The sequence below is a fragment of the Castor canadensis genome, chromosome 19, assembly GCF_047511655.1.
Source record: "Castor canadensis chromosome 19, mCasCan1.hap1v2, whole genome shotgun sequence".
Classification (NCBI taxonomy): Eukaryota; Metazoa; Chordata; class Mammalia; order Rodentia; family Castoridae; genus Castor; species Castor canadensis.
In genome coordinates, this window is record NC_133404.1 from 29,194,479 (window position 1) to 29,338,243 (window position 143,765).

The 143,765-nt window shown below is 45.4% G+C and overlaps 1 protein-coding gene and 1 long non-coding RNA gene across 3 annotated transcripts; both read left to right on the top strand.

Annotated features, from left to right (window-relative positions):
* The first annotated feature begins 824 nt into the window (after positions 1-824).
* On the top strand, positions 825-77,357 carry Chsy1 (chondroitin sulfate synthase 1). 2 transcript variants are annotated; one of them, XM_074061990.1, is made up of 4 exons: positions 1,036-1,170; positions 18,767-18,860; positions 23,758-24,253; positions 74,448-77,357. In XM_074061990.1, exons 3-4 carry the CDS (start codon positions 23,888-23,890, stop codon positions 76,038-76,040), a joined length of 1,959 nt encoding a protein of 652 aa, XP_073918091.1. In that variant the 5' UTR covers positions 1,036-1,170; positions 18,767-18,860; positions 23,758-23,887; the 3' UTR covers positions 76,041-77,357. The 2 variants fall into 2 exon arrangements, with proteins under 2 accessions (XP_020017308.1, XP_073918091.1); XM_020161719.2 differs by lacking the exon at positions 18,767-18,860 and having other exon boundaries at positions 825-1,170.
* Positions 77,358-95,646: 18,289 nt separating this feature from the next.
* On the top strand, positions 95,647-104,119 carry LOC141419268 (uncharacterized). Its single transcript, XR_012444041.1, has 4 exons — positions 95,647-95,880; positions 98,344-98,491; positions 102,865-102,960; positions 103,785-104,119. It is a non-coding gene; the product is annotated as an uncharacterized lncRNA (long non-coding RNA).
* Positions 104,120-143,765: the final 39,646 nt, after the last annotated feature.

The window sequence follows — 143,765 nt, forward strand, 5'->3', positions numbered from 1 at the left end:
CCGCGGCCCTCAACTCTGAGACGCGCGCTGGGGACGCCGGGGACCTGCTGGTGGCCGCCTGCCGGCGAGGAGCCGCCGGAGTCCGGGCGCGCGCGGGTGGGCGGGAAGGGGGCGTGGCCTCGGATAACGGACCGGCGCCCCGCCCCGCCCACCGCTCCCAGGCCGACGCGGGCCACGCCCCCTCCGCGCGAGGCCGCAAACCGCGCGGGCGGGCGGGTTTTTTTTTTTTTTTTTTTTTTGGTCAAACTTTGGCCACGTGAACCGCCCCCCATTCACTTTTGAGCCAATCGCGTGGCGCGGACGGATCCCGAGAGGGGCCACGGTTCGCCGCCGCCGGGGCCGCTTCTTAACGCGCTGTGCGTGACGTGAGGGGCTCCAGTTGCAATGGCGAGCTAAGCCGGAGGATGTGCAGCGGCAGCGGTGGCGCCGGTCACGAAGAAGACGGGGGTGGGCGTCGCGGGAGCATAGCCGAGCTAGTCGGGGGTCGCCAACGGGGTCAGACAGAGGTCCGGGCTTGGCTGCAGCTGCTGTCGCCGTCGCTCTGGCTCTGCGCCCCCGCGCGTGAGCGTGAGGAGCCGCCGCCGCCGCCTCGCGCCCGAGCCGCCGCCGGCGCGCGCCGGGCATGGTCCCTTCTTAAAGGCGCAGGCCGCGGCGGAGGTGGGGGCGGGCGTGCGGAACAAAGCGCCGGCTCGGGAGCCGCGATGGGCGCGGCGGGCCCGCGGCGGCCGCGGCGCTGCCCGGGCCGGGCCTCGCGGCGCTAGGGCGGGCTGGCCTCCGCGGGCGGGGGCGGCGGGCTGAGGGCGCACGGAGCCGGCGGCGGCAGCGGCCCGGCGGGCGGAGTGGCGCGGGCATGGCCGCGCGTGGCCGGCGTGCCTGGCTCAGTGTGCTGCTCGGGCTCGTGCTGGGCTTCGTGCTGGCCTCACGACTTGTCCTGCCCCGCGCCTCCGAGCTGAAGCGAGTGGGCCCGCGGCGTCGTGCCAGCCTCGAGAGCTGCCGGCCCGGGCAAGCCGCGGTATCCCAGGCCGGCGGGGCGCGTGGCAGTGCGCGTGGCTCGCAGCTCTGGCCGCACGACTCGGCCCCGGATGGCGGCCCGCGCGACAGGAACTTTCTCTTCGTGGGAGTCATGACCGCCCAGAAATACCTGCAGACCCGCGCCGTGGCGGCCTACAGGTGAGCCCTTTTCTCTGGACACCATCTCCTGCATCTAGCATCCCCGCCGTTGTAACCCAGTCGCACCCCCTCCTCCTCCCCAGACTGAGGCTCCCCGGATTGGAGAGCCCCTCTGGCCATCCTGCCCATTGGCATTAGAGGTCGGAGGAAGGATGGGGGCGCAGCGCTGAAGGGCAGGGCGTTGGGGTCAGAGGGACTGGGGTGGCCCCTTTGCGTGTGCCTCTCACCCTGATCTCCTGCAAGGCCCTTCAGTTTTCCATGGCCAAGGCTTCTCCTTTGTTCACTGGGCCTGACTGAGCTAGTCTCTTTCTTAAAATTGTGGGAAAACTCGTAGCAGAGTTAGTAGTGGTGGCAGGGAGGTTATAATTTGGTTGTTTAAAGTGAGCATTTTTGTCCTTGCAAAGGTGGAGCTCCTGCAGATTAATCTGGCTAGAGCCCTTCCTTAGCATTCTTTAGATCTCACAGTTGGAGGAGCTGCTTCAAATGAAAGGGGGTGCAGGCTGCGAGTTTGACCACACTGTTAAGAAGGGAGCAAGAATCCCCAGGAAAAGGCAGTTCCTGTGGTGGTGGATCCTTTGGAGACTACATCCCAGTGTGCCTTGGCTCAGTTACAGTGGTGTATGCGTGTTACACGGTAACTCAGCCCTAGTTGGCTAAATGAGGCATAAAAGGGCGTGCAGTCTTGCTCAGGATTAACAAAGGGATTAGCCAGAGTAGTGTTTAGAAGGGAGATGATGTGGGAATGGCAGGCATGGTTAGGATCGGATTTGATTGGAGTGAATCTGAAGTAGGGTGTAGACTCTGCAAAGGGACTCGGTGGAAACCTTATACATGTGAAGTACAGAGCCTCTTTGCTGTATGCATCAGGTTTGGAGTTCAGCCAGCACCGAGCAAAGCCAGTGTTGGGAATGGTTTCAGAGCATGGGTGTTCCGGGAATGAACTTTTACAACAGTTAGTGCTGAGCGGGGCTGCTCTACTTACTCTTTGTCCCTCAGTGTATAACCAGTACTTTTATAATTTTGGCTTTTAAGTCCAGTTCTGTCTGTGTTTTAAGGCAGCACTTGTTGTAAGGGGACAAGCAGACCTCTCCTTCCTTTAAGAGGACAGGTAAAGGACTGACACAGATGATGAAAGAGCAGTGGAGAATCACTGCCCTCTGAATGGCTCGATCCTCAATCCTGCAAGTGTCTGTTAGGTTCTTGTTTAAGCCTGTCCAAGTTCTGCCAAGAAGGGTTCTGAGAAGCTTAGAATGCTGGTAGTGTAAGTATAGATGAACACAGTGATTCAAGAACCAGCAGATCAAGGTTGTCTTCCAGATGTACCATGACTTACCTGGGATTTTATACTTTGTGTAAAGAAGTATTCCAATCAGAAATGGAGGATGAGAGGGCCAGGTGTGGTGGTTCTCAGCTGTAATCCCAGCACTCAGGAGGCTGAGGCCAACCTGGGCTGCATAACAAAACCCTGTCTTAACCCCTCCCCCTCCCCCCAAAAATTCAGGATGAGCCCATTACACTGTTTTGAAAGTAAATCTTCATGACTGCAATTAGGTGATAGGCCATGTGAAATCACAACTCTGGGGACAGTTACCAAAGTAGCTTGTTCAAATATTGGGACTCCTTTTCCTCTGCCTGCAACAAATACATTTTCATGTTTACAACATTGGTATATTCAGATCAACAGGGGTCCTGTTACACAGCACTCCTCAGGAAATTTGCAGTGCATACCCGTACTATTTCAATCGGGCCATCCTCGAAGGCCTGACTTTTGGCCTCTTTTCCACATCTCTTGCCTTTTTTTGTTAAGATTTTATCTCATTGTTATTTTCTTTTGGGCAGTTGGGGAAAGTAGAAATACAGTTTGCCTTCTGGCCTGGGTTCTCCCCCCTTTGTGGCACCTCTGCTTTTCTGAGAAAGGAAACCTACAAATGCTGCATCCTGTCCAGTCCTCCTTCAGCCTCCATCATACCTTTTCTTTATGTCTCTGATGGGAAGGGGTCTGAGCACTTGGTGCCGGGGTTGGGGGGGGGTGGGGGGGGGAGTGGGCCTAACCTGGCTGGTTAGGGCCCCTGGCTCTCAGCCCTTCAACCCTATGTTTAGATTGGCTAGGAGAGAAGGCACAAGATGATTTTAGCTTTGAGAAACTTTGAGGGCAGGCCTGAAATGGGATGGAGGTTATAGGGTGTAACTTATGATTACGGTTTTACTCTTCTTTGCAGCCTGGGCCAAAAGTCCACAGTGAGTTCTTAAATTGGAAATTCTGTACGAAAGTAGACTTGAATTGTGAATCTTCAAGCACAAGGTGGAAACTTAGTTTGGAACTGGGTGTGCTCAGTTTTACATTTCTCCTAAAAAGCAGTTTTTTTTGAGTCAGGGTCTTACTCTAGCTCAGACTGGCCTGGAACTCGGTTGCTTCTGCCTCACTCAGCCTCCCAAGTGCTGAGATTATAAGCATGCACAACCACATCTATTTAGAAAAGAAAGAAAAACTGCAGTTTTCTTTCTTTCTTCCTTCCTTCCTTCCTTCCTTCCTTCCTTCCTTCCTTCCTTCCTTCCTTTCTTTCTTTCTTTCTTTCTTTCTTTCTTTCTTTCTCTCTCTCTCTCTGTCTCTCTCTCTCTCTCTTTCTCTCTCTCTCTCTCTCTCTCTCTCTCTCTCTCTCTCTCTTTGCAAAACTACTCTTCGGTTTATGCATGAAGGAGATCCAGCTCTTTGTTTCTTTCTTTCTTCCTTCCTTTTCTCTTCTTTTCTTTTTCTGGTGCTGGGAATTGAACTCAGCCTTGCACAAGCACTCTACCACTGAGCTACACCTCCAGTTCCAAGCACTTTTAATAAAAGGGCATTGTGGTATAAGGTATTGAAAATGTCCCAGATTTAGGTCTAGGGAGGAACCTTTTCTTTGTAGCACTGACAGCCAGAAGGAGCTAAAAAGCCCTTGAAAACTCCAAGGTGTGTGTGTTTGTGCTAAAGTTACTGCACTTTTATGGAAGACCAGCCTCGTCCTTATGTACCTTTACTTTCTAGACCTGCCATGCACTTGAAGTGGGGATAGGGACCTGCAAGAGATGGCAGGGCAGTGACAGCTGATAGCAGACAAGAAACAGATTTTAAGAAGCAGGCAAAACAGAAACTCAAAACTGTAGCAGACCAGAGACCAGCTAAACTAACTTCTGTAGACCTTGACCATATGTTAGATTCATAGGAGTAATCCTGATTCGGCAAGACATTTAGATGTGCTTAGGATTCATCCCTTTGTAAAGCAAATGCATGCATGATCTCTATGGGCCCGACCCTGAGTGCTGGGGACACAGCAGTACAAATGCTTATTCTAGTGGAAGGGACAGACACTAAAAAGAGAGTTTCAGCTAGTGATGGACACTGTGGAGAAAGTAGAACAGTGTAAGAGCAAGTCAGGATGGTGTCTTAGGTGTATTAGGTGGTTGGGGAAGGCTTGGGACACAGTGGCATTTGTGTCCCTTGGATCTGATAGTGAAAATCTGGTTGAGTGAATATTGCTGATGCATATGCAAGGCGAAATGAAGAGTTATGAGTCCTAAGGCCAGAGCCACTTGGAAAGGAACCTCGTGAGGCCAGTAAAAGAAAGGGACTGGGCCTGATAGTGTCCCGTCTCATGGAATTTTATTCTAAGTGAATGAAAAAACCACTTGAGAGTTTATGCAGGAAAAGGAGGTGGGTTGTTGGGGTTCTAAGTATAAAACATAACAGCAAAGTTATTTGTGTTCTAGGAAACTTCACTTTAAAATAGAATGATTCCTCTATAAAGAAATTCATTATGCTATTACCAAGAAGTGTGGGAATCTCTGATTACTTGTGTCATGAGTTACTAATTGCAACTCATATTTTCTTGGTATTTTTCTGATACACAGAGGTTGAATGTTCAGTAATTCAGTCTTTACCTTTCTGACTTTAGATTCCCTCAAGTTCAGAAAGTTATTACCCTGGGGGGTTTCTAAAAATGACACTTTTTTTCTGAGTTCCTCCACACAGCACATTGTCTTGGTACCACATGTTGAATAAGCACTCATTTCCCTGCCAGTGTGAAATTCAGTCTTCATCATATTCGCAATTCTTCGCTATGTTTTTCGACTTCCTATTTTGTTCCATTGATCTTTCTGTCTGTTCCTGTACCAGTACCACCCATTGAAATTATTAGAAGTTGGATAATATTTTAATATCCTGTAGACGAGATCCCCTTTGTCATTTGTTTCAAATATTTCTTGGCTACACTTAATCTGTTCTTGCTGAGAGAGTTTGATGAGATTTAGATTTTCTTTTGGTCAAAGTTTTGACTTAAAAAAGTAAAAGCATTAAGCTTTTTAATCCTTTTTTGGTTTTATTTTGATTTTTTTTTTTTTTTTTGAGACAGGATCTTGCTGTGTAGCCTAGGCTGGCCTTGAATTCATGATCCTCCTGCCTCAGGCTCCTGATTGTTGTTATTACAGGTGTATACCACCATGCCTGGTTTTGGAGTCCATTTTAATGGCCAGAACACTGAGCTAATCCAGTTCCTGTTGATTGTCTTGGTTCTTCCCTCCCCTGGACTGAAGACGGGGAGCAGTTTTGTTCTGTCTTTACCTTCTCAGAAGAAAGATGGTTGGGTCCCCTTGTCCTGGAGTGATAGAGGGCACTGATAGAGACATTCCTGGTCTGCAGGGGACTCTGGGAAGGAAGGGTGAGAAGCACTGGATGTTGATACAGGAATTTTGCTTGCAGATTCTGTTTTATCAGTTAATGGCCTCTTCCTAATACTTGAATGAAGACAGACTATTCCTTTTACCAGCCTTAATTAGCTCTCCTCCCTGACAGATGTTAGCGTCATTTCCTTATTTCTAGACCCAAGTAAGCCATGTTTATCTTGAAGCGGTTCAGCGCAGTACTTGCTTTCTTATGTGCAATTCAGTTTGGCAAACATTTATTTAGAAGGCTTTTACCTATGAAATCCAAATAATCAACCTATAAGTGTACTTTTGGAGTACAACTTGTTTCAGTTTCTGAATTTCTTATAGAAATGACTTGTGGAAATGTGGTCCTGAAAATATGTGTAGTTTTATTTATCATGGCTGAGATCTTGATGCTCCCAAACGGAATATTCTAGGGGTAGCCATGATTGTTAGCAGAAAATGATAACATGTTTCTGTTCTCATCACATTGGCAGTTTGAGTCTTCCACGTCCATTAATTAAGTTGCTAGGTATTGAAAAATTATAATTCTGGGCATTAATCCCTACAGAGTTTATTTAGTCCAGGGCAGGAAATAAAAGAGTGTTGATGATGAGGGCTCACAAGGCACCTGAGTGATTACTGTGGGGTGTGATAGAAAGAGACTCACGGATTCCGTGTGAGGGACTCAAGGGCAGTTCCACCCTTTTCCTCTGAGTCTTTGTCTCAGAGTCTTGGAGGATGAGTGGGAGTTTTTGAGACAGAGACAATAAATAGCAGGTTTCCTAAAACATGAAGTAGCAGGAAGTAGTGACGAAACTAAGGGAAAGGACCATTCCTTGGGGCTAGACTTGAGCTGTGGGCAGTGAAACAGTAGGCAGGAACAGTGAGGGAATTTGGGTTTTGCGTTATGGGTTGTGTAGAGCTGTTGGTATTTCGGTGTGAGAGTAGCTTCATGTGATTTGTGTTTGGGAAGATCGGTTGACTGCTTTGCTAGTCAGAGGGTGGGCTGAAGTGGGGGCCCCAAGGGCAAATTGGTACCTGTCCAAGTTAGCAGTTTACCCAGAAACGTACAGTGTAAGGGATGTGGCTCAGTGGTAGAGCTCTTGCCTAGCATGCTTAAGGCCCTGGGTTCCATCCCCAGCATTGCAAAAACCAAGAAGTTGGCTGATTTGTTATTGTAACTGAGTTTTCCTGTTACTGTAACTAAATGCTTCTAGGTGATATGTGGGAGAATCAGTGACAGCATTTTTTCATGTGACCTCCAACTTAGGTATAAATGTTTAATGCTTCCATCTGTTGCCCGTGCCTTTTTTTGGCTCTGGGTTCTGGGTGGGGTTTGTAGTACAAGACACCCAGTTACAACTTGAATGTATTAAGGCTGTGTGCCTTCTCACCTTAATTCAGTGTCATTTCTGAAGCATCGAAAGCCATAGCGCTTATTCTATACACTAATATGTTTGTGGAAGGTTAAAATAAGTTATGACTTGCTCTGATTTGATGTCAAGTTGGTGCTTGTGAACTAGAAACCTGAGAATTATGGAAATATAGATACTAGTACCATGGAAGTATGGTTTTGTAAGCCGCTGATCACAGTGCAAAGGTGATTGTGTGTCAAGCCTTGTGCGTGTTTCTGATGATAATGTGCACAAATAAGTGTGCAGGATTTTGAGTGGTAGGCAGATTATCACAGAGGGAAACAAGTTTCTTGGCTCAGAGTAAAATCCAGCCCCAGCTCTGAGGTGATATGACAAGCAGGTTTTATTCTGGCTTTTCTGTTGCTAAATTAGGCAAACAAAGGGTAGGGAGAAGTGGATGAAGTGGTAAGACTTCTCTGCTTATCCATAATGACTGTTTCCTCAGCCTTATCAGCACCCCTACCCCCAGACTGGAAAGAAATGTGGGTGATAACCCCAGACAAGTGTATGTATGGGTGAAGAGCTGATAGGTGGCCTGTGGAGGCCGTAGGGACTCAACCTATGCGCCTTCCGGCTTCCTTGCTGATTACCTTCATGACCTTGGGAAGTTCCCTGAGCCTCAGTTTCCTGTGATAAGAACACTTCACAGGGTCCTCCTAAGATTCAGTGAGTGCCTGCAGTGCACTCTGTAGTTGTTCAGTAAAGTTGTGATTAATGTTGGTAAGAGAGCCGATTCCAGGCTCAACACAGAGATGCTGATTTGCAAGGGGGTTGGACAGAGTTCATTTCAAGGTGGTCTTACTGGCATTGCTTTTTTCAGATCTTTTTGGTTTTGGATTTGAGAAACTTAGATTTTGTTCATATTTACATACATGTGTATATATATATTTGAGAACAAAGAAAATTGCATTTATCGGGGACTGACTAGAATTGCAACCCAGGAAAACAGATTTAGAAGGCTTGAAAATTTGCTCCTTATTCCTGTACACCCCTTAGAGTTAGTTGCATGCCTACACTTGGAAGGCACAGCAGCAGTACACAGACTTTACAAAGTGGCTCTGTAGTCTTCTGAGCTTTAGAAATGTATCAAGAGATCAGAATTTGCCTTCTGTCATTCACTTTCCAGATTTTAATTCTTATGTTTCAAAAAGGGCATTAGTGGTCTTTATTGATAGTGTTCCCATTGTTGGCTGTGAACCTGGGCCCAAGGGTAGGTTCCTTTAGCTCTTAATATCTTGGAAATGCCTTCTGGGTTAGTGCCCAGGCCATTGTTGAAATGGGAAGCTGTAATCCACCCTGCCAACTGCTTAATTGAGAAGAAAAATGCATTTTTTTTTTGAGACTGGTCTTGCATTTAACCCAGGCATGTCTTGAACTCTCTATCTTCTTGAGTCAGCCTCCAAGTGTTGGAATTGTAGGCCTGTGTCACCATGCCCAGAGAAAACTGCTCTTTACTACTTGCTTTCCCCGTAACTTTATTTTTTAAGGATTGACAGGAAAGAGTATAATCCAGTTTCTGTTTTACAATCATTTCCCCACCGTCCATGATCCCCATTATGTTTTCCCACCTACTTCAAAACCAATTGCAGTTACTCATGTCTCAGGAAAGATATGAAAGAGGAAACTGCACACCCGGAAACCAACATGTACTGAGAAGGGTGAAACTGTAACTAAGTACATCAGATGCTGAGCTCCTGGTATGAGACAGAGGCTGAGATGATGAGCTGAATAATGCATGCAGCATCCCACTGGAGGGCACATCTTCAGCCCTAGCAGAGGCCTGTGGCAATTGCCTTGGGCCTCTAAGCTTTTACCAGGCCCAGAGCTGGTGTGACTGACTGGATATCAGCCCCATCCATGTACTTTTGGGGAGGATGAACCAGACTGCTGCTCCATCAAACTGCTTCCTACAGAGATACTCACATTTGTTCTGCTTTCTCACCCGTGACCCCAGGGGAGCCATTTCTCTCAGGTATTAATATCTGAAATTATGTGTGTATTTGTTACTGGAGTTTGAACTTGGGGCCTCATGCTTGCGAGGCATGTTCTCTACCACTTGGGCCACACACCTCTAGCCCCTTTGCTCTGGTTATTTTGGAGATGGGGCTTTTTGCCCAGATCTGCCTGGACCACAATCCTATTTTAGGCTTCCTGCCATCTCTTGGATGATAGGCACCTACCACCACACACAGCTTTAGTTGAGATGCGGTCTTAAGAACTTTTTGCCTAGGATGGCCTGGAACCATGATCTTGATCTCAGCCTCCCAAGTAGATGTGATTGCAGGTGTGAGCCACCAGCACCCTGGTTTTTACACTTAATCCTGAATATAGAGCGCAGTCTTGTGATGCTTATGGTTGCCTGCTGGAAAGCATATAGTTGAGTTTGGGTCCAGCATTAGCACGTGTACAGGTCACATGGTGGCACATAGGTCCCAGCATACAAGCTCACTCTAGTTTGAGAAGATATCCCCTCTGCTGGATCCAGGTTTTGCTCTGGGTATGGAGTGGATGCAGCACCTCTGCCATGACTTTGCCTTAAAAGGCAAAGGCTTTACTCTTGGGTTTGGTTTTTTCTGTGTGTGTGTGTATAGTATGGGGGTTTGAACTTAAAAGGCTTTGGCTTGCTTGATAGGTGGGCACTCTACTGCTTGAGTCATACTTCCAGCCCTTTTTTTCCTCTTATGATTATTGAGATAGTGCTCAATTTTTGCTCAGGCCATCCTGGACTGTGATCCATCACAGCTGGAATGACAGGCACTACCACTACACTGAGCTATTGGTCGAGATGGGATCTCATGTGCTTTTGTCCAGATTGGCACTGAAGGGTGATCCTCTGGATTTCAGCCTCCCAAGTAGCTAGGATTACAGGTGTGAGCCACAGTGTCTGGATTGGCCTCATTTTCTTTATTTTTCTCATCTTTATGCATTTTGGTGAAGTTGTCTTAATCCTTTGAAGACTATGCATACATTCAATTCCTAGTGTCCATCAGTTCTGTATTCTGTATTCTCCCCTCCTCTTTTGACTCCAGCTTCTGAGGTGATTTTACAATTGATCTTAGTCAAGAGGCTGAGAAGCCAGTTTTCTCATGAGTTCTTTGAAACTTGCCATTGTATAAACAGCAGACAACACCTGTAATAGTAGTTTTGGGAAATCCACAGAAAATCTCCCTACCTTTTTAATGATAAAAATTAGTAGAATTATTGAAGTTTAGAAACAGGAAAGGAAGAACTCAGTCCTACTTCATTTTTCTTTTAGTTTTTCCTGTTGGATAAGGAGATGTTTTTATTAGAAAAGTAAAATTTTCTGTTGTCAAGTCTTTTGATTTTGTTTGTTTATTTATTTATTTTGCTTGTTAGGGCAGAGCTTTCCCCTGGGGAAATTTTTCCTTTAATTCAAAACACAAATACCTGTTGCAGAAAATGCAAAGAAAATTAAATCTCTCCTAATCTCCTATCCAGAAACAATTGCAGTGAATACTTTGCAGTGGAGCTGTACATTCTTTTCTTTTTGCATGTGTCTGTCTGTTTCTTTTTTTTTTTTTTTTTTTTTTTTTTTTTTTTGAATTTAATTTCTCTTTATTCTCTTTTCCATCCTCAAGCTTTTTAAAAAATTACTTTTGAATTTATTCTTCAGATGTATTTTTCAAAAAAAGCAAATGTGTACCTGTACTGTAGTCTGTTTTCTTCCTTCTTCTTCTTCTTCTTTTTTTTTTTTTTAACTTTTTCTTTCTTTTTTTTTTTTTTTTTTTTTTATGTCAGTACTTATACTTTGTTTTTTTTTTTTTTTTTTTTTTTTTCATTTTTCTTTTATTATTCATATGTGCATACAAGGCTTGGTTCATTTCTCCCCCCTGCCCCCACCCCCTCCCTTACCACCCACTCCACCCCCTCCCGCTCCCCCCCTCAATACCCAGCAGAAACTATTTTGCCCTTATCTCTAATTTTGTTGTAGAGAGAGTATAAGCAATAATAGGAAGGAACAAGGGGTTTTGCTGGTTGAGATAAGGATAGCTATACAGGGCATTGACTCACATTGATTTCCTGTGTGTGGGTGTTACCTTCTAGGTTAATTCTTTTTGATCTAACCTTTTCTCTAGTTCCTGGTCCCCTTTTCCTATTGGCCTCAGTTGCTTTAAGGTATCTGCTTTAGTTTCTCTGCGTTAAGGGCAACAAATGCTAGCTAGTTTTTTAGGTGTCTTACCTATCCTCACCCCTCCCTTGTGTGCTCTCGCTTTTATCATGTGCTCATAGTCCAATCCCCTTGTTGTGTTTGCCCTTGATCTAATGTCCACATATGAGGGAGAACATACGATTTTTGGTCTTTTGAGCCAGGCTAACCTCACTCAGAATGATGTTCTCCAATTCCATCCATTTACCAGCGAATGATAACATTTCGTTCTTCTTCATGGCTGCATAAAATTCCATTGTGTATAGATACCACATTTTCTTAATCCATTCGTCAGTGCTGGGACATCTTGGCTGTTTCCATAACTTGGCTATTGTGAATAGTGCTGCAATAAACATGGATGTGCAGGTGCCTCTGGAGTAACAGTCTTTTGGGTATATCCCCAAGAGTGGTATTGCTGGATCAAATGGTAGATCGATGTCCATCTTTTTAAGTAGCCTCCAAATTTTTTTCCAGAGTGGTTGTACTAGTCTACATTCCCACCAACAGTGTAAAAGGGTTCCTTTTTCCCCACATCCTCGCCAACACCTGTTGTTGGTGGTGTTGCTGATGATGGCTATTCTAACAGGGGTGAGGTGGAATCTTAGTGTGGTTTTAATTTGCATTTCCTTTATTGCTAGAGATGGTGAGCATTTTTTCATGTGTTTTCTGGCCATTTGAATTTCTTCTTTTGAGAAAGTTCTGTTTAGTTCACATGCCCATTTCTTTATTGGTTCATTAGTTTTGGGAGAATTTAGTTTTTTAAGTTCCCTGTATATTCTGGTTATCAGTCCTTTGTCTGATGTATAATTGGCAAATATTTTCTCCCACTCTGTGGGTGTTCTCTTCAGTTTAGAGACCATTTCTTTTGATGAACAGAAGCTTTTTAGTTTTATGAGGTCCCATTTATCTATGCTATCTCTTAGTTGCTGTGCTGCTGGGGTTTCATTGAGAAAGTTTTTACCTATACCTACTAACTCCAGAGTATTTCCTACTCTTTCTTGTATCAACTTAAGAGTTTGGGGTCTGATATTAAGATCCTTGATCCATTTTGAGTTAATCTTGGTATAGGGTGATATACATGGATCTAGTTTCAGTTTTTTGCAGACTGCTAACCAGTTTTCCCAGCAGTTTTTGTTGAAGAGGCTGCTATTTCTCCATCGTATATTTTTAGCTCCTTTGTCAAAGATAAGTTGCTCATAGTTGTGTGGCTTCATATCTGGATCCTCTATTCTGTTCCACTGGTCTTCATGTCTGTTTTTGTGCCAGTACCATGCTGTTTTTATTGTTATTGCTTTGTAATATAGTTTGAAGTCAGGTATTGTGATACCTCCTGCATTGTTCTTTTGACTGAGTATTGCCTTGGCTATTCGTGGCCTCTTGTGTTTCCATATAAATTTCACAGTAGATTTTTCAATCTCTTTAATGAATGTCATTGGAATTTTGATGGGAATTGCATTAAACATGTAGATTACTTTGGGGAGTATCGACATTTTTACTATGTTGATTCTACCAATCCATGAGCATGGGAGATCTCTCCACTTTCTATAGTCTTCCTCAATCTCTTTCTTCAGAAGTGTATAGTTTTCCTTGTAGAGGTCTTTCACATCTTTTGTTAGGTTTACACCTAGGTATTTGATTTTTTTTGAGGCTATTGTAAATGGAATTGTTTTCATACATTCTTTTTCCGTTTGCTCATTGTTAGTGTATAGAAATGCTAATGATTTTTCTATGTTGATTTTATATCCTGCTACTTTGCTATAGCTATTGATGATGTCTAGAAGCTTCTGAGTAGAGTTTTTTGGGTCTTTAAGGTATAGGATCATGTCGTCTGCAAATAGGGATATTTTGACAGTTTCTTTACCTATTTGTATTCCTTTTATTCCTTCTTCTTGCCTAATTGCTCTGGCTAGGAATTCCAGTACTATGTTGAATAGGAGTGGAGATAGTGGGCATCCTTGTCTGGTTCCTGATTTTAGAGGGAACGGTTTTAATTTTTCTCCGTTAAGTATAATACTGGCTGTAGGTTTGTCATATATAGCTTTTATAATGTTGAGGAACTTTCCTTCTATTCCTAGTTTTCTTAGAGCTTTTATCATGAAATGATGTTGGATCTTATCAAAGGCTTTTTCTGCGTCTATTGAGATGATCAAGTGGTTTTTGTCTTTGCTTCTGTTAATGTGGTTTATTACGTTTATTGATTTTCGTATGTTGAACCACCCCTGCATCCCTGGGATGAAGCCTACCTGGTCGTGGTGGATAATCTTTTTGATGTGTTGCTGAATTCGGTTTGCCATTATTTTGTTGAGGATTTTTGCATCAATGTTCATTAAGGAGATTGGCCTATAGTTCTCCTTTTTGGAGGTGTCTTTGCCTGGTTTTGGGATAAGTGTAATAGTGGCTTCATAAAATGTGTTTGGCAGTTTTCCTTCCCTTTCTATTTCATGGAACAGTTTAAGGAGGGTTGGTATCAGTTCTTCTTTAAAGGTCTGATAGAATTCAGCAGAGAATCCATCAGGTCCTGGACTTTTCTTTTTGGGGAGACTCTTGATTGCTGCTTCAATTTCATTTTGTGTTATAGGTCTATTCAGGTGATTACTTTCCTCTTGGTTCAGTTTTGGATGATCATATGTATCTAGAAATCTGTCCATTTCTTTTAGATTTTCAAATTTATTTGAATATAGGTTCTCAAAGTAGTCTCTGATGATTTCCTGGATTTCCATGGTGTTTGTTGTTATCTCCCCTTTTGCATTCCTGATTCTACTAATTTGGGTTTTTTCTCTCCTCATTTTAGTCAGGTTTGCCAGGGGTCTATCGATCTTGTTTATTTTTTCAAAGAACCAACTTTTTGTTTCATTAATTCTTTGTATGGTTTTTTTGGTTTCTATTTCGTTGATTTCAGCTCTTATTTTTATTATTTCTCTCCTTCTATTTGTTTTGGGATTTGCTTGTTCTTGTTTTTCTAGGAGTTTGAGATGTATCATTAGGTCATTGATTTGGGATCTTTCAATCTTTTTAATATATGCACTCATGGCTATAAACTTTCCTCTCAAGACTGCCTTAGCTGTGTCCCATAGGTTCCGGTAGGTTGTGTTTTCATTTTCATTGACTTCTAGGAACTTTTTAATTTCCTCTTTTATTGCATCGATGATCCATTCTTCATTAAGTAATGAGTTATTTAGTTTCCAGCTGTTTGCATGTTTTTTGTCTTTACTTTTGTTGTTGAGTTCTACTTTTACTGCATTGTGGTCAGATAGTATGCACGGTATTATTTCTATTTTCTTATATTTGCTGAGGCTTGCTTTGTGCCCTAAGATATGATCTATTTTGGAGAAGGTTCCATGGGCTGCTGAGAAGAATGTATATTGTGTAGAGGTTGGATGAAATGTTCTATAGACATCTACTAGGTCCACTTGATCTATTGCATATTTTAGATCTTGGATTTCTTTATTGAGTTTTTGTTTGGATGACCTATCTATTGATGATAATGGAGTGTTAAAGTCTCCCACAACCACTGTGTTGGCGTTTATATATGCTTTTAGGTCTTTTAGGGTATGTTTGATGAAATTGGGTGCGTTGACATTGGGTACGTACAGATTGATGATTATTATTTCCTTTTGGTCTATTTCCCCTTTTATTAGTATGGAATGTCCTTCTTTGTCTCGTTTGATCAATGTAGGTTTGAAGTCTACTTTGTCAGAGATAAGTATTGCTACTCCTGCTTGTTTTCGGGGGCCATTAGCTTGGTAAATCTTCTTCCAGCCTTTCATCCTAAGCATATGCTTATTTCTGTCGGTGAGATGAGTCTCCTGTAAGCAACAAATTGTTGGATCTTCTTTTTTAATCCATTTTGTCAAACGGTGTCTTTTGATGGGTGAATTAAGTCCATTGACATTAAGTGTTAGTACTGATAGGTATGTGGTGATTCCTGCCATTTAGTTATCTTAGTTGTTTGAAGGTTTGATTGTGTGTACCTAACTTGATGTTACTCTCTACTGTCTTGCTTTTTCTTATCCTGTGGTTTGGTGCTGCCTGCCTTTTCATGGTTAAGTTGGGTGTCACTTTCTGTGTGCAGGATCCCTTGCAGAATCTTTTGTAATGGTGGCTTTGTGGTCACATATTGTTTTAGTTTCTGCTTATCATGGAAGACTTTTATTGCTCCATCTATTTTGAATGATAGCTTTGCTGGGTAGAGTATCCTGGGGTTGAAGTTATTTTCATTCAGTGCCCGGAAGATCTCACCCCACGCTCTTCTTGCTTTTAATGTTTCTGTTGAGAAGTCTGCTGTGATTTTGATGGGTTTACCTTTGTATGTTACTTGTTTTTTCTCTCTTGCAGCCTTCAATATTCTTTCCTTAGTTTCTGAACTTGTTGTTTTAATGATGATATGTCGTGGAGTAGTTCTATTTTGATCTGGTCTGTTTGGTGTCCTGGAGGCCTCTTGCATTTGTATGGGAATATCTTTCTCTAGATTTGGGAAATTTTCCGTTATTATTTTGTTGAATATATTACGCATTCCCTTCGCTTGCACCTCTTCTCCTTCTTCGATGCCCATGATTCTCAAGTTTGGTCTTTTGATGGAGTCGGTGAGTTCTTGCATTTTCTTTTCACAGGTCTTGAGTTGTTTAATTAATAGTTCTTCGGTTTTTCCTTTAATTACCATTTCATCTTCAAGTTCTGAGATTCTGTCTTCTGTTTGTTCTATTCTGCTGGATTGGCTTTCCGTTTTGTTTTGCAGTTCTGTTTCGTTCTTTTTTCTGAGGTTTTCCATATCCTGGCTGTTTTCTTCTTTATTGTTGTCTATTTTTGTCCTGAGTTCATTTATCCATTTATTCATTGTGTTCTCTCTTTCACTTTGGTGTTTATACAGTGCTTCTATGGTTTCCTTTATTTCTTCTTTTGCTTTTTCAAATTCTCTATTTTTATTGTCTTGGAATTTCTTGAGTGTCTCCTGTACATTTTGGTTGACCCTATCCAGTATCATCTCTATAAAATTCTCATTGAGTACTTGTAGTATGTCTTCTTTTAAATTATTCTTGTAGGCTTCATTGGGTCCTTTGGCATAGTTTATCCTCATTTTGTTGGAGTCTGGCTCTGAGTTTCTGTTCTCTTCATTCCCCTCTGGTTCCTGTACTAATTTTTTGCTGTGGGGAAACTGGTTTCCTTGTTTTTTCTGTCTTCCTGTCATTGTCCTTGGTGTTGTTACTGTCCCTGTACTGTGTGTAATTAAGTATTTTCTAGCTTGTAATAATAACAATGGTAATATTGAGAACGGAAGAGTGAGCTGAGATGGAAAGCAAGAAGTTAAAGAAAAGGGGAAAACAAATATACAGACAAGAGGGAGAAAGCAGAACAAGGTATCAGACAAGAGAGTTTCAAAGGTATAAACAGGGAGTGTTAGTGTACTAATCGACAGTAAGCTGAACAGACAATAGAGAGACAGAGAGAGGATTGAAAATCAAAGATAAAAAAATAAAAAATAAGTATATGAAAGTAATATCTATTTATAAAAATGAATTAAAATAAAATGGAAAATAGGAAATTAAAAAAAAAAAAACCAAAAAACTTCCAAGTTTATATGCAATGCAATTTCAGTCTTAATAATTTGGATGTCCGTCTTAATCTCCAGTCCTGGAGTTGGTGCCTCAGATGTTGTTCTGTAGTTGTCTCATCAAAGGGGATGCATAAAGTAGAACAAAACTACACTCACACACACACAGAAGAAAAAATAAAAAAGCCCCACCAAGTGTCCCCAGTTCAAATGCAATAGTTTCAGTAAGTTTTTCGGCTTGCAGGTGTAATTCGGTTGTTCTCTCATCAAAGGTAGGGAGAAAAAGAAAAAAAAGCGTCTGGAGGCAGTTCTGAGAGTGGTATCTGCAACTGTGGCTTGCCTGCCTGCTGCTCTCAGCCTGTAGCTGGAGGCGTTATTTATGCAGATCTCTGGGGTGAGCTAGCGCTCACCTGGTCCCACAGGCTTTGTTTGCTCAGAGTTCTCCTGTGCGGGGGAGGGGGGCCTCTGCTACAGGCTTTTCCCTTTCCAAGCACTGGGAAAGGCGACACTGCCCCGCGTTGTCAGGCCTGCGTGTTTATTTACAGTTCACGTGGGAAGTGGGTCTTCCCTCCTCTCACAAGCGTCCCCGCTCCTGGTTGCTGGCGCGCCCCGCTCCCGCCAGAGCCTCTCCGGCCCGCCCGGCTCGTTTATTTACAGTCCCGGGAAGGATTCCCTTCCCCCAATCTTCAGCGCTCAGGGCGCCCCACCCTCTTTCCAGCGTGTCTTAACTGTTCTTATTGCTTAGTACTCAGTTTCTCTTTTTTTCCCGGGTGGAGGTCAGTCTGTCCAGGGGGCTATGCTGCTCTGGCCCAGGCTTGTCTGTGGGGGAACCGCGGTACCGCGAAGCTCACCTGGTCCGCGTCTTCCCAAGCCGTATGGGCGCCGGCCACTGGCGGCCCCGGGGGCCTCCTCGGTTCTCCGTTTAACGTGAAGTGGAGATTCTCTGCACCGGCTGGAGATGTGGAGGAGTCAAAGTTATGCCTTTTCTCGGTGATTATGCCTGCAAAGTGTGTCTCCAGCGTCTCTCCAAGATTTCACTATAGGAGGCTCGCTTTCTGCTTCCTACCTCTAGCCGCCATCTTGGAATCCTCTGTCTGTTTCTTTAGTAAGCCAGATATATACTCTTGCCTGATTTTTATTTTATTCTTTTTTATTTTGTTTTGTGGTCCTGGGAATCAAACCTGGGGCCTGCTCATGACAGGTGAGTGCTCTACCACTGAGCTACATCCTCATCCCTGTTGCCTGGTTGTTGTTATTTTTATTTTATTTTATTGGTGGAACTGGAGTTTGAATTCAGGGCTTCTTCACACTTGTAAAGCAAGTGCTCTACTGCTTGAACCATACTTCCTATTGCCTGTTTTTTAAACTTTCCCATATGTTATGACTTGTTTACATAGGACAGTGGTTGTGCTGTAAATGCAGTTTCGCACAGAAATGAAGTTTGGGTAGTTTTCTTAAATGATACTGAATAGAAGTGGAGACTACAATACAAATCCTACACAACACAGGCATTCGTTGGCTGAGCTAGTCTCTGTCAGCTGCATTACTTGCTGTGATTTGACATGGCGTAGGATAGCATTTAGAAACCTACTTGTCACTCTCACTTTTCTCCTCCTATCTGGGCTGTAGAAGGAGTTGGGTTTCAGTCCATTGAAAACTGAGCTTTTCATGAAGGGCCTTTGCAGACATCTGTCATTTCCATTAAGAGCTCCAGGTAGCACATGTATGGATGGGCAGGTTGGCTTTTGCTTATGAAAATTACAGAACTTGACCTGTTTACCACAGGAGGGCCACCTCGCTTGTTCAGCACTGTTTCCTTCAGCTTGAAGTTACTGATGCACCCCCTTTCTCCTCTTCCTGCACGATGCTGAGTTCTGAGGTATGTTCTAGATCCTGGAGCGATTGAAGCTAAATTACCCTAATTGAAAAGATCATGACTTCTTAAGATTGCAGCTTTTACAAAGACCTCACATTGAGAGTGTTCCCTCAAACCACCTGTCATTTAGAAGAGAAAGGACAATGGGAGGTTTCCCTTTGGTTACCTAAAATGGGATAGATAATAATTGGGTGGAGTCACAGTGAACCTGCAGAGAGGCTTTTAAGGAGGGTGTGAGGTTAGATTGTCTGTTTTTAAAATTAATTGCTTTCTCTTCTTGGACAAATTACACCATTTCAAGCCACAGCTGAGGCATTAATGCATCTGTGATGATCATGTCACTAGTACACTGTATTTTGTATGGGGGCCCTGGGAAGCAGAGCCAGGCAGAAATGACTTCTGAGCCTTAGTCAAATATGAAAAAGGCTGGTGGTTTTAGTGGGACTGGGGTTTGAACTCAGGGCTTCATGCTTGCAAAGCAGGAACTCTACCACTTGAATCACTTCTCCAGTGAGACTGGTGTTCCAAGCAAAAACTTCTAAAATTTGAACTCCTATTTGACTTGTGTCTTCTAACATTGAACAAGATGGAAAGTAAACAGAATTCTACACAGTCCATAGCTTGAGAGTTGGGTTTTAGACAGATGTGTCAAAAGCATTGTCCATAATATCTTCACTCTAGTGCAAAGTCTTGAAAGGACCCTGCCAAATGTCTTCAGCCCACACTTTCCTGTCTCCCCCATTTTTGCTTTCACTACCGTATTTTATTTGCAAGTTCGTGTCTTTCTTAAGTAGTAAGACACAATCCCAGGCAGACTTCTTAGCACTTCACATATAATTCAAAACTCTATAAGGCAGGTACTATTATTGCCCCCAGTTTACAGATGAGGTAACTGAGGTACAGAATAATTTACCAAAGATAAGTTCTCATCCCAGGACCCAGTTCCTGAGCCCATGCTCACTGTAGATTGCCTCTTTAATAGTCTAGAATTACCTTAGCTACTTCATCTCCCCAAAATAACCTGGTACTTTAGTATTTTCATGGTTTCTGGGGGTACTTCGGTACTACTTTGAATTTGGTCTGTTTAAGTAATCACATTTAGTTTCAGAAACACAGTGTGTATTACTGAGTTAAAGTTGCTTTATGATTCTTTCGTTTTAAACTGGTCATAAGATGTCATGGACTGTTTAGCTTTGAATTATATTTTAGAAGTACCATGAACGGTAGTGTCTTCCAACTCCAGCGAGCCTGTGTTTTCCCCTCTGAATAACTTTTCTTGCACTGTACGTCAGCTTTCTGCATGGAGGAACTGTAGGAAGTGTGACTGCTGATGGAAAGTGATGTGAAGCTCATCTGGAAATGATTTCTGCTCTTGCGCAAGCACACACGTGGCATCTTTAAGTCACTCACTGTATAGGGGTGGGCAGTGTCTAGTCCACATGCTTATTGACCTCTGTTACGTGCCAAGCACGGAGATTATTTACATTCTCTAAAAAGAATGTACGGAAGGAGAGCAGCGTCAGGGGCTTCTTGACTTGGATGGGGGTCAAGCATCATTCCATCACCACGGGCTTCCTGAGACTGGTGTGTGACCGCGTCACAAGAGTATGTGTACAAGTCGTGCATTCTGTAGACATTGAAGGTCATCCATGTTTTGCACAGGACTTGTCCCTTTACAGGAGGGTTGTTCTCTCTTTACATTAACTGCTCCATCTCTTCTGTATTTATTTTACTTGAGTTGTTGCCTTGTTTTGTTTTTTGTTGATCTAGGAGTTTGAACTCAGGACTCTACTACTTGAGCCACACCCCTGGCCTTTTTTCCTTAGTGATTTTTTTAAATCACGCATGATTTTAAAAATACACATCACTACACCAAGCTTTTCTTCCTTCCTTCCTTCCTTCCTTCCTTCCTTCCTTCCTTCCTCTTTTTCTCTCTTTCTTCTTCATTTATTCTTATTTATTTATTTATTTGTTGAGATGGGTCTCACAAACTGTCCAAACCAGCCTCAAATTTTAGTCGTCCTGATCTCTGCATCCCAATTAGCTAGGATTACAGATGTGAGCTACCATACCCAGCTTTGTTTTGTTTTTGAAAAAGGTTCCTGCTGTGTTGCTCAGTCTGGTCTCAGACTCATGGGCTCAAGTGATCCACCTCAGCCTGCAAAGTAGCTGGGACTGCAGGTGTGCACTACCATGCCCTACTGCCTTTTCTTACTTTTGAGGAGTGATTCTTTGTGAAAATGAAATACAGTATCTGCATAGTATCTGTAACACCATAGAGTTCTGTATGTGTCGAACTCCTCTCTTGGTTTTGTGTTAAGTGGTTAAGCGGTATAGAATGTAAGTTTATTTGAAATCCACAGATATTAAGAAACATTAACCACAACTGAGTTGTACCTATTCCAAGATGCACTTCTTTTGTTTTTACATTTTAACATCTCCAACATTTTACAGTGGCACAAAGGGATTGTGATCAGTAGTATTTGTTTGTTATTGGAAGATGAAGCAATGGTACATCTTACCATTGCATCTGAGATTTGATGAGAACGATATATACTTAATCTGGACTTTTGAGAGGCATGTTTGGTAGAAAGTTGAATCCACTGAAGTTTTCCCCTGTTTGAATGAGATAAGTTTGAAGCCATTTTGATTCCTTATATTTTGGTTAGGAAGAAAAATAAGGCTAGCTGTTTTATTTTTCAAGTACTTCAATGTAAATTGGTTTTAAAATTGCAAAGTAATACTGTGTTTCAGAATTTTAGCTTTGCAAAATGAAAGGTCTGGAGATAAACGGTGGTAATGCACACTTAGAAATGGCTAGGGTGACAAACAGATCATATTTTATCATAAAATTTTTCTCAAAGATAAGTAATATGATACTTACAAAAATTTCCCTTAATACAGATGCATAAAGAATGAAAGACGTCTTTAGCCACCTCTCCTACCCCTCCTCATTTCCCTACCTAGTTTCCCCAGAAGTTGGGAAAAAAATTAAACACACACACACATATGTGCATGCATACATTTATTTATTTATCTCGGTGGTACTGGGGTTTGAACTCAGGGCTTTGTGCTTGATAGACAGGAGCTCTACTGCTTGAGCCACACCTCCAGCCCTTTTTGCTTTGGTTATTTTAAAGGTAGGATCTCCGTTTTCGCTCAAGCCAACCTGGACCATGATCCTCCTATTTCACTCTTCCTTCCATTACTGGGTCGGCAGGTGTGAACCACAAGGCTCAGCTTTTTTTTCCATTAAGATAGGGCTTCACAAAGTATTTTTTTTTTTTTTTGCCCAAGCTGGGTTGGAACTGCAGTTCTGATCTCAGCCTCACAAGTAGCTAAGATTACAGGTTTGAGCCACTGTGCCCAGCCTGTATTTATTTTTGAGACAGGATCTTGCTATGTATCCCTGGCTTGCTTCAGATTGGCTGCCTTGAACTCAAGATCCTCCTACCCGATGTCCTAGGTGTTGCGATTACAGTCATATACCACCACACCTATCTTGGAATATATCTCTTCAGATATTTTTCTCCTGAAAAGTAAACATATGCACCATTAAAGGTACATATATGTTTATGTTTAATTGATCCATCACGTCACTTTTTCACTATATAAGTACAATTATAACAGTTAATTAAAATAAAATTTATTGAGAAGAACATCCTTTGGAAACTGCTTTTTTTTCTTAAGATTCAATTTACTACAAGTTGAGCATCCTTAATCTAGAAATGCAAAATGCTCTGAAAATCAGATGAAACTTTCAAGTGCAGCGCTCACTGTGCCAGAGCATTTCAGAGTTTTGGATTAGGGATGTTTAGCTTGTGAAGTCTCTGCACATACTCCAAATCCAAAAAGATTCAAAATGTGAAACACTTTTGTTCCCAGGCGTTTTGAATAAGGGATACTCCCTCTGTCTTTCATTTATTTTCCATCGTATGTTTCTTCTGGAAGTAGTCTGTATAAACAAATGGTTGTAGCTAGATTACTTCTGTTCTTAGTAGGAGGAAAAAAAGTATAAGAGGGCAGCTTTGTTCAGCAGAAGGGTGCTCTCTTTCCTTTTCATTGGTCCCAGTCTTTCCTCTGTCTATGGGGAAGCAGCTTCCATTTAAACTCAGTTCTGCATCTGCCCTGTCTTCTTCAGCCCTTAGTGCACCTTTGGGGGTCTGAGAATGCACACTCTTTATCCCTGCTCCTTTCCCCTCTGTGACTTCCTGGGACTTTGTAGCAGAGGCCATACATCCGAGGGCTCTGTGGGGCCCTGCAGTTTCTGTCCATCTCCTCCCTTGCAGCCTCTGCCATGCTCTGCATTCTGATACGCTATGGTGTACTCAGGGAAGCAGCTCTGTTTTCTTTTGCCTGCTGTGCTGCTTTGTGCAGAGCCTGTACTCAGTTTGAAATATATGTATGTGAGTGTAACCATGTTAAGATGTCCGTCTCTCTTGACGTTGGCCTCATGGCTCCAGAGGTGGTTTTACTTGACCACTCACCTCTTCTGCTTACCACGTACTTGGCACTTGAATGCTCAAAGAAAATTTGTTAAGCCACAATTTGATTTTTTTCATTGTTTGTTTTATAGAACTGAGGATTGTTGTCAGTAGAGTTGATAGTATCATAAAAATCACCTGCTACCTAGATCTTGGTGACCTGGTGATTTGGTTTTCAGCTATAACTAAAACTTAGTGACCCTGGAACTATTTTAACACTTCATTCTTTTTTGTTGAGGTTCTTCAAAATGAATTTGGACTTTGCAATACACAGGGAGGGGGCTTCCTTTAGGGGCAGGCAGACCAAGTAGACCAAGCAGGCACACACAGAGATTCAAGACAACAGATAGAAGAGTTTATGAAAGTAAGACGCTTGGAACAATCTGTTCTCTAATTGGTATTTGTTTTACTTCCAGAACGTGGTCCAAGACAATTCCTGGGAAGGTGGAGTTCTTCTCTAGTGAGGGCTCAGACACATCCATCCCAATTCCCATAGTGCCACTTCGGGGAGTTGACGACTCCTACCCGCCCCAGAAGAAGTCCTTTATGATGCTCAAGTACATGCATGACCACTACCTGGACAAGTTTGAATGGTTTATGAGGGCAGACGATGACGTTTACATCAAAGGAGAGCGTCTGGAGAGCTTCCTGAGGAGTTTGAATAGCAGCGAGCCTCTCTTTCTGGGGCAGACAGGCCTGGGCACCACAGAAGAAATGGGGAAACTGGCTCTGGAGCCTGGTGAGAACTTCTGCATGGGGGGGCCTGGTGTGATCATGAGCCGGGAGGTGCTTCGCAGAATGGTGCCACACATTGGCAAGTGTCTGCGGGAAATGTACACCACTCATGAGGACGTGGAGGTGGGAAGATGTGTCCGGAGGTTCGCAGGCGTGCAGTGTGTCTGGTCTTATGAGGTAAGAGCAGAAGTCTTTACAATGGGAAAAGCTTAATTTTGTCATTCATTCTGAATCAATCATAGCAACTAGTGATAATGTCCTTTCTGACAGTTAAAGTTGGTATAAATTATTAGACATTTTTAGTGTCAAGGTTTTTTTTTTAATTCCCCTAATAACCTTTCCTCTTGACTTTTAGAGAATACCTTCCATATTTTTATCATGATTCCTTAATAAATAATGACACTTGGGTTGTAAAGGAAATATATAGTTTGCTGATGGTCATAGTGACATTTTTGTGATTATTTAGAAAATCTTCTCACCTGCTTTCTGCTGACTCCAAAAATATAATCACAAGATGTAGGATTCTCCCTGTCCCTGTCTCCCACAGGCCTACCTGCTCTCATCTGGTCATGATGACCTATACAGATTAGAAATTTACATGTTTTGAATTTGTGAAATGATGACATGAAAAAGTAAGTAGCATTTGGCTGTGCATTTATCTTAAACCCTGGGGACTACAGGTACAGCTCAGTGGTAGAGTGTATGCTTAGCATGAGTGAGGCATTGGGTTCGATCCCTAGCACCAAAAATAAATAAATAGATAAACAAATACTTTAAATCTTGACTTGTTGGATAGTAATTATCTCTAAGTTTACAGTGTAGTTGTTCCCTTCATAACAGGCAATTGGCAGTTTCTGGGTTATCTTGACATACATGGAACCTTTTGAAGGGAGTCTGCCTGTAGACATTTTCTCTTTAATAGTTTCAGAGGATTAGGAGTTAGATTTGGGCTTTCTCTGTTTATATTGGCACACATGGACCTCTTGCTTGTAGTTGCAGAATCTGGAAACAGTGGAGTACACAACTTGTTTAGGTTGTGTTGTGTTTAGATCGATGACTACTGGTAGTTGTCAGAGGGAATTGCTAGGCCTTTTCCCAAGGAGAATGCACTTTCTGATATGTGCTGTCAGTGTTTTCTCTGAGTGACTTTAGAGTGCTTCAGGGAAGAAGCAGTATTCTTGCCTGTGCCTGCCTCCCCCCACACTTGTTTTAAATATCTTCTAATTGCTTTATTTATTTTGCTTGAACTTTTAGGGAAGGGGACACTTTCAAATACATTTTAAATCTTAAATGTGATATGAGTGAATGCTTTAATCTTGGTGTGCTTTGTACTGTCTGCCCTCCAGTGGTAGGTCATGGCTCACTGTCATCTCTTGTCACAGGTTTTTGCAGCAAGGAAAGCCATGTGAGGATTTCATGTTGTGTTAGGCAGAACACAGTTGGCAGTATTTCTGCCTTTCCTCCCTCCTTAATTAAGTAGTTAAAACCTTAACACACTTCACTGTGGTACAACACATGATACTTTGTGTATTCTGGAACACTCTCTTCTGACCCTGATTTCTGAGAAGCAAGCCTTGTTGCTAGAATTTTAGAGGACAAGTCTACTTTTGAGAGAGAATTAAAAAAAAAAAACGTGTCGTAGTGTAGTCACGCTACTGTCTTAGATACTGCCGGGTAGACACCAGTAGAGTCAGTGTCTTGAGTTAGATCAGTGCCAAGAATTTAGTTGGAAAGTGGTGTTCTGTAACTGCCAGGGATGGAAGACTGATTTGGGACCAGTTTTCCCATTATGACGTAATGTAGCATAAGCATTTCTAACACACTAGGCAAAGTGCCTGGAATCACCCTATGTGGATGGGGTTGAGCTCCTTTTAGTCTCCCTGCACCCTGTAAAGGGCCTTCTGAGCGAAGGGAGCTGGCTGGTGAGGAAGTGTCTCAGCCACAGGGCCATAGGAGCGTGGCCCCGCAGTCAGTCAGGCTCCTCACTCTCAGTGGCCCTGCTGCTGTGTAGCTCTTGAAATGCCTGTGATGACACAGCTTTTCCTAGATACTTAATGCTGGCTTGCCTCCCCTGGACTTGTGCCAGGGCCCTCCCACCAGCTGTGCTGACAGCTCTTTTTCTCCTCTGAGAGTTGCCTGTTCAGTCTTGACCCATGTTTCTGATGGACTGTCGTCTGTCTTAGGGTTTTGTTGGATACTTTGTTCTGGACACAGTGTCTTCTCCAAGACTGTGACTAGTCTTTTTGCCTTCATTGTGAAATTTTTATTATACATAAATTGTGAATCTAAGTCTACTTTACAATTCTTTTCTTTGATGGTTTGTGTTTTTTAATATTGTTTAAGAAATTCTTCCTTCCCTGGGTGCCAGTGGCCCATGCCTGTAATTGTAGTTGCTTGGGAGGCTGAGATCGGGAGGATAGCGGTTGGAGGTCAGCCCAGGCAAATAGTTCCAAAATTACCAGAGCAAAATAGTGGAGCACAATGGAGTGCCTCCTTTACAAGCATAAAACCCTGAGTTCAAACTCCAGTTCTACCAAAAAAGAAAAAAAAAGAAGAAAGAAATTCTTCCCTTCCTTAGGTCATAACGATTTTCTCCTCTATGTTTAAAATTTTTCCTTTCACTTATAATTAATTCTTCACTATCATTTTTAACAAATATGTCCACTGGGACAGTTAGCATTTTATTAGAACTTTGACTTTGTTTTATTTTAGTAGAGGTTGAAGAGCTTCTAACCTATCACTGTGTTTAACTACTTGGGCAAGATTAATCCTTTGTGTGAGTGAGGAACTTTGATTAAACTTCCTGTAAATTCTCTTTGTCCATTAAGGCTTATATTATATTATGAGAAGTTACTGAGGTAGAGTCTTACAGTCAAGACAATTATGTTAAGCTTTGAGTCTTGGAAGGTACTTATTTTGCTGTGTGTAAATCTAGCCAGAGGAGTAATTTGATTTTTGCAAGTAATGCCTTGGTTAATTAAAATGACTGATGAGGAACAACTGTCAAAATGACAACCAAGATTCATTTCTAATCTTGTTTTGATTATTACTAGTGGTAATTTATTAATAAATGCCTTTAAAATATTTATTGGGGGATAAACTCAAAGAGAAGCTCCAGGAAAGTGCGACTGACCTGAAGGCCATTAAACATTGGAGAAAGTTAAGAGCAGCCATCAGGCCTGGCCCCATCATACGGGACTGCCAGTGCTAACTAAAGCTATGGGAGATTTTCTTTTCTTTTTGAGAAACATTAGTGAAACATTTGGAAAGTGATTTTTTAGGCAAATACATACGATATTATACTGTTCTTTTAATAAGAGACAACAAAAAGAAAAGTGACCTAAATAATCTATTCATCTTATTTATGACTTTTTAATTGACATATACCTTTGGAAAAATTTATAAATTGTCAATGTAGAGCTCGGCAGGTTCACATGCACTGGACACAATGGGCAGCTAGCACCCAGATCTTTCTGTTATTTTAACACAGTCTTTGACTAGTAAAAGAGGTTATTTGGGTAGGAAATAATTATGAATGAAATTTGGAGATACACAAAAAGGAATCTAACACCTACTGTCTTTAAGCCAGGCACTGGTGGCTCACACCTGTAATCCTATCTACTTGAGAGGCTGTGATCTGGAGGATCACAGTTTGAGGCCAGCCCAGGCAAATAATTCATGAGACCCCATCTCCAAAATAACCAGAGAAAATGGACTGGAGGTGGGGCTCAGAAGCGGTAGAGCTTCTGCTTTGCAAGCTTGAAGCAAACCCCAGTCCCACACACACAAAAAAAGTTAATGTTTTTAACAATGCTGTCACATGGTTCAAAACTCAACAGTGTGAAGGGTTTACAGGATGAGTCTCCCCACCTCTCTCCAGCCACCGTGTCACCTCTGAGTCAGCCACCATGGCACATCCTTGCAGAGTCCCATCACATGCAAGCCCTTACGTTAATATCTTGTTTCAGGTGAATGGTAGCATGTTGTACATACTATGTACATCTTACTGAAATTTCTTCATTTGGTACATGAAGAGCTTCATCTTTTCTGTAGGGTTTTTCCAATTCTTTTCAGCTGTTTCTTTCATCAGTCACTCGACACATTTGCCAGTTTTCACCATCATGAGCTCACACCAAAGAGACCACATCCAAAAGCTCCCACTGCCCTAGCCCCTAACTGCTGCATCCACTCCTGCCAGGCTTCCTGAACCTGAAGGAGTGGCTCTCTGGGCACACCTGTGGAGCTCTGAGCAACTAGCAAGCAAGGGCTCACTAATGAGCCCAGAGTGCCTCTATACTGGCAGGCAGACTGAAATGCAAAAAGCCATTTCTCCCTAAAGGACTTTGATCTTGTTGAGGAGACAAAGACATGTTCCTAGGATAGTTGAGAAGAAATAAAGGTGTGAGGCCCTGTGATACTGACTTTAAATAAAAAACTAGCACAAGGAACGGCAAGATTGATGATCTTTTTACGGGAAGGCCTATCATCAAGGGAAATTGTAGTTTGCAGAAAAATATGTAAAAAAAGAAAAGGTCTTCCCTATTAATCTGAACACCACTCCACCCTCCATCCCAAGCCTGGGGCTTTCAGCTTTACTAACACACATAATGCCTGTAACTGCTGCTTGTCCTGAACATGACTCACGTTACAGGAGTAGCTCTAGGGGTGCCTAGAGTAGAACCTGCACATCACTTGTAGGAAGAGGCCCCCGTGGGCTTATCCAGAGCCTTGTCCTTTGTTCTGCAAGCTTGTTGGTTCAGTTTCTCAGCCTCTAACGTATTAGAAGGGACAATTACCCCCTATAAAAGGACTGCTCTACAAAAACTATATCAGCAGTGAGTAGAAAAGGTACAAGGGAAAAGAGAAAAATCAGAGAACGCGAGACTGAATAGCTCAGCAGTCTAAGACCAACAATTGTGTTGTGGGATCCTAATTCCATCCCGTTATGATTGCAGAATGGACTTTGTAGATTTTAATGATTTTAAATTTATTGAGACTTTTTCCCCATCTTGGTCCTATGGAGGTTTAAACTCAGGGGCTTGTGTTTGCTAGACAAGTGCTCTACCAATTGAGCCATGCCTCCAGCCCTTTTTGCTTGAGTTTTTTTTTTAAATAGGGTCTGATGCTTTTTGCCTGGTGTAGCCATAGCCCATGATCCTCCTACTTATGCTTCCTGCATAGCTGGGTTACAGGTGGCACCAGCATGCCCAGCTTGTTCTTTGAGATAGGGCCTCACTAAGTATCCCATTATGTGTGTATTATGTCCATGTGTCTCTTCTAACTCCTATCCTGGCTGAACTCTGACTATAGTCTTCCTATTTCTGCCTCCCCTGTAGCTGGGATTGCTGTTGATGCAGCTTTTATGATCCGTTCTGAAGAATGTGCAAGAGCATCGGATAAGGCTGTGTCTCCTGCTGCTATTGAGTGGGGTTTTCTGTGGTCTGTCAGGTCTAGGAGGCTTACAGTGCAGATCAAATCTTCTCTTTCCTCATTGACTTTTTTCTTTTTGATCTAATGTTCTGTTCATTATTGAAACTTGAGTATTGAAGTCTCTCACATTGTTGAATTGCCTGTCTCTCCCTTCAGTGCTGTCAGTTTGTTTATTTGTTTATTTATTTTGGTACTCTGTATTTAGGTGGATATATTTAAAATTATTGTATCTTCTGATGGATGGATCCTTTTATCATTGTAAAATTCCATCTTTGTCTTGGATAACAGTTTTTGTCCATAGCCTGTTTTTGTCTGATATTAATATAGCCACTTGAGGTCTCTTTGGTCACCATTTTCATGGTAGATCTTTTTCTGTCTTTCTAAAATTATTTGTGTCATTCAATAAATGTTTATCTCCTATAGATAGCCTATAGTTGGGCCTCTTTTTAAATTTTATTCTGCCAGTTCTGCCCTAGAATTGAGTGTTTACCCATTTAATGTAATTATTTGCATTAATGTAATAATTTTTGCATTTAATGTAATTATTGATAGAGTAGGATTTACCTCTGCCATTTTGCTATTTGTTTTCTGTATGTGTTGTGTTTTTTTGTCCCTCTCTTCCTCCAATACTGCCTTCTCTTGTGTTAAGCAGGTATTTTCTGGTGTACCATTTCAATTTCGTTGTCATTTCTATTACTATTTTTTGTTGTTATTTTTTTGGCAGTACTGGAGTTTGAACTCAGGGCCTCATGCTTGCCAAGCAGGTACTCTACCACCTGGGCCACTTCACCTGTGTATTGCTATATTTTTTAAAGCTAGTTTCTTACTGGTTGCCTGGGGTAATCTTAATTGATAACTTAGTTCAGGTAGTACACTTAGCAACAATAGTAAACAAGTCTTTGCTCCTTTATAGCTCCATTTTCCCCTCTCTCCTTTGTGCTGTTATCATACAAATTACATCTTTACAGATGGCATGCACATCAACAGTTTTGTAATAATTGCTTGGTTACAGATAAAGGAATATGCTCTGTAATCTGTTTTTTAAAAATCAGGGGGACTGGCAGAGTGGCTCAGACAGTGGAACACCTGCCTACCAAGCATGTGGCCCTGAGTTCAGTAGCCGTCTCCTTGGACAGCGTGCTATTGAGTTGCTTGGGATTGTTTTTGACACACACCCGTCCTCTACCCCCTCTATCCCCAGAGAGGCTGTTTGCAGTGGGAGAGCTGTGTGTCAGGTCAGTTCAAGACAGCCTTGCCAGCAGTGTCTTTCAGGGAACGTACCAAACAGGCCCTATGATGACAGTTCTGGGAAAGGGGATTGAAGGAACTCCGGCCCCTGTACCCCTCCAGTGACTTCCAGGCCACTCATCTTCACTTTGTTTTTGGACTGTGGGGTTTCAAGGCCAGGGTGATCTGCAGAACAGTGTTGGGAATAGAGTGAGTTGAAGGCCAAGGGCTCGCTGCTGCCATCATGTTGTTGTCTTCTTGCACAAGTGCATTCTCAGGATTGCTGCAACCTTCAGCTACAACCCAGAGTCCTGAGAAGGCTGCCCTGACAAACCTTGTCAGTGTTCTCCATTTTCATTGATGCCACCTAAGACTATCCTTAATGGTCTTCTTAGTGTCACAGATTAAATTTTGGATTTTTTTTTAATTAGATAAACTATTCATTCCTTTATACTCTTGTTTAAGAAGTATTGTGCCTTAAAAATTAGAAAATCTTCTAACCAGTTATAATATTCACACACATTTATTTTAAAAATAATTTTTGGACATCTGCTGTAGGCAGCTCACTGTTGGGGACACAGCAATGCAGAAAGCAGACTCTGCTCTCTGCATTCCAGTGGAAATAGGCTGGTGTCAGAGACCGATGGTAAAAGGGACTGTGCTTAAGAAGTAGCAGAGTGGCCAGTCCACTGGAGGAGTGGTGAGGTCAGGTGGCACAGATGGAGGGGATAAGGACATCCTTACCCTCCCTCCTCCAGGCACAAATAGGCCTGGGCTTGAATCTCAGTACTGCTCACCACCTGTGTGGTCTTGGGCAGACTAACCTTGATCTCCTTCAAAGTGAGGTAAGGGTGGAAACCATCTACTTTGTAGGATGGTTTCAGTGATTGAAAGATAAACACAGCCACTCGGAACTGATTCCCCAAAACTTCTGCATAGCTTTTGACCTGTCTGGACAAATACATAAGAGGTAGTAAGACTGCTGACTTAGAATCCCTGTTACTGCTTTTACAGTTCAGAGAAGAGAGTTTAGCAGAAATGGAGATGCTAGTTATTTTAGATCTGTAACTTAGTGACAAAGTAGAACCTGTAAAGGCAGGTAAGCATTTCTGAAATGGTGTCACCACTTGGTGTGTCAGTGCTCCCTTAGTGCTTCTAAGGGAGGCACATGGATGCTGTGTTCTTAGTGGCCAGGTTGAGTAGGTGGACGTTAAAGTGTGATAGGCTGTATTAATTGCCTTTCTTACTGGATGTCACTAGGCATACTTACAGGATAGGAACAGGGCTCTTTAGCACATTGTCAAGAGGTGCAATCCATATATCATTTTCTTTATCTTAATATAATGCCTAATAGCATTTTCTGGATAGCTTAAAAAAAATACTGAGGTCATGGCTGGGTACAGTGATCCTCACCTATAATCCTAGCTATTCAAGAGGTGGAGATTGAGAGGATCTCAGTTTGAAGCCAGCCTAGATAAAAAGTAACTGAAACCCCATCTCAGCAAATAAGATAGGTGTAGCGTACACAACTGTAATCCCAACAGCCCCAGGGAGACATAGAATCTCAGTGTAAGTTCCACCCAGATGCAAAACTGTAAGACCCTATCTGGAAAAGTAACTAAAGCTAAAAAAGGCCAGGGGTGTAACTCAGGCAGTAGATAATGAAGCCCTGGGTTCAAACCCCAATACTGCCAGCAAAAAAATAAAATAAGATGATTGCTGATTTCTATTGTCAATATAAAAATGGATCATCTATATAAAGCATTTCTCACTGCTTAATTAATAAACCAAAAATAACCAGAACATAATACTGCAAGGTACACAGGAAAGCAGGGAGGAGCCTTGAGACAGCTGGAACAGGGCAGGATGAGTCAGGGACAGTGTAGGGACTCCACAGCCTGGTCACCCCTTCTCTGAAGGGAGCTGGATATCTGGACTATTCCACACAAAATCATGATGGTGACTTTCCCCAGTGTGTAGAGGCCTAGAAATGACAGCAGCAGAGCTTTTTAAGGTTTCTGGTTCCACCATTTAATGGTCTTTATTGAATGATATTAGGCGATCTGGTGTGTGAAGGTAGTAGGTGTGAGTGAGGACCAGGGCAGGAAGGAGCCTGATGATAGTGTTGCACGCCTGGAACTGGGAAGTTGGTGAGGTTGCAAAAGGTTAGAAATGTCTTGTAAGTCAGAATTTCTCAAACTTGAATGACTCAGAGAAAGCTGTGTGTGGGCATATGTCATGTTAGCATCACATGTCATGTTAGCAACAACTGTTAGAGTTTCTCAGAGTCCAGCCGTTTGCAGGACAGTCACTTGAAGTCTCGTTAATGAGCAGATTCCTGGCCCCCACACCCAGCCTCGAACCATCGCAGGTGGGGTCTCTGATCTGCACCATACGGGTTCTGATGGTTCTCAAGCCTGTTCGTGGTGCAGACCGTCACTGGTATTTACACTTGGAAAACATTTCTTATGGTGCACAGATGCTTTGCACCTGTGCAGAAGTTAGTTTTGTTAATTGACATCTTCCTGTTTAACCCCTGTCCTGGGTAGATTAAAAGGAGTTTGACTTTCCAGTAAGTAACTTATAATTAGGTTGGGTAAAAGCCAAACTTGGCGCACAAATGTTCCCCTAATCATATAGTTGACAGGTTCTGTGTATGTGTGTGTTACTGGGGTTAGAACTCATAGCTTCATGCTTTCTTAGGCAGGTTCTGTACTATTTGAGTCATGCCTCCAGCCCTTTTTCTTTTTCAGATAGGGTCTCATGCTTTTGCCTAGGCTAGTCTTGGAATGAGATCCTACTACCTATGCCTCCCATGTAACTGGGATTGCAGACATGTGCCACCACTCCAGGGCGTGTTTGTATGTGTGTGTGTGTGTGTGTGTGTGTGTGTGTGTTTTTCCTCCTTTCCCCCTCCTCTAAGCCATAGTAAGGATGATGAGTTTTGTAACCAAATAAAAGTGAGTGAGGACAGCGGTCAGTAGGAGTAACCCCAGAGCAACACAGAAAGAAGCTAAATTGGCTGAGGTGATGGACACCAGGAAATTTGGGCTAGCAGTTAGATTACACTTGAAAGTGAAGTCTAAATGATATTTTACAATCTCTCTCTGTCTCAGCAGTTGATGATTTTGCAAAAGTCTGTTTATAAGGTCTGGTTGTAAGTCCTTCTCAAGACTCAGCTTTTGATGTTTGCCCTGAACTGTAACTTGAGGTTTATTTGTCGAACTAATTACCGTTTTTTTAAAAATGTATTTACGGAGTGTTAATTACTGTGGTGTTTTGTAACCATCACAAATTCTTTGATAATCTTCCTTCCTGGAGGTGGAGCTTCATTTCTCTCCTCTTTCCTATCTGCTGGTCTTAGTGACTCACTGCTGATGAGTGGAGCTGGGAGTGGGATCCTGGCATTTACCACCCCAACATCACAGCACTCAGTCACATTCATGTCGTGTACTCCTGGGTTGATGGGGTGAGACGGTCACTTCACCTTCTTAGAAGTTTTTCCCAAATCCATAACCCCAGGCCAATCAGGAGAATACTTGTAGCAAAGTCAAGGTATGTGACCAGTGTTCTTCACCAGTGTCAAGGTCGTGAAAAAGCAAGGAAAGATGGAGAAACTTAGAGTGGCAGAGACTGTGGAAGACATGGTGACTTGTTGCACTGGATGGGAGGAGAAGAAGGACATGGTAGAAAAACTGGGCAGGTGTGAGGAGACCAGAGCTCAGTGAAGGGTGTCACACATGGTAATTTCCTGGTTTTGATCTGTGTGCCATTGCTAAGTAGGATGTTAATAGCAGAGAAAAGCTGTATTCACAACTCTTTGGTAAATCTAAAATTATTTCAAAATAAAAGCAGTTTGAACCCAGAGACAATCTATTTGGACACAAAAGGGTTGCTGCCTTGGCTACCCCTCTATCATGTGCCACTCCAGGCCCTGAGAAACTGGGCAAAGCAAAAGAAGACTGGCTTCTCTATGCTCCAAGTGAATATTGTGCAGGATGTGATTTGTAGCTTACTGACTTCTAGGAAATCTAAGACAGAAAGGTCTTTGTTAGAGAGGGCTGCAGATTTCTAACCCTTATAAAGAGCTTATCATTTGAGCAAGTTTATAATGTACTGTGTTATGACTATAAAAAATTGTAATGGCACCATTACAGCAAAACCTTTCCCTGGCTGACAAGACTCTGAGCGTTCACTCAGCAGCTGAATGCTCACCCTCCTGCCGACACCAGCAGGATTAACCCTGTCCTGTTCACTTCTGTGTCTCCTCAGGAAACCCTTGTCAGGATAAAGAAATCATAACAAAGTTACTTTCTTTGATGCCTGGCACTTATTCCAAAGCTTCTCTTTAAAAAACAGAAACTCCATTTTCCTTTCATGTTTGTTAACATGTCTGCTGTGTATTTCCTGCGACAGGAATGTAGATTTTACGACATCAAACTTACTTTTGGGGTTGGAGATTTAGTGGCAGAGTGCTTGCCTAACAAATATGCAGCCCTATGTGCTGTCTCCAGCACTGGAGCAACAGAAAGGTAAGAGTTTTATTTGTAAGAATTGGTTTATTGAAGGCAGCAAGACTAGTACAGTTCTATTTCATTTTGCCATCCAAAGGATGCCTGCTGACTCTTCAAGTGTTTCTAAGCACTTGAATTCTAAATAACTTAGAATTCTGGTTGTTTTATGAGAGTGAGACGAGTATGAAATGGCCAAGTAATGCAAGCATGCTTAGACTTTCTTTTTGCAGTACTGGAATTTGAACTCAGGGCCTACACCTTGAGCCACTCCACCAGCTCTTTTTTGTATGATAGGTTTTTTCCAAGATAGGGTCTCTTGAACTATTTGCCTGGGCTGGCTTTGAACCATGATCCTCCTGATCTCTGCCTCTTGAGTAACTAGGATTATAAGTGTGAGCACTGGTACCCGGCTTAGATTTTCTTTTAAATAGTTAATATATTAAAAACAGACTGTGTGTCTGCTGCTGTGTGACAGGCCTGCCCTGGACACGGGGCTGCTGCAGTGAGCACAGCAAGCCCTGCCCACACCATGCACTGCCCACACCATGCACTGCTCTATGGAGATGCCAGAAAACAAGGAGACAAATACAGAGGCAGGTGGCATTCAGTCCTCTGAAGAAGCGCACCATGAGAGGGGGTGGAGCTTTGGAGGAGTCGGGGCTGTTGTCCATCTGAAGGGGAAGGAGTGAACCTTTTTCATATCTGGGGAAGAACCAGTTTGGGCAAAGGGATTGGGATGTGCAAACGTGTGACCGGGACCAGGAACCTGGGTGGCTGGAGTGCATGAACGTGAGGGGCTGGATCCTGTGAGGCCCATCCATGACAAGGGCATTGAGTGTGATGCTGAGTGAGCCAGTCCAGTCTGACCCTGGGGGTCAGGATGAGGAGTGTTGGGACCTGACATCTGCACTCCAGCCTCCTGCCCCTCAGGTTAGTGTATGGGAAGAAACTGCAAGGTGCCAGGGTCGGGGCAGGAGGGTCTTTAGTAGGCCAGTGGTAAAAAGAGGTTAGACTCTGGGTGACTTTTGCAGTAAAGCTTATAGGATGTGGGGAGAAAGAAAAGCTGCCCAGGCAGCTAGTGAAATGGAGTTCACAGGCTACAGATAGGGATGTGATACCAGAGAAATGGTGTCTGCGACCTGAGACGAATCGCCCTACCTAGGGATTTAGGGATAAAGGGAAAAACCATCCTAGGACGCGGGAACTTCAGGGGCTGGAGCTAAGGAGACTGGGCCAGGGAGGCAGTGGCGTAGAAGGAAGCCTGTGTCTTTGATTTCGGGTTGCTTGGCTTGAACTTGGAGTGTTTGAACGCTCACCATTTGGGTACTTGTTACAGTTGGCTTGGAAGGTGGTGGTGTGGGAGGATTTTCTTCAATGTGAACATTATTTTCTTTAAAAAGAGACCCGAGGGTGTGGATGGACAGGGTAGGAGGTGTGCTGCTCTTCTGAAGGGAGTTTACTGTCTGCTGGTGTTTAGTACTGGGGACAGTGCTTGAGAAGAGTACACCTTGGGGAGCAGGCCACAGAAGTCTGGTGACCAGCACCAGGGGCCAGAGCTAATTGTTGCTTGTTTGGAGTAGCAAGCTGTGGAGCCTGTGTTGTAGACGTTTTATTTATCATGATCTTTTTTTCCGGTTTCTGAGACGGGGTCTCACTGTGTTGCCCAGGCTGATCTCAAACTCATGAGTTCAAGTGATCCTCCCTCCTTTCTCAGCCTCCTGAGTAACTGGAACTACAGATGCAAGCCCCTGTGTCTGTCTCATGAAATTTGTTGTTCACTTAAATTAGTATGAACTGTATGGTTTTGTTTATTTTTGAAAAGTAAGCCACTCATCCATAAAACTACAAGCATCCCTAAGAAGCTTCTTCGTACCCTTTACTGATCGCTGCAGGAATGTACCAAGGGTTCAGCCTTTCTTTTGTAATCTTTGGTCCATAAAACTCCCAGTACACTGAAGGCTTGCCAATCAACACACAATCTAAGTCATTTGAATTGAATTTCTAAATGGACCTTAACCAGGAAGGCTGAAATTGCTATTAACTTGAGGAGACCATTACAACTGAATATTGATTCAGTTAAGCCTTTGTGATAAGGAATTTTTTTTAATAGCTAGATGATGTCTAAAGCATGTCTTACGCTTTTGTTATAGAGAGAAAACATCTCTTACTATTCTCCTAACCTACTTCCTCTCTTCTATAGCTATATTGGGTTGCACTGCTTCAGAAGAGATTCAGAATTTGAATCCAGGCAGTTTGCTGGCTTGGCCTACAGTTGTAACTGTAATGATCACATTTTCTTCGTCTGTGTCACATGGCACTGTACTCTAAACACTGCAAACGTTTGTTTTTTATGGTTAACATTGCTAGTATTCATTTAACAAGAACCACTGAAGTTCCATTGTCAAGACTTTTAGGCAAAGATTAGCATCAGAATGCATGCTCTCCACCAAGGAGCCTTTATTCAGACCCAAATAAGCAAATAGTAATAAGCAAATGCCTTCAGTTTCTGAGAAAATGAGGCAGACCATGAGGAAGGGAGAGGACGAAGCTCATGGAGGCTCCAGGATACAGATAACCTGCAGCACTCTGTCAGTTCATCCATTAATCTTGCCAAGCTAATTTAAAGCCATAGATGACAACCTGAGACAGACAAGACGTGTTTCACTGTTAATTCCTAGGTTTTTTCTTAGGAAGTTTTTACCGTTCCCGAATCAGCTCTCAAAAAGCCTTTAGGCCTAAAATTCCTCTAAAGTTTCTTAAAGAGGATGGGGGTCTTCGGACGAAGCTCTTGGAATTCTGTGGCCTCGATGTAAGCATTCAGTAACTGTGTGATTGGGTTTTGGATAGTGTGCAGGACCGCACTGTTCCACACTGACAGGTGAGTTCATTTGGCATTTGGCGGCGATCCCTGAAAGGAAGAGGGGAGGGAGAGAAGGAATAGCCTCATGTAGAATCTTATCCCTCTACTGTAAATTTGTAGAGGAAATTCATTGGATATGGATTTTGACTTATCGTATGTAAAGTTGGTTTAGAAATGGCCACCCAAATATACCAAGTCTTAGGTAAATGTTACCTCATTTGGAAAGGAATCTTTGCAGATGTATGTAAGCTGAGGATCTTTTTAATTTTTTTATTAGGATATATTTATTGTATAGAGGGGATTCATTGTGACAACTCTAAATAGGCTTATATTGTACATTGGTCCGATCACCTCCACTGTCTCTCTCCCTCAACACCCTCCCCACCCCACTTAAAGCAATTGCAAGAAGTTTCTTTGTTCTGTTTCATATAAGTGTATGAAGTCCATCCACCATATATGCTCACCTTAATCTCCTTAATCCCCCCTCCCCCATCCCTGAAGTACTCCCTTATACATGCACTGTATCTACTTTACAGTCCTGTCTTTCATTATTAATATTTAAGTTGATGTTTAGAGGGGTTTTTCAGTGTATCCTTGCTGTGAGTGTACTTTATTTTGGTCCGTTCAACTCTTTCCATTGCTCTCCTTTACCTTTTTACCTCCTACCCCCCCCCCCATTTTTCAGTAGCTTTTAATAAATATCTTTATATCCTCTACCTTCACAGATGTTTTACAATATTATTGATGCTCTGTTTTACATTGTTATTGATACTCTGTCATTCTCTTTTCCTTTCCTTCTTTCCCCGAGTTCCCTAAAGTAGTTGCACTGTTACAAACACATTCTACATACGAGTTTGTATATGATCATGCTTGTTTTTGTGTACATGTTTATTTATCTTCCACATATGAGAGGAACTATGAGCCTTTTTCTTTCTGAGCCTTGCTTACTTCACTTAACATGATGTCCTCCAGTTGCATCCATTTACCTTCAAACCACCTGGTGTAATTATTCCTTGTATCTGAGTAAAACTCCATTGTGTACATATACCACATTTTCTTGATGCATTCATCAGTTGTAGGGCTTCTGGGCTGTTTCCATAGCTTGGCTATTGTGAATAGTGCTGTGATGAACATCAATGTATAGGTGTCTCTATTGTATTCTGACTTACGTTCCTTTTGAGTACAGGCCCAGGAGTGGTGTCACTGGATCATATAGCAGTTCTGTCTTTAGCTTTTTGTGGAATCTCCATATTGCTTTCCATAACGGTTTTACTAATTTGCGTTCCTACCAACAGGGTATAAGTATTCCTGTTTTGCCATATCCTTGCCTAAGCTGAATATCTTGAGGTAGGAACATTACCATGAATTATCCTGGTGGGCCCTGAATGCTATCACAAATGTTCTTAGACTAATGAGGCAAAGGAAGATAACACAGGCACACAGACAAGAAGGCCATGTGAAGACAGAAAAGATGGGAGTGATACAGCCCCAAGCCAAGGAAGGGTGTTGTCCATCAGAGGCTAGAACAAGACAAGGGTCCTGGAGAGTGCAGCCCTGCCAGATAGCAGAACTCTAGTGTCCAGAACTATGAGAGAATCCACTTCTGATTTTCAAGCCACCAAGTCAGCAGTGATTTGTTATAGCAGCCTTAGGAAACAAATACAGTATGTTCCCCAGAACTATGTCCCCACAAGAGTGCAAAGAGAAACTCCCCTGCCCCATCACTGAACTGCTTGGCCTGAGGAGACTGCCCTCCAAGCTTGTCCCATCTCTGATGTGGGAAGGTAAAACTTGGCTTGCAGGTGTTTTAAGTACCTGGCATAGTGAACAAGCACTCAGTAGTGCCTTTTGTTTTGTTTTGTTTTGTTTTGTGGGACTGGGGTTTGAACTCTGCGTTATGTACTTGCAAAGCAGGTACTTATCACTTGAGCCACACCTCTGGTCCATTTTTCTCTAGTTGTTTTGGAAATGGGTCTCATGAACTATTTGCCCAGGCTGACATCGAACTGTGATCCTCCCAATCTCAGCTTCCCAAGTAGCTAGGATTGCAGTTGTGTGTCATTATGCCTAAAGTAGTGACCATTCTTATTGCTTGGTTGATTTAAAGCAGTGAATCTCAAAGTGTGGTCTCCAGAATGCTGACCTTAGCATCACTACATTCTCAAGTTCCATCCACGTCCTGTATCAGAAACCAGAGCTGTGGTGTCCCCAGAGTTTAGCCTGTGTCAGAGTCACCTGGAGGCTTTTGATGCGAGACTGTTGGACACCACCCCTGCTGGTCTCCTTCAGGAGGTCTGGAGGGGTTGGGAAGGGGTGTTCTTACAAGTCCCTGGTGATGCTGACGCTGCTGGACCAGGTGCTGCATTTTGAGACTTCTGGCCTAAGGCTTAGTGGTTTACAGAATGGCGAGTAGAAGAGTTTTCCTTCTTTTTTAATTTTAATCTTTGATTTTAAGGAAAGTTATTGAAGAATTCCAAAGATAAAGTCCATACTTGATTTAGATGTCTGTAGTTTTTCTGTGCTGTCCTTTTTCTGACATCATATTTCCTTAACACTCCTCCTGCCTGACAGGCATAGCTTCCTTGCTTTTGATGACCTTTGTAGTTTTGAGGAGTACCAGCCAGGTATTTGTAGAATGGTCCCCTGGTGGGATTTGTCTGGTTTTTTTTATGACTAGGCTGGAGATGCATGTTGAGAAGACCACAGAAGGAATGCCGTTTTCATCACATCCTGTCAAGGATATGTACCATTAGCATGCTTTGTCACTGTCAGTGATTTGTGTTCAGGTAGACATGAATCCTTGTTGTTGGCTCCAGCTCTGATCACATGAATCATTCTGTCCTCTTTCCTTTGCTCAGGTACCAACTTCCTGCTGTATCAGTAAGAAGCCTGGCTGTCACTATCTGTCATCCATCTGCTTCATTCTTCAGTTCCAGCATGTGTGTGTTTAGTGATTTTGGAATTGTTAGCATGTATCCCATAGGAAACAGCTTCATCAGCTACAGTACAGTGCTTATGTAGTTTCATTCACTTTTAGTCTTACAGTCTCTTCTTGTTCCCAAAGCCACCTAGGTCAGCATCCTTCTCCCCTACTCCTCTGCTTGTTTGTTTGCAGTGCTGGGGATCGAACCTAGGACCTTGCATATATGTAGCAAGTGCTCCACCACTGAGCTACATCTTCAGCCCTCCCCCACCCCTTTCAGTGAGGTTGTTTCATACATTTGTGATACAATTAGGTTGTTTTGTCACAATGTATATTGTATACTGGGATTCCCCTGACTGCCTAAATAATTTTTTTAAATTTGTATACAGTAAGGTTCGCTATATGCTGTGAAGTTCCATGGGTTTTGACACATGTGCAGTATCATGTTTCATCATTAATGCCTTCATACAGAAGTTTCACTGCCCTAAAAGTCACTTGGCTTTATCTATTCAGGGCTCTTCCCACTCCCACCTCTTACTAAGGCCTTGGTAACTGCAGATTTTCTTTTACTGCCTCCATAGTTTTGCCTTTTCTGGAGTGTGAAATAACTTGATTCCATCCAATCACTAGCTTTTTTGGATGAATTCCTTTCACTTGGGAAAATGCATTTAGATCTGCCCATGCCTTTTTGTAGCTAGACACCTCATTTCTTTTTTATAATTGGGTTGTATCCCATGGCAGGGATAAACTTCATTTTAGCTGTTCACCTATTAAAGGACACCTTGGTTGCTTCCAGTTTTTGGCAGCTATGAATAAAGCTTGTGTAAATATTCCCATGCATGTTTTTGTATGGTCATGGTTTTTCAATTAACTGAGTACATATACAGGAGTGTGATTATGGATTGTATATAAGACCGTCTAGCTTAGAAACTGCTATGCTGCTTCCCGTTGTGGCTTTGCCACTTGTGTAATCAGCAGCAATGAAGGGGACTCCCGGTTGGTTTTCATTCCCCCAGCAGTGGGCGTTGTCATTGTGCTGACAGTTGTGCAGTGGTTTTACGCTTTGATTCTAGGAAGAACTGTTTAATGCCCTATTTATGTTTCATCCACAGAGAGAGGTGCTTTCATTTGTACTGTGTTTCTATCTGTTTATAATTTGGGCAATGGCTCTTCCCATTTTTGTGTCTTAATAGTATTAAGCATGGACAGGTTTATGCCTGACTATAATGAGGATATGGAAAATTGTTGCTTGAGGTTGGGTTTGATTTTTTTTTTCTTTTCTCCCTATTCGTTTTATGGTTCGTGTGCCTTAGGCATCTAGAATATTAATACATAGTGCTTAACATTAATGGTAATGGCAGACGTTCTTAAGACAAGTCTGAACAGCTTTTAGAAGATGGTCACATTCCATGCTTCATGCCTAGATGGTTACTAACAAGCTAAGGAGGGTTTCAAAGAGACATATATGTGTTGTTCATTCACAAGGTAATTATTAAATGCTTACTGTGTGATAGTGGTGCTGTGTGGCAGGGATGTCAGGATGAGTACACATATACACATCCTTCCATTGTGGAGTTTATCTGAGGGAGAGACAGACAATGTGTGTGTGCGTGCATACACACAGACACACACACACACACACACACTTGCTTCTATGATTCATTTAGTCACAAAAATACATAGCTTTTTAAGACTGACTTCTTTTTTATTATTATTATTCATATGTGCATACAATGCTTGGGTCATTTCTCCCCCCTGCCCCCACCCCCTCCCTTACCACCCACTCCGCCCCCTCCTGCTCCCCCCCACCCCCTCAATACCCAGCAGAAACTATTTTGCCCTTATCTCTAATTTTGTTGAAGAGAGAGTATAAGCAATAATAGGAAGGAACAAGGGTTTTTGCTGGTTGAGATAAGGATAGCTATACAGGGAGTTGACTTACATTAATTTCCTGTGCATGTGTGTGTTATCTTCTAGGTTAATTCTTTTTGATCTAACCTTTTCTCTAGTTCCTGGTCCCCTTCTCCTATTGGCCTCAGTTGCTTTTAAGGTATCTGCTTTAGTTTCTCTGCATTGAGGGCAACAAATGCTAGCTAGTTTTTTAGGTGTCTTACCTATCCTCACATCTCCCTTGTGTGCTCTCGCTTTTATCTTGTGATCAAAGTTCAGTCCCCTTGTTGTGTTTGCCCTTGATCTAATGTCCACATATGAGGGAGAACATACGATTTTTGGTGTTTTGGGCCAGGCTAACCTCACTCAGAATGATACTCTCCAATTCCATCCACTTACCAGCAAATGATAACATTTCATTCATCTTCATGGCTGCATAAAATTCCACTGTGTATAGATCCCACATTCTCTTGATCCATTTGTCAGTAGTGGGGCATCTTGGCTGTTTCCATAACTTGGCTATTGTGAATAAGACTGACTTCTTTTAAGAAGGTGCATTCATTTTGCACCTTCAGCAAATACTTGTGTGCCTACTCTGCACTGGGGGAGCCAGGAGTGAACAACTGACAAGGTCTGCCCATCTGGAGTATGTGTCCTTGCACCGGGGATTACTTGACTAATTACAGCTGTAATGTTCCCATGAGGACAGAGTATAAAGCATGACCCCCTGGACTGGAGGGCAGGAATAGCCTCAACTGCTGAGGAACTGGGTTGGACTGATGTCTGAATGTGAAGGAGGAGTTCACTGAGCTCATACCATTGAGGAAGTGTGTCAGTATTAAATGCATTCTTGCAGAGAGTAGATTTTTGCAGAAAACATTTTTATTGTCATAAAATAGAAACAGTACAGACAAGTAGAAAGTAAGAGCATTGTCCTTCTTTTAGAAAGTCATAAGAGGGTCAAAGATGAATAAGACAAGAACCCCACTTCCTAGGAACTTGCTATCCCTCAGGAGAGAGGTCACATGTAATACAAATTGCAGTGAGAAGTTCTAAGAGCTAGGAACAGGGAGTTGTAGGATCCAAAGACAGAGTGACAAGAACAAGTCCAGGGATACATCAGCTGCTCCTTAGAGCTTTGGGGAAGGGGGTTCTATCAGGCGTACTGTTTTTTTTTTTTTTTTTTTTTTTTGCTATTTGCTTTTTATTGGTCAATCTCTTCTAAATTGATTTTTTCCCTTGCTTTTGGATTAGGCTTTATTCTGTTTGCTGTGTAGTGGTTAACTCTAATAGTCACACATAAGATCCTCAGTCTTACTGAAGATTGCAAATTAATCTCATTTCCCAGATAGTGTTGTCCTGTAGAAGTTTTAAGATTTCTTAAGTCACCTTCATTTCTTTTCTTTTCTTTTTTTTTTTTTGTGGTACTGGGGTTTAAACTCCAGGCTTCATGCTTCAGGAAGGCACTCTACCACTTGAGCCACTCTGGCAGCCTGCCTGTTATATTTGCTGGATATAGAAATCTAGGCTGGCAGGATTTTTTTGTTGTTTTGTTTTTGAGACAGGGTTCTCCCTGTGTAGCCCAGGGTGGTCTCAGACTACAGATCCTCCTGCCTCAGCCTCCTGAGTGCTGGATTACAGGCATGTACCACCATGCCCAGCTTGCTGGATTCTTTTGCTTGTTTTCAAATACTTTAAAGGTATTACTTACCTTCTGACCTCAGTCATTTTCTGATGAAGTCACTTGTCAGTCTTATTGTTGCTCTTTGAAGGTTTTATCCTTTTTGCTTACAAGATTTTTTCCTTTGTCTTTGCTTTTGAGTAGTCTTACATGATGTGCATAATTAGGCTTTCTGTGTTCATTCTGCTGGGATTCGTTGATCATCTTGAATCCATGGGTTTATATTTTTCATCAGTATTAGAAAATTCTCAGCCATTATTTCTATAAATAGTGTTTATATCCAGTTCTCACATCTGTTTCTAGGACTAATTACATATATATGATACATTTTTCACTGAGGTTATATGTGTGTCCCATGTTATTTTCAGTTTTCCTGTGCCTTTTTTTGTTCTGTGACTTTAAAAATCTCTATTTTTTCCTTCTCACAGTTTTTTTTTTTCTGAGGTACTGGGATTTGAACTCAGTTCCTCATGCTTGCACTCTGCCTCTACTGCTTGAGCCAATCTACCAATCTTTTTTTTTTGTGATGGGCTTTTCAAGATAAGGTCTCTCAAACTATTTACCTGAGGCTGGTTTCCAACTGCAATCTTCCTGATCTCTGCCTCCTGAGAAGCTAGGATTTCAGGAGTGACCCACTGGTGCCCCGCCCCTCTCACACATTTCTGTCTTCAGTCTAGTCTGCCATTAAGCCTATTGTGTTTTACATTTTAGCTGTATATTTTAGTTTTGGATTTTCCATATGTTATTTTTAGTATTTTAATGTTCTCTGCTGGAATTCTCCATCTTGTCCTCTTTCTTGAACATAATAATCATATTTTTAAGTTTATATATCTAACAACTATGGGTTTCTTATGTCTACCTACCCCTACCCTAATTTTCCATCATTTAGTCTTATAGCTGGCATGTCTAATGGCTCTTGACTGAATTGCAAACATTGTGTGTGAAACACTGGCTGGCAAATCTTTGGATATGCACATTGTCCTCCAGTGAGCAGTTAACTAGGGACCTGTTGCTTTTTTCCAGATAGGGGATTAAGCTGATTGAGAGCTGCTTGGTTAGTATATGAGTTGATCTATTTCTGGTTCAGCTCTGCACTGAGATCCATTCTCTACCTCCTCACTTGCTCCCTGTCCCCTCCCATTGGACCTAGTCTTCACACATACTAAGTACATAGGAGACCACTGATTAACAATCCAGCCCCTTGCAGTTGTCTTCTCTTGGTGGCACTGGTATTTGAACTCATGGTCTCACGCTTCCTAGGCAGGTGCTTTTATCTCTTGAGCCACTCTACCAGCCCTTGCAGTTGTCTTACTTATCTTAGTTTTTTAAATCACAACTTAAATCCTACTGGACTCACTATTTCTAATTATTAAACTCAAGAAAATGGGATTTGAGATTCAAAGCAGCACTTTCCCAGTGTCACCTAGGTTTCTCTGTGTCACCTAGATTTTTACTCACTTAAAGTGCTAGTTTCCTATTCAGTGTTTCGTTTTGCATCCACTGGTGGATGTAGTCTCAAGAGGTGGTGTCAACATGTGGCAGCTTCCTGAACCTCTTTTTTCTGCTGCACAGTTTTGCTTTGTGTATTGTGTAAAATTTTGACTGTCATGTCGTACTGTCACTTAAACCTGACCAGTAAAAGCTGTTGTTTAATGAGACTAATCACAGTCAAATCTTGTGCTCCAGTTAAAATAGATCTTGTTATTGAGTTTTGTTTTTTCTTTCCTGTACTTCTAGCTAAAGCATTCAGAAAGTTTTACCAGAGAGCCAGTAGGTGGGACAAGAAAGAATGGTATTAAGTGAAGATGTACTCGGAGAACCACGTTCAGTTTATTAGCAGCACTAATTTGCAGTGATCCAGAGGTCTTTATTACAGCGTTCAAGGTGCTTTTATGCTTTCTGTGCTGAACTTGCTGTTTGAGTGTCCTTTAGTGCTGATCAGTCATATGCCAGTAGACTTGTTTTTAACATTAAAAATGTTACACCCTCATCAGTGTGTGTTGAGATAATACCTATTTATGTTAGTTTCTGATTTGATTGCAACTGGCCCTGGGAATCAAACCTGGAAAGTATAGAAAGATTGATTTGTACTGCCTTTCCCCTCCTTTGTTTACTTTAAATAAACATGTCTTATTGTTGCATAGCAACTGACTTTGTATTTCTTATTTTTGTTTAGCAGACTTTTTCCTATGTAACACTGAATTTGTATAGTAATTTCCAGTGTCTTAAGCATCAGCAATGAAGATTTTTACTTAACCCTTTTTCTTTAAGCTAGAAAAAGCCTCTTGGCATACAGGTAGGTATCTCTGTTGTTTTCCTATAAATCTGAGAGTAAGTTAAAATTTATTAAAGTGGATGAAACTTTAAGTGCTCTGAGTGTTCTTTCTCTGAGTCGCTTTCAGTCTGAAAGAGGTCCTCAGACTTGGTTTTTATGACTGCACACGTTGGGAGATTGCAAGCCAGTGGGATGCATATTGGTTTGGATCACTCTTTCTTTTCTCATGAGTGGATTCACATTATGCATTTTGTGTGCTCCTTGTATTCTAACAGCTTTGTTCCATTATTCGTGGTGTCTGCCAGGTTTCTCCACTATAAAGTGACTCACTTTCTTTTTATAATTAATAAGCATCCTTGTGAAAAGCTACTTTGAGACTGTGTAAATATCCTGTTCCTCATCAAACTCACACCCACAGCTCTTAGCATTCATTGGTGCTTCTTGGCTAAATAAATTAATATCGAGGTGTTTGCCAAGTGGTGATTTGGTAATTCAGCCATTCTGCTTTCACTAATTGAAAGTAAAGAAAAGCACATTCTTATTCTCCTTTGTTTATGCATGTATAAATTTGTATGAGCATAGACTCTTGATGAATGTTGAGTAAAATCTAATGAGCACTGCCATTTCATTCAGTGGATTATAATCTCTTACTGTTGCTCTGTTTTCCTATTTAAATCACCCCAGATTTGCCCAGTGGCAGCACTTTCTTCTTGCTTCTGTCTTTCTGATATGCCTCTAGCATTCTTTGAGCAGTTGATTGCTTTTTAGTGCAATAATATATTCTAAACTCTTTTATTTTCCCCACCCCAGCTGTACAATGTGCCGTTTCTCTGAGAGACCCTAGTTCCTTGCAGCCAGAAATATTTAGAAGCCAAAATCTGGGCTCCATGTATGCACATTGCTGTTAGGGTATTGCTGTTTGAAGGTCTGTCCAGTGAACTGGGCTAGGGAAGGTGTGGGTGTGTGTCCATCTGTAAGTTCACATTGATACCCCAAATTCCATTTCAGCTCCAAAGGGTTCTTTCTTCTTACCTCTCCTTCCATGCCTGCAGCATCTTCCTCTGGCAGTTGGGAAGCCTAGCTCCTGTGATCCTCAGGTCGAGGTACTGACCACATCAGTTGTTGCTGCCACATTCCTCACCCACTCCATGTCAGTGGGTGGTGATGGCCACCCCTGGGGCCACTCCTTTCTCATTTGTTTGAACTTTGACACCCCACTGGGCTGCTGTGACCATATCCCCAAGTCTTTCTTGACCTCATTAATACCTTCAGGAAAAAGGGGTTTTTTTGGGGGGGGTGGGGGCCAGGAAGCCTAAATCTATGTGTGTGCATGTGTGCGTGTGAACACGTGTGCTGGAGAGGGAAGCCAGGGCTTCACACATGCTTAAGCATGCACTCTACCACTGAGCTACACCCCCAGCTCCTTTAAGGGATTTTAATTTTAGTTACTTGATCCCAGGTAATGCCTGACTGTGTCACATATTAATGTAGCCCTTATTTTAAGAATTTTTGGAAAATCTATTGGTAAACTTCACAAAACTATATTTCTATTTTGATAGCATATTCTTTGAAGATCTGTCTTCTTTGGATGTTTTTTTTCGTCTGTTTCCCTGATAGATTGGGTCTTGTCTTGATCTCTTTGTATTCCTCTCTGAGGTTGATTACGGGTACATAATGTTTGATAAATTAACAAGTGTAGAGGATATGCTAAGTGAGAATATGGTGTATAGAGAACGTGGTAATACTAGGTTTAACAGAGTGCTCTGCAAACCCTGAAGCAGGCTACCATAGAAAGAGCTGGTGGTGTCACCGGCCAGCCTGCATCAGGAGCTGTGCTTTGGCAGCTGGAGGGAAGTGGGTTTTTAAATGCTGCTGTGGTTAGTTGGCTAAGTTGAGAGGCTCTTTTGATACTGATTCTTCCCATTCTGCCGGTTTTTAGGGTGTCACTCTTTCCTCCCCTCTCAGCCACAGATTTTTTATTTCCAGAAATGAGGTGTAGAAGAGAAGACTTTGATTCCCATTTTAGATAGTGGTTTCTTTTTCTTTTCAACTGCAAATGCTGATATAAACCATTTGTCAGGAGTGGACTCTTTGCGACATTTGTTTCAGATGTCTTGTTTGGGATCTTTCCCCCCTTGGGGTGTTTTCTAGTTTTGCTTGCTTTTGTTTGCTCCTGTTTCTTTTAAATTAAATTTGATTTGGAACCAGGCTTTTCCCAGGTGAGCCTGTGCAGCCATGCAAGGAGGTACCAAGTAGCTGCAGGTGGACGCCTGAGTTCCTAGGACGCTGGCTCTGCCCGGGGTGTGGGAGAAGGGTGGGCCTTTTTATAATAACATATAATGACATAGCTGTGGGTATCAGGGTATCAGGCAGATTTGTGTGAATTTTTAGGATTAAAAATGAGAAGAGTGTTAGTATTTTTTGGAGGACTGCTTTAGGCGATGCTCCAAGCCATGGGAATCTATGCCATCGGGTAGTGTAGCAGGAAACCCCCATGCTTCCTCACAGCTGAGTCAGTCTGTGTGTCTGACTTTACTTCAGCCAGTTCATTCCCTGCTCCAACTTTGCCACCTCTTCCTGCTTCCCAGCCTCCGCAGTCCCTGACTGTCTGTGGAACACCACATGGTTTGAGCACAGAAGCCCATGAGCATCCAGGTTTTCTGAAGTGTTGTTTGGATGATGTAGTCCCACATATGCTCTTTCCAGAGCATTCTCCCAGGAAGCATCTTGGCAGTGACCATGCCACTTAGCAGACTGCTGTCCTCAGAACTCCTGCTAGCTACCACACCTGGGTCTGGTGTGTCATGGGCATCCTCCACCCCCAGCCCACTGCTAAGCCACTTCCTTCCGTGCGTCATGTAATGCTGACAATCAAGCACCTGGATGGCTTCTCCTGCCGACTCCAGACTTGTGGGCCTTCCCCTGCCTGTCTGATCTCTCACCTTCGTGCAGCAGCCAAGTCATCCCTGCTGAGCGGCCACCCCCCCCCCCTCCCCCGTTTCCTTGGTTGTGCTCTTGACTCAAGAGCCTGCCTTAGGGAGAGAGGGAGCCGATGGGCTTGGGTTCAGAATTCAGCTGCTCGGTCAGTAATGCAATTATGTTATACACATAAGAACTGTTGTCATTGTGAGGATGGAGCACACTGCTAGCCATAGCAGAAACAGAAAAAATACCACACTAAGACCACAGGGTAGAAAATTTGTTGTTATTATTTGTGATTGTTTAAACTGGGCCTTGTGCTTGCTAGGAAAACACTTGGGCCACACCCCCCAGCACTTTTGTCACTCTAGTTCTTTTTCATATAGGGTCTCCCACTTTTTGCCTTGGATTGTGATCTTCCTATGCGTCCTGTGAAGGTGGGATTACAGGCATGAACCACCACACCCAGCTTATTTGTTGAGATGGAGTGTCACTAACTTTTTGCTTGGGCTGGCCTGGAACCATGATCTTCCCAATCTCTACCTCCTGAGAAGCTGGGATTACAGGTTTGAGCCATGGTGTCTAGTTCCTAGAGGGAATTATTAACCATCTCCAAAATTAAAGTTCTTTACTTTGAGCAGAATCAGTGTGTAAGTTTGTTTGTTTAAATGTCAGAATGCTAATGCTAGTAGTCATTAGCAGAAATGCCAGGCTCATTACAGTTTTGTTGTCACAACACCATTTGAGTTTGAATATGAATCTTTCAACAAGGAGCTGCAGAAATCTGATAGAGCTGTGTATTTTCTCCAGCTGTCAGGAGGCTGTACAACCCATGAGGATTGAGAGCTGGTGTGTTTATGTTAGGGAGGAAACACAAAGTCCAGGCTTTTTCTAAAACAGCTGACCTGCATCTGGTTTGAACAGAATATACTAGTTTTCTCCTCTGAATCATCAGTGCAGATGGCAGTAACTTAGTGAGTAGGAGCATTGTAAATTATTGGTTATAATAAATTGATGTCATGTCCATAGCACAGCAAGGAAAAAAAGCTGAATTAGGGACAGAAATAGTAACAGATTTTTGTTCAGGAAACCTCAAAGCACATAATAAGGTATTACCATGTTGATTGTTTTTAAAAAAAAGAAAAAGAAGAAAAATATTCAAAAGATAAAATATAGAAACTTTAGCCTTAATAAAAATTACAGAACAAAAACTTGCTTTGTACTTCTGAAAATCTCTTTGACTAATTCAAGAGTCTTTAAGAAGTCTGTTATCATAACTTCGTGGTTTATTGACTGGCAGATGAAGTACATAATATTGCAGAAAGTCAAGTTACTGTGATATTTTCCCAATAGTGGTATCTTAATTTCCCTGGATGGTCATTTTTGACTCCTGTTTTCTTATGGATGTAAAGTTTTTGAATTTCAAAATCAGTTTAAATTTAACACAAAATAACTTCCCCAAGCCCTCTTCCCAGATCCCTGATTATAGATACTCACCACATTTTCTCTGTGCATGTTATTTTTTCCTGAACCGTATGAGAGTAAGTTATAGCTATAATGCTCAGTTTTGTCCTTAAATACTTCAGTGTGTTTTTCATAAGAACAAAGACATGCTTTCACATAAACACAGTACAGTATCAAAATTGGGAAATTAACCTTGTTTTAAAACTGTTATCTAATCTGTAGACTTCGTTACAGTTCATCAGTTATCCCAATAATGTTTTTCATAATAAAAAAAAAAACAACAGCAACTAAAAAGTTCTCGAGGTTTTTTTTCAGGGTGCAGTGCAGGATCTCATGCAGTGTTTAGTTGGTGTGTCTCTTAAGTGTCCTAAACCTTGACTTTGTATTTGCTGTGTGACACCTTCATGCAGTGTCCCTCGTTTGACTTTGACTCCTGGTCCTGGCACTGAGTGATCATACGCCTCATCGGTGCACCACACTGGGAGTGTTTGTGTATGCAGTGTAACCCTGCTCCCTTGCTGGGTTTCTCCACTGTAAGAGGACTATTTTTCCCTTTGTAATTAATAAATAGTATATATGCAGAGGCACTTTGAGACCACGAGGCAGCCTGTTTCTCCTCTAACCATCATCCTCTAATTTTAGCATCCAGTGATAAGTTAATTCAGGTGAATTAATTACTCTGATGTTTGTCAAATAGTAGTGTTCTTAACTCTGCCAGATGGGAATCTTTACACTGAACAGTTTTAGACTGAGGTTGTTGGCATTTGTTTACAGTTTTAGAATCAGCTTGAGTGACTATTACCTGATAAACCATTGTATTGAAGTTGAGTAGTCTCTTGTCCTGTGTCATCCTTACATGTGGATGCATGGCCTTAACCTTTGGAATGGGCAGCCCAAGGAGAGAAAGTACATGGCCTTCGGTGTTGGGGACAGAGTGGGCTCTGGGTGTTTACTCTGCCATTATACACTCTACATGCCCTTCCCCCCATTTCAGCGATTTTTGGCTTCTGGAACTGAGTACATTCTTTAATGCTAGGCTTTCGGTGTAAACAACTGTTGGGTAAAACTGATTTGTGGTTATTGTCTTGTTTTGTTTCTTTAAAATGATGTTCTTGAATCCTGTTGTCACATATTTTAATTTGTATATGTTGACAAGTGTCAAGTGGTTTGGATATGTTTAAGTGTGTCACACATGGTCCCCAGTGTGGTGGTGTTAAGAGGTAGGGCCCAATAGGAGGCCACCAGACTGGCTTCTTCCCCTGCTGCTCTGGCTTCCTGGGTTGTGATGTCACTTCACTCTGGCATGTGCATCTTCCATTGTGACACCATCCACCATGAAGTGAGCAGGCATGGGCCCTCACCAGAGCCAGTACTGTGCTGTTTGGCTTTCAGCCTCCAAATAAGTAACCTTTTTTATGAGTACCCAGCCCCATTTCATTATAGTAACAGAAAGGATTAATGCAGTGCTAGTAGTTTTTATTCTAGAAACAAATGACCACCTGTAGTAGTGAAAATAAACTTTAAAAAATATGGAATCTCAGAAAGCTGCAAGAAAGTATTTTCACCATAAAGACATGATAAATGTTTGAGGAGATACATTTAAACATGATTGCATTATTGTAACTTGATTGTGTACATTGTACAATGCATACACATATCAAAGCATCCCATAAATACGTGTTGTTTTATGTTTTATGTATTGGTTAAAAGTTAATTTAAGTTTTAAAATATGGAATCTTAAGTTTATGCCTGATGTAAAGCCCAAAGACCCCCAATTTATAGCTAGTTCATAATAGTTCTTTTTAAAAGCTGTCTAAAATGCAAAACCAGTTTATCTCACCAATCTTTTTTTTTCCTTGATGATTTCCATTTAATAGGGTCTTTGAAATTATCATCCTCATTTTGTAATCTTTATTTAAAAATCCCTAAACATACAAAATACTGTTTATAAATCAACCTTTTTAAAGTTCAAAACAGTCCTAAATTGGAGTCTTGTATCCCAGGGTCAGAAGTGCCCTCAGTCATCCCTGTCCACTCTGAGTCTCATGTCCCACTGCCCCTTTCCCCTGCTGCCTGCTCTCTTCCTGGCACACTGGGTATGGCATAGATGGCCTGTGAAGTTGCTCTGGCTCATGACGAGCATTTGGCTGTTACATGAGCTCAGAGTGAAAGCTGAAGTGGATCTAGAGCTGGGAGGGTTGTCCTTCTCAGCTGTGTATCAGACCCTGGCTGGCTGCTGGCTTCATAGTGCTCTACCCACTCCTTTTTTCCCCTGTTGGGAGACCTGGAAATAGCCTCCTGTCCTCTCTTGGACACAGTTTAGGATAGGTAGCAGGTAACAGTCTTGTTTCCTTTCTTTTCCATCTTGTTCGCTTGTCCTCTCTAAGAATATACTGGCTGAAGTAAAAAGAAGGGCAGGCCCACCGAAGCTGCCAGGGAACGCCTGTCTGCATTTCTTCCCAGCTGCCGGTTCCACTGACCTCCTGCATCTCTCCATCCAGTGAGTCACAGCTGCAGCCTCACTATGACTTTGTGCTTTCCTGCCTCCCTGGTCAGTGCCCCCCTCCCCACCAGCCTGGCAGCCTGCTGGAAAAGGAGCCCCTCTTGTCCATCCATCAAGTGGATCAGATCAGGCCCCAAAGACTCAAAGGAGTTAGGCCAGGGCTGCCCACCAATCTGCTACTTGTTCTTAGGCATCTTGTATGTATGTTCTTTTTGGGGAGAAGGAGCAGAGCTTTGCTGTGCTTGTCCAAGTTGGTCCCAAACTTCTGGACTCAAGCCATCCAACTGCCTCAGCCTTTCAACTAGCTGGTGCACACTACCATGAGTGGTCATGCATCCTTTCCATCCTATCCCTTTGACCATCACCTTGAACCATAGGGTTTGAAATGTTTCCTCCCACTAGAGTACCTGCATGTTGATAGTCATAGAAGGCTGGGGAGCAGGCAACTCTTGACATGACCACTAGCCTCATTATAGTCTTTATACACTGGGGTTTTGCCAGCAACGTGCATCAGAATTTCAGGTGATTCTGCCACATGTCCCTCGAAGAGAGTCTGTCAGAGGGATGGGAAAGATTGAAGGGCTGGAGTTGTGGCCCAAGTTGAGGCCTGAGTTCAAGCCCCAGTACCACAAAAAAAAACTAAGGAAAAAAAAAAAATCAAACAACAGGCGATTGATCTGCCTCTCATCCCAACTCATTCCCTCTCCATCCCTATAGGCACTCCCTGGGCAGGGACAATAGAATGTCATGTGGCAGAAGGTGGCCCTGATTCTGCCTGAGCCAGGAAGGACTGAGTCTGTTGAGGACAGGATTTACCCAGGGAAGCTCACATGACATGCACAGCTGGGGAGAACCTGCTGGGCAGCTACAGAGCTACCACAGCCTCAGTCCTAGTGGAGGGAGGAGAGGTGGCTAGATGGGGAGGGAAGCCAGGGGCTGTGCAGTTTGGGTGGGTTAAATTATTCCCAGCAAGCAAGTATCATGGCCGGAGTTGTGTATCAGAGGACCTCCTCAGCAGATTCAGAGGAGCCAAGGCTGGGTAGGGAAGACAGAAGAGGTTTCTACAGCAGCAACCTGGTGAGAAACGAAGAGGGTCCACTGTAAGAGTCTTGCTGGTGGCTGGAGGAGAGCAGGCATGGGGAGCACTTGGCAGCTGCGTTTCCTAAGGGTGGTCCTTGATTGAGCTAGGGGTGCAGGTGGGAGGCAGGGAGCAGCCAGCCATTTTCAGAAGCCTGTTGCCATTGGACTGCAAAGTGGTCTTTCCAACAATCCTCCTGATCTCATTCATCCTAATAATTTGCCCCAAGTTGTAACCACAGAAGATATTTTATGCTTAACCTGAACTGAGACCAGTCGGGTCAAGAGACATGTCAGGGACACAAGGCCTGTTAGAAGCAGAGCAGCCCAACTCCATAGCAGAAGGGTTAAGTGAGTGCTGTGAGAGGAACACGAGTGCTTTTGTTTATAGCTAGCATTTTTGTGTAGAGATTGTTCCATCTCTCTTTCTCCATTGATAGTCATAAAAATGAAAATCAAAAAATCTTTCTAGAAGTATACTGCCTAATGAGATGAACATGTGGTAACATTTTCATCTTACTCAACCTAGATTGTCATGTAGTCCCTGAATTATAGTATTTTTAATTTTAAAATATTTATTTCATGCTGTACAGTATTGCTTACCTGTGCAACTATGCCTGGTGTATTCACAAAACGTTTGTGCAAAATGAGCTGCATGAAAGAAGTCCCTTCTCCTTGAACCTTACCCAGAATGATGCTTCCAGGAGCTATGGGATTCACATATACAGTTGCTGATGCAGCTGTAACTCTGTAGAAATGGGGTAACAGAACACACTCTGCTCTTTGTGGTCTTTGAGGGTTCTGTTTTAGGGAGTTCCAGCTCTGTTTTTAGTTTCTCGGAACTGGCTTTTATGTACAAAACCAAAGTAGACTAGACATCTGCCACAAAGGGAGGACCCACAGAACTTGTGCATCAAGTTTTGGTTTCTAGTGAATTACTTTCAGGTTTTTAATTTATCATGAATCAAATACATTTAGTTTTTTTAGAGATTTTTAAATACTTTAAAATGTTTTTAAAATATTTTAGCTTTAAAGTCATCTTTTTATTTACCTATTTAGAGTTTTTGAGACGGGGTCTCAGGCTGACCTTGAACGTATGATCCTCCTGCCTTAGCCTCCCAAGTGCTGGATTACAGGTGTGGGCCACCATGTCCTGCAAAATTTTGTTTTTTAATTATAGTAAAATACACATAACACATTTGCCATCTTAGCCATTTTTAAATGTACAGTTCAGTAGTGTTAGATATTTTTACACTATCATGCGATCTGCAGAACTTTTCTTACCTGAAATTCCTTTTTTTTTTTTTTTTTTTTTGATAATCCATTAGAAAAAAGGTAGGAAGGTAGGGGTGTAATGTCCACAGGTGTAACAAGGTGTCTTTGTGTCAGGGAGACACAGCCTGTCAAACATGACAGCTTGGTGTCAGTGCCAAGAGCAGGAGGCTCAGCTGTGGGTGGGAAGGTGAGCTGCACAGCGCCAAGTTTAGGAGCATGGCTTGCCTCCCAAGTCTGTACTGCCCAAAGGCTCAGTTGGCCAGCAGGTTTTTTCTGTGAGAGCCAGGAGGTAAATACCCTGGTTCTGTGGGCCATAGGCTCTCAGTCGCTGCTGATAGCAGCTGAGGAAGCAAGCTAGTGTCATAGCAGATGAGGCCTGTGCATGTGCTGGTGCTATCAGGATGTCATCACAAGCCTGCAACCTTGTCACGCCAATCATTTTCTCAGAGCTCGTTTTGTCCTCTGTGAAATGGAAAAAGTGTCAAGGGCTGGCATGAAGTAACAAATAATATGCAAAGTGCTAGTCAAGGAGTAGACATTCACTTGTACACAGAAAAGTGCGACGTACTTAGGTGGTATTTAAAATCACAGATTGGGGCTGCTGGAGTGGCTCAAGCAGTAAAAGTGCTGGCCAGCAAACACAAGGCCATGAATTCAAGCTCCAGTGCTGCCAAAAACAAAAATTACAGTAAAATCATAGATTTTTTTGTGGGTTTCTGTGTTTAATGCAGTAGCACATTTATAACTTACAGCATACAGAGGAGCTCAACCTTACAACAGGCACCTGAGAAATGCAGGGGAGGCGTGTGTTGATTTCTCCATCCATGACAGGCTGGCTGTTGCCCCTGTTTCAGGATGGCAAGGACTGTTTGTCCTGGTCATTGTGGGATCCGGGTTCTTCTGCTTGGCTTCTCTGCCATCGCCCCTGGCATTTCCCTTGACAGAGATGGATCGCATGGTCACAGTGTTCGGGCTGCAGCCTGAGAGACAGAGACAGAGTTGGGAACATGTCACTCCCATTCCACTGAGGAGAACTTGGCATGTGGTCACACCTGGAGCTAGAGTGAGGCCATGGTCTGTCACCAGAGAGGAAGGAGGACAGATCTTGGCCATGAGGTCACAGTTTGCACATATCCTGTGGTAAATCCCAAGTAGCCTTTCTCCTCTTGTGGTCTGGAGTTTTGTTCCTTAAGTAAGTGTAACCTTACATCAGAATACTACTTTTGGAATTCACGGGAGTATACCATTATCAGATGTTTAAGAAATACAATTGTGGCCAGGAGCTGGTGGCTCACGCCTATAATCCTAGCTACTTGGGAGGCAGAGATCAGGAGGGTGCTGTTCAGAGTCAGCCCAGGCAAAAAGTTGCTGAGACCCTATCTCAAAAGTGTTCATTGCAAAAAAGGACTGGCTGAATGGTTCACGTTGGAGAGTGCTTGCTTAGCAAGTTGTGAGGCCCTGAGTTCAAACCCTAGTACCCCTCCCCAACTGCAGTTGTGCAGTGCTGTTGGCTTTTAGGTTAAAAGATTCCTAACTTTAGAATAAACTTCTAACAAACATTTTCATTGGCAGAAAGCCTTGGTTGTTAGAAACTGGTCATCAGTATATTCTATTTGTAGTTTTGGTTTCATGTTTGCTGTGTTATAATTTAAAATTTTATAAATGTACTATTTAAAGTTGTCATTTAACATTATGTAAATGCTATAATTTGGGAATATCCTTAGATACTTGACCTAAATTTTTCTGTCCTGGAAAATCATTTCATTATAATAGATACACTTAAAATATAGCATACACTAGCATATCAGTCAGATGGAAAGTTCCTCTTGGGGTGTCTCCCTTTAAATTTCTGTTATGTGGCTTTTAGCTTTACCCTGTATTACAGTGAGTTTGGGAGTGCATTTGTAATTAAGCCTATATTTTGGGGTATGGGAATGCCTTACTACCTGATCTCAAAGAAAGGAGTATAGTTAATGGGCTTGCAGTCACATTTGTCAGTAATTTGAGGGAAAAGTCCAAAGTGATTAATGTCACTACCTTTGGGAGGAAATAAAGCAAAATTTGAGAATCATGAGTGTTTGCAAAGATATCTACTTGTGAGGAGGTAGACCAAAGACTAAAATAATTAAAACCAAACATTTGCTTCTTTTTTATTCCAGGAATATACCTGTAGTTCATTGTGAATTGCTAGTATTATATACACCTAGTTTACATAGTGTGTGTTTGACACAGACATTTGAAAAGAAACCAAGGCATTGACATTTAAATTATGGTTTATTACTTATCTTGGCTAATTGTTCTATGGTTTACTGCCTTAGGCAAGGATCTTAGTTTGTAATACCACTTGTTGACATTAAGACACTATGGCTTTTCTCAGTTGTTTTGCCATTAATTGAACCTTAAAGTAATAATAGTGCTTATTTCTAGGTAGTTTGGAGTATTTCTTTTTACCTGTCTGAGTTTTTCTGGTTTTTGCTATTGAACTTGAGTGAAGTAATAAGCTTCTTTCACATGGGCACAGTGTCATCTAACCTGACTAATGAATAGGACACAAGAAAATGCCTACCAGGAGGCTGGGGGAAAAAAGGTTTCATTTCTTCTTGTGTAATTCATCCTGATGGGATTTTATTAGTATTGTTGTGGGCTGGTGTGGAGAGTTCTTGCCTGCATGGGCCAAAGAATTGGCTCGTGAGGCCCCAGATTGACTTGTGAGACAACAAGGTCAGCACACAAAGTAGGATTTATTAGAGAAAGAAAAGGCTGCAGCTAGAGCAGTGCAGAGGAGCCTGAAAACCCATGGCTCCCTGCTCAGGTGAAGGCTGGGGCTTTTTATGGATGCTTTAACTCTGGGTTAGGATAAGGGTTAGGTGGGTTCTTTCCATTGGCCGTGTATTTGCGCATACTTGCAGGCTCTCTTTGATGAGCTGGTCTGTTTGTCCCTTATGGTGGGAAACAACCTTGAGAGCATTTTGTTTATCAGCCCCGTGGCAGATTTATGAGACCACGTAACCCCTTCTCAGGGTGCAGGGCTCATAGCGCTCTCCATGGGGGATGGGATACTGACTCACTCATCTGCCCTTTAGGTTCCCAGATACAACAGTATTCCATTGCTTAATAATTATATGCTTATTTTATACATGGATCTACTTCTTATACATAATTTATGTTGACTAAGGAAGTCATGATACTATGTAATTGGGATCTGAACCTACCTGGTATCCTAGGCTGCTATTTCTCTGCTCTGTTCCACACACATTTTTTTTTTAGTAGGAAAAAAAACATACTTCTGCTCTCTTGTTGATGCATAGCCTAACTTATTCCCTTGCTATTAGCCTTCAAGTTTTCTCACTTGTGTGAAAATTTTGTCGTTCTTGTAGCTTATAATTGTAATGGTTTTTCCTCTGGTTGATCTTGGTTAACAAATCAGATAGCTTGATTTTATTCAGTAGTTGTTAACTATTTTAGGGAAATAAGATGGTCTGAAGTAGTATTGTTAGTCTGACAGGATTTATGTACTGTAGAGTTGATACAGTATAATTAGTTTTGTATGTATACATGAATTTTGATGGTTCCTCCCTTTCTCAGAGTTTTATAATGAATGTATAGATTTCTGTATATATTTCTGTAAAATACCTGAGATCATCTTAATAAGGGAAAAGGTTTATTTTGGCTTATAGCTTCAGAGGTTTCAGTCCATGGATGCTTTACCCTGTTGCCATGGGTCTGTGGTACCTTGCAAGGGGATAGGGAACCACTACCCCCTTCAAGGACATGTCCCCAGTGACCTCCCACAGGACCCCACCTCTTTTTTTTTTTTTTTTTTTAAGAACTGGGGGTATGAACTTGGATTTGTGCTTGCAAATCTTGCCAGCTCTTCTGCTTGAGCCACACTGTCAGTCCATTTTGCTCTGGTTATTTTTTGGAGGTGTGGTCTCACAAACCGTTTGCTTGGGGTGGTTTTGAGCCTCAGTGCTCCCATTCTCTGCCTTCAGGTAACTGGGATTACAGACATATGCCCCTGCCCTGGCTTGACTCCACCTCTCTACCTCTTACAGGCTCCACCACCTCCAGTGCTGCCAAGAGCTAAGGATCAAGCCTTTGACACATGGGTGCTTGGGGAACACTCCAAATCTAAGCTATAGCAACGTATATTGCTCTACAATTTTAAATCCCAAGTGATTTATCTGTTTCTACAGTATGTAATTCAGGAATCACATGGTTTATAAAATGCTGCTTTAAAGACACTTCATTCACGAAATCCCTCTTTATTATAAGACACATCTTATGAAGTCCTTCAAAACTCTGTGAGATCTTACCCTTTTGACCTTCTTTTCAGAAGCATACTGAAAATAGAATTTTGACTTTTTAAGACACCACTGTTTATCCTCCCATCCTTCACAGTCCTCAATGTGGTTTGTTCCCATCCTGCACATGTACGCACATAGGGTTCGTAATATAATTTAGAAAAGGAGGCAAGACAGGACATGGGCCAGTGCTGGGACTTACGGATAGGCATGTGTGTCTCTGGCACCTTTCTGGGTGGGGGCTTTTGGTGCTGAGTCAGCTGTCCCATTCCCTTCCTTTCAGCACTTGGCTTCATTTAATGGTTCAGAATACCAAACAGGAACTAGGAATACAAGGGCAGAATTCATGTAATTCAGAGCTAAACTTAATTTAGAAGTACAATTTAAATTGCAGAGTGAAATGCCATTTTGAAATACTTCAACTTTGAAGTGTTGCCTAGCCTTCTGCACTGTTCCTCAGCTGAGGTCCCCATTTAAAAAGTGGGTGCATGTGAACAGGATGAGAGACAAACAGAAGAGTAGACTCTTTAACTAGTTGATATGGTTTTACCTTAAATGAACCTTTTATTGTTTCCTTTCAACTTATAGTACTTGGCTGTCCATGTGTTAATAATAAAACTTAAGTTACCCTTTCTTTGTTTTTCTAATTAAAGATTACTTTAGTCTACTACTTCCAGTAGTGACTTTACTGTGAAAAACTCAGTCACCACACACAGAGGGCACTGGGCAAGTTGCTCAGTGCTTTTGAGTCACTCCCACTTTAACAAGATGCCTCTGAATCCCACTCTGTTCTGGGGCTAGGCCAAGGTAGGTGGCTGGCTGCCCGAGGCACTGGGAGGAAGGAAGTGAGCACCAGGTTGTTGTGGGAATATGTGAGGAGTGCACGTTGTGCCTTTCTCTCCTGGACCCTCCATTGCTAAGACGTGGTGCGCCTACTTGCTCACAGCAGAAATGAGTGCAGCGTGGTCTCCACAGGTTGGGGTGGGTTTTCTTAGGAAAGGAAGATTCCTGAAGATGCACCTCATCCAGCTTGGTTCCTTTAGCATCAAGACTGTTTGTGTTGTGCACACATGAAATAGTGGACCTTTTAACTTTTCTGTTTGCTTGGATGCTTTATATGACTGAAATTTGATTCCATGGAGTTCATAAATAGTTGTTCAGAAAGTTTTGAGTAGTCATTTCTAGCATTTAAGCCTTTCTTGGTGAATATGTCATTAAATATACATGTGCACACATGTGTACACATGCACTAGAGTCTTGCTACCTGGGCAGAGACACTATCACAAGGCCTAGAGGACGGAAATAGGATGTAGCTGTAGCGAACAGTAGGAGCAGACGTCAGACTGGTGGCCTGGCTATCGTGGCTGCTCCCTGCTCCTGGGAGGGTTCCTTGTAGAGAAGAAATAAATGTTCTCAGGAGCATGCAGTGCATTCTTTAGGTCCCTCTGGAGCACCTCCCTCATCCCCTGCCTGCAGGTCTCTGCTCAGATTCACCCTCCTGGAGAGGAGAGGCCTTCTCTGACTATGCAGGTGAAACTGCACCCATCCATCCTTCCTGCTGTCTTACCTGCTTTGTTTAGCACCGTCTGACATGGTATCTGTTATATTGTGAAAGCTCTGGAGAACAGACTGCCGCCACCTCCTGGCCTCTGGGTGGACCCAAGTCTGGAGCCACCGGCCAGCCAGGCACCTCTAGTTGTCAACAGTCAGCCCAAGACAGGGTTTAGGGTCTACCGTGGCTCACACATGCGGTGTCTGTGGTGCATAGGCAGGTTGCTGAGCGCTGCAGACCCCGTGTATGCCAGTGTGTAAGAGGGCAGTCATGGAAGTACTCAGAGGACTTCACTGGTGTTTGTATAGCCAGTGTTCAGTGAAGCTTCCCAGAGATGGTGCTTATGAATGCTATAAAACCCCACATCCTTTAATTTCAATGAGGTGGGCAAGTGACAATAAGCTGGTTTTTTCCCTTTTTTTCAAACTAGGTGCCTCTAAAGGATTAAAGGGTCAGGTATCAGTTCAAAAAGGTTTTCTATTGTGTACCAAAGGAACTGTTATGTTGGATGATTTGGATGAAGTACTTAGTATACTAAAATTCTTGGTGCTTAACATTTCATCCTTTGGGTGGAAGCTCATTAAGGGAACCTGTTACCTGCCATGTTCTGCTCCGTGCTGGGGCTATAGAAATCATACGTGAGACCTCAAGAACCTTCATGGAACTTATTGCTGGAACAGGTCGGGGAGCTAGTGCCATTTCTTAGGATGCTTGCAGATCCACTTTGGAGATGCTTTTCTTCCTGCATCTCTCTGAGGATATTGACTTATCTGTATTTCAAAGTTTGATTCTCTTAGCTCTTGCTGCCATGCTTGTTGGGAATGGGGGCTGGGTTGGCAGGGTGCTCTGTCTTGCCCTTTTGTGGTCTGCCTCCTAGGCCCCTGACAGGCTGTCTGGGAACCAGGTAGGGCTTAGGGAAGAGGTGTCTTTTATGAGCAAGGTAATGTGTTACCTACCCTGTGTATGCTCTCCTAAGGTGTTGGCGCTTGTGTTTGTGGAGTGCAGTGCTCCTCCCGTGTTGTCATGTCTAAATATTGATATCTATTGTCAGTCTTTCTGTCTTCCTCAGTAAATGAGAGAAATACTTACTCGTTCATTTATTCAGCAAGTACTTGTTGGGCAATTACTTGTGCTAGGCAGCTAGAACAAAATGAGTTTTGCCCTTAAAGGGGTTTAAAATTGTGAGGATTGAGGAGGGAAAGGGAGGGATAAGAAGAGAGGGGAGACAGAGAGAGAGAGAGTGTGTGTTGAAAGGGAGAGAAACATGGTGTCTCATAGTAGATGGTTCTGATGCTCAAAAAATACTTTCTTTTTTGAGATGGCGTTGAGGGCATTGCTATGTCGCCCACGTGTGCCTTGACCTTCAGGGATAGGCCATCTTCTGGAGTAACTGGGACTGCAGGCACATGACACTGCACTTGTCTGTGTCTCCTTTTAATATAGGACTTTTTAGCTTGATTTCTTACTCATTGTGAATTGTTAGTAACATGCATTTTATTTTCACCTACTTCTTTCCACAAAAGTTTAGTGTGTTCTGTTATGTCCCTACAATGGTTTTGTTTTGCTTAGAGCTTTAAGTGGATGGATGAAGGAATGAGAAAATGAATTTATAAATAAGAAGCCTCAGGATAAGGATTAGATAATAATGCTCCGCTAGAAAAGAACAGAATGTACAGAGAGTTCCCAAATACCTCAGTCTCCACACATGCACAGCTTTCCCCAGTGTGGACATTCACAGCACAGTGGAGCGTGTTGCAATCAGTGGATCTACATTGACACAACATTGCTCCCCAAAGTCCACAGTCTCCATTGGGGTCCACTTGTGCTGCTGCAGTTCCTACGGATATGATAGATTTCTGCCATAGCATCATACAGAACAGTTCCATTGCCAGGAAAGTGTCTGTGCCCTGCCTGTTTGTTACTCTCTCCCTCCAACCCCTGGCCACCACTGATCTTTTCACCATCTCCATAGTCTTGTCTTTTCCAGAATGTCATAAAGTTGAAATCATACGACATGAAGCCTGTTCAGATCAGCTTCTTTTACTTACAATGTATGCACTTAATGTTTCCTCCATGTCTTTTGTGACTTCACAGCTCATTTTTTTCTAATGCCTAGTAATATTCCATTGTCTGAGCAAACCATGGTTTACTTATTCATTCACCTGGTGGAGGATATGGCTGCTTCTGAATTTTGACAATTATGGAGAGGGAGAGGGGGAGAGAGAGGGAGAGATATCCTTGTGCAGGTTTTCATGCAGGCATAAGTTTTCAGCTCCTTGAGGGAAGCATAAAGGAGCCGACTTCTGGATTGTATAGAAAGAGTATGTTTAGTTTTGTAAGAAACTTCCACAATCTTTCAACGTGCCAGTCCTTTTGCACTCTAACCAGCAGTTCAAAATGCTCCCACATTCTCCCTCGCAGTTGGTGATGTCAGGGCTCTGAGTTTAGGCTATTTGTGTAGGGATGTAGTGATACCTCATTTTGATTCGCATTTCCCTGATGACATAGGAGGTCTTTTCATAACCTTGTTTGCCATCATATATCTTCTTGGTTGATATGTCTGTTAAGAACTTTGGCCACTTTTTATTTGGATTGTTTTCTTGTTACGGCCTTATTTTGACTAAGTCCTTTATCTGATAAGTTTGTTCTTTTTTTCAGCACTGGGATTTGAACTCAGGGTCTCACCCTTGAGCCACCCACCAGCTGTCTTCTCATTCTTTGACATTGACTCTTGCAGGGCAGAAGTTTTAAACTCTAATGAAATTCAGTTTATCAGTTCTTTCATGTATTGATCTTTGGTGGTATATCTGAGAAATCATTGTCAAACCCAAGGTCATGTAGGTTTTTCTCCTGTCTTCTTTTAGCAGAGTTACGGTTCCTCTTCTTACATTCAGGGCTGTGGTCTGCTTTGAGTTAATTTTTGTGAAGTGTGTCAGGTCTGTGTCCTAACTCATTTTGTATGTGTGGATGTCCCATTTCAGCAGCATTTGTTGAAAAGTATGTCTTTTTCTCTGGTGCGTTATACTTGGGCCTTTGTTGTTGGTTGCCTGTGTTTAAAAACTTCTCTGAGAGCTTGACGCTATGGTATTAAAGCCTTAATAGCTCCGCCCAGTCCCCAAAACCATTTACTTTTCTTTCTCCATCCCCTGTCCAGCAGAGTTTTTGTTCTGATCTTTTGTGAAAGAAAACCTTTAAGAACTCATGCCTTTGGTAACTGAAGTGAGAACATTCCCTCAGGTAGACATGCACTGGGGAGGACGGGTGGAGACTAACCCCACATGCTGTGACATTAAACACACACACACACACACACACACACACTGAAGACACACTCAGAACTGTAAATGACACAGGTGCTGATAGTTCTGACTCTAATGCATGAACTAAAGCTGTGATCCTTACTTAAAGTAGGTGATGTACTTCAGAAGACTTGAGTGGAGGGGGTAGGGCTAGGGATGTTCTTGTTCCTTTACTGTTTGACCTCGCCTTATAGCTCCAGTGGGTTGTCATTATTCATTAGACTTTCATGATCCAAATGCTGTTTGAATTTCTAGGTAATTTTGTTGTCATTGTTGGTTTTGGCTTCAGTTTGAACATGATACTAGTTGATAAACGCTGGAATTTAAAATAGCAGTGTTCATGTAGGACTGGGAGTGTGGCTCAAGTGGTAGAGCTTGCTAGCACAAGGCCCTGAATTCAATATCCTAGTACCACCAAAAAGCAAAGTGTTATGTAGACTGAGCAAAACAGCACATCAGGTACTGAAGAAAACAAAAGTCCTGGAAGGAAATGAACCTGTAGGCCTTATTTGACCTGTAGATTTATTTTGGCTTGTATTTCTTTTTTCTTTCCCCCTCACCTCTCTCCTTTCTCCATCCCTCCCTCCCTCTCTTCCAAATTTGAACCAATTGCTAATACTTAAAAGAAAGAGACTGTGCACAAAAGAGCCAGATTCTACCTTCCCTCAGATCTGACTGTACCAGGCCTTTACTACTATGTCTGTGTACCCCTGCTTCACTCCTCTGGCTTATACCCAGCTTGCCCCTGGAAGTTTGCATTTAGTTTCAGTGTTGTTTTGAGTTGTTTTTTGGCAATCCCTTAGGCTAGAGCTTAAATTGTTAAATCACAGGGAGATGTTTTGGGTCAAGTGCTACATTGGTATATGACCCATATTGACTGGAATTAGAACAGAAGGCCATGGGTGTGTGTATAAGTGGAGGCCAGTGAGGACTGGAACCTGGAACTTGTAATGAGTCCTATTTCCAAACTACACCTTGTCAGCAAGCCCAGGATGGGGTGTGAGGTGGCTGCTCCATCTTGTGTCCATCCTGTCTTTCTCCTGCCTGGCTGTTTGGATTCTCACTGCCTTGGCCACAGTACCTTCCGCATGAGTGTTTCTTAAGTATTTGGTACTGCATCTGCATAGAACTTTGTTCACTAGAGGATAGTTCTCCATATATTCATTCCACATCAGACTGCCATGTTTGCTTCTTCATTAAAAAAAGAAAAAGTGTGGAAAACTTAAGTGACTGTCCTGAGATCAGGCATTTGTAGGGTCAGGCATTGGTGAGGTGAGTGGTGGGATTCAAATGTAGCTTTCGGACTGCAGACAAGAGTTTTCCTGCCCTATGGCTGCTAATTATTTAAACACAAATGTTCACTTGCAGAATCTTTGTTTCACCACTTTGCTTACTGTGTTATGTAGAAGCCTTAAATGACTACCAGCAGCTTTTGTTTAACTTTGCCAAGCTCAAGTCCCAATTACTTTGAAATGGGCCAGGCTTCTCTGACAGGTGTTTAGATTTCAGAATTGGAAGCTAACTGCTCAAGGCTCATTCATAGAGTTCTCACTTCTTAACACTACAGTCCTAGTTTAATTCCCATGAAAAGATTTTGTTTTATGAATGGAGCTGTTAAGATACAAAGTACACACTCTTTAAACTTAATTGAATGAAAATTGGCAAAGCCTATGTAAAACTAATTAAGAGAGACCTAGCAGGGACCTGTATAACAACCCTGTGTCCTGAGAACCTGGCAGAGCCCAGCCTATGCTGGTGGTCATGGCCTAACCATTACCAGGCCTCTACTTTTATCTCAGAAGTTCCTGCTTTGGGCAGTAAATGATCTGGAAACCTTATCTGCAGATAGACATATGACAATGTTAATACAAATATTTTAAAATTTGTGACTCTGGCTATTGAACACCAGCAGTTAGGATTTCTTAACCTGTAGGCAATACATATTTTCTTTGAACCAGTTTTCAGGACAAAGCGGGGTATGAAAACAAATTCTGTGCAATGAAACATAAATCCAAAAGAGAAAGTGTAGATCTGGAGGAGTGATCATGTGTGGATGTGGCTGAACTGTAATGCAGACAGTAATGTAAACAGTAATGGGAATAAGGATCTGATGAGAATACAAGGACACTTGCTAATGAAGACCAAGAAGGTGGTGTTAAGAAAGTTAAATGTGGGTAGTTGATGACTTCCCAGCTGGACTAGAAGTTACTGGAGTAGCATGACCTTGACATGAGTCTCTCAGGTTCACTATTGACTGATGCATGGTCCTGGTTCATCTCACAGTGAGAGAGATGGCATCACTGGAGCCCAAGATTATGGAGGTACTTTCTGAAACAAAGATTAAAGACTGTTGGAGCACTGGAACTCAGACCATCAGTGCTACTCTGTACATCTTAGAAAGGCTTCTTCAATTACGGCTTTAAAAAAAAAAAAAAAGCAAGGTCTAACCTTGTAATTATTAAATAATCTGTTTGGACTTGTGTTTTCTTCTCCGGTACTTTTTAACTTTCTGTTTTATAATATTCTAAGTAATATTACAAATTATACATTATTAAAATACTGCGTGATAACAAAAATCTTGTAAATTCTAAATTTGGTACTATTCAAAATGACTTTTTAAGATTTTATTTATTTGTTTTTCTTTTATTCATATGTACGACTTTTTTTTAAGACAGGATATTACTCTGTAGCCCAAGCTGACCTTGAACTTTTGCTCTTCCTGCCTCATCCTTGCAAATACTGGGATTATAGGTTGTTCCACCTTGCCCCATTCAAAATACTCTTTTTTTGGAGGGGGAGCAGTACTGGCATTTGAACCCAAGACTTTTGCTTGCCAAGCAGGCATTCTAGCACTTGAGTCAAGTCTCCCCCCAGCCCTTTTGTCTTTGTTATTTTTCCAATATGGTCTTGATTTTATCCCAGGCTAGCTTCAACCACATCCTGTTTATATTCCCATGTAGTTGGGATGACAGGTGCATGGCACTGTGCCTCACTTTTTATTGGTTGAGATGGGGGTCTCCCAGGCTTTTTGCTCGAACTGTGTTCCTCTTAATCTCTGCATTCTAAGTAGCTAGGATTACAAGCCCTTTTTCTTTTCTTTCTTTTTTGCAGTATCAGGGCTTGAACTCAGGGCCACATGCAAGTGATCTGCTGGAGCCATGGCCCCAGTTGATTTTAGTGTTTTTTAGATAGGGTCTAAAAGAGTTTGGATGAACTCTTAAAAGAGTTGTTTTAGATAGGGTCTAAAAGAGTTTGGATGAACTCTAAAAGAGTTGTTTTTGCCCAGGCCAGCCTCGAACCACAGTCCTCCTAACTGCCTCTGGAGTAACTTGGATTATAGTGTGCACTGTTCAAAATATTCTTTAAAACAAAAAATAACTACACATTTGTTATTCCTGGAGTTATAAAATGCAGTTACGAATTACATATTGTTAACTATTTTTATTTTATAGAAGAATTGGAAGTTTGTTTCTATAGAATGGAACCAGTTAATAGGGATGTGTTGTTACTCAGTGATGGGAGCCTCAGCCTTAGCCACCAGGATTGGGTGGGTAGGAGAACATCAGGGCGTGACTGCAGAGGACGTGTGGCCAGGTCGCAGTCACTAAGGCCTCAGAATGCTTCACCTTCAGGAGACCTTACCTTACAAATTCAAGTTCATCCAAACTCTTAAAATACTAGTAGGGTAAAATCAAGAAATGTTTCTAGTCTTATTTATTAACTTTTATTCTTAAAATTGTTACATTTTCAACTTTCTTCCAGAGAAATAGTTTATTTCTCTTACCAGAAAACTGCTAAATACTTGATTTAGTCTATGATTATACTTCTTAAGGGTTGAGGTGTTCTTCCTATCGAGTCCAGGAAATTGGCTGAACTCAGGAGTTAGAGCTTACCTGGTCAACGGGGTAAGGACAGAGGGAAAGTAAATAGGAAACAGCAGTGTTCAGCTTAGTGACCAATTTGTGTCATAAAGAGTCCACAGCCACAGTGGTTTGGTTTCATCCACAGCTTGCCTTTTTAAATACAGCTGGATGTTCTTAAGGAGAAATAAAAGGCAGGGAAAACCAAAACCATAGCAGAGAAGCTAGAAGCTAATGAAGGTACAAAAAAAAAAAAAAAAAGATAACTTGAGAGGGTTGCAAGTGATTCCAAAATCAAATCTGAATGGCTGAAACACTACAAAGGCTATTAGAGCCCAGAAGCCCTGAGGTGGCTTGATGTGATCAGGTAGGTAAAGAGCAGGCAAGTGAAATGGAGCAAGGGACAGTCTCTGAGCCCCTGGCTGTGGGGCTGGTGGGATGAGGCCAGTGAGACTATACTGGGGCTTCTCCCACCTCTCTTTCAGAAAACAGGTGATTTCTGAATTTCACTTCTAACCTGGTTTTAATAAAATAACTTTTGTTTTGAATTATACTTTATAATCCTTGTTCATAATTTTGAGGGTGATTTGTAACGTATATCACCCCCCAAAATTCTTTGAAATCTGAAAAACATATTTAGTGTCTCCCCTCTTCTCCCATCTCAGCACTCTGAGGTAAAAAGAAAGTAGCTCCCTACTTCTCCCCAAAGCCATCCATAAGGCCTTGTACAAAGCTGAGTGGTTGTTAAATATATACCCTTTGCAGCAGTGCGGACAATGCCAGCCAATCTCAGTCCAGTCTCCAGTGCTCTTCCCTCTCACCCCATCCCATTCACTTCCTTTTGTCTTTGTTTTTTCTTTTTTTTTTTTTTTTGCAGCACAGGGGCTTGAACTCAGGGCCTCACGCTTGCTAGGCAGGAGCTGTGCCACTTGAGCCACTCCACCAGCCCTTACTTCCTTTTGTCTTGCAATAGATGTCTTACTCATTAAAAAAAAAAAAACTGTGTGTGTGTGTCGGAGCGGTGAGGGGGTACTGTGGCTCACATCTGTAATCCTAGCTGTTTGGGCGGCTGAGATGGGAGGAACACAGTTCAGGCCAGCTTGGGCAAAAAGTTTGTGAGATCCCCATCTCAGTGTAAAAAATGCTGGATTTGGTGGCGTGTTCCTGTCATCCCAGTGACAATAAGAAGCCTAAAACTGGAGAATTACCTGGGCAAAAGCAAGACCCTATCTCCAGAATAACCAGAGCAAAGAGGGCCAGAGGTGTGGCTCAAGCAGGAGAGTACCTCCCTCAGCCAAGTGCAAATCCCTGAGTTCAAACCCCAGTACTACCACCTCCCCCAGAAAAAGTTAGCTCCATTAGCTTTCTGGGAAAGAAGATAAGATAATGTTGAGCCCTTGAATAGCTGAAAATATCTCTTTTCTCTCTTCTTCCTGATGGATAATCTAGCTTGGAAGATAATTCTACACTGAGGATCAGTTTCACTTTCCCCACTTTTGAAGGCATTGCTCTTGGTCTGCAGTAGTATCATCCGTGTTGAGTGTCTGACTATTGGTATGTAGCCTCTCCTTTCCTCTTGGAATGGTCTAGATTGTTAACCCCGGTGTCCAGAACTTGCATTCTTCGTGCTGACTATTTGGGGTTTAACCCAGGGATGACCGTGATTTCTGGATCCATCTTTATGGTGCAGTTTTCTCTTCCATGTACGTTCTCTTTCTACAATGACTCTTTTCTGTCTTGTTTTCTGTTTTTCCTATTTCTTGGGGAATTCTCCAATTTTATTTTTATCTTCAAATGCAACTCCCCCCCACACACACACACTTTTTGGGGGTGGTTTTCTATTTTCTGTTTAATTCTAGAAGTTTTTGTGTCTCTTTGTGTGGGTTTCTGTTGCATGGATGCAGTAGCTTCTCTGAGTACACTGTAGTTTTGTTTTTATTGCTGAGGTTTTCTTCTGTTCACTCCATTCTTTGTTTCTACCAGGCTTTATTCTTTTGTTTCTTCTCCATCTTTCCCTATAGGACCCTTTTTCAGTTGTCTAGTGATCCTTGGTTGTTGACCCCTTCAAGAGTAAAGTATTGAGGAACAGGGATCTGGTGAGGTTTTTAAAACGAGCATCTGTTTTAGTGACCCAGTGTTTTGGTCGATACTTCTATTGTTGGAGAACTCCAGATCTGTGGGACTGTTTGTTTGATGCAGAAAAGACTTAGGTTCCTGCTGGGGATGGGGGTGGAGACGTGTATGCTGGGAGGTAGCTGGTAAAGTCTAGGGACTCATTTCCTCCATTGTCAGCCTTACTCACTCCTCCCTAGGTGTTCACATTTATTCTCTGGAGAAACTTAAGCTATGTGCTTTAGCAAGACAGGAACCCCAAAGGAGAGGAAAAGACAGCCTGTAGACAGTGATATTCAGAAATAACTACTGTAAATGATGCGTGTGCAAATGCTGAAATTCTCACTTCTTGTTCTTGGTAATACTAATTTAGTTACAGTGCTTGATAGACAATCCCACATGCATTTCGACAAAATCCCACTGACTAGATGGCAGAGTAACTTTGAATGTCTCTTTGAAGGTGCCAGCTGTCTCTTGCTTCCCACCCACTGCCCACTCCTGCAGTGGTTCCAGAGAGGGTGCTCCCTACTCTCTTGCCAGCAGTCTCCCTTACCCAGCATCTGGCCTTGCCCTGGCCTCTACAGCAGTGTCTTTCCAGGGCTCTCATGGATGCATTGGCTCACTTTTTAGAGCTGGCTTCGTCTTCCTTCACTCACCCTCCATTCCCCAGGATTTAGGGACATCTTGTCTGCTGTGTCTCCTCTTGGTCCATTCTCTTAACCCTTAGGGGTTTATTCCTTTTATATTTCTTTATTCTTTCTAAAGCTGTTTGGGAAGAGAAGAGAGAAAATCATGTGAGTTCTACCAGCATAAGTATACTTTAGCCATAAATCTACAAATTATGTTGTCAGAACACCCATTTTGCTGCTGCGTTAAAAGCCAGGACTGAGGTGCTGCCCAGTTGGGTGGGAGGGAAGAGGGTCTGAGATTCATGAGAGATGGATTGGCAGGATGAGTGGCCTGCTGGGCACCTGCCTCCAGCTGCTCCCACCTAACATTGGAAAGCCAGATTTATGGTTGAGTGTGCTTACATTCTTGGAAATGGGTTGGGGACTTTCAAAATATTATAGTTCTTCACACATTGTCAAAAGCAGATGAAGTGGAAATAATATACAATTAAATGTATATAGGATCTCCACTCTCCCGTCATAGTTACTGTCCTAGTCTCCTGTTTGGGAGCACTTTTACTGATGTTGACTTCCTGTGGGTGAGCTTCCTCACATAGGAAGTGTACTCCAGTAGAGGCTGGGTGGGGTCCTGTGCCCCTGTGAAATGGGAGCATGCTTGGAGGCTCCCGTCACCTTTTGGGCTTACAGATTATGAGATGACTGTTTGTATTGAGATTTTAGCACCTGCATGGGGCTTTTGTAACCTTTTCCTCATGCTCCAGTGCCACCTGGTAGCCTTGTGCTTCACTCAGCAGCTGGCTAGTTGGAAATGGAGCAGTAAAGAAGTTTGGGCAGGAAGTTCATTTGGTGTCTTGTTGTGACACATATAGGGAACAACGTAAAAAGAAAGGCAGGTTGTGATGGTTACTTGAACCTTGCAGCAGGACATTTATAATCAGTTACTCTCTGGCCCAGCCATCCTGGCTTTGAAGGCTCTCATCCAGCCCCAGATCTCTTGGAAGCCTTGTGTCAGAAGCAGAGGTTTCAGGTTCGCTTCCCTGGAGTCAACAGTAGCTTGCAGAATCCCCATGGCTGATGCCCTCTGTGAGCAGTGAGCAAACTGCTTGCTGTATGTTCCGTGCCATGTGCCTGGGCTCTACTGAGCACGTGTGAGAGCCACAATTGATGTCTGTCCTCCTACATTAGTAGGCTACACTTTCCTTTGGAAAAATGTTTTCTTTCTCAATTTTTTTCTGAAAAACAAAGACCTGACCACTTTTTCTGATTGTAAAGTTTCACACTGGTTTCAAAAGATAACTCCATGTTTGTCTTCACATGGGTTGAGGATAATGTGTGAAGCAAAGTCAGAAACAGTAGCACACATTGGAGGGCATTGAAGGTGCAGTCTCATTCGTCTTCTCATGCCAGACCACACAGGGTCGAGGGGGGAGGAGTCAGCAGCATCAGAGTCACGGATCCAGTGCGCGGAGCCTGGCACCCTGATGGTGGGCTTTAGCTCCCTCTTTTCTTCCAAGCTGTTCTGTAGTAGTATTCCCCTTCTTACCTTGTTGACTTCGCTTATTAGTGACTCACAGTATTGTGCAGAAAAAGGATGTGAGATGTAGCTAATCTATGGTTTTGTTATTGTAACTGCAGTGGCTGGGGAGGGGAGTAAAAAACGTGACTGTCCAAAGGCAAACAAACTAGCCAGCCCAAATCCACATGATCATATGCAGATACATTACTTAATAATGTCAGTAAAACAAAACTGAACCACAAAGGGTGGGGGAAGGGGGAATACAAGACTGACTTCCTGGTACCAACTTCAAGTGTTACTTTTACTAGAAATTTTTTGTAGTATTTTATTCTTCATTCCAGAAGGCTCTGTTAACATTTGTCATTTCCTTACCTGAAGAATTTAGCCTATTCCCTTCCTAACTTGAAGGGCCTGGGTTTACTGCTGACTCTCAAACATCTCTTCACCCAAAACCTGTGCCTTGGGATAGAAGGAGAAGTTGGCAGAAGTGAATGCCATAGGTCCCAGGCCCTTCCCACTTAACCAGCATTTTTTGAGTCCCATAGCCCTAGCCCCTGTGTGGCTGCTGGAAACCCTGTGCTAAGCAGGCAGGCAGGCAGGCAAAGGGAGGCTTTCAGATCACACTGCTGATGTAGAGCAGTGTCCTTCCAATGCAGATCTCACTGCTTCCACTGCTTTCCTCCTCTTAAGTTCCATGCAAGCAGTGCTAGTCCTTTGTCAAGCTGTGTGCTTAGAGTTGTCTCGGCTCCATCTGGAGGAAGTTTATTCCTCTGGACAGGTAGCTGCAGGGCTCCCCATACTGGTCTTCATCCAGGGACAGTTGGCCAACTCTGCTAATTGAAGATGTCTTGCCTCTTTAGGCAGTTAATGCTTACTAGCTTCTCATCTCACTGCAGTGCTATTGGCTGGGCTTTGCTAGGGCCCTTTCTGTGCTGTGGCCCATCTGGGAAAAATTCTAATTCTTAGATTTGTCTTTAGAGTTAGCAGGTATATGAGGAGCTGTTAAGACTGAAGGGACACTTTCATGCAATACTAAAGTAGTAATCTTCTTCCCCTAACAGATGCAGCAGCTTTTTTATGAGAATTATGAACAGAACAAGAAGGGGTACATTAGAGATCTCCATAACAGTAAAATTCACCGAGCCATCACATTGCACCCCAACAAAAACCCACCTTACCAGTACAGGCTTCACAGCTACATGCTGAGTCGCAAGATCGCCGAGCTGCGCCACCGCACAATCCAGCTCCACCGAGAAATCGTCCTGATGAGCAAGTATAGCAACACAGAGATCCACAAGGAAGACCTGCAGCTGGGAATCCCCCCTTCCTTCATGCGGTTTCAGGCCCGCCAGCGAGAGGAGATTCTGGAATGGGAGTTTCTGACAGGGAAATACCTGTATTCAGCCATCGAAGGCCAGCCTCCCCGGAGAGGGATGGACTCAGCACAGAGGGAAGCCTTGGATGACATTGTCATGCAGGTGATGGAGATGATCAACGCCAACGCCAAGACCCGAGGACGCATCATCGACTTCAAGGAGATCCAGTATGGCTACCGCCGAGTGAACCCCATGTACGGGGCAGAGTACATACTGGACCTGCTGCTCCTGTACAAGAAGCACAAAGGGAAGAAGATGACAGTCCCCGTGCGCAGGCATGCCTACCTGCAGCAGACCTTCAGCAAGATCCAGTTCGTGGAACATGAGGAGCTGGACGCACAGGAGCTGGCCAACAGAATCAACCAGGACTCTGGATCCCTGTCCTTTCTCTCTAATTCCCTGAAGAAGCTTGTTCCCTTCCAGCTCCCGGGGTCCAAGAATGAGCACAAAGAGCCCAAAGACAAAAAGATCAACATTCTGATTCCTTTGTCTGGACGTTTTGATATGTTTGTGAGATTCATGGGGAACTTCGAGAAGACCTGTCTCATTCCCAACCAGAACGTCAAGCTCGTAGTGCTGCTTTTCAATTCTGACTCCAACCCAGATAAGGCCAAACAAGTTGAACTGATGCGAGATTACCGCGTTAAGTATCCGAAAGCCGACATGCAGATTTTGCCGGTGTCTGGAGAGTTTTCAAGAGCTCTGGCCCTCGAAGTAGGCTCCTCCCAGTTTAATAATGAGTCTTTGCTCTTCTTCTGTGACGTTGACCTCGTGTTCACTCCGGAATTCCTGCAACGGTGTCGAGCAAACACAGTTTTGGGCCAACAAACCTATTTCCCAATCATCTTCAGCCAGTATGATCCAAAGATTGTTTATAGTGGGAAAGCTCCCAGTGACAACCATTTTGCCTTTACTCAAAAAACTGGCTTCTGGAGAAACTATGGGTTTGGCATTACTTGTATTTATAAGGGAGATCTTGTCCGAGCAGGCGGCTTTGATGTCTCCATCCAGGGCTGGGGCCTGGAGGATGTGGATCTCTTCAACAAGGTCGTCCAGGCGGGTTTGAAGACATTCAGGAGCCAGGAGGTAGGCGTAGTCCACGTGCACCACCCTGTCTTCTGTGACCCCAATCTGGATCCCAAACAGTACAAAATGTGCCTAGGGTCCAAGGCGTCGACCTACGGGTCCACACAGCAGCTGGCTGAGATGTGGCTGGAGAAAAACGATCCAAGCTACAGTAAAAGCAGCAATAATAACGGCTCCACACAGACAGCCTGATGTCCAGCTCTGCTGGACATGACATTTTAATTACCTAATTTATTTTTCAAAAATTTTTTGTATGACCAGTTTTTGAAGTCCATACAAGGATATATTTTCCAAGTGGTTTTCTTACATAGGACTCCTTTAAGATTGAGCTTTTTGAACAAAAATGTGATCAATGTTTGCCTTTGAACACATCTTGCTGATGTAGCAGACCTGCTTAGTTCTGACTTGAAACATACCTGATGAACAAAACTGTTTTTGCTGTTTTGTTTTTTACATTTCTTTTCCAGACCCTACAGTCCTATGGCAGAGAACGTGAACATTCCGACAAAGTATTATTGTGACAAAACACTGTAACTCTGGTCAATGTTCTGTTGTGACTGCTAACCTTGCACAAATTCTACCTTTTGTCTTTTGTCTTTTTTTTTTTTCACAAGTTTTTTTGTAAGCCATCTCAAGTTTCAGTTATAAGTTAAGGAAATGTGATAATAGCTGTAATCATCGTCTTCAGGACAGCTTTCCCCAAATTGTGCCCCACCCATGGTGGTCGAGTAGGAATTTGGAGCAGGGGAGTGAGGAGAGCACAGTGAAAGCTGGGGTCATTCCTGTTGTAATTCCTTTGGTCTAAACGGTCCTGACTTAACCTCCAACAAGGAATTGGCATTTTCTTTCTTCCTGACCCGTCTCATTAGAGGGGACAACATTAATATTTAGAATGACAAAGAAGATTGTTGTAATAATTCGAATGTATGCAAGCTAAACTAAGAAACAAAAACAACCGATGAAAACGTTGTGGGGACGCATTGGGCTTTGTTTACTTCATCATGTCTGTGTTATGTTGGTGGAGATGGTTACTTCATTTTTAATTACTGTTTTGTTTTATCCTTTGTATCTGAGATACCTTTAATTTATTTAATATCCATTGTTTAGAGCTCTGCCATTTCTTGAGTACCTCTTAGTCATTAGTATTTATGTGTACCAGAGTGTGGTTACTATGTCTTATTTGCAGTAAACTGATCTCCAAAGATTTCCTTTGAAAACACTTTTCCCCTTCTTAATTTTTACATTCCTGTTTTACTAAATGTTAAGTGTTCTTGGACAATTTTGGTGCTCACATGTTTTGGGGACAAAGTGAAATGAATCTGTCATTACACCACAATGCTTGTTTTCAACTCACAGATCAAATGTGCCTTAATAATTTTTTTTCATTTAGGTTTCAAACAGTTGATAGACTTGCCATTTTAAATACACATTGTTGGAGATCTGCTTATTTGTAAATAGCCTATTGCTCATTTGGAAAAATAAACCAGTGGACAATATTTTTCTACTGTACTTTTCAGACCCATTTTGTCTCATTTCTGTTTCAGCTAAAGAATTGTATTAACATTTGGAGAGTAAAAACTTAAACATGAACTCGTAAAGTTTTTCAAGTTAATTGAGGGAAATATTTCATGGACTGCAGTTTGGGAATGAAATGAACTGGTTTTCCTCTTTCTCATCAGCCTGCTGACTCCAGAAACAGACCAGATCCAGGCCCTTGTGTAGTACAAGCACCCCTTCCTGGGCCACCCCTGGGGTCATATTTTAACAGAGCCCCATGCAATGCTATGTGTGCAAAGGTTCTCACGGTTTTATCATCGATCTAGCTAGAGGATAAATGGCACACACAATCAAAAAAAGTGTGATCTCTGATGTCAAGGTAGCAAGCTTCTATGGACAAGAATTACAGTCCCAGGAGAGGTGTTCACAGTGTAATGACAGTTGAGCCCAGCATAATGACATCGTGCTCACAGAAAGAGTTGCTGTAATAATGCCTAATTGCTGTTTACTGTGTAGGAGTGTTTAATTTTTTCTTGGGAAAAAGCACAGACTCTTTCATCCTCCAGTGAGGAAGATCAAAATCCACCTCTTGATAACAAAGGCATGTAAACTCTCCTGGTTATTCTGACAGCACACTGCAGGTATTTGGTCTGTAGGGTACGAATGACACTCTACTGAGCAAAATACCACTCCACACTGTGGTGACACTGCACCTGTCCTTCTTCCTGATGTCACTGTCTGTGAAGCACTGCTTCCCTCAGGGTCCAGTCTCCAGGAACACTGCTGGGCACTTCCCCTGTTCCCCGCCCCTGGCAGTGCATGGACGCTGCCTACTGGTCCCCAGGTTCTACTCTCCTCTCATCATGCCTTGGTCACTCCAGTGCCCTCTTACAGAGGGTGGTCTCTAGTGTCACTAGCACCTGACCCTCAGCCTGATCACGACCTCTGTGTCCCTCATCCCCCACTCTCCAGGGTACGTCCTCTAGGCACACTGACTCTTAGCTGTGGGACGTTAGTCTGTTGCTCCAACATGTGATACGTGCCATACCATTGGCCACTGGTGCCATCCTGCCCTCTTCCTGAGTTGATGTGAACATCTGGACACTGTGCTCAGGTGATCATGTCTCCCTCTGTAGCCCCTGAAGGGCAGGCCTAGGTCTCTTCTTCCTGGTGGGCCCCTAGTGCATTGGGAGCCACACTGTCTGCGCTACCCCTGTGCCCTTCCCCACCTGGGCACTCTCCCTCCAGAATGCCTCTGAGTCCTACAGTCCCCACTCTGGGCCCCAGAAAGAATCCCTTCCCTTCCTTGGATTCTAAAAGCCTTCCATGTTTGCCTCTTTGTTTTGCTCATTAGTTCCTGCTCTGTCTTACAATGTATTATTTTAGTTCTAATACAGAAACATTAAAAAAAATGGAGTAGCCCCAAATCCAAACACACCAGCTAGCCCCCGTTAAAAATAATTAAGAATAATATGTCAATAGCAGGGAAGAGGTCACTGTGCACAAAGGTGTGAATACGGAAGCTTCCTTCCAAGTCCAGCTGTCCAGCCTTGGGCCCTTCCCACCAAGTACCACCAAGGTGTTTGTGTTGTGTAAACTGCATAGATAGCATTTACAAATGGGCACCTTTCAGGGGTCTTGCTGGCCTCACACCCCTTTCAGGGGTCTTGCTGGCCTCATGGGCACTACAGGGCAGAAGTGGCTCTCTTGACAGCCTGGGGGTGTGGGGAAGGACAAAGGGCAGCAGGCTTCTGAGTGCTGTATTTGGATATGCAGGAGCCCTGCACTCAGTGGATTGGGACAGCCTTGTCTTCTGCACACGGCACTGGCAGTCATTGGTAACCTACACCTAAATTCCAGAAGGTAGGGTCACCACTGCTGGCACTGGTATTCTGAGCCAGGATGAGACTGGAGCCTGGACATGGGCTATATCATCCCAAACCCCTCTTGTCTGGAGATGAGGTGTCACACACTGCAGATTGTGGGGCAATCCCTCTGTAAATGCAGGCAGACCCTGGGAGTGAGGGCCAGGCATCCCTTCCCTTGAGGCTGAGAGCTGGAGAGGAAGTGAAAACTCCACAAGCCTGCTGATCAAGTTCTTGAACCTGTGGGTGAATCTGTCTGAGCCTCCTTCCTGCCCAGCCCTTCTTCCACTTCCTAGTTTACCAAGTCCTCTAAGCCTGGGTCCCATCTCAGCCTAGAGTAGGATACAGACATGGCTAATGCACCCTTTGCTGACTGTACATGTATCTGACCCAAGCTAAAGGAGTCACACTTGCCTTCTTCCTGTGCCTGCTCTGTGGGGGTGGTGTTCTGTGCAGTAGCTTCATTTATTACCATGTATATGGAATCAAATGTACGTGCAAGTGAGCTGCAGACACCGCACCCTGTGTCTTAAGACCAGTGTTTAGGTTAAGGGAACCTGTGGACTTTGACACACATCACCCCTGCTGCTGGGGTCTTTTTGCCTTTCAAGACCAGTCCTCCCAGATGGTGACACACTTGCAAGTTCCTGTCTGCTGTATCATTGTCAGTGGCTGAGAGGTTCTGCCCGAATCCCCCAGGTCTAGTCTCTTGTGCTCTTCTGTCAGGCCCTGCCCACCCTGCATGGGTAACCCACCCTACAGAATTAGGCTGCTTTACTGCTATACAAAGTGCTGTAATCTCGGCTACAAAGGGGTTTAGGGGCCACACGACCAGGGACGAGCTGGGAGTCTGTTGACTCAGGTGGCTGTTCAGAGCTGCCACCCACCCAGGCGGGTCCCACAGTGCTTTGCGAACCCTCAAAAGATGTCCCTTTCTGTTCTAGTTGAAAGGGAAAGGCTCACACCACATCTGCTTAGTCTAACTTCATACAAATGCAGTGAAATGCGAAGGCTACAATGCAGTGGATTGATTTGTGTGACTTCCAGTAGAAAAAGCCTTCTTGTGGTAGCTTTGCCATGCTGCAGAGTTGTCTGAACTCTAGCAGGGATGGGGGGACAAAGGGGGGCCGTATAAATCTTTGGTGCAATTCAACCACTTCAATGTGTGTCCTTGGATATTGTGTAATGCATTTAGTTTACCATTAATTATTCTCCAGTTATAAGGATCTTTGAGTTTTATTAATCCAGACAGAAATGAAAGATTGTCCTTTAAAGCTTCCTTTAAAATAGCTATTATGCCTGACTGTTTTGTAGTGAGATTGATCAAATCACTTAAGAGTGCAGGTGAAGCAAACTCTGGACTCTACTTAAATGCAGCTGGTGTTATCTGTAATGATTATCTCCTCACGGAGCAGTCCGGCACAATTAAGTTGGCAAGTGCCCTGGACTGCCACCTCCTTCTTCCTCTTGATTTGTCACAGCTCATTGCCTGGGTGAAGCCATTACCCTGGCTTGCTGCTTCATGTACATTTCCATTGGAGCAAAGGATCCTGAGCTAGACTTTAAAGTCATCCATTCTGAATGAAGTTTGGATCTTTCTTTAATCAAAAACTTCTTGTTCCATAACTAAAGAGAACTTTTAATTGTGCCAGAGCAAAGCAAAACCTTTCTAAAAGCTTTGACACCATCCCACTAGTGTTAGGAAGGAAACTTCTTTTTTTTAGTCAGTAGTTGGGTTTGAACTCAGGGCCTCACACTTGTGATGCAGGCACTCTACCACTTGAGCCACTCCACCAGCTCTTTTTTGTGTTGGTATTTTCAAGAGAAGATCTTATGAACTAGTTGCCAAGGGTTGTCCTTGAACTGCAATCCTTCTGCTCTCTGCCTCCTGAGTAGCTAGAATTATAAGCATGAGCTACTGACACCTCATGTGCATTTCTGAGTTTTAAGTGAGTTCTGTTTCCTCTGTGGTAAATGCAAATGAGTATATTCTAACAGTCCTCTGCGGCCATGGTTACACATTCATAGATCTAGCCAACCCCAGATTGGAAATGCTGGGTGGCAGTGGAGGGTCTATGTCTATATGGACATGTACAGGTTTTTTCCCTTGTCCTTATTCTCTGAGCAATACATTGTCACTGTTTACACAGCATTTCCACTGCATTGGGCACTCAGTTAATCTAGAGATGATTTAAGTATTCGGGAGGGTGCCTGTAAGTTCTGTGCAGATGCCACACCATTTTACATAAAGGGACTGAGCATCTGCAGGTTTTGGTATCTGCAGGGATCCTGGAACCAATCCTGGGTAGTTACTGACAGATACTGTGTAGGGACATAGGAAGGGAAAGGAGGGGTCCATGGGCTTGCTCGTTCTCTCTTGCATTGCCTTCTCCCACTCCAGCACATTCCTGTAAGCATTTTGTCTGTATTTACAGATTGTTGTAATACAAACTGGCACCTTGCTCTGTTTCCTCCCCTACACAATGATACCTTAAAATCACCTTTAAAGTCTGCCTACTTCCAGGCTGGCAAAATGACTCAAGCAGTAAGAGTGAGGTCACCCTAGCATGTGTGAGCCCCTGAGTTCAAAAAAGATAACAAAGCCTGCCTACTTCCTAGAGATGAGAATTCATGTAATACCATCTCCAGTGTCCCATTGTCCTATCTTAGATAAATGCCACAAGGCCCTTCTGCACAGAGTCCTTTTCATACTTTGGGTCATCTTAATAGATATCCAGCTTCTAAGGCTTGGCCATTCCTGACAACACTTAAGTCCTCTGGTATTTTATTTGATCAACAGTGGCATTTTGTGCCTACTAGCATTTCTGATAACACTTTGAAAAACAAACCTGAACAATCAACTGACCTTCAAGAAGTACTCTGGAGAAAGTGTGCACAGTATCTTGGTTCTACTATCCTGGGAAAACTGCCCTCCACAAACCCAGCCCTGTAGCCACAAAACTTGAGTCATAACAGTGAGAAAAAGGCAGACGGGTATCTTGATGAATCAGGGAATGGAGAGGCGGGTTCCAGATGGATGACCTCTTTGGGAATGAGGGCCACTCACTCTCAGACTCCCAACACTCATCCCGGGGGAAGGGTGGGCCAGGTAAGGAATGGAAGCTACCAGTTCAGGATAAGGGCGGCACTTTGCAGACTTGGTGAGGCATAGTAGTGATGGATGGGGCATGATTGTGACCAGAGGTGCTGGGTGGCCCTCTGGGGACCCAGAAGTAAATTCGTGGTGTAAAAAGTGTACATTTTTGCAAGTAGATGGGGGTGAATTTTGATATTGAAACACACTGACTTGTGTTCTAGACAATTGCGAAGTTTGATGTAGTTATACGACAGCATTTCTGAAAGTATGTCAGAATGGTTTATTGGTGGCTTTGGCATTACTTGCAAGACATGACACACTGTAGGACTGGAAGGTAGTGTTTGGTTATGGGTTAGAGTCCTTGGGTTTTGGAGACTCCATGAGCATTTGATGAAGGGAAGCTACAATGATCCCATGGCCCAGCCCAGCCCCAGTGAGCTGGGGATTTCTGAGAAAGGGCCTGGGGTTCCAGGGAAGCAACTGTAAATAGCACATACCTCAGTGACTCCCCAAGGCCTAGAGGAGCCCAAGGGTATGCAGGGCTCACCAGGCAGTCACTGGGTTATAAGTGGTTTGCACTATGACTCACCAACCTTGAAAATTAGATTCAGGGATGGGCCTTCCTCCCAGAGGATTGGCCTTCCAGCAAGCACTCATGAGGCCCAGTTTCTCTGAGGCAGGTTGTCAGTGCAGTCACTGGGCTGCGTCATCAGGCAGATGTGACTTATGTGTTCTGTCAGTGTGCCATGATCAGAAGACCCTGTCCAGCCCCAGCTGGTTTTCTGTGGGTCCGCCAGTAGTTGCTGGGCAGCATTGCCTGCTCTGTCTGCCCAGAAGTTTGGTCTCTGCTGCCAGGTCTCAGTTTAGAGTGAGTAGGATGCATGGCTCCCATTCCCATCTGGGACCCTCCAGTGGGGGTCCTCCAGCCAGCTCATGGCCTGCTTACCACCACCCTGCCCTCCCCTCCAAGTGAGGGTTGTGTGCTGTGAGTACACCCTCTCAGTCTCTTCTACCACAGCCAATGGTCCCTGAGTTGCTTTGGGAGGTGAGTTTGTCACAGACTTGCTCCATCGCACCCTTATGCCCTTTTCCCTCTTCCCCCAGGGGCACATGGTCACCAGGGCTCCACCCATCATTTGCATCCTTTTTTCTGTCTCCAGCAGTCAGTTTCAAATGAGAGGGAATATATCCACAAGCCACAAGATCTGGGAGAAAATATGACACATAGGGACTTTCCTAGGTTTGGTACTAACAACATGTCTGGGAGAATGTGGTATTGCCAGCTTTGGAGGCGGAGGCCGGGCAAGTTGGATCCATTACAGATTGTGACATTGGAAACTCAAGAAATTGCTCTGTCCAGGTTCTGAGTGGTGAGCGGGCATCCATTGCTGCCAGTCTAGGAGTTCTGCCAGTCTGTTAGACCCTGTGCATTCTCGGCTGACGTCCCTCTCTGTGGCATGTGCTTCTTGAATGTGACTCAGGAGCATGAACTAAATTGTACATCCTGAAATAGCAGGGCCCCGGGTGGGGACAGAGTGAGGGGTAGGGATTCTGCTGGACTCCCAGGCGTGTCTCTGTGTCCTGTTTTGTAGTCCAACCCGTGGTTATATAAACCCATGAGAATTTGGGGTGAAGGGTGATGAACAAAAAGAGAAAGAACTGGGTTGATTATAAGCTGCTTGGTTTGGTATGGGGCTGGGGGTATTGGGGGGGATGGAGCCTCTGAGCCAAGCAGACCTGGGTTTGAGTCAGTGGTGGGCTGGGTGGGGTGGCTACATTCAGTGACATGCCAGGAGACTGAAACTGGCCAAGGTGGAGAATTTACACTACAGGAATTGGCAAATGGTTCAAAGTAAGGTTTGTTTGGTTGTTTTTTTTTTTTAATTTTTAAGTTGGATTTATCCAGCACAGCACTGGTTTGGATCAGTTCTACAGATGATGTGCTGGGCCCTGCGTCGTCCTCTTGCTGCAGCTGTGACTTGGACAGACTTTTTTTTGTGCCAGCACTTGGCTATGTGCTCTATAAAGTGGGCACAGCCATCTATCACCTCCCCAGACTGAAGAGGGAATTGACCTGGCTCTCCTCCTGTCACTTTATGTCAATTACAATGTCACTCCCCACATTAGCTCTCCTTCTGTGTCAGCTGCTGGAAACTCCTTCCAGACACACATCTGATGAGTCATCAAATCCCATAAATCCCTCCTGCATGATGTCACCATGGTGGCCCCTGTCCCTCTGCCACCATCTTCTGACAAAGCAGCCTTAGCAGGGCCATGCCCTGTCATTTCCGGGTCCTCCAACCCAGCCCCTTCCTTAAAGAAACAACCCACACAATCCAATCTTATCAGACGCTCTAGTCTACATCCTGCACGTCCAAGGCCAGACTTCTTGGCCTGAATACCCTCAAGCCCTGCCAGATCAGCCTCTGCTTCCTTTCCAACTGTACCCACTCACCCCTCCTTCTATTGAAGAGGAAATCAGAACCTGAACTCTGGTCCATGTGGCCTCCTGTGCCTGGCATGCCCACCTCCTCAGACTCTGGGCAATGCCACCTTCTTGCTCCAGCCTCTGGGCATCCAAGGCAGAGTTTTGTTCATACTTTCCTACCCCATCCCAGTTCCCCTTCCTGCTTGCTGTGATAGCTTCTAGCTCTTAGCTCGACTCCATCTGTTGGTCACCAGCTGCCAAAGAAAGATTCATCAGTACCAAGGCTCACTCTCTTGTGAGACCCACAATGGACCTAGTAGGTCATTCGTACAGCCAATGTTAGTTTTCCTTAATGTTGACTGAGATGTTTGCCAAAGAAATGTAAAAGTGAAAGTTAAATATTTCTGTAAAGACAACCTGGAACTCTCAGTTTTTAGGTGGAAACAAAGAGCTTTCAGTGTAAGTACAAGAACTTGACTTCACAGACATAGAATGCTTTCCTATGGAATCATTTACAAAACAGGCACCTTGTAGATGTTCCTTTGTTTACTGATCCTCAATCCCTGTGTGATCAGATTTCTTGACCTCAGCTGCAGATGAGGAGTTAAAGCCCAGAGAATTTAGGTAATGTGCCTGAAGGTCACAGAGCTAATAAATGACAAGTCCAAGATTAACACCCGATTAGCCTTCTTCCAAAATCCATGTCTGGGGGAGGGTGGAGTGCATCGAGATGTTGAGGCATCTAAGATCCTCAGCTTAGACAACTACGGGGAAATGGTGTCTCCATGAATGTGTGAGAAATAGCTGTAAGATATTGGGGTGTCACAAGAGAGAGATTACACAGCTCAGAAGTCAACATGCAAGGCAAAATTTAGTTCTGCAAAAGGGTGTGCCACAGACAAAGAGCAAGCACACACAGCGGGAATCCATTGGGGTTTCATCTCTAACGCAATGCTGCCCCTCCCCCTGAATTGGGCAGGTTTTAGGTTCACGGTCTACGCGATCAGCTAATTGGAAAGGGGACATCAGGAGGGGGCTTTGGAGACAAAGAAGTTTAAAAGTTCAGGGAAGCAGTAACTGTTATAGATTATCAGCTCCGGAACCAGGGCAACTAGTGGAATTTTGCTCTGCTGAGGATGACAACCCTTTGTTCTTAATAGAAACTTTTATCAGGTTAAGCAGAGTCCATGAAGCAAGCATGTGGGAAGTGAGGTAGTGAGACTAACATTTGTAAGAGGGGTGGTTACTGATTAAATCCTTTGACAGAAAAGACCCAACCTAAGCTGATTCTTACAGATGGGAAGTTTTCAGAGCTGGAAAAGAGCTAGAGAGCTAGCTCATAAGTAGTTGATCTTTTTTAATTTCCCTATGCCTTTAAAAAAGTTGACTTTTTAAAAAGATTAATCCATTTTCCATTGCTTTAACAAAACAGCTGAGCCCAGGTGATTTACAAAGAATTGAGGTTTATTTGGCCCACAGTTCTGGAGCCTGAGAAATCTAGAAGCATGTCATAGCCTCTTGTGAGGGCCTTCTTGCTGCACCATGGCATGGTGGAAGGCATGACATGACAAGACAGAGCAAGTGTGCTAGCTTGGGTCTCTCCCTCTTCTTAGAAAGCCACTAATGTCATCATGGGGCACCCAAACTCATGACCTTATCTCATTGGAATTACCTCCCACATTTCACCTTGAAATGCCATCAATGTAGGAATTGGGGGGGATTTTTCCCAACACAGGAATCTTTGGAGGACACAAGCTATAGCTTCCATAACATGCTTTTCAGTGGAGATGCAGTAACATAATTTTTTCAAACTGCACAGTATTCAAAGGATTCTAGTTCCTGGAATGGTGGAGAGTAGCTTCTATCAAACCAATGCTCTCACAGAGAGCAATGGTAAATGATAGAAAAAGTAGCAACAATGATAACCATAAAAACACAAAGCAAAAACAAAGGGATATGTATCTGAAGGCCCCAAAGAGAGCCCAACATAAGGCAGAAATGAGGGAATTTGACCCCTTTTTTTGGGTGGGGGGACAGTACTAGGGTTTGAACTCAGGGGCTCACACTTGCCAGGAAGGCACTCTAACACTTGAGCCACCACTAGCCCAGAATTTGACTCTTGAAAAAAGAGAATTGCATTGGATAAGATGCGTATTATTTTTACAGCTCTTCCCTGGAGATCACTTTCCAGGCCACAGAGAATTGGGGATTAGAACTCAAAGTTCCATTATTATTGTCTTCAGTGTTACAGGATGGAGATGAGAGATTTCTAGAGTATCTGGAAGTAGAGGAGGAAGTCCCAGGAAAGAAGGAAACTGAGGGCAGAACTCTCTCCCAGTCTCAATTGCCTTCTGTGTTTGCATGGGGAGACTCCAAAGGAACCCAGGAGAAAGTGATCCCTGGAGGGAAGTTTGGGAAAATCTCGCTAGACATGAGTTCCTAGGATAGAGGAATCAGAGTTTGGAGTTAAGAGTCCCGTTGGGTTAAGGGGCTTCGTAAATTACCCATTTCCACTGAAACCTCAAATGGGCCATATATTAGAAGTAAAGACTATCTTGTATTTATCATAAGAACAATGGCATATCTCAACTAGACATACCAAAGCACATCTTCCCTAGTAATGTGTGCAGAAACCAAGTCTTCACAAAATCAAAATGATTTGCCAGGAATTTAACTGAACTCAAGGCTTTCCAAGGAAGATAGCAGAATCCAGAGCTTATACAGCACAGGCCATCTGTGATGTCCAGAATTTCCTGCTTCGTCAATTCTTTCTTAGTGTTCTGTGTGTTAGTCGGTATTCTGTTGCTGTGACAAAATACTCAAGAAAATCAACTTAAAGGAGGAGAAATTAATTTTGGCTCACAAGTTCAGATGTTTTAGTCCATGGTTGCTTGGCACCCATCGCCAAGGGCCTGTGGAGAAGCAGAACAACATGGTGGGGGGAAGGCATGGCAGAGCAAAGCAGCTGAGCTCATGGCAGACAAGAGAAAGAAGAAGGGGTATGGGACAAAGGCATGTTCCCAGTGACCTAATTCCTCAAACTAGGCCTCCTCAAGTTTCTACTACCTTCCAGCATCTGGGGATCAAGACTTTCTTCAGTACATGAACTTTTGGGGGACATTCGAGATCCAAGCTGTTATACTTGGGCAGAGCTTAAGTCAGAGTTCCCCATCCTCATGTTGGACCCTCTCTGAACCAACGTGTGTAGCTTCTAGCACTAACACTGGGGTTTCTTTGTAAGATCTTCTGGTTGTCTGGCTGCTGTATGAGGATATTAACTTTCTATTACTAGATATGTGAAGAAATACGACCTAGAGTCAAGACAAAAATCAGGTAATAGAAATAGACCTTGAGACAAACCACGTATTCAGGTTAGCAGACAAGAATTTCACATCAACTATCAGAAAAGTATTCAAAGACTTACAGGAAAAATAGTCCAAAGGAGCCATCATGGAGAGGAACCTTAATTGGCAAATAGAAAATAGGAAAAAGAACTTCCATGTCTGAAAAAAAACTCATCTAAAATGAAGAATGCACTAGCTAAACACAAGAACATTTTGAAAAAGGCAAAATGAATTTTTAACAGTAAAAATATTAGCAAAATCCTAGAACACAGATCAAAAGGAAAAAGAACAGGGACTGAAAGTGTGGCTTGGGGGGTACAGTACCTGTTTAGTGTACATGAGGCCCTGAGTTCAATCCCCAGCACCACAAAAGAAGGAGAAGAAGTAGAAGTAGGAGAAAAGAAAGAAGGAAATAAAAGAAAAAAGTATAAATCAAAAATGAATAATGTCAGAAATGAGAAAGAGGATATCGCCATAGATCCTGAAGCTATTAAGAGAGTCATAAGAGATTATTAATTACTATTATTATTATTTTAGTGGTGCCCAGGTTGAACTTGGCCTTGGCCCTGTCAGGCAGGTGCTCTATCATTTGAGCCACTCCACCAACCCAAGAATTTATCTTAATAAATTCAACAACAGATGAAATCGATATATGTCTTTTTTAAATATTGAATATTTACAAGGATTAAACAGTTTTCTTTTTTACAGTGCTAGGTATTGAACCCAGGGCCTTGTGCTTGCTAGACAAGCACACTCAACCACTTGAGCCACGCCACCAGCCCACTGACAAATTGCTTTAAAAATATGATTTGCCAAAATTGCCACAAGTTGAAACAGATAATCTAAATAGCTCTTACATAATAAGGAATTTAATTTATAGGAGAAGAAGAGAGTACTCCTTCTCTAGGATAACCTCAATACCCTAATCTGACAGTCATGGAAAAAGACCAGTGTTTCTTAAGAACATAGACCCCAAAACTATACTTAAGACTGGGAAATTTATAAAGAACAGTTTTATTTCTTACAGTTTTAGAATCTGGGAAGCCCAGGTCAAGGTCCTTCATGTCTGAGGGTCCTCTTTGCTGAGTTGTCCCATGGTGGATGGTGAAAGGGTCAAATGCCTCGAATACACAAGGCGAGGAGCGGGCAGGGAAGAGAGCTGAGTTCATTCTTTTATCAGGACCCGCTTCCTCAGCCCTAACCCACTCCCAAGATAAGGGCATTAATCCATTCCTGAGACAGAGCCCTCCTGATCTAATCACCTCTTTAAGGTCCCACTGCTCAACACATTGCATTGGGGGTTGACTGGCAGACACAGTCAAACCACTGAAAAAAATTAGCAAATGGAGTCAGCACCGTGGCAATTGTGCCAGAACGTCAGGTTGTTATGACTTCAGAGATCAGTCACTAGAATTTATCGAGAGTAGTCAATCATGCAACCATGTCATACAGGCAGAAAAGCACTTGATAAAAGTCACCACTCCTCTGTGACGTCACTTCACTAGCACTCTGATAATGGCAGATTCAAAACACCTGAATGCTCAGATTATGCTCATAAAGTGTGGGACACTTTATCCTCTCCTGGACACAGGTGTTCCTGCTCTATCTTGACCTGGAGGTCTGAGTGGCCAATGCCATCACTGTGGAAATGGCCTGGTCACTGGACTGTGACCAGAGCCCACAAGTCACTGTCATGCTCCTCTCTACTCCATGGCAAGATCTGTCTGGATGGGGTGCCCTTCCTTGGGTTTGGTAGTGCCACTTCCTACATTCAGGAAACAATTGTCATTGTCTGGATTTCTGCCTCACTAACCCCGCCCACACTGCCAGTCATCACAGAGGCAAATCTGGGGTCTGCTCAGGTCTCACATCTTACAGTTCCGACTGTTCTTGGGTTCCCAAGAACCCATAATCAGGAGAAATGGCCCAAATCTAGGTACATGTCTCTAAGCTGTCCTCTTATTTCTCTTCATCCAAGGACTTTATCTCATCTTAGGAGGTGAATAATAACTCAGACTTATCTATATGTTTTTTTGCAGTGCTGGGGATAGTGCTGGTGGCTCTACCACTGGGCCACTTCCCTGACCCCATGCTCTTAAATTTAACAATTTCTAACTTCAGATGCTCCCTGACTTATGGTGGGATTTCATCCTGATAAACCCCTCACAAACAGAAAACATTTCTGTAAGTCAGAAATGCATTTACTGATGGGCACAGTAGCTCATGCCTGTAATCCCATCTACTGGGGAGGCAGAGGTTGGGTGGATCGTGATTTGAGGCCAGCCTGGGCAAAAGTTATTTATTTATTTATTTTTGGCAGTACTGGGGTTTGAACTGAGGGCCTCATGCTTACTAGGCAGGTGCTCTACCACTTGAGCCACTCCTCCAGCCTTAAGACCCCATCTTAACAACAACAAAAAGACCTGGGTATGGTGATACATACCTTGTCATCCTAGCTACACAGGAAGCATAGGTAGGAAAGTCCCTAACTGCCAACACTGGCAACAACCCAAAGGTCCATAAACAGTAAAAGTGAATGAATAAATTGAGGTAAGTTTATATTTATACAATGAAATACAGTTTAGCAATGAAAACTAACATAGCAATGGATGAATCTCATAATGGAGTGAAAGAAGACAGCAGAAAGATATCTTGAATGCTTCTGTTTTTAAAAGTTTAAAAACAGCTAAACTCCATGGTATTGTCTAAAAATGAATTTGAAGACAAAAAAGCAAAGAGAGAATTATCATTATATCAGGATAGTGACTAAATCTTGCAAAAGAAGGGTGTTCTGTTTCTTTACCTGGGACTCATGTTATAGTTATTATTTAAACTGTGCATATGTTAACAGTCTCTTATATCTATGAATTATCTCACAAAAGAAATAACTTAAAAAAAACGAACTTTGGGCTGGACACAGTGGCTCATGCCTATAATCCCAGGCACAGGTAAGAGGACTGTGGTCTGAGGCAAAACCAAAAAGTGCTGGTGTGAGGCTCAAGTGGTAAAACTCCTGCCTAACAAGTATGAGGCCCTAAGTTCAAACCCCAGTACTGCCAAAAAGAAAAAAAATAAATAACTTCAGCATGATACATTGCATTCATTCAAACTCATCTTCCTAAGATAGCTCTGCTCTGTGTGAACATTTCCCCGTAACTCTCTGCACTATGGGGAAATGTTCACATAGTGCAGAGAATAAAAAGAAAGTTGTAAACAATACGTGGTGTGATCCCCGCGTGGAAGGAAATGAGCATACCCACAGAGAGAAGATGGAGTGGAGAGACCACAAAAACGCAAGCAGTGATTCCCTGTGTAAGGAAGCAGACGTCAGTTCTGTAGCTATAGACGGAATGAATGAGTGAATGCGATTTAAATTCTCTGCGGAAAGGACTGGACTGAGACTTCCCAAGGTATTTCTATCAGCCAGGATTCCGTGAGGGGAAGGGAAACCACTCCAGGTATTTCCAGTTGTAAGGCCTTTCATAGAAGGGATTGGGGTACTGAAATCAACCCGAACAGCTTGCACAACAGACATGTGGTGTCTCAGGGTCCTAGAGGTTGGAAGTCCAAGACCAAGGTGCCAGCAGGACTGGCTCCTTCTGAGAAGAAACTATTCCGGCCTTTCCGGTGGTTTGTAGATGGCCCTTCTCCCTGGGTCTCTTCCCACCGCCTTCCCTCTGTGTGTCTCTCTCTGTCCATAGCTCCCCTTTTCATTAGGACTGTTGACACATTAGATCAGGGCCCTGTCCTACTCCAGTATGAATGACCTCAGGTTAACTACTTATATCTGCCATGACCCTATTTCCAAATAAGGTCCCATTCTGAAGTCCTGGGGAACTGGTACCCCAACATAGGAATTTGGGAGCAAATTGACTGTTATTCCAGGTCTTTACAAAAAGTGTGCCATGGGGGAGTTGCAAAGGAAACCTGAAACTCTCTGCAGATAAAGGAAGGAGCCTTCTGCAGGCACCCTCAGGGGCCATCTGAGGTCACGTGTTGCCCCTGAGTGCACAGATTTTAACCTAAAGATGATCTTCAGGGTGATTGCTGTGTCATAGCAGTATCAAGAGTCAACAGAAAGCTCACATGCTCTTCCACCGTGGGCACATCTCCTTGTCTGTTATCTGACTGAGTCTAGCTGTCACCTGGCTGGAGCCTGTCCCTGGGTCCCAGGATTCCCACACCTCTTAGAGCCCCGGAAAACATTCAGAGAGCAGGAAGAGTCCTTGGGAGAAACCAGTCCCTTTACCTCCAGTGCTGACAGAGGACTTGGGACACTTGCCTGTCTCCCTCCCATAGTCCCACAGCATCCAGGACAAGGATGGCCTTGCTGAGCCGGAAATGGCTCTCAAGAAACCAGCCTTGGGAAGGCCTGGCTCCACTTCTCCCTGCTGGGACTATCCCCCTTGAATGATAAGCAGTCATCTGTGGCCAGAGGCCCGGGAGCAGGGCCATGTGGTTCCCAGAGAGGGTTTCTTGTTTCCCTCCTGGCAGGTGTTGGCCGGGACAGCACAGATGCCTTTGTCCCCGTGGTCACTCTGAAGCTTGGATTCCATCCCTGGCTGGACCCCAGAGACACCGGCTGGTTCCCCCAGCGGAAGAAGCTGCTCTTTTTGTGTTTGCAGATGGTCCTGCTGCAGCTTTGGTCAGGGTGACCAGTGGACAGCGGGCTGTCCTGAGAGGACAGAAGAGGAGGCGCCCCTTCCATGGAGAGGGGCTGCAGGCAGGCAGGACAGGGTGCAGCCTTGAGGCCCACGACTCTGCTTTGGAGATTGTGCCCCTGTTCTGGGAGTATTCACCCCCACTCTTGCATCTTTGGCTTCTCTCTCCTTCCCCGTCTTCCTCTTAGCCATATTGATAGAGGCTCCAAACACTCTTGGTTTTTTTTTTTTTTTTTTTTTTGTAGTACTGGGGTTTGAACTCGGCTTATACCTTGAACCACTCCACCAGCCCTATTTTGTGATGGGGTCTGGTGAATTATTTGCCCAGGCTGGCTTCAAACCAAGATCCTCCTGATCTCTGCCTCCTGAGTAGCTAGGATTACAGGTGTGAGCCATCGGTGCCCGGCCCTAGCCAGTTTTTAAGTATTCAGTTCAGTGACATTAAGTTCTGCTGTGGATGGAAAATTTGTGTTCCCACAGGATCCCTGGAGATCTAGAGGAGGGGATCAGGCTTAGACCTGGGCGCAGGTGGGCCCCATATAAAGAGCAAGACCAAGCTCTCTCTTCCTCCATGCATGGGCACTAAGAAGAGGCCCTGTGATCACACAGCAAGGAGGTGGCCATCGGCAAGCCAGTGTCCTCGTCATTTGGCTCCTCTGCTCAGGAAGTCCAGTTGCCAGACTGCAAGAAAACAAATGTCTGTTGTTGAAGCTGCCTTATCTGTGGTATTCAGTTATCTGCAGACTGAACTGACTCATGAGTGTGTCAACATTGTCATGCTACCATCACCGCGATCCATAGAACTTTCTCATTTTGCAAGTGGAAATTCTGGACTCATTAAATAATTACTCCTCATTCTCCCTCCCCCAACTCCTAGAAGCCACCATTCCACATTGTCTCCACAAACCTGTCTTCTCTAGGGACCTCGTATTCATAGACTTCAAACACTATTTGTCCTTTTTGTGGCTGGCATGTGCCACTTTGCATGATATCCTCCAGGTCCAGCCATGCTGTAGCTTGTGTCAGACTTTGCTTCCTTTTGAAGGCTGAATAATATTCCATCATGTGTATGTTAATTTACCCATCTGCCCATTGATGGACATGGGTTGTTCTCACCTGTTGGCTGTTGTGACTAAGGTTGCCCTGAATGTGGGTGTGCCAAATATCTCTTCGAGTTCCTGCTTTCAATCCTTTTGGGTATAAGCCTGGAAGTGGAGTTCCTGATCACATGGTAATTTTATGCTTAAGTTTTTGAGGAAATACTGTCCACTTTGTCACGGTGGCTCTACCATTTCCCACCCCCACCACTGGTGCCCCTTTCTGACATCCTTGCCAACACATCCTATGGTCTTTTGTTATTTTGATTAATAAACACCCTAATGGGTGTGAGGTGGTGTCTATGATGGTGTCCATTAGTGAGTTAGCGGTGTGTCTGTGTTTACTGACCATTGGAATGTCTTCCTTGGAGAAAGGTCTGCTCAACTCCTTTGCCCATTTTTCAGTTGGGGTGCACAGGGAGAAGCCCCTGGATGAGGAGAATGAACCCTCTAGAGTGTCCAGGGCCCTCTGAGGTGTCCGGGGCCCTCTGAGGTGGCTGGAACCTTCTGTGGGGTGGCCCAACTCACCTGCTATCTCATATCCCGCTTCTTCCAGGACAGACACCTTGCTCTAATGGGCTGCTTCCATTTCCTGGCCTTTGTTTGTACAACTTGGACTTCTGCAGTAGACATATTTTCTTATCTACACAACAGACACCCTCCAAGTCTCCAGAACGTCTGGTGGGACTATGGGTTATGGTGTCCTTCCCAACTCCTGGCCACATCATGGCACATGACCCAGTGCTGGTGCCCCATATACTCTGAGTTGGCCCAGGCCTCAGGCGTTTATGGGAGTATAGAAGAATTGTCTCTGCTGGCTCAACAAGCTGGGGTGACATAGCCTGGGGCACTGGTAGCCTCTTCTTTGAGGAGGAAATGAAAGGCCAACACACAAATGAAAGGTAAGTCAAGAAAGAGAAAAAGGAAGAGAGAATGTGAGAGAGAGAAAGAATGGTATCATGTGTTCTTGGATCCAGCCATTCCTGAATCCTGAATCCAGAACACACCTGGATATTTCAGGTTCATAGGCCAATAGATTCCCTTTTATTTCTTTTTTGGTGGTACTGGGGTTTGAACTCAGGTCCTCATGCTTGCTAGGCAGGTGCTCTATTACTTGAGCCACTCCACCAACCCTTTTTTGTGTTAGATATTTTCAAGATAGGATATCATGAACTATTTGCCTGGGCTGACTTTGAACCATGGTCCTTCTGATCTCTGCCTCCTGAGTTGCTAGGATTACAGAAAGAGCCACCTGTGCCCGGCTTCCCTTGCATTTCTTATGCTGGTGAATTGGGTTCCTGTTACTGGTACCAACAACAAAAATAACTTGACTAGTGCAACTCCTCCTTCCCTGTTCTTTCATCTGTCCCTTCCTGTGTCCTTCTGTCTGCTTTTCATCCTCCCAACTCAGCTGTGCCCTCTTTGCTTTCATGTCTGGCCTAAGAGCCACTCCCTCTAGGGAACCCCAGTAGTCACATGGTGGTGGGGGTGGCTTTCCAGGTGTTCTGATCCCCACCCCTGCCTGCCCTGCGCTCAACCATCTGCACATACACTACTAGCTGTACCTCCAGCGACCGGGGGGACCCTGGGAGAGTGATTGTCCTTTGGTAGCTGATGAGAGCTGACCAGGGGGCATCCAGCCATCCCTTCCCTAGCCGAGGCTCCACCAAGTCCCCTGGCAGCCTGGGCAATGCCCTCCACCAGCACATTGGGGTCCAGCTTGACTGAGGAAGTTGGGGGACCCCAGGGACTCTCAGAGGGTGGCGGGAAGAGGTGAGCGTTACTGAACATGTGACTGAGTGTGTTCATTGGGCTGGGACCTGTGGTTTTTTTCTGTTGCAGCTGTGTTCTCCCTACGGAGTTTCCACCCCCAGCCCAGGAAGGGGAAGCTGCCTCCGGGTGTCCCATGGGAGCCACTGGTAGTGAGTCAGTCCCTGGGGGGTGGCTCCCGGATCCTGGAAGAGAACAGGGCAAGATGGGGACTGGTGCGTTAGGATCGTATAGGACCCCAGGGCTGGGGCCACCCCAAGAAAGGAGCAGGAGGTAAGGACACAAGCCAGTCTTCTCAGGAAGTCCTTGAGGAAGCACAGTGGCTGGGTTTGGGGGTGGGAGGGGCTGTGCCTGATGGACCTGGAGGCTGGATCTGTGGGTGACACAGGCCTGGGGTGGCAGCTGCTGTGGACAGTGACCCAAACAGAAGGAGTCAGGCTCAGGCTCCAGGATGACATTGAACTTCCTCACATCAGAGGAGGGGTTGGTGGCAAGGGGGTGGTGAAGGCAGCTATGAACAGGGCCCTTCCAGGGCTGGGATGGGTATTTGCTCAAAGACAATTTTCTTTGAAAGTTTAGGAATTTTTTATTGGAAAAACAAAGAGATTTTCTTGCACAGACAGACATCACAGACATTGTATGCTACATGCTACCATGTCGGGCGTGTTGTCCTGTTGATTTTGGGAACGTCCACATTCCCTGTCCCTATGTCCCCTGTCACGTGACACTTTGAACTGGCTTGGCCTCAGAGCTCAGCCCAAGAGCAAGGCTGGGAAGGTGAGGACAGGGTGAGAACACTCCCTGTTCACCTTTCCCATGGTGTTGTGGAAACTGGCCACTGTCTGAGCCTCTTAACAAGGGGATTTCCTTTCCTCTTACATTTGGGACAGAAACTATAATTGTCGCTATTTTATAGGTGGGGCAGGACTCTGGGACTCAGGAATAGTCTGGAGTGGCAGAATGGAGTGGGACTGGGAAGTGGGAGCCTGGCTATCTCTCAACTGTGGCTGTGACTTGTCACTCACCACAGGGCCTTTGCTTCTCCATCTGTGGGGAAAGGGGTGCAGCCTGATCCTCACCGTCTCCTTTAATGGCATTTGGTGTGGAGGAGAGGGGTACATGCTCAGGATACCTGGGTCAGAGGTGGGGAGCCTCGAGCATGAGCTGTCTTTGCCTGGGCCTCAGTTTCCCCATCTGTGAAATGAAAAGAGTTATACTTCATAGTTGGGAGGAACAAGTGAGGCAGTGGGGAGGCCTTTAGCTGGGCTGGATCAATGCCCCATCTTTCTCTTCAGGCTACATCAGGGCCTTTTCCTCTGCAGGTGGTCTGAGGGCCTCAGCCTTGCAGTGCCATGCACTAGGTCACACATAGCCCCAGGGATCCCCATGCTGTGGGTCCACCCCACCCCTCCCAAGCACCTTTGCTGCCTAGGCCTGGGGAACAAAGGTGGAGGTGACCCAGCCACCATCCCCAGGGCTCCCAGTGTCCCAGGGAGACCCAGGGTTAGAATAGCAGAGCCCAGCACTGGAGGGGTGCAGAGGATGCCGAGAGAACCCTGCAGAGGAGCAGGAATTAGAACATTGTCCCCGTCCTCCCCCTGGAGCCAAAGATGGGGCCGCAGGGAAAATATTTATGACAAAATGCTAAGCAAAAAAAAAAAAGAGTAGCTACCAACATTGTCTATGGAATATCTGTGATTCTAGACAGTCTGCACAAATCTGGTAGCTAAGATGGGAGATTTACTGTCCTACTTTTATTTATTTTCTTTATATATTTGTTTACAGTACTGCGATTTGAACTCAGGACCTCACACTTGTCAGGGATGCACTCTACCACTCAAGCCACGCCTCTAGCTCTTTTTTAATTTTGTTTTCAGATCGGGTCTAGAACTTTTTGGAGTCTCCTACTCTGTTTCCTAAACTGGGATTATAGGCATGAGTGTTACCATGCCACCTTCTTTTTTGAGATAGCTTTTTCTTTTTTTGGCCCAGGCTGGCCTCAAACTTTGATACTCTTACCTGTGCCTCCCAAGTAGCTAGAATTATAGGTGTGAACATCTGACCTGCCTTCTTTCCTTCTGTCTTTCTCTCTCTCCTTCCCTCCTTCTCTCTTTTCCTTCCTTCCTTCCTTTCTCTCTCTCTCTCTACTCCCTCCCTCCCTCCATCCCTCCCTTCCTCCCTCCCTCCTTTCCTTCTTTTGGCAGTGCTGAGATTCTGAACTCTTTTGCTTTAGTTATTTTTCTGATAGGGCATTTACACCCTGGCCAGCCTGGGCCTCATTCCTCCTATTTATGCCTCCTGCATAGCTGGGATGACAGGCGTGCACCACCATGCCTGCCCAGCTTATTGATTGAGATGGCGGTCTTGATAACTTTTGCATGGGCTACCTGCTTCACTCAAACAATGGTGCTCCCGATCTCTGCCTCCAGAGTAGTTTAGATTACAGGCATGAGCCACTTTACCTGGACCAATGATTTTCCTTCCTTCCTTCCTTTTTTTTCTTTCTTTCCTTTCTTCCTTCCTTCCTTTTTTCCTTCCTTCTTTCTTTCTCTTTCTCCCTCCTTCCTTCCTTCCCTCCTTCCTTCCTTCTTTCTTTCTCTTTCTCTCCCTCCCTCCCTCCTTCCCTCCCTCCCTCCCTCCTTCCTTCCTTCCTTCTTTCCTTCTTTCACCAATGGTAAGATTTCATTTTTTAAACATTCAATATTGAGAGCAATGCTGGATCCTTATCTTCTGCAGGTGTGTAGGCTGTGACCACGGAGGCATGCAGAGTCACCTCAGACTGCCTGCGGGCATTACCCAAGTAGAGATGGTGTGAGCCGAGAGGACGGAGAGGAAGGAGGAGGAAAGGTTGTCTCCTTGGGTGCTTTGGAAACACCTGACAGAGGTGAGTCAGTTCACAAAATCCCCTGCTGAACCGGACATGCCCTGAGGCCCCACGCTCACCTGCTTCACAGGAGGTTTTACGTTCTTGCTCTATTTGAAAGGAAAACAAGCTGGAAATTGTAGCTGTGCACTCTGGATATGATTTATACAAAAAAGAAAAAACTCCAAAAGCCGAGGCAGAGTCCCACTGAGTGGCGCATTCTCAAATTCCAGGCCTTGAGCCTGCATCAGGTGTAACCATTAAGTGTTTTCATTAGAGGTTTACATTATCCCAGTGGTTTCCTGTCTCGGTCTGCTTCACAGTACTGTAACACAATTCCACAGACCGGGTACTTAATAGTGAGCAAAAATTTATTTCGATTACTTCTTTAAACAACACTACCAGCAAGAGGGTAGTAAGTAAAAGAAGATGGATATATATATATATATATATGTTTTTTGTATTTTCAGTACTGGGGTTTGAACTCAGGGCCTACACCTTGAGCCACTCCACCAGCCCTTTTGTGATGGGTTTTTTAGAGACAGGGTCTCAAGAACAATTTGCCTGGGGCTGGCTTTGAACTTCAATCCTCCTGATCTCTGCCTCCTGAGAAGCTAGGATTACAGGTGTGAGCCATCGGCACCCGGCTAAGATGGATAGTTTACTGGTGTTTAGAAGACAGTTGGCAAATATCTTTTCAAAGCTCCTGTGTGCTACTTTGAAAAAGCCAAAATAAATCCTTGCACTGTTTTATGATAGAGTGGGGCAGGAAAAGGTCACCAGAATCTCTTTGGCTCTCAGGAGGCCCTGCCTTGGTGTTTCTGGAAGGATCTAATCAGCGGGTGTATTTTTGTGGGGCTGGCTGGGGCAGGCAGGCGCTGTGGCTCCCTGACTGATAAGGTTATCTGGGGACCATTTCTGGCTGGCTCAAGTGCAGCTCTGGGCTGGGGACAAGGCCAGAGCTGGAGGTGGGTGGGGGGGGGAGGGGAGGAGACTCACACTTCAACAGGAGAGGAAAAGAACTGTCACCTAGGCTCAGGGACTTCCTATCTTCAGGCTCTCGAATTCTTGCTCAGGTGTGCCAGAGGGCTGGCTGTAGCCAAGCCAGGGGCCTCCTGAGAAGGTGCCCAGGTCAGCAGCCCAGCCAGGGTGGCCAGGCCCCAGAGGTGACAGGAGCACTGGACCCATGTCAGACAGAGCATAGACAGGGAACAAAGGTTCAGTTGTCACCAGGGCTCAGAGGACAGAAAGCAGCACCAGTGCCCTGCCCCTGCCAGCCCAGCACCTGGTCTGGGACTTCTGGGGCAGATAGGGTGCCAGAGCTCAGGAGCGAGGGGCATGTGCCCCCCATTGGCTGAGCCACAAACACCACACAGCTTCCGGCAGAGGCAGCTAACTTCTATGAGCACTGGCCAAGCACCCAGGCCTGCTACTGGGTCCCCCAGAGGGAGGTGACAGTCTCCACAGAGGCTGCCCAGGACAGGACGGTGGGCATAGTTTCATGTCCCCTTGGTGAGTGGGGAAGGGGGAATCTGGGGACAGGAGCCTGAAAGGGCCTGCGTCTCATCACTGGGACAAAGAAAACCAAAGGCACTTCCTGGGAGGGCGGTGCCTCAGGTGTCAGTGATTGGCTTGCTGTTTTTCACGCTGGCCGCATGGAGTGGGCTCTGGGGCTTCTTGAGTCAGCAGAGTTCTGGGCCCTTTCTCAGGCCTGTCCCCTTGAGTCATGTGGTTCCATATCACCATCAACAAAAACTAAGCAAAACAGCAACATCTCATGCTTACATAGGACTTTCCACATCCTGACTTGCCCCCATTTTACAGATGAGGCAAGTGGAGCATAGAAAGGTTGAGAATTTGCCCTAAGTCACACAGCCAGTGGGGAGTGAGAGTCAAACCAATGCAGAGCTGGCTCCAGAGCCCAGGAATTACACCATCAAAATGACAATGCACCCATGTAAAGGACTCAGGGGCACGGGGTGTAAACCCCAGGGGGCCCAGGGTTCTGAGCTCAGCCACTCCCTGTTATACCCTCATTTGTAATGTGTCACATGGTCTGGAACAAGCACAAGCCCAGAGCACAAGTCCTGGTTTGGGACATCAGTCCCCACTATCCATGGGACCCCAGTGGAGGGCTGAAACCACAGGGGTACTGAACCCCGTCATCCAGCGCTGTGACGTTTCCTGTTCGGATATATGTACGGCAAAGTGTGATTTACGCATGCACAGACACAGGTGAGCAACCGCCGTGCATAGCCATTTACTCTTACCCATGTTATTAGAAATATATGAATTGCTTATTTCTGGAATTTTCCATTTTGTATTTCCTGCCTGTGATTGACCACAGGCAACTGAAACTGTGGAAGGAAAAATGTGGATAAAGATGGAACTACAGAGTCAGTTTCCACTCTGGACTCACCTCTGAATTTCAGAAGGGTTGCCTGGGAACCCGTCATCTTCATGACATCCCTCATTCTACAGGAAAATCAGACCAAAAGCAAAAGTGCTGTATTTATTAACATCCCACAAATTTAGTGCTGATTTAAATTTCCGTTTTGTTTTTCAGCCTCACTTAAAATAGGTTGGGAGAATTGTGAGGGAATGGCTCCTTGCACTGTGACCATCAGTGACAATGTTTTTCTCTCTCAGATAATGGGTAGTGTTAGAAAATACTTGGCAAGGCCACCTGTCTCCCTGGGCTGTGCTCTTCAGAAAAAGAATTTCCTGCCCTGTCCACCTTCCTCTGGGCTCCACAGAGCTGCAGGCCCCGCTCTCAGCCTTGTTCTTGGAGGGCAGGGCCACGTCTGACTTTCTCAGTAAGCTCGTTTTTCTGCATGTGATGACATGCTTGTGCATGGTTGCCTGTGTGAGTGTGTATGTGTGTGTGTAAGGGTATACATGCATGTGAGTGTGTGTACATGCATGCATGTGTGAGTGTGTGCATGGATGTGTGTGCAAGCGTGTATGTGTGAGCATGGATGCGTGTGTGTTTGTGCATGGATGCATGTGTGTGCATGGGTGCATGTGTGAGTGTGTGCGTGGATGTGTGTGTATGTGTGTTCATGGATGTGTGTGAGTGTGTGCATGGGTGCATGTGTGAGTGTGTGCGTGTGTGCATGCATGTGTGAGTGTGTGCGTGCATGTGTGTGCATGGGTGTGTGTGTGAGTATGCATGCCTGTGTGAGTGTGTGCATGGGTGCATGTGTGTGCGTGCATGGATGCCTATGTGAGTGTGTATGTGCGTGTGGGAGTGTGTGCATGGGTGTGTGAGAGGGTGTGTGTGAATGCCCATGCGAGTGTGTATTGCATGTGTGAGTGTGTATGGGTGTGTATGAGAGTTTGTGTGTGTGAGTATGTGCATGGGTGAGTGTATATGTGTGTGTGTGTGCATGCATGTGTGCACACAATGCTCAGTCTCTCAAGGCTCCACATGACGGGTCTTTCCATCACTCAGCTTGCAGGCCACCAGCAACTGGGTACTTCTCCCAGCACTTTGTGTCACTTGTGTCACTGCCTGACATCTGTCTGTGTCAGGGGTCAGTTTATTCTCAGTGACAGCTCCATTCTGGATCTCTTCTGCTGTAGCCCCAGCTCTCTAGCTCATGGGTGTCTATGCAACCATGCAGCAGGTGACATCTGGCCAAATGCCCTGCCACTTCACAGCAAGGGTGACGAACATCCCATCCTGCAGCGAGGGCTCCTCCTCCACTTGCCACTGCCTGTCCCCAGGTTCTGCCTCAGTCAGGAGCACAGTGGCTGCTGGCAACAGAACCCTGGTCCTCAGGGAGGAACTTACTGATGTCACCCATCAGGACATCCAGAGCTGGCTCAGCCTCCCAGGTGCTACAGGAGGCAGGCCTTTCCTTTCTCTGTGTTTGTGCCATCCTTCGGGAACAGGAGAGGCTGAGACAAGATGATCAAAGAAAGGGGGAGGTCACCAAAAGGAATTTCAGAAAAGGCCATGGTGGCAAACTCAGAAAGCCCCCCAGATTAGTGTCCCAAATACAACCCAGCAGAGCCATAGAGAGGGCACCAGATGCTACCCTATACCTGCTGCCTGAAGCTGATGTCACTGTATCAGACACTGCTGTGCCTTTTGCTGCCTGGAGTTCAGCTTGTGGCCTCTGTTGCCCTCTGGGGCTTCATGGGGGTTGACAGCTCTTGAGCTTGAATTGAACCTGATTGGTGGAGCCAGGTCACATGCCTGTGTCCCAACTGCAAAGGAGGCTGGGAAGGAAGTGTCTCAGCAATGCCTCAGGGATACAGAACTGTGAAGGTGAAAAATACCCTCTCCCCTCCCAAAGGTAGAATGTCCTAAAGGGACAAAGCATCCAGAAAAGATAGCGGTGGCCCCCTGCTGCCTGCTCACCAATCCCCTCCCTTCTGTCCCACAGCCACTAGGCCACGTGGGCCACATTGAGTTGACCTCCTTCCTGAGTCTGCATCCCGTCTTCTTCACTTGCACTTCCTCCCAGATCGGGGGCATCCAGGTGAGCTCATGACAAATGGTGGCCCCCTTGCCAGTCCCCGGTCCATCTCTCCTCCCAACTCCTCACCTGTTTAGGTCACCTGACTTTGGCTTTGGGTCTCTTGAGAAGCCCTCTCTATGAACAGATCCCCCCTTTAGCGTGACCACCCACAATCATACACCCCGCTTCCACAACTGGTGTCACCATTTCCAAGCTGGCTTGATTCTCCTTTCCTGCCCACCCCCTCCTCAATCTGGTGGCAGGTTCCACTGGGTTCTGTCTCCAAATACATTTCAGTTTTCCCCACGTCGTCTTGTTCCTCCCACCACTATTGCCATCCCCAGGGAACCATCAGCTTTCACCTGGCTTGTTCTCAAGGCTGCCTGCAAGGACTCTCTGTCTCCCCTTTTGTTTTTTCTAGTCCATCCTCCTAACAGTCACCAAATTGCGCCATTCCCAAGGTGTGAATAAGCTTCCAATCTTCCAAGGGCCACTCATTTAACTAAGAATAAACTCCATGCTCTGTGCTCAGGCTTACCCCCCACACCATCTTCTCTCCGCTCTGCTCTGCTCCAGTTGGTGTAAGCTCATTGAGTGTAGCAACATCTTTCCTGTGTCAGGCCATTTGCACTTACTGCTTCTGCATGTGTCATGGTTTTTCCTTGCTCTCTTCCCATGAGTGGCTCATTCTGATCTCCCAGTGTTGATCTGAATGTCACACTGTCAAGGAGGCAGAGTCACTGCTGAGTTATTATCCTGTCAGTCCTTCGTTTGTTTTCCTCATAACACTGGAATACTTCCTTGATTTGTAATCTTGTTTGTCTGTTTCTTTATCTGCTGTCTAGTTTCAATGCCACGTCCATGAGGACAGGAACCATGCCTGTTTCATTCACTTACCAGCAGAAGGAAGAGTAAGGACTCCAGAAAGAAAGGTTGTTTGAATGATTTGACTGTCTCTCCCTCAAACATAGCAAAGTAACTAATGTTCCAAAAGTCTTTATTATTATTATTATTTTTTATTTTGGCAGCACTGAGGTTTGAACTCAGGGCTTCACGCTTGCTAGGCAGGCACTCTACCACTTGAGCCACTCCACCAGCCCTTTTTTGTGAAGGGATTTTTCAAGATAGCATCTTTTGAACTATGTGCCAGGGGCTGGCTTTGAACCTTGATCCTCATGATCTCTACCCCCTAAGTAGCTAGGATTATAGGCATGAGCCACGGGCGCTGGGCCAAAAGTCTTTCTTGACTCATTTGGGCTAAAGCTTAAGAAAATGTTGCTTGTAGGATGCACTATTTGCAGGAGAGAAATGGTTGTGCAAACCCATTGGTCTCTCAGCATTCAGCTGCATTTACAACGAATCGAGCTGGCTTTAAACTTTTTAATAACCAGCCATGAAATGCAGCCAGCCAGCCTCACCCTCGGGTATGCACGGGCCCTTCCCACTGTCTACCATGAATCGATGCTCTACGGTAAAAGGTGACTCCCTGGAGGCCTAGGACCTCCTGGTGGTCTGGCATGTTGACACGTGTCATGCAAATTCTCCCAGGGTCCAGGTGAAGTGTGTGGGGAGCGGCTCTCCCAAGTGGGCCAAAGGTGCTTTGATTTATGATGTATTGCCCTTTCCCTGAGTACAAGCTGGAGCCCGTGTACCAGATGGTTTTGCTCAGGCCTGTCAGGTTACAGAAATGATCCTGTGTACCTGAGAGTGGCGAAGGAATCCTTCACACCTGTATTTATTAGGTACTAGCTGTATGCCAGCTCCCCTCCCCCTGCCCCATCTTCATTTACTTTGTCAATCTTCATACAACTCTGCAAGTGTGTGGATCTGTGTTTTGCAAACCTTGCAGCTGGAGAGGGAGAGAGCTGGGCCTGTAGCCAAGTCCCCCTCCCACCCCAGCACCCCTTCTACCTCCTCTCAAGAGAGGTTGGAGCTGGCAAGGACCTTGCCAGGTTCCCCTGCAGGTGAACTCTCAGCCTTGGAGTCTCCTGGCTTTGTTCCTGTGGTGGGGTTGAGACTTGGCAGCCTGGGCAGTTCTCAGGACTGGACCTGGTCACATGTTGCCAGATTGCTCTGGCCACTGTAGACCTTGGTGTGTGGGAGAGGGTCTCTGGACCTCCTACAAGCCTCCCTCAGGGGACTGATAGCCTGAGTCTATCTGGGGAACACTCTTGGAGGAGGGACCTGGGAGGACCCTCAGTGCTCCCCAGAATTTTCCATTTACCGAGTCTCCAAGGGCCCTCATTCCTCATCTGTCAGAACACCTATCACTCTACCATATTACTGTTGTTGTTATTCTGCTAATTATTTTCATGTGGTGATGGAAGACTGTGGCTCATTTGCTTTTGTCCCACCATATCTGGAAGGCAGAAAGGCAGAGATGTGTGTAGACGGGTCGCTGGACAGATGAATGGATAGATGGATGGGTGGGTGAGTGGCTGGCTGAATGGCTGGCTGGCTGGATGAACAGATGGACAGATGGATGGATGGATGGATGGGTGGGTGGATGGATGGGCAGGTGGATGGAAGTGAAGGAAGGAAGGAAGGCAAGAAGGAAGAGTGGTTGGGTGGATGGATGCATGGGTGAGTGGATAGAAGAGTAGATGGTAAGTGGATAGGTGGGTAGATGAATGAATGGAGGCATGGGTACATGGATAGATAGGTGGGTGGATGGAAGGGTGAATGGATGGATGCGTGGATAGATGGATGGATGGGTGGATGGGTACATAGATGGATGGATGGATGAATGGGTAGATGGATAGATGGATAGATGAGTGGATAGTGGATAGGTTAATGAGTAGATAGGTGGATGAAAGCACAGGTACATGGATAGATGGATGGTGGACAGAAGGGTGTATGAATATGTGGTTGGGTAGATTGATGCACAAGTAGGTGGACAGATAGATGGGTGAGTGGGTGGATGGGTGAGGAAGTTGAGGGCAGAGAGAGAATTTGCCTCCACTTGTCTATCAGCTATCACAGAGCCAACAGCACCCCATCATTCTCACCCCAAGTTCCCTATCTCCCTCCTCATCTCTGGCCAGCTAATTCTGGAAAGCATGACTTGGCTGGTTTGGGCCCCAGATCAGGCAGTATCTATCCTGTCCATCAGCAGAAGTGGGGCAGGCTGTGGCAACAGCAGCTAGCATTAGGAGCTATGGTGATGAAAGAGGCCATGGCTTCTGCCATAGATCCCCTGGGAGTCCCCTTTGGACTCCCAGCACTGCCAATAAAATGCCCTGCAATGGTGGAACATTCTGTCTATCCTGTCCAATACGGTAGACATTAGTCCCAGGTGGCTATTGAACACTTGAAGTGTGGCTACAGTGATAGAGGAACAGACTTAATTTTTAGTTTTAGTCAATTTAAATCCATATGTCAGCTGCTGCAGATGAGTAATGGCTACCATATTGGTTGGGTTATACAGCTTTGGTGTCCCGGGTTAGCTCATGTTTTTAAAAAATAGCCTCAACCAAGGTAGCATACCGGGACAAAGAGGTCATGACTCCTAAACCTGAGAACTCAAGATAGAGTCCGGAAGGGTCATCATGAGCAGTGACATTGGTGGGCAGAGCCATGGCGGGGGGCAGTTTCAAGTGCCTCCCCCTGACTCACAGGGGCAGGAGCTTTGTGGGGTTGCTCAGAGTGTTGTCTCACACTTGGACATGTTTTGAGGAGACTGCTGGTGACCTGCCCCATGTCACATCGTGGAATCTCAGAACTCCTGGCTCTGAGCTGGGCACCAGTGTCTCTAAAGATGTTTCCAGGTGACCTCATTTCACCAAGGATGAAAGCAGGATGTAGTTGGAAAACAGTCCCTAAGGCATGACCTTCTTTGACCTTTGTCCCCTCTCTAATGGCTTGCTGCTTGGAGCACACAGGAGATGGCTAGAGCATACATCCAGCTGTGAGACCAGGGGACAGTGTGTGGATGATGGAGGAATAGCTGGAGGCATCCAGCTTTAAGCACAACAATTCCCCGGCCATGGTGAGCAAACAGTGGGACCAAACTTCCATGTCTGACTCGCCCCTGTTAGCTCCTGGGCTCCTTTGTTCTCTGTCCAGCACACAGCCTTGAATGGGCCTGAGAGGCTAAGGCCAGTTTTCAGATAGTGTCTGCCTCTGCTGCTTCCTAGTCAGCCCCTCCTCCAGCTGGGGACAAGCTGTCTTATGGTAGGACACCGGCTATGCATACTGCTTCTGCATTTTCCCATTTATGGGTTGAACTGTGTCCTTTGAGCTTCTTTTGACCAAAACCCAAACAAAAACCAAGAACGTTTATCTCTGGAAAAGCCAGGCTCTTGAAGTCAAGCCTCAGCTCTTAGTGTAGTTTCTCTTCCTGGTCTCGGTGGGCACTTGTGAAAATTCAGTGTACAAGCACATGCTCTGTTCACCACTGTATTGCCCCTACCCGAGAATAGCAAGTCTAAAATAACTGTCTGCCTGTGACAGGATAGCATAAAGTACAAAAAAATCCCCAAAGTGAAAAAAAAAGCACTTTGCTAATATGTCAAAATATAATAGTCTCTTATTCACAAGGGATGTGTTCTAAGAACCCCAGGGGGTGTCTACTACTAAACTGCAGCTACACATATATACCTGTGATAAAACTTAACTTATAAATTAGGAGAAGTAAGTTATTAACAATAACTAATAAAACAGAACAATTATGACATACTGAAATAAAATTGCAAGCCTCTGTACTCTTACGGTTACCTGAACACAGCTTTACCATACTGCAACAGTTAATCTGCTAATCAAGATGACTACTAAGTGATTAACAGGTAGGTAGTACATACAGCATGGATACACTGGACAAAGGGACTGTTTACTTCCCAGGAGGGCTGGGGTGGGGCAGTGGAGATTTCATCATGTCACCTGAGAATGACATGTGATTTAAAATTAATGCATTATTTATTCCTGGAGTTTTTTCATTTTCTATTTTCAGACTGAGGTTGACCACAGTGACTGAAACTTGGGAAAGTGACACCTTGGATAAGAGGGGAGTAATGCATTACCCTAACACCAACAGAAATAGCCCACTGTGGGTTGGCCACAGACCTTTATTTCTCAACTTGTATCCTTCTATTAATGCGGTGAATGTTTATTGGCCCAAACGTATTTGAATCCCATGGGGTCAGGACAGGTGGGGGGCAGCACTCTCTCTCTCTCTCTCTCTCTCTCTCTCTTTATCTCTCTGCCTACTGCCACTTTTGACTGGGTTTATGTTTTCACTCCATGTCTCTAATTCTGGCAATAACATTTCCGTTTGGACCTTGTTGGGCCCTGGAGACCACAGGAGTTAGGAGGGAAAAGGGAACACATGTGTTTCCTTATCAGCCATTGCGAGGCTCACCGTATTTCAGCATAAAGGCCCCTGTGTCCCCGTAGAAGCTGGGGGTTCTGAGCTAGTCCCAGGAGTTCCCGGGGTCTGGAGATTGTAGGAGGTGATGTACTTTTTCCTGGAACAGTGAGTGGGTGGGCAGAGGACTGGAGCTGCCAGGTTGTGACATGTGTTTGTAATGTTTCAAAAGTCTATATGGGTCCCCAGACTTCCCCCATTCAGGGCGGCCCCTCCCTCTACTCTCAAGGCCCAAGGGCCTCAGGCTTACGTCCATGACATCAGTGGTAGCTGGTTTTAGGACACGTGAACAAGTAAAGTGGAACCCTCAGGGAGGTTGTATATGGATCTCTGTGTTTAGGAATGAAGGGAGTGGGATTTTAGACATCAGTTAGTGAGTGGGGAGCTCTTCTGTGCCTGACCTCTCCTAGTACTCTAGAAATTACCCACCTTGGGTTTAGGGCCCTGACAGCAGGGTCAGGCCCAGTTTATTAAAAGGTGATGAGGCCTCCCTTGGAGCACCATGAGCTAGAAGGGAACAACTGGAAACTGCTCCCTGCCCCAGAGTCTGCACAGGGAGGCAGGAGTCTCGGAGGCTAGCTCCACTCTGCCCCAGCTGCTATGGGACCTGGTGGGCTCCCACCTTCTCTCTGGATGTTGGGCCTTTCTTCTGCCAGCTGAAGGGGGTCTCCTGGCAGCAGAGATCACTGTGAGAGCCAGATCCTGGGTTCGAAGTTCCAACCCCACTCAAAGGACCTTGTATTGTCCTAGGTTTGGAGCAGTGACAGTTTGAGTGGGTCTGAAGAGTTTGTGTGAGAAATACTCAGAGATTTCTGGGGAAATTGGGGCATCAAGATACATCACTCCTGTAACTGAGCGTAAAGTATCATGTAGACAGAAGACTGGGCCCATGTGATAGGACAAGAAAAGTCAAAGAGGCATTGGTGGCTCCCCACCAATGGAGGGGAGCATGACATTTTGCACTTCTCCATGCAGAGTTGGGGGGGGCTGGGGAAGCTCTCCTTTACAGAAGGTCAATAATGCAGAAGACAGGAGGGAAGCAGAGACTGTCTGCCACCATCAGAGAGGAACTGGGTCAAGCCAGAATGGCACGTGGAGGCTGAGCCCGTGGAGAGAGAGGTCACCGAGGGCTGGGATAGTCACAGGGGCCTGCAGATCCCCCTGTGGACACTGTGGTGGTTGCACAAGTGAAAAACCCCTCAGAGGAGACCTACTGCTCAGAGAGCCCAATGCCTTGCCCCTGCTCTCCTGGGAGCTGGAGTCTCCTGGCACACATATGCCTACCACTTTTCCTTCTGGGGAAGGGCCATCTTGGGTGAGGAGCCTTGTCCCCATCTTCTGGGCACCTTGCTGGTCCTTAGGACTGGAAAAGCAGACAGTAAAATCACCCAGATGCCTAGAGGGGCAGAACAATCTGGATCTCTGGTGATTGAATCCAGTGAGCTTCTTCCTTTGAGCAGTGTTAAGAGCTGTGTACCGGATATGAGGTGGCCCCTCTCTTTCAGTGCCAGGAAGCCCTTTTAAAGCAATATAAACCTTTTTAGTGGTAGTGGGTAGGTGAAGTGATCCCAGCTACTCTGGAGAGGGAGATCAGGAGGATTGTTATTTAAGACCAGCCAGGGCAAAAAGTTATCAAGACCCAATCTTGATCAATAAGCTGGGTGTGGTGGTGCATGCCTGTGATTCCAGCTATGATGGAGACATATGTAGGAGGATTATGGTCTGAGGCTGGCCCCAGCTAAAAATCTTGAGACCCTATCTGAAAGATAACTAAAGCAAAAAGTACTGGGGCCATGGCTTATGTGGTAGAGTGCCTGCCTAGCAAGTATGAGTCCTCAGTACTGCAGGCAGGCAGGCAGGCAAGAAGGAAGGAAGGAAGGAAGGGAGGGAGAGAGGGAGGGAGGAAGGGAGGAAGGGAGGAATGGGACTGTCACACGTGGTACTAAGGCAAGAAATTCAGGGAAAGTACCCAAGCCAGGTCATGGGAAATAGGTGCTTTAGCTCCACCCAGAACAGCCTCAAAATGCCCCTTTTGAAGTAGCATCTTCTTCTGGATCCAAACTGGGGCACATGCACAAGGGCCCCTAAGTATAGCCTAATGACTACAGACTGCATCTCATTACAGAGTGAGTTCACACCTGCAGTCCATCCGTCAATCACCAGAAGCCACTCCTAAGTACCACCCAAATTTCCTCCCATTGCTCCCACCTTGTAGTGTATTAACACTCGTCCAAACCAAGGCACCAGTGCTCTTAAGCTGGAGGCGCTACTCCTAAGTCACCTCACTCAGAGCCCACTCCCCCTTTCCTTGGGGAGTGTACTTTCACTCACCGTCAATGAAACTTTGCAGCTGCTTTGCAATCTGTGTGGCTCTGCTAAACTCTTATGTTTAGGACACTAAGGAGCTGAGATCTGTTGACCAGGGTCTTCTGAGGCCACCCACTGGTGACAGAATGTAGCCTTGAATAGATGCACTTGCATCTACTTAACAAACTCTCTGTTTGAATTTTTATTGGGATAAAATGCACATAACAAAATTTACTACTTTAACCACTTGAAGTGTACAGTTCAGTGATATCAAGAGCGTTCACACTGTCATGTGACCTTCACAATCACCCATCTCCAGAACTTTTTTATCTTGTAAAAGTGAGACTCTGCACCCATTAAACACATCCCCTATTCTATCTCCTGGAAACCACCACTCTGCTTTCTGACCCTATGATTCTGACTACTCCAGGTACCTCCTAAGAGTAGACTCCAACAGGATTTGCTGTTTTATGACTGGCTTCTATATTTAGCACAAAGTCTTCAAGATCCATCTATGGCCCACGTGTCAGAATTTCCTTCCTTTTTTAGGGCTAAGTAATATTCTCTGTATGTGTTGGGTCACATTTTGTTTATCCATTCATCCACTTATGGGTGCTTGGGCTGCTTCTTGGGTTAAACATAACCAGGGCGATCTCCTTGTACAGATATTTTTACCTGGTCCTCGCGGTTGCAGATTCCACTGGATACTTTCAAGCAGAAAGGCCCCATACCACCTGTAACAACTGATGCTTTTCTTTTTCTGGTTTAACAAGTTACAGAGATCCTTCCTTGTGCACAGAACTGCCTCTTTGGTTTTAATGGTGGATGGAATTTCCACCATTTTGCTGTTAGCATGGGGTCCACATTTCTCTCTGACACCCTGCTTTTGATTCTTTTACATACATGCCCAGTGGTGGAATGACTGAATCAAAGGGTAATTATCTTAACTTTTTAAAACTTTTTCAGGAACTGCTATGCAGTTTTCCACAGAGCAGCACTGTCCCTCCAACACTATGCAAGAGTTTCAACTTCTGCAAGTCCTCAGGACACCTATGTCTTGGCGTTTTTACAGTGGCCATGCTGATGGGTGTGAGGTGGCATCTCCTTGTGACTTGGTTTGCTTTCTCCTGTTCCCTGCCTGGGCTGAACATCTTTCCTCATGCTTATATGTCTTCTTTGGAGAAGCAGCTATTCAAGTCTTTGCTCGCTTTTGAGTCAGGTTGTTAATTTTTCTTGCTGTAGAGTTTCAGGAGTTCTCTATGTATAATGGATATGAATCCCTTATCTGATGTGCGATGTATGAACATCTCCCGTTCTGTGATTACCTCTTTAGTCTCACCAGTTTTCTACTAATGAACATTTACCTTATGACAAATCCCACCTGCTGAATGACTTAAACAACAGACATTTATTTCCTCTCAGTTCTGGAGGCTGGGAGTCCAAGGTCAAGGTGCCATCAGGGTTGCTTTCTGGTGAAGACTCTCTTCCTGGCTTGCAGATGGCCTGCCCTTCTCTCTGTGTCCTCACAAGGCTGGGAGGTGGAGTCCTCTTCTTATAAGAACACCAGCCATGTAGAACCAGCCACCCACCCCCCAATAACCTCAGCTAACCTGCATTTACTTCCTGTCTTCAAATCCAGTCACACTGGGGGCTAGGGCTTTAGTACATGGATGTGGGCAGGTGGTACACAGCAACTTGCTTCCACATCTTATAGGGTTAAGTGACCTGGGGGCTCAGTTCCATTGGACCAGAACTTGAGCACAGGAGAGACTGACCAGGTCCTGGTTCCCATGAGGTTTTGCTGTGACCTCCCCTTGGGGTGCTGGCTGCCTTTGGAGATGCTGGGCTCCCACCCAGCCCTGTTAGGGCATGAAACCGAGTAGCTTTGTCTGTCTAATTAATGGCAACAGATGTAGTCTGTCTTGGATGTGTTTCTTATTATTTCTGATGAATGGTTGGCCTTTCCAGAACCTGCCTCCAAGATTGTCATGCCTCAAATCCCAGTTGTTCCAGCTGATGGGGAAATGACGTTGTAATGACCACGTAAATGAAGCTGTAATCTTGACCTCATTAGCTGTCCCTTTTCTTAATTAGCTGCTTACGCAAGCAACCCCCCACCCAGCCCCTGTAGCTAGGAATCAACAATTTCCAAGCCCTCTTTGAACCAACCCACTGTTTTATCACCTTGCCCTCATTCACTGGCTTGAGGGTTAATAAACTTTGACATGTGCTCAAGTGTAAACTGTGTTCAGAAATGTGACTTCCGCACATCTGTCGGGTCCCACGTGTCCTGGAAGTGTGTGTGTGGATGCCAGCATCCTTTCCACCCTCTGTCCAAGTTTTATCCAAGTCTAGAAGGTGAGTGACGTCATATCCTGCTTCCCTTGCTACTGGAGTTCAAGGTATCACCTGGGTTCTGCCCAGTGGTGTGCTTGCAAACACACCACTCAAAAAATAAGTGAAAAAAACGAGTCCTGACACATGTCACATGCTAATTTCTCTGGTGGAAATACTGTGACTGTGTCCCCCACAGTTGAAGGATTTCAATCGTGCTGGTCACATGATGTCACTGGATGAGGTCCTGGACTGGCTCTCCCTGGGGTGAGCTGGCTCCATCCAGCACAACCCCAGTTTTGCCAGTCCATTGCACACCACTTCCATTCAGGGTCAAGTCCCTCTCCCTGGTGATCTTGGATGTTTCTGTAGCAAGCAAATCAGAGATAGTGTTCCACGGTCCACCGAGCCCATCTGAGGGGTCATACAGGAGGTACAGAGGGGATCTCGGCATCCCCTACCCCCAGCTGACTGATGGAGCCCAGGTAGCAGCTCCAGGCCACACTGGTCCCCTGGTCTTCTTCTGGGCATCCCTCCAACAAGCCTTGCCAGGCCTGGTCTCCCTTATTTCAGAACTGTCAACTCCTCACAGTTCTGTCTAAACCCCTTCTTACTTAAAGTTGATAGAGTAGCTTCTGATTTGTATAGCTAAGCCCCAGCTGATCTAAAGTGGAAACCTGGAACCACATTTTTTTAAGGCAGATATCCATTTTTCTCAGGCCTGTGCCCCACCCAGACTATGCAGAAGGATTTTAATGAGCTGTGGGGTGCTGAGAAATAATTTTAAAAATAAAATGAGAAAATGGGCACTCAGGAGGCTCGTTAAGTCCCATCGCCTCGGCCACAACATGTGCCTGAGCCAGGAAGGACAAGGTCACTCCTTAGAGTCTTTGAGAGTCTGGCTTCTCCTGGGCCCTGGCGAGGCCATCTGTAGCCTCAAGCCCTGTTAAGTTGTAGGACAGGAGCAGAAGCTGTAGGAAGTTGGATTTTCTTGGTTTCACCCAACTGGGCACAAATAATGAGAATGTGTCATTTAATTTGACTCCAAATGCACTTGGAAGCTGAGTTGCAAGGCCTTATTTCTTATCTCTTAATAAACTTTGTCATCTACATGAAATTTAATTTGGAGAACTTCTGAATAGAGAGTGGGTCGAGAAGTGTGCCTTTCAAAAGTAAGTTGTGAGAGACCTGAGTAATTTGGGGGATCGTGAGAGATCTGAGTAATTTGGGGGATAATTCAGCACCCCACCCCACCCCAGGATTCTGGGAATTCCTGCATTTAGACAGTGAGTTTGAAAGAACAAGAGCACAGAGATTGAAAACATGAACGCTGAGTTACTTTTTTTTTTTTTGGCAGCCCTGGGGTTTGAACTCAGTGCCTTGCACTTGCCAGCTGTTTTTGCTTTAGTAATTTTGGGGATGAGGTCTCCCATTTATGCCCAGGCTGGCCTGGACCATGGTCCTACTATTTACAATCCCCTCAGAGCTGGATGACAGATGTGCACCACCACATTCAGCTTTTATTTGTTGAGATGGGGTCTTGGGAACTTTTTGCCTCACTGGCCTTGAACCTGGATGTTCCTGATTTCTGCCTCCAAAGTGGCTGGGACACTGGTGTGAGCTACCAGGCCTGGCCTCTGAGTTACTTCAATTTATTCATCTACCTGACTATTAAGTTCTTATTTGGGTTTAAGTTCTTCTTTCGCTCTTATGTGGGAGCACTGTTTTGCCAGCCTGGGCTACATAGTGAAGTCATGTCTCAAGAAAATAAATAATATAAAATGGATCGAAGACCTAAATGTAAAAGCTAAAACTGAAAAGCTCTTAAAAGCAAGCAGCATACATCTTCTTGATGTTGGCATAGGCAGTGGACTTCCTAGATATGATACCACAAGTGAGAAAATTTTTTTTAAAAGACAGCAATTGGTTCATCAAAATCAAACCCTTTTGTGCTTTTGAGGATGTCATCAAGAAAGTGAAAGGACAAACCACAAAGTGAGATAAAATATTTCTAAATCATAATCGGATAAGGGACTTGTTTCTAGAATATATGAAGGATTCTTAAAACTCCAAATCAAAGACAAATAATTCATTTTTAAAGTAGCTAAAGGACTTGAATAGACATTTCTCCAAAGGTGATTACAAATGCTAAGCAGCACATGACAGGCCACTACAGGTGGATCAAAACCACAGTGAAGTGTCACTTCACACCTACAGAATGACTATAATTTTTAAAAGGCTGTTAGTAAGTGCTAGTGAGAGTGTGAAGAAACTGAAGTCCTTATGCACTGCTGGTGGGAATATAAAACGGTGCAGCCATTTGGAAAAACAGTTTGGTGTTACTTTTAGAAGTTAAAAAGTTGGGAATGGTGGTTCACTTCTGTAATCCAAGTTACTTGGGAGATGGAAATAGGATTGAGATTTGAGGGACCCTATTTCAAAGAACAAACTGGGTACAGTGTTACATGTCTGTAATCCAGGCTATGCAGGAGGCCTAAGTAGGATGATTACAGTCTGAGGCTGACCCTGGGCAAAAAGTGTGAGACCCCACCTGAAAAACAACTAAAGCAAAAAGGGCTGGGAATGTGGCTTAAGTAGTAAAGCACTTGCCTAGCAAGTGCAAATCCCCGAGTTCAAAACCCCAGTAACACTAAAAAGAGGAACAAGTGGCAGAGCTTGCCTCTGGTTTCAGTTAGATGTCCCTTACTAACAAGTCCTCCTGAAGTTTATGACTCTCCTCAGGGGTCTTCCTGCTCCCTCTTCTCCCAGGAGTCATTGGGGCATTGGTGCTGTTGACTGGCACTTTGGTTCTCCAGTAGGCTGGCATGGACTCCCTCACAGGGACGTGGGTTCCTAAGCAGAGAGCAGAAGGCCCCTGGTGTAATCCGTGCCACGTTCTACTGATGAAAGCAAGATTAACAGGGCAGAGAAACAAAACAGCACCTCTTGATGGGAGGAGATGTGAGGCTGTGCAAAGAATTCCTGACTGTTCTGATTCACTGCAGTCTCTCAACACACCAGTGAGTGTTTCCTAAGAACCAGGAAATTGCCCTGGAGAGCCACACATGGCTGTAAAGTAAGTATTGTAAGAGAAAGGAGCATTTACTGGTTACCTGAACAAAGTGAGGGAAAGTGTCATGGGTAGAGGATTTAAAGCAGGAGGAGGGGTGGCGCATCTGAGAAGCGGCACACAGATCCTCGAGGGCCGGGCTTGAGGATCAAATGGGAACAGCAAATGGGATGGAATTTGTAAAGCGGTTATATGGTGAGATAGTGATACAGTACTATATTGTAACAGGATTTTATTAGGCTATAATATATTATGGAATGGAGAGTGGTGGCACTTCCCACCACTCTTATTCTCTCTAGATCATTCCAAAGGGTGGGAGGGGACAGAAAACAAGGCCACCCCAGCTAGCTCAGGGGTGTCTGGAAGACCTCATCTCCGAGTGCCATGAGCTGGTGCTGCCCTGACAGCCTTAGCTAGTCCCCCCTGGGTGGGCTGAGGACCTGTCTCAGAGTCCCCTTCTTCCTGGCTACCCAGCCCCAGCCTGGTGGAGCTTGGGAGTACTGCAGCAGGCTGGCTCCCCTGGCTGTGCTGGGGCCCAGGTCCCAGTGACCACCCCCCCCAACTCAGTAGTTCAAAGGTGTCACCATGGCGAGGTGCAGGGCTGCTGTTGGCCCCGGAACCTGTCCCCTGCTCTATGGGAGCTGTCATGCTCTGAGCTCAGGTGCTTGTGGGCCTCGCCCTGTTGCCCATGTGTTGAAGGCTTGGTCCCAGCACATGGTGCTACTGGGAGGTAGTGGAACATTTATGGGGGAAGTCCATGTGAAAAATACGGTCACCTGTCCAAACTCAAAGAATGGACTCAGAACTCAGACACCCCGTGGCTCACACCTGTAACCCTAGCTACTCAGAAGGCAGAGGTCAGGAGGATTATGGTTCGAAGCCAGCCCCAGCAAATAGTTCGTGCAACCCTATCTTGAGAATGCCCATCACAAAAAGGGCTGGTGGAGTGGCTCAAGGTGAAGACCCTGAGTTCAAGCCCCAGTACCGCCAAAAACTAGACTCAGAGACACATGGACTGCAGTGAAACAAGCCTGTAATGGCGACCTTGCAAGGTCAGGTGCCTGGCCAGCAGAGACACCGGAAGTAGTTATGATAATTATTATATTGTCTAGTGCTCAAGTCCCTCCCCTGGCTCCTCATTGGCTGAGTACTATGGGGTGTCCATTCTTTTCCAGGACATCACCTAGATTTCCTATTGGGTTATTTAAAATATGTCTCTTTTGGGATTGGTCAAATTCTGCATAGTTGGGATTACAGACTTATACTACCACACCTGGTTTGTTTTTTGAGACAGGGTCTCACTAACTTTTTGCCCAGACTGGCCTCAAATGGCCATTCTCCTGATCTCTGCCTCCCAAGTAGTTAGGATTGTAGGCATGAGCCACCACACCCAGCCTCTGTGACTCTCTTCTATCCCCTCTCTCTGCTGACTTCTTCCATCTCTGTTGCTGTCTGTCTTGTCTCTGTCTCAAATCAGATCCTTTGCTGTCCATCCTGCCCCCGGCCACCAGCCTTCTTACAATAGCAGCTGCATTTGGGTATCTCAGGGCTGGGGAGCAGCAGAGGGGCCCTGGTGAAGTGAGGATACTTCTCGCTCCAGGCTAACTTCCTCCCAACTGGAGGCCCCTGCCTTCCCTGCCCTTGGGCCCCCTGCTGGCTGTGGGGTCTAACCTTGGTCATGTCTAGGGCACTGGAATCGGTGTCTCAGTGGGGCTTGCACACCCAGAGCCAGCCACAGCACAGCAAACATTCGGGGTGACTCTTGCACCCCTCTCTCCTGGAGGCCTCTTTGGAGTAGCAGTTTCTTCCTTTTACTTCCAGTTTGGTTCTTGTCTAATCAGTGGCTGTTTCCCCAGATTCTGGGAAATAAGAAAGTGTGCGGATGTTAGGGCTGGTCCCCTCCCTTGGCCTCTGGTGCTGGGGCTGCTGAAATCAGGAGGGTGTCACTGTCCACATACCTCTAAGGCCCAGTGTGGCCTGGCTCGGCTGCCCAAATGTGGTGGGCACATTTAAATATTTATGTTTAGTGGCTGCTGGTTAAATGCAGTCTTCATTTTGGTGGAGGCAATTCTGAAAAGTAAAAAATAAATCAGAGCTTCACTCTGTCAGGAAATTCTAGCGTGCCTGCTGGGCGGACTGTGGACCTCGTGTCTCCATATCCAGGGCTAGTGGTTAGTCTGTTAGTGGTGGGCCACCCTGCAGCCAGCAGACTGGTGACCACAACTTCTGACTGGATGCCTGTAGCCCTGCCCCTTCAGCTTTCTCAGTCACCTGTGCCAACTGAGCCACCTCACACTGGGCTTCTTCAAGGCTGGCCAGCGTGGAGGCCAGGACTAGAGGCCTGGGCCTCACCTCGGCACTCATTGTCCTCCCTGACCTTGGGCCAGCATGCCCTGGCAGCTCTGAGAGGCTTGTGTGATGCTGCTAGCTGGTCTGGCTGTGCACTTTCCATTGTCTGCAGGACTTGGGGTGCACCACCCAGTCACCTTTCCACTCGCCCCAGACTGAGCTGGCTCCAGAAGTGAGGGGTGAGCACTTCTGTCTATGCTGGAGTTGGAGGACATGAGGACGTAGCCATGGGTGCCCACCCTCCTGGGGACACTGCCCTGAAGCCCCAGCCAGACCTCCTCCTGTCTGGCTTGTGGTTAGGCCTGGCTCACTGAGGAAGGGCTCTCCTTGGTCAAGGTTGTTGTTCTTAGATGTGAAGCAGGCCTGCCTGGGTCTAGGGATGCTGGGAAGGGAGAGAGATGCCTACTACACCATGTGTGACAGCTGCCTCAAATGTGACAGCTCCCGTTTCAAATGTGACAAGTGGCTCAGAAGGGCCTGTCCCTTTCCCAGCTCAGAGCTCAGAACCCAGGGTCGTCTACATTTTCCTCTGGGCCACCTCCTGATTAAGTTGCTTATTTTTGGCCAGCGACACCTCTAAGGAGTTACAACAGTGTTCCTCAACCCCTAATAGTGCAGAATGTCACCTCTACCACCATTTTAGAGGGCAAGTTTCTCTTGGATTGAAGTGTTGATTTAATTATTTTTATTTTACTGTTACTTAAATACATAAAACCATGAAATTAGGCACAGCTATCATACTTACAGCTGCCATCAACCCATATAACCAATGCTCATTTGCAAACTAGAAACAAAACGAAAAGAAGAATGAACTTCAGGCTGACAAGAGTAAGTTAATGTGGTGGGTGACATTGGTGACACTTTGCTCTGTCTTGGGCTCAACCAACTGGGCCTTCAGGGCCCCCTGGCTTCCTAGGCAAGTGCTCTATTACTTGAGCCGCACCCCAGTCCTTTTGTTTTTATTTTGTTTTTGAGATAGGGTCTCCAGCTAACCTGGGCTGACCTCAAACTTGCCATCTTCCTGCCACTAGCTCCTGAGTAGATGGGATTCCAAGAGTGGACACCATGCCCGGCTCCTCTTACTTAACTATGAGGACCGTGTGTTTGCACAGCACTTGATGGTGGTGCCATTGATGCTCTGCTTTGATAGAACGCCAGCCTGTCCACCCCCTCACTCAGTCCCCATCCCCAGGAAAGAGCACCAAGGAGTGAAGTTAGGGTCTATGTTAGTGCGAGGCCTGCATTCAGGTTCTTGGGCAGAGCCCCACACTTGGGACCTTGGCCAGGGAAGAGTTGGGTCAGGACTGGGGTGAGGGACAGAGGCCAGTGTGGGGCAGGGAGTCATGTGTTCAGAGCAGGGAGAGGCCAAGGGGCTCAGGAGAGGAAGCGCTTTTGCCAGAGCGAAGGTGGGTGAAATCTCATGATGTCCTTGTCCTTTGCCCCAGAATGGGAGGTTTCATTGAAGGACAGTCCTCATTCCCTGCCTGCAGACTCCTACAGGCCTGACCTAGGCCCTTCAGGGCTAATTTTGCCACTGGCTGCTAAGATCTTGGAGTCCTGCTGGCTTTCTCTGCCCTTGACCTCCCTGGGGGCCAGAGAATGGAGGTCAGGCAGCTGGACAGCCAGGTTCCCATGAAGGACGGCCAGACAGAAGGATGCCCAACCCTCACCAGAGAATGACTGACAGGCTGGGGCACAAGCCCCACCTCCTGAGTTGATTGACAGCTCTGACATCCTGTTCTCCCTCACCACATCCAGCCTCTCTCAGCGCCAGCAGAGTGAATAAGGCCACAGAGAGGTGTGAGTCCCACTGACTCTCTGGCCTCCTGGTCAGGGCCTCAACACCTACTGGCTGATACCCTTGGCTTTGCCCATTGCCCTCTGCTATGGTCTGAGTATCTCCCCTAAATTCCTAGATTTGCTAAGGTGATGGGACTAGGAGGCATGGCCTTTGGGAGATGATTAGGTCATGAGGGCAGAGCCCCCAAGGATGGGACTAGTGCACGGTTACTTCATCCCTTCCTGGTGCCAGGTGAGATTGCAGTTCATCTCCTTAGAAAGGCACAGCAATAGGGACCATATTGGAAACAGACACTGGACACTCATGAGACACTGAGCCACCTTGATCTTGGCCTTCCAGTCTCCAGAACTATGTATAATAGAGTACATTTCTGTTCTTTACATCTTAACCAGCTTAAGATATTTTGTCACAGCCTTCTAAACAGACTAAAGCACCAAGTTTTCCTAATCTGTAATGTGGATTTCAGAGGAAGTATGAGCCCTTTGCATTTGGTTCTAGCTAGCATTTACATTGGTGTACACACACGTTCATACACATGGATGGATGGATGGATGGGTGGATGGATGGATGGATGGATGGATGGATGGGTATGTGGGTGGACAGATGGATGGGTGGGTGGGTGGATGGTTGGACAGATGGGTGGATGGATTTAGATACAGTTTTATTTACAAGCTAGAACAGTAGTAGCAAAGATAACCATGGTACCCTAAGCCCTCCCCTGGGACCTGGAGCCCCAGGATTTGCCTCCCTCAGTGCAGAGGAGCTAAGGAAGGATAGCCGTGCAGCAGAGGCAGCTCAAGCAGTAGCACTTATGTTTGGTTTGTTCCTTATGTTTGGTCAGTGAAAGGGAAAGGAGCGCTACAGCTGGTCTTGGTGATGACATGCCAGGGACAGAGACCTCACTTGCTGGTGGCTTTGGGCAGTCACTTCACTTCTCCCAGACTCAGCTCCTCCATGTGCACACAACCATGGAAGCCATAGTTGTGTGGAACCTTTTAGGAAGGATTCCAAGCAAGGCCAAGTTTAGGCTGGAGCCTTGGATTGCTTTTGGAAGTAGGCAATGTGTAAATTAATAAAGGAGATACAGAATATTCCATTCGAAGGTCCAGGCACAGTGGACAAGTCCATTGATCTCTGAATCACAAAAGTTGCCAAATTACTTTGCTTAGAAAAGATCCCACCTCCAGACTCCCTGGGCTTGGTGGAACAGAGCATTTACCTTGCCAAGCTATGGGGACTAAGCAGGGGACAGAGGAGCTGGTTTTCAATAGGATTCCTAAGCTAACAGGTGGTATCTTTTTAGTTCCTCTTATAGAGGGGAGACCTGTCTATGATAAGGCTGAGACAGAAAGAGGCCCTGGATCAAGCCATACCTAAAGCAATCTACTCAGACATCTCAGTTATATGAACCCATAGTCTCCACTATAAACTTCCTTTTTTTTTTCCTTTTATAGAAAAATACCTGAGAGTGTCTTGAAGAATCCAGTTTTGTTTGTTTGTTTGTTTGTTTGTTTTCATTTGCTTGTGGTACTGGGGATTGAACCCAGGGCCTTGGTGAAGGGGATAAGAAATATGTGAACCTGCTCATCTATCCATCTATCCATGGGTTGTGCCAGGTCTGGGTCAGGTGCTGGGGCACAAGGATGAATTACATCCTCAATTACAGATGTCAACTGCAGGGCAGACAAGAGACCAAGCCACACTGCCTGGAGCTGAGGGCGGGGTAGAGAGTGACTGGATCAGTGACATGGGATTTGTCAGAGAAGAGAGAAACTGGGCAAGCCAGCCTGTGGCTGGGTCACACAGGGAGGTGGAGAGAGAGCTGTAACTCCCCCAGCTGCTGTAGGGGCCCCTGGGCCGGTCCTTCTGCCTGGCGTGTTGGCAGAAGAGGCCGGAGGGAAACACAGGAAGACACGCATGGTTGAGAACAGCAGGAGGAAGGAGGGGAGCAGGCCATTTCTCCCCAGCCTTGAGTGGTAAAGAAATGACTTTCTTTGTACACAAATTGGACTTCCTGTGGCTGGGAAAAAAATAGGTTCATGTGATATTTTATGATAACTCGCCTGGGCTGTGCATCCCGATGCACCCACACTTGGCCTGGCTTCCCCGATACCACAGCCACTGTCCCATGGGGCCAGGGCCTCTGTGTCCAGGCGGAGAAACTTGGCTCTACTGTAGTTTTCAAAATCAAGTGGTTTTTATTTCGTATTCACAAGAGAGGTTACAAAATAGAACCCGGATTGCTAGTTCTCATATAATTTATGCAACCCTCCCCCCTCCCTTCCCAAAAGCAAGTCATAAAGGGAGTCTTTGTTCTGTGCAAGTTCAAAGTCAGCTCCTCCAAGGGGAAACTTACGTGCTATTGCAGGGAGGAGGGGCTGGCTGTCAGGGCAGAAATATGGTCAGCACTGGAGTTCAGGCGGTCTGCAGAAGCCTTGTGAATGGAATTCCAGTGTGAAATGAGGCAGGGTGGGGCAACAGGCCAGTGCAGCCGGGGACCAGCTCACGTCCGCCTCGGCATGCACCACCTCCAGGGCCTCGTCTCCTCACCTGCAGACCTGGGCATTTGGACACTAGACTGACCACAGTTGGTTCATGTCCTCCACGTGGCTGTCAGAACAAGTGGGTGTCCCATGCCCCCTCCTGTCCTCTTGAAGGTTTATCAGGATGAATGTCCAGGTCTTTGAGGGGAAAAGTTGAACAAAAGTTTGCAAAGGGCTGGTCAGATGATCTTGAAGAGGTGGAGCCCACAGGGACCTTAGGGAGGACATCCCAGCTTCCTCAACCACACAACAGTCCTGGGACCCACACCTGGATGGGGGTTCCTGCAGGTGGCAGCCCTGACCTCAGGTGCCCTGGAGTCTGGCCTCGCCTTCCTGGCTTCGTGGAGCGCATGCAAGCCGGCCAGCAGACTCGAGGCCCATGGCCTTTCAGCCTTCATTCCAGTTCCTTCCCAAGACAGCCCGGGAACTTAGGGGTGGAACAGGGAAGTGGTTCATCCACCTGCCATGGCAGCTGTTCTCCATCTATGAGGGTGGTGGTGGGAGAGGACAGGCTTTGGAGAGGGAGAGACAGAGGGACACTTGCCCTTCCCTTCAGGAAGCCAAGCTGTGTTTGTGCAGCTCTAGGGCGATGCCTGGACGGAGCAGAGGACTGAGGGTGGGAGTCAGGGCTTCAGAAAATCCAAACTTCCCCTCTCCCTCTAAGCCCCTCCAGAGAGCCAGTGGCTCTCCCTGGGGAGGTGCAGTACGGAGGGGAAGTGACTCCTGTGTGAGCTCCATAGAAACCAGGAGGTAGAGAGTCTGGAGTCTTCCCCACCTGGTCCTGGGATTCTAGATCTTTCTCAAGCATTGATCTCAGGCCACAGCAGAGCAGAAGCCAACCCCAGATGGAGGGTCATGGTGAGGCCCTACCTCAGGCTTCTCAGAAGCAGCCCTTCTGATGGCTGTCACACTGAGGGTGAGTCCTGGAGACCTGGGTTTGTCTCTCTTGGTGGCTTCCCTGTCACCACTACCCATGGTGGTTGAGTTCACTGGTAAACATTAGGTCAGGGATTGAGACATCTGAGCACTGGAGACTTCAGTGTAGGCAAGACTCATACTGTGACGCTGTCTGTTGGGGTGACCTTCTGCTCATGTCATTTTGCATAAAGTGGCTGTTCTTATAGTAGTGTCACCTTTATGTCCCTAAAGGCTGCTGTGGAGCTGCAGGGGATCCCTAAGCCTTGGCTATCCATCCCCATGCAATGCACTATGGGAGGCCAGAGGCTCCCCCTGGGGCCACCCTGGGAGAGTACCGTGCTTCTGCCCCCACAACCCAAGAATGGGAGTGAGTCTCCCCATTTCACACACAGGAAAACTGAGGTTCTCAATGCTGCTAGAGGTTAGGATTGGGGGTGCAAATCATGCCAGGGGCTGCTGCCTCCAGCCCCAGGGTCTTCTGGGTGGAGAAGGGCAGCCACATTCACCACCATGTCCTAGAGTGCAGACTGTGTGCCAGACACTTTACCCGAGTCACCTAGCTCAATCCTCACGCTAACGTCTGGATGTTTTGCTTATGTGCAAGGATCGGCTGCCTTCCTGTGCTGCCTCCATAAGGGAGGTCCACTGGAGACCTTAAAAAAGACTCATAGAGAACTGGGCATCGCAATCCTAGTTACTCAGGAGGCAGAGATCAGGAGGACCTCAGTTCGAAGTTAGCCTGGGCAAATAGTTCTTGAAACTCTATCTCGAAAATACGCAACCCAGAAAAGGGCTGGTGGAGTGGCTCAAGTGGTAGAACTCCTGCCTAGCAAGTGTGAGACCCAGCGTTCAAACCCCAGTACTCCCCCACCAAAAAAAAGACTCACAAAGATTCTATTCCACTGGCTGGGGTATGTCCCAAGTAACAGGTCCTGGGACTTTCTATGGCAGTCCGATTGAAAATCACACCTCAGAAAGGAGCCTGGTCCACCTGGACAGCCAAGCAATCCCAGCTTCCCTCTGCCCCAACTGCCTCCAGTCCTGCCCTACCTGGGGAATGAGGATGGCCTGGACCCCTGCCGTGCACCCTGTGAGGAGGTGAGTCAGGTGGCTGAGCTGTGGCCTCTGTGGGGTTTTCCCCATGGATCTGGGATGTCTGCTCAGTGGATTCCAGCATTTCCGGTGAACACTGGGGCGTGCACTGCCTCCTCCAGCTTTCTGAACACCCAACTGATGCTAAGTGCCTCACTCCAGGCCCCTGTCTTCCTGTGGTCCACTGCTCTTCCCACTGCTGTCCTGATCTGGCCCAGACTTGCTCATTTGTTCATTCATGTGGTTAATTATTAGGGTGTCTGCCCCCCTGAATGGGTCATCTGGAGGAGGGACTTCATCTGTGGCATCAAAGATTTCCCTTGGTGATCCCTTGCCTGGCCTCGGGGACACATATGACTCAAGTGGATTTATGCGGAGGGGACCCACCCATCAGGGGGCAGGTGTCAGGTCTGACTTGAGGCTGAGTCAAGACCCCCAGTGATGAAGCCAGTCCTAGGAACTCTCAGCGTTGACAGAGCAGGAAATGCCAGAAGACAATACCTCCTTCCCGCCCAAAGGCCAGGACAGGGACCCAGGACCTGGGAAGCCCTGCTTACCTTTGTACCCTGGGCTGCTGGGTTGCTTCCTCAAGGGTGGGGTAGGCAGGTCTGACCCCTTGGTGAGGTAGAAACCACCTGACCGGAGCGTTGCGTGCTTCCCTCTGGAAGCTGTGTCCTGCAGCTATGGCAGGTGCCTGCCAGGCCTCATCTCCCCAAGACCAGGTCAGACCTCACCGCCTCCCCTTCTCGTGCTTCCACCAGGAGCGGAGTTGGCCAGGCAGGACCCCCTCTGCCCCTCAGCCCCCAGACTCTTCAAGTCCATGCTTTAGGACCACCACGAGCTTCCAAAGCCCCAACACCCAGGGCCTCACTACTAAGTCAGAGGCTCTGTAGGACCCTCCTTTAGCTGGTTTTTTCCCTGTCACTGAGTTGCTGGATTGAACTTCAGACTACTTTCTGTTCCTGGCCAGCAAAGGACAGTTTGATATGTGGGGACACCAGGGCTGTTTGAGGAGGAGATGGCCCCAAGGAAAGTCAAGGTGTCTGGTTATTCTCTGATCAAGGCAAAGACGGCAAGTGGGGGGCAGACCCCAGGAGGGGGGCCCAGCTGGCTAAGGCGTTCATGGTTGGAGGATGGGGACTGAGCCGAGCTGTGGTGAGCAGGTCCCAGAAGGGAGGGACAAGTGGGTACATCGTAGGTGGGTGCACAAGGGCCATTGTGGGAGGTGGGGGTTGGAGGCTGGCCACCTTGATGGAACCTGGAAGACCACATTAGGGAGCTGGAATTTTAGGCTACAGGTAGAGGATAGGAGGATCTCGTCTGTCCCTTGTTGGCTCAGATACAGCAAATACTCCCAAATTTATAAAAGGCCATGCTGGCAGGTTTTTGGCATCTTGGTCACCCAGCACCAGCCACCCTCCAATGGCTCCCTTGGGAACTCTGGGGCCTCGGAGCAGCTGCTGCTGAGTCTAGCTAGTACCTCCCTTGCAGGTCTGGGTATTTCCAAGCTGCTCCTGCATCCTGACTATCATTCAGTGATCTCACCCTGGGCAGAAGATAAAATGGCCACCAAATGCCAGTCCCTGGGGCCATAGCATCTGACCAGCATGGGCCACAAGAGTGATGGCTCTAGGGCCTTTGTTCAGGGAGGCTCCTCAGAGTTGGGTGCCCAGCCAGGTGCTGAAAGGGCTTCTTCATGAATTGTGCACAAGATAATTGAGAGGGGCACTGTGCCAAAACTGCTCATGGATGGCGACGAGGCCCCGGACTATGCACGCCTCATTTTTTTTTTAGTGATACTATGGATTATTTTTTGTGGGTGATATTTTGAAAAGTCCTGGGCATAAATAAGTTAGTAAATGAAGACAAACCCTCTCTCCATGCTCAGTGTCTACTGGTGTGTGTGTGTGTGTATTTGTGGTTTTGTTTTTCTTTTTCTGGTGGCACTGAGGTTTGAACTCAGGGCCTCATGCTTGTTTGGCAGATGCTCTGCCACTTGAGCCACTCCACAAACCCTTTTTGCCTTGGTTATTTTGGAGATAGGGTCTTGCTTTATGCCTATGCCAGACTGGACTCTGATCCTCCTTTTGTGCTTCCCTGAATAGCTGGGATGACAGGTGCCTGCCACTGCACCCAGACAGGGGTTGAAGTGGAGTCTTGTGAACTTTGTACCTCAGCTGGCCTTGACCCATGCTCCTCCTGATCTCTGCCTCCCAAGTAGCTAGTGGGTTGAGCCACCATGCCGGGCTTACTCGTGTGTGTTGACTGCAGTTTTACAAAGAAGTCAGTTTGCTTGTCACCATCAGTACTGTTTTCTTGGACCATGGCAACCAGTTCTTTTGATATCTGACTTCAGGGCGAAAGCCCTGAGACAACTTTTAAAAAGTGCATGAACAACGTCATCGTGCGTTGTGAAGTCAGTAAGTGACTCAAACATTTTTGTCAGTGTGAATACTAAAGAACAAGAAAGACATTACAATCCCAGCACCCCTTGCTAAGCCTCCATTCTATTCTTTCTCTTGTGATCTTTATGATTTTCTCCCCTCCTCTCTCCTCCCCTCCCCTCCCCTTCCCCCTCTATTTCTTCCCTTCCCTTCCCCTCCCTTCTCCTTCCCTTTCCCTCCCTTCCCCTCCTCTGCCTTTCTCCCTTTCCTTCTCCCCTTCCCTCTCTTCCTTTCTTCCTTTCTTATGGACGTGATTTTCTTTTTGAAGTATTGAGGTTTGGACTCAGGGCTTCACACTTGCTAGGCAGGCACTCTACCATTTGAGCCACACCAGTCCTTTCTTCCTTTCTGGATGGGGGTCTTGCTATGCTGCCCAGACTGGCTCCAAACTCCTAGGCTTAAGTCATCCCCCTGCTGCAGGCTCCTGAGTAGCTGAGACTACAGACATGTGCTACCACACTGGTTATGACTATTTCTTTAATGGCTGCAAGTATATTTCCTTTACTGTCTATTATCATTAGGCAGTTATACAGTTTCCAGGTGTACTTGGAATAGATAACACTGCAATGAACATCTGTTTTTTCTCTTTTGAAATATGTCCTTATGGTGAATTCAACTGGAATTATTGGGCAAAATAGAGGAGTCATTTTTGGAGATCTTTAAGCATGATACCAAGTGACTTCCTGCCCCATGCAGCCCTGAAGTCTGTCCCTTTATGTTTCTTCAGGTATTGCATCCCAAAATTGTATCAGCAGCCAGGCCCTGCACCACTCTCAGTACCAAAGCTCAGGGAAGGCTATATGTATACATATATACCTATATGTATTTTCCTGAGTGTAGGCCTTACCTTGATCAAATAAAAAGATACAAAATACCCATCTCCCACTCTGCCTTCAACTTCCACCAGCAGTGCAGCTCAAACCTCCTCTGGAGCCCTGCAGCTCCAGAGGCCTCCTGCCTCTGGCCTCCTGCCTCCAGCCTGGCCCTCCTCCCATCCACCCTCCCAAGGCTTTAGAGTTGCCTGGTGACTTCCTCCTCATGCACACTCCAGCCTCACTCCAGATTCGAGGACTCTGTCTCTGAGAGCCACTGGGGCAGCAGGGAAACCTCACATAGAATTTAAAATAGAGGCAGAATAAGCACATTCGCACACACGCACAGTTGTCCCTTTGTATACATGGGTGATTGGTTCCAAGATTCCCCTTCAGATTCCAAATTCTATAAAATGGTGTATTTGCACAGAACCAAACACACACCCTCCCACTCTTTAAATCATCTCCAACTGACTCACAACACCGAATGCACACAATGTAAATGTATGCACATAGTTGGTATGCTGCATTGGTTAGGGAATAATGACAAGAAAAAAATGTCTGTACGTGCTCAGGACAAACACAATTTTCTTTTAAAAATACTTTTGGTCAGTAATTGGTTGAATCTGCAGATACATGAAGGCCCAGCTATGACCTTGCCCCGCACATCCCTGAGGAGCCTTGAGGGATTTTGGGTACCATGACCTTGGGAGAGTTGTTATTGACCTTGGGGGCAATTCTATCTGCAGGCGCCTGCATGGCTTCACCTCTGGAAGGCCTGCCCCCTCTAGGAGCTCAAGGCTGACAGACACCTCCATGAGCAGAGGACTTTTCTGCCCCAACGATTCTAACCAATTCTTCAGGATGGTCTCTCACTGGCCTGGGCTATTGCCTTGGATCCTGTGCCTGTCTTCACCAACAGTGTGGCTCGGGGAGGACTAAGCACAGTCAGTTGGAGTTGCCATAACAAACTATTTTTCACTAGTTCTGAAGGCTGGGAAGTCCAGAGTCAAGGTGCCAGCAGATCTGGTGTCTGGTGGGAGCCCACTTCCCAGTTTGTAGATGGTCATCTTGTCACGTACCCTTACATGGTGGAAAGAGACAGACAGGCAGATGGAGGGAAGAGCCGGGGGTAGAGAGAGATGGGGGGAGCCCTCTAACCTGCTATAAGGACACTAAGCCCACCCAAGCACTCTTTCCTCATGAGATAATCACCTCCGAAAGCCTGATCTCCATTTTCTATGCCTATGTCCTAATCTTTCTTTAATTAATTAATTATTTACTTATTTAATTTAATTTAATTTTTTGGCAGTACTGGGGATAGAACTCATGGCTTTGTGCTTTGCTGGATAGAGCACCTATTTTGGTTGCTTTCTACATAGGGCCTTACTTTTATGCCTGGACCAGCCTGGACCATCCTTCTATTTGTGCTTCCTACGTGTAGCTGGGATGACAGGCATAAGCCACTGTTCCCAGTCATTGGTTGAGATGGGGTCTCGAGAACTTTTTGTCAGGATTGGTGATCCTTCTGGCCTCTGTCTCCTGAGTAGCTAGGATTAGCACTAAACCCATCCTGTCCTAATCTTCTTATTATAAGGACACCAGTTATATTGGCTCAGAGACCACCCATCTGACCTCATTTTTACCTTAGCTGTATCTTAAAAGACCCCATTTCCAAATATTACCATATTCTGAGATTCTAGGAGTTAAGACCTCAACACATGAATGGAAGGGGGGTAATTCAACTAGAACAGAAGATAAGGCCTCCATTCCTAAGTTTCTTTGTAGTTGACACCTCTATGGGCTTTTGGTCCCCAAACAACCATAGAACATGTTTTATTTGGTGTCCCCAAAGATCCAGCTCCTGTGATAAGCATGTCCTCCCCTTGTGTCCACATGGAAGGGAAGGAGGGATGATGCTGATGTGAGCATATTGAAGGGAAGGAAAGATTTCTAACTTTGAGATGTCAAACCAAATGTCTGCAAATGGATAGGGACATCATTTGGCTAATTTTGCTAATAAATCAGCCAGCTGGTCTTTGACATTAAATGACAAGATTGGTTTTGAAAAATAGTTGCTTGCTAAAATGTAGTCAGCCCTAATCTGATAGTAGCCCTAATCAGAAAACAATCAACTTCCTGAATATATTTTTGTCCGCATGGAAGGTCCCCTGAGGGTGTGGGAGGAGAAAGATCAAGCACTCACTGCAGGAAATGAGTGAGTTGTCTCTCACAGATGGCCATGATAAAGGTTGTACCTGTGAACTAGGTGAATGGCGACTCCCCTCCAAATACCTGGAAACCTGTAGATGTGACCTTATTTGGAAAAAAGGGTTTTTGTAGATGCAATTAAATTAAAACTCTTGAGATGAGATTTTCTTGGATTACCTGGTAGACCCTGAATTCAACTGGGAGACACAGGCAAACAATATATAACCATGGGGTTTACACACTAGCGTGGTGTGGCCCCAAGGAACACGGGAAGCCACTAGAGCCAAGACTGGATCTGTGAGGGGACTGTTCATGCCACTGGGGGAGGGTGTCACTTGGCTCTGAGTGAGTTCTATGATCACATGTGAGCTTCTCTGCAGGCAGACTCTGCAAATGAAGCCAGAGTGCAGCCTGGTGACCCTGGGCCACCTAGCTTCCGGAGTATGGCTCAAAACCGTGCTTAGGAAAGATTAGGATGCATACACTGTCTGCTCAGTCTCTATGACAAGCACAGAGTTTATGACTTACACCCTTGAAAGGGAACCATGAGTGTGGTGACCATGGGATAGGTGGTCCTTGCTCATTTGGTTTTGAATCAGTTGTCAGTTCCAAAATGTGCCTGAAAGTGAAGTGTTTAGTTCAGACTTGCTGTGATCTGCCTACTCAGTTGCCATCCACTTCTGGAGCTTTAAAGAGAACGAAAAAAGTTCCCTAGTGTTGGCAAGAAGTCCATATTCTAATTAGTGTTCAAAGTGGATAACCATTTCCAAGCAAAAAACCTCCTGTTTTGGCATGATTGGCTTTGATTTTTCTATTTCACACTTATTTTGGAGAATAATAATCATGCATGCTTAAAATTTATCAGAGAGTCTTTCAAATGCTTCATGCTATTTTGGGCATGGGGATATTGTTCTGGAATATTCCCCCCTGTGTATCCCACTGTGGGGAATGTTCTGGGCTTTCTGGATTATAGCTCTAGGTGCATGCATCTGTTCTGACCCATGCCTGTAGCAGACATCACCAACTGATCACAGCATCTCTGCCCTGACATCCCAGGACCAGGCTGCCGGCAGCGTTCCCAGGCAAGCTCTTGGCCCATTTGTTTTTGGGGCATATATAGTATTCAACAGTTGTTTAAGTGCCAGGCAGGTGTGGGAAATACAATGGTGAACTATAAATGCCACCATCTGAGCTCTGGTGGCATTTATAGTCTAAGTGGACTGAGGAGCAATGTACCATTACACTGGTAGAAGGTCAGAAGCAGGGGTCTGGGAGACCTTGTCCTGGGGATGTCCTAGGGTGCGTGGATTATAGAAGACCTGGGGAGAGGGGTGCCCAATAGTTGGAGGGGAAGGGCACATTGGAGGGATAAAAAGCAGGTGGTTTGTAGCATGTTCAAAAGACAAAATTACACCAAACTCAGTTCAAACTTTTTTTTAGGCGGGGAGGATAGCACTATGGTTCAAACCCAGGGGCTTGTGCTTGTTAGACAGTCACTCTACTACTTGAGCCAAGCCTCACAGTCCTTTGTGCTTCAGTTCTTTTCAGATAGGGTCTCATTTTTTGCCTAGGGCAGTCTGGGATTGAGATCCTTCTATCTCTGCCTCCTGGAGTAGCGGGGGTGACAGGCATGTAACACCACACCTGCCCAGCTTCAGTTTAAAGATCTGTGTGGCTTTTATTTGCAACTTCAAAACAGAACAACTGTTTTGATGAGTTGAGTAGAAGTTGGGCTTTGTAGACAGAAAACCAGAAACAGAGAACAAAATGCAGATTGGTTTTTCAAAGTTGCTGTTCTTGTAGGGTTAAAACAGAGAATTCCTTGGTATGTGTGCTTGCTCAGGCAAACTGCTCTCCTTTTGGTTGGCTGCTGCAAATCCCCTGATTTATTGGTGGGAGAAACCAGCCTGTTTCAGAGCTCAGCATGATTAGATAGCACCTAGCACGAGTGATGTCATTTTGATTTGGTCTAGTCTACTGGGGCCTAGTTCAGGGGGCTAGTCCAAAATAATGGTTTCCTATACATTTCATTTAACAGGGTTGTGGATCTCAATAACTAAGAGGACAGACAAGACAGGGCCTCACAGGTCACACTGAGGATTGCTGTCATCACCAAGAAAGATGAAAGTGGCTCTTGGCATCTATTTAGGTGCTGACCTGCCCCCTCTACCTGGCCTTGTATTGTTAGGGCTCCCTGGTACTCCAGCCTCACCCTGGTGTCCTGTGGACACCAACAACCCAGAGAGCACCACCACCAGGGTAAATCCTCCTTGATGGTAGTGAAGACTACTTCATAGCTGTGTCTAAGCACAGACAAAAATCACATCACACGGCAGCAAATGTGGAAGTGTTGTCTCTCAGCTAAAATGAGTGTAGGCTGCCACACCTCACTGTACCCTTCCTTGTGTGGGGACAGCCATTCACAGGACTGTCCCTGCCTCCTGAGGATACCCAGTCTAGAGCACAGCCCTGCAGTTTTGAACTTACTCATGTGTGTGCACACCTATTCAGCCACCATAGCTTCCAGGTGGCGTTCACAAGAAGCCTGGGTTGGGGAAGAGGTGACATGGACATTTTCTCTCTTCTCATACTTTTGCTCAAAGTTCTGACCCCATCCCATCAGGCAGAGCAGAGTATAGAAGACAGAAGGGCAGTAGTGGGAACTTACTATTCAGCTGCTGTTGTCATTGTGGTCCCCATGGGTCCCCCTCTTTTCTGGGCACTGAGTTCCCTAGGGATACCCCATACCCTCTCCCTGGGGAAGGCACAGTCCCTGGCTGGGGTAAACTTGTTTCCCTAAAAACTAGCACCTCCAGCTTCTCTCTAGTTGGGCACTTCATCAGCTATCCATGACCCATGGTCCATGTCACTGAACCTTTGGTCTGACCTTGGGAGTGTGCAGCCTAGCCTGGCCTCCTCTCTGCTGTCAGAGCAGTGGGCTAGCTGATCATGTGTGTGTCCCTAGGTTTCCCGGGTTACACAAGGTGTCTATCCACTGCAGGCAGGATTCTGGAGACCCCTCTGAGTCTTGCTCTGCCACTGGTAGCTAGGGAGGTGATCTCTACTCTCTTCCCCTTTGAGGAGTGGAAGTGGGACTTGTAGGGCACCACAGCTTTCCTCAAATTCCATCCATCATCCCCAGTCACCCCTAGACTCCTCAAGGCGGGGAGGAGTTGGAGCTGGCAGGCGCTGTCTGGAACGCAGACCAGCTGTGATTTGGGGGAAATTTCCCCACTGAAGCACTGGGCTCCCTGCATCTCTACCATAGGGCTGGTCCGGCTTGAGCCAGTCAGATCTAGATGGGCTAGAGTTAGGAAGCAGAGGCCTGAACATTTCCTGTTCTCTCTTTTGGGCCCTTGGCAGGATCCTGTACTCCCCAGACCTCTAAACCTGCCCAGGATGAATGAGTTCGGGCTCCTCCTGCCTTGGGCTTGTCCTTGTCTTTGGCATCATGCCTGAGGACCAGAGGGTTTGCATCTGTCTCGCTTCCCTTGGCACTGAGGCCCAGCTGTCACAGAGGAGCAGAGCCTAGGAGCCAGCCTTGTTTGTGGAACCTGACTAAGCAAAGAGCCACAGTGCTGGTAACAGACAGCTTCCTATGTAGCAGTGATGGCCACCAAGTCCCTGGGAGCCTATGTCAGCCTCAACTTTGAGGCAAAAGGATCCTGGCTAGCCTCCTGAGAAGTGTCACCATTTAGCCTGAGGGGACAGTGACATCCAATCCCCCAGCAATGGCTGAGCGGGCTTCCAACTTCCCAGCTGTTGAGCTGTCCACTCTGCCCAGCAGGGGAAACCATGCCAGGGCCCAGCTGTGGACAGCCTGCAGTGTCCTATGCCATCCACTCGGAAAGTGTGTGCCACAGCCAGGGACTAGCACAGCCAGGAGAAAAGGGCCAGTTTTCTTCAGGGAAGTTCCAGCCAAATCAGTCTTGTTGAAACTCTTCACCGAGTCCCAAGAGAAAGACTCTTTGCCTCCAGCCCCAAAGTGTAGGATTCTTGTTCTCATGAGGAGTCTCTTCCTGTGGAATTTGGAGAGAGGCCTGAACTCAGAGCCTGTCACCTGCTGTGCCATCCTGGGCAAGTCATCCACCCCATCTGCTCATCAGTTTTCCTATTGGTAAAGTAGGCACTAATGTGTATTAAGTAGCTTCTAGATGCCTGCTGCCATGTCTGTGACTCTCTTCCCCTCTGGCATTCAGTTGTCATAAACACCATAGCTGCCACACAGATGGTGACCGGTGTTATGGGTCACTTAATCCCCCCAGTCCCTCCATGGCAGGGATGGGTCCCCCCATTTCTGGGGCTGGTCGCTGTGGAAGATTTTTGACTACACATGGGATGAATAGATGTCAACTAGGAAAGAGTAAACTCCTGGATTTCACACCTGAAATTAAACTCATGCAATCAACAAGAGGAATTAACTAACATTTTACTGTCAATCTCCTTGGGTCAGGAGAGCCACACACTATTTCTGTTGGGTCCTCACAGTAGTCCTGAGAGGTACAGTTTGAGCCTCCGTCATCTGATATCTGAAATGCTGTTAGTCATTTTCATCACTGTGACAAATACCTGAGAGAAATGATTTAAAAGGAGGAAAGATTTATTTTGACCCATGGTTTCAGGCCATAGTTACTTGGTCCTACTACTGTGGGCCTGTGGCGAGGCAGAGCACCATGGTGGAGAGAGTGTTGTGGAGTGGAGTAGAGTTGATGCCTTCGGGGCATCTGGAGGAGAGAGAGAGAGAGAGAGAGAGAGAGAGAGAGAGAGAGAGAGAGAGAGAGAGAGAGGAGGGAGGGAGGGAGGGAGAGGGAGAGAGAGAGATACCTGCAAAGGCATGCCCCCTGTAACCTACTTCCTCCAAGCAACCCCAACTCCTAATTTCTAGCCCTACCCCCAATAATGCTATCGTATTATAAATCCATAAAGGGATTAATCCATTGATTGGGTCAGTCCCCTCATGTATATGAAATATGAATTAATTTAGTCCCATCTCCAGGGTACCTCAATGTAAATGTTATGTGACGAGTCATTGTGTCTTGTTGCTTAGGGAATAATGACAAAAAAAATTCTGTAGATAGGGTCTTGCTATATAGCCCAGACCACCCTTGAACTCTCAGCCTTCTGCCTCAGTCTCCCAAGTGCTGGGATTATAGATGTGTGCCACCAGGCCTGGCTTCCCAATCTTTTGGTATCATAGGTAGAGAGCATAAACCATACATTACAATTTTTGTGTCTACAATCATTAGCATGCTGTCCTCTAGTTTTTCTATCAACCTTATGCTATTCTTGGAAAACATGCTGGTTACTTTTCTAGATTGTTGTATGCTCTGAAATAGTTTCCCGAACATGGTAATTATCTGTTTCTTAAAGGTTGGGTAGAAAGTGCCTATTAAAATGGCCATGTCTGGGCATTTTTTTTTATAGTTTAGTCTTTTGTTTTCTATGCAATTTTTTTTCTACTGATCCATCCAAGTTTTGTTTATCATCTTAAGCTTTATAGGAATAGGCTTTAATAAACTTTTCTTCTTCTATTTCTTCTAGCATTTTTCTAATTTTCATTCATTCTCCTTTGGGACTTTTCATTAGATGTTTTTGCAACTCGTATGTTATACTCCATGCCTCTTCATACATTTCATGCCTTTGACTTTCTGTACTATATTCTGAAGATGTCTTTGGCCCCTGAATTCTAGGAACTTGCTCTTCAGTGGTGTCTATTTCTAGTTTGACAATCCTTGGTCTAGTTTTAAAGATCTTCATTTCTTTTTTTTAAATAGTAACTTGATCTTTAACTCATTTCTTTGTCATAACTGTTTATTTCTTTAGGGGGTTTATTGGTAGAGTTTGGTACCTCTATTTTGCAGTGGGTTTTTCTCAACTATTTGGAGTGTCTTCGTGAAGTACTCTTCTTAGACTCTGAGATTTCCTGCTGGTGCAGGTGGTTTGTCTATTTATTTCCAGCAATTGGGGGCAAGAGACAGAGTGCTGCCAGGCAGGGTTGGCCACTGAGTGGTCTTCTGGATGCAGCTGTCCTTCATTTAGTACCCAAAGAGTCACTTGGTGTCTATTCTTCTCCCTGCATCTGCCCTGGATGAACTCAACCACCTTTAAAGTTGTTCTTTTTCATTTTCAGAATTTGGGGCTTTGGTTTCCTCATTCAATCTGATCCCAACTCTTACATAACTCTGGTCTACTGAGAGCATCCCTGTTCTGGTTATCTGTTGCTCAGCTTCTAGAATGATCCATTCCAAAACCATCATTTGTTTTCCTGTTGTATCTCGTGGCTCTGGGAGTTGACTGCGTTCCGTCAGGGAACTCTTGTGCAGGGCTCTCCCAGGACTGCAGTTTGTGCTTGGGGCTGGACTGAACACAGGTGCCTAGGGGCTTCCACATAGCATGGAGTCTGAGTGCCAGAGCAAGCAGGCCCAGGGCACCAGGCAGAAATGAAGCCAGCTTTTATGGATGACTTGTCACATAACTTCTGCTTCAGCCACAGACCCACCAAGCTTCCCAGAGAAGAAGCAAAGCCCCCAAGGCTGGATGGGAAGAGTATCAGCGTCTCTTCCAAGGAACAAATATATGAGAGAAGATCTTCTTGTCGCCATCTTGGAAAATGCAGCCAGCCATAATGTCCTTTCTCCCAGCTCTGTTAGGAATTAAGTTTATTTCTTACACACGCTTTCTGCATTTTAAAAAAATAATTTAAGAGCAGAAGTAAGAGGCCAAAGCTTGTCTCATGAGTCACCTTATGTGATCACCTCCTCTTTAGTTTTTAGTTTTTTCCCTGCCATTCTATTGTCTTGGCTATGCTATCTAACCTTTTGGTGCTGCATGCACCCCTGTGGGGATACCTGCTGTAGTGCAGACTTGAGGCATGTTCTGAGGTCATCTAAAGAAGCTAGAAGTGGGCATCCATCCCAGTGACAACACACGGTCCTCAGGACCCACCCGCCGGCTCTGTTGGCTTCCACTGACTCTGAGGTCTCTCTTTGACCTCCATGATCTCACAGTTGAATGTCTTATGGAATTCTCACTTCTGCTCATCCATATTCCAAGGCCACTGCCACCTGGGAGCTGGTGGATAGAATTTATGAAGATAGCTCCATCATTTTGGGTTTTTAATGTTTTTGGCAGCACTGGGGTTTGAACTCAGGGCCTCATGCTTGCTATGCAGGCGCTCTAACACTTGAGCCACTCCACCAGCCCTCACTCCACCCATTTTGAATTCTCCTTCTCTTCTTAAAACCCCAGCATGGATCCCAACTTCTGACTCTTGGAGAGTCCACCAGCACTGGGCTGCCCAGCCTCCTTCCCCTGACTCAGTGCTCCTGCAGATGGAGGCCGGGGAACGGCCTGTGGTGCCTTAGATATGGTGGTACCTCCGTTCGGGAGAGGGAGCAGTGTGGTGGGCCAGAGGCTGCTCTGGGCAGGCTAGGGGGAGAAGTGCAGTGTGAGGGCATCATGGCCCTGTGAGGCTCGAGTCAGGGCCTGGTACCAGCTTCCTACACCTGGGCAACATGGTGGGAACTTGAGAGCCAGGGAAGTGGTCAACCCTGCTTACACAGCAGGGTTCCAGACTTGCTCAAGCGCGCTGCCTAGAACCTAGATGATGGAGGCCCTCCAGGGCAAAGCCCACACAGAGAAGACACCCTCCTGCCTGTGGATTCACTTCCATTTGAAGGAAGGGAAGCTGAATTCTGCAGTAATAATCTTCATTCTGTCATCATAGCTCTCCTTCTGCAAAGAGGTCTGGAACCATGTCACATACAGCTTTTGGTACGATGTGACAATTTTTTTGAACTTGTGTGACAACATGAAATCCTCACAAATAACCTCTTTAAAGTCATGATTTTCAAACCTTTCAGAGAAAAGAGAATATGACAATTGTATCAGATCATGGGCAAAAAAACTCTGATCTTTTAACTTCATTCCTACATGAAAGCTGCTGGTTGAGCAAAATGGGCAGATCGGAGCCCAACCCTTCCATCTCGGGCACACACCCAACAGAGCCTTCTGCTCAGCCAGGCAGGAGCTGTGCGTGGATGTTTTGAAACCTGCGAGGGCTTCTCTGTGAATGCTATGACTGGACTTGGCCTGGATCTGCTCCTTCAGGGCATCTGCGAGCAGCGCTGGGTCCTGCTGTAGCATTTTAAAGAGCTGATTCCATCCGGGGTTTTTTAAAATTCAAAACAAAACAAACACCCATCCCCTCCTACAGCAAACAACAACTTTTTCCCAGGCTGGTCAGCGCTGTGGCCAGGTTACCCCTGGCGACGACACATTTTGGGTTGGCAGCTTCTCCCGGGCCTTTGTTTCTCATGTGCACGGTGGGGATGGGAGGAGGTCAAGGTCATTTCCGGCTCCACATTCTGGAAGGCCAAACCCACACCTCAGGGCCTCTCTCCTGCCCTTTCCTCCCGGCTGGCATCTCAGCAGTGAGAATAAAAGCGTCTGTGTTGTGGCTTCCCAGGGCCTCTAGCCTGCAAACATAGTCTGGTGGCCAGTGAGGGCAGCTGCTGACAACCATAGCCCTGCTTGCTGCTGGTTATTTGGCCCTTGCAGCTGGGAACCTTGCCCTGCCAACACCACCTCTGCAGCCAGAGCGATCTGCCTGCCACCCTGAAAACTTCTGTCCATCTGTCTATTTCCCAAAACGTCAGAGTGGCCAATAGAAGGAAAGGTACAGCTGCAGCCCAGGCCAGAAATAAGTGACAAAGTCAAGGTTAATTTCCTCTTCAAGTTCACAGCAGTTTGCACTTGGAGCTCATGAGGTGTTGGTTGGGGACTCTTAAGGCCCCATTGATCTATCAGGCTGAGAAACACCAGCACTGCCTGGCAAATCCCAGGCCCACCACACGACCAGCAGCCCCTCAGGCCTGCGCAGGGAGGTCAGTTCTAGCAGGGCCTACTGACTCTGTTTCCCTTTTCTCGGAGCCTTGGGGGCTCATGGCTAAGCTGCACTTACCTCCTCCCTCACTCCCCCTCCCATTGCCTCATTTGTTACCTGCTAAAGAGGGACAGTTCCCAACCCTTGGCCCTCCAGGTCCTGGTAGCATCTGTGAACATGGAAAGAGCAGGAAGGTTTGTGGACACAGTTTTCTGACCTCTTCCTTGGTCACTGTTCCAGTTATGGTTGTTTCATAACAAACCACCCCCAAACTTAGCAGAATGTGAGAACCGTCTTTCCATACTGTGATTCTGTGAGACTGGACACTGGACAGAGCACGGTGGGGGTGATTGATGTCTGAGGCCCCAGCTGTGAAACCCCTATGGCTGAGGAGGACCCAACAGCGAAAGCCATCTGAAGGTGTCTTCCCTCGTGCTCCCTCTCCACCATGATGCTCAGTGTTGGCCAGGATCTCAGCTGGGTCGAAGGCCAGAAGCCCCCACGTGATCTGGACTCCCTCACACACAACATGGTGGCCTCCATCTAGTCAGACTTCCTGTCTGGTGCTTAGGGCTTTGGAGATGAGTGCCCAGCTCCCTTCCCTTTCCTGGCTGAGCTTCGGAAGTCACACTGCTTCATTTCCACCACGTTGTGCTGGTATAAGAAAATCGCAAGCTCCCAAGATTCCAGAGGAAAGACAGAGTGTGAGGGAGGGATGGTGGGATAGGAAATACAATGCCTCTGGCTTCCCTTCCCACTTGGCTCCAACCACGATCCAGCTGCACAGACAATCTTGGCTAGGCTCCTCCAGTGCCTTCTCTTTCTCGCAGTTGCTAAGCAGGCCCCTAACATGCCCGCAGAGCCTGGGGAAGGCCCTACTCTGCCTCTTTCACCGTAGCTGGGCAAGTTCGTTAACTGAAGCCTAAGAGGTTGCTGGGTTTAATGAAATATCTTGGCCTGCCTGGCCTGGCCTGTCTCCTCACTGTCTGTGTCTGTTCAGGCGGCTTTGGTTCTTGTGTTTCTTGGCTCTCGATTTGTGGTTCTGGACTAAGGAGAGCTAGGCAGAGTCTCACCCTGGAGCCAAGTGGCATGGGGCCTGGAGGGCACCCTAGCTGCCCAGATATTCCTTGTGGGTGCCTCTCTTCTGCAGCTGTGATTTAGGGGTGTTGGTGCAGAGGCTTTTGCGTTCCTTGCCTTGCAGAATAATTTTTGCACGGTGGAAATAAGAGTGGCAGAAACCTCCCTTGGTTTCTTCGGCGGTTGAGATGCTCTGTGGAGTTTTGCTGAGAACAGTGCAAGCATTAGCAAGTCTCAGCTGTGAAAATTAGGACCCTTGTACTCCCAGAACCTACTTTTACGCAGAGACTTTCACAGGAAAAGCTTTCTGTAGATTTGATTCCCTCCACTGACCCTCAGATCCCCAGATCTCCCAGAGTCAACACAGGGCCCTGGGCCTGCACCTGGGCATGGAGTCACATGCCAGAGAGATAAAACATGTGTGTGCACAACACATGTTATGCACACTTACAAGCTCACACATGCACACACAGAGCAGACTTCACAAGCCTATGATAATCTACGGAAAACCTCTAAGTTACATGTTTAAAAATCTCTATTACATAAGGAATGCGATATTTCAACTAGAAATTTCCAAGAAGAACATTTTCCCCCTCCTCTCTCCACAGTGGGCCCCCAAGCACACCAGGGCTCTTTTGGGCCTCTGGCTGCCCGGTGGCTTGGGTGTCTGTATTTACATCTGTCCACACGCAGCCACAAGGGTTCCTTCTTCCCCAGATGGGATCATACTTGGGAATACTTGCTAAAGTAAACTCATCAAGCCCACAAACTCTTCTTAGAGAGCCCTGGAGCCCAGAGGCATCCATTTCTCAGCCGGCCCTGCCTACTCTCTGGGCCAGGCAGAGAACTGGCAGGACAGGGGCCAGGCTGCTGCATGCTGGCGCCCCCTGGCAGCAAGTGAAGGAACTGCTCCTGAGAGTTGGCAACTTGGAAGTGGGAGGCTGCTGCTGGGAGGAGAGAGCTTGGGGGTTGATGCACTGATTCCACTCTTCCACTAGGCTCCAGGGAGCCAAAGGAGCACTTGTATTTTGGCAGACAACAGGTCTTCTTGGCCAAATCCCCATCTGCTGGTCACCATGGTTGGCTGAGTTCTGTACTGTGAGAGAGGCAGGGACCAGTCCCAGGCTTTCCCCAGAGGCCCTGCCATCACCTCTGAGGGCTAATGATGGCTGGGGTGGTCTGGAGGAGTGGCATGTTTGCTAGGGCCACAAGGAAATCTTTGCACCTCAGCTCCAGGGTTTACTACTGTCTCCCCATACACTTAGTTCTCCCAGTTCCTGGCCCTGAGCTGGGTTGGGACTCCTTCCTGAGGACTGGGGGAGGGGGAGTCCTGCTTGGAGGGGCCTGGCTGCCTGGGGTCTCTGTGACAGGGACAGCTGTGTGCTGGAGAATTGCCCAAGGCCAAGCTTCTGGATCAGGGTCTCCTCCTACTGTGACCTGAGCACAAGTGGACAGAAGACAGAAGTGTGGCAAGGTCGGGAAAGGTATGAGAAAGTGTGCGTGAATGTGGTGAGTGTGGGTCTTCAGGTCTGGTCTGTGGATATCCCCAAGAAGTATGCACAGGAAAGACTCAGAGGCCTCCTGTCTGCACCTGACCCATGTGCTGGGAGCCAGGGTAGCAGCCATGGCATCTTCTGTAAGCCCTGGTCCTGCAAGGGATGTTGCTTCCTGAGGGGTTTGACCACCACACGGTCCTGTCAGCAGTGGGAGATTCCCTATGCACACGTCCCCACTCTTCTAGGCCTGAGTGGCCCCAGCCCCTGAGAACCTGGGCACCACCCAGACACAGACAGACAGACAGACAAATACACATGCACACACACACACATGTGCGCCTAGGCAGGGCACAGAGAACTTCCATTTAACTGAGCCCCCATTGTGTATCTCCAGTGTCCACTATCCCTAAGTCAACTCTGTGTCACCTTCTTGTTCTGTCAGGGACACTGAGGCCCTTGTCATTGGTCTCAGGAGGCAATGAGCAGAGGCAGGACTGGAGCCTGGGTCTGTGTCTCCAAATCCCATCCTTGTCACCATGTTGAGGAACAGCCCCTTTTGTCCTCAGTGTAACCCCAAGAGAAAGGCTTGAGACAAAGGTCCAAAGAATTGGACTTTGGGGTTTCCTGGTCACCCCTCCCTGGGCTCAGGAGTTCTGGGCTTTTCTGTTGCAAAGCACCCATAGCCTCCATCATGGTGGACCATGGTAGGTTGTATTGGTTCTTTATCATAACCAGGGAAGCAGGACTTATGCAAGGGCTGGAGGTCCAGGAGAGAGGGGCTGCTATGGGTCACCTGGCCTGCAGGAGGTCTGGTTTTCTGAGTCTTGCCTTAGGGATATCCGCAGACCTGAGCTGAAGACCCATGTCACCCACACTCATGCACATGCACTCTCACACCCTCACCATCTTTAGCATTTTGGACTATGTCCTTCTGTCCTTTCTATCTAAACATTTATAAATCATGAAATACATGCATTTCTTACCATGATAAATCCCAAGGCCTCTCGGCCTCACTTAGTATTTTGTGAACACTTTTCTTGCCTTTAAATGGCTGGGTTTTATGCTCTGTAGATGCTACAACAGAGCCTGTGGAACAAGGGTATCGTGTGCTAAACTGTATCCCCTCACAGTTTGTGTACTGAAGTCTCAACCCTCATGCCTTGGAATGTGACTGGACATCAGGCTTCCTGTGCGCACAAAAGGATGACAGACCTCTGAACAACAACTGTCAGAGGTAGCTTGTCTTCCCCTCACCTTCATCCCAGAGAGTTTCAAGTTCTATGTGACAAACCATGGGCCCTGCAGAGGCCACGGTGCCTGACTGAGGGCTTCTAGTCTGGATCTCCATTCTGCAGTCACCACGGAAAGGGAAAGGAACCCTAGAGCTCCCAGGCTGTGGGGTGGTGCTGGGCCATCCAGGCCTCTGAGAGGAAGCTGACTAGGTCTGGGGGTGCAGCTCAGTGATGGAGAGTTTGCCTAGCATGCACAAGGTCCTGGGTTCGATTCCCAAGACTACAAAAATAAGTAAATAAAACAAGAGGCAGCTGACACCCATATGCTCTGTGGGATCACACAGATGTGTTTGCTAAGGCACTGTGTGGGTCTTCCCTCTGTCCCTTGACCCATTCCAGGTCCTGTGGATTGCTAGGATGCAGGGGCTGGGGGCTGTCCAGCCTGGCAGAGGGATGGGTGTGTCCTTTGGAAAGGGCTAGAATAGGATGCCCATCCTCCTCCAGATCCTTCTGGTCTCTAGATAAGAGATGGGGGCATCTTAGCACCAGAGGGGTGGGGACGACCAGCAAACTTGAAGTGTGTCTATCACTGCTTCCCTCTGTCTTTGCTAAATTGACATTCGTGGGTATCCATGTGGGTGACTGGCTGCAGGCCGCTGCTGGCTCACATGTTACTATGTGAACACTGTTCACGTCCTGTGTGTGAGGATCACGACTGTATGACACACAGACAATTGATCTGCCTCTTAATGTCAACATTGACTTACACACTAAAGACGTAACTCCTCCTTCTGATAACTTTCCTTAATTAAACATTGATTTTTAATTAAATCATTCTTGTAGACATTTAATTGAAACCAAAGCCTAAAATACCAGACCTTCTTCAGTGCTTTG

Excerpts from the sequence above, each read along its gene's own strand:
- Chsy1 (XM_020161719.2), top strand. The coding sequence starts at position 851 with ATGGCCGCGCGTGGCCGGCGTGCCTGGCTCAGTGTGCTGCTCGGGCTC. Across the intron at positions 1,171-23,757 it reads CGCGCCGTGGCGGCCTACAG|AACGTGGTCCAAGACAATTC; the intron begins GTGAGCCCTTTT and ends TTTTACTTCCAG. Across the intron at positions 24,254-74,447 it reads AGTGTGTCTGGTCTTATGAG|ATGCAGCAGCTTTTTTATGA; the intron begins GTAAGAGCAGAA and ends TTCCCCTAACAG.